This window comes from Rousettus aegyptiacus, unplaced genomic scaffold, assembly GCF_014176215.1.
Source record: "Rousettus aegyptiacus isolate mRouAeg1 unplaced genomic scaffold, mRouAeg1.p scaffold_m13_p_3, whole genome shotgun sequence".
NCBI lineage: Eukaryota > Metazoa > Chordata > Mammalia > Chiroptera > Pteropodidae > Rousettus > Rousettus aegyptiacus.
In genome coordinates this window covers 133,647,663-133,791,841 of record NW_023416306.1, presented here as the reverse complement: position 1 = coordinate 133,791,841, position 144,179 = coordinate 133,647,663, and the positions used below count along the sequence as shown (strand labels likewise).

The 144,179-nt window shown below is 47.7% G+C and overlaps 1 protein-coding gene, 1 long non-coding RNA gene and 1 pseudogene across 3 annotated transcripts; 2 read left to right on the top strand and 1 right to left on the bottom strand.

Annotated features, from left to right (window-relative positions):
• Positions 1–13,352: 13,352 nt before the first annotated feature.
• On the top strand, positions 13,353–18,800 carry LOC118614979. Its single transcript, XR_004956222.1, has 2 exons — positions 13,353–13,462; positions 18,597–18,800. It is a non-coding gene; the product is annotated as an uncharacterized LOC118614979 (long non-coding RNA).
• LOC118601397 lies at positions 16,741–16,859 on the top strand (annotated as a pseudogene).
• Positions 18,801–51,681: 32,881 nt separating the features above from the next.
• SMAD6 (SMAD family member 6) lies at positions 51,682–124,405 on the bottom strand. Of its 2 annotated transcripts, XM_016140999.2 has the most exons (4): positions 122,435–124,405; positions 114,908–114,964; positions 111,180–111,257; positions 51,682–52,672 (listed from the first exon to the last, which is right to left on the bottom strand). In XM_016140999.2, the coding sequence occupies exons 1-4, from the start codon at positions 123,276–123,278 to the stop codon at positions 52,131–52,133; spliced, it is 1,521 nt and encodes a 506-aa protein (XP_015996485.2). In that variant the 5' UTR covers positions 123,279–124,405; the 3' UTR covers positions 51,682–52,130. The 2 variants fall into 2 exon arrangements, with proteins under 2 accessions (XP_015996485.2, XP_015996486.2); XM_016141000.2 differs by lacking the exon at positions 111,180–111,257.
• Between the last annotated feature and the right edge of the window lie 19,774 nt (positions 124,406–144,179).

The window sequence follows — 144,179 nt, the reverse complement described above, 5'->3', positions numbered from 1 at the left end:
GAATATATAAAAATAAAATACTTTTAAAAAGAAAATTGAATAAAAATACACCAATATGTCCATGGGTTATTTGTAGTTTTTCTTTGTACCTCTCTTTATTTTCCACATTTCCTGCAATGAGCAGACACCCACTTACACTGTGAAATGAAGCAGGCATCATATCTTGAATGCAAGCAATTTGAAGGAGCAATTCTCATTGGAGTGAGGTCTGAAGAGAATGCAAGGGGCGAAGAAACCTTGATCCTGAAGGGGCTTTTCCAAGCTCCCCTCTGACTTGGCTTCCCAGGGCAAGATGCTGTTTTATCCTCACAAGATTCATTCATTCATTCATTCATTCACTCACTCATCAGGGACCGGGAATGTAGGATGAGATACAAAGATAATCAGACTTATTTCTGTCCCCCACTGAGCTCAGACTGAGAGAAGGTCACCGAGAGGCAGAAGAGGGGTCAGGGGAAGAAAGGGCAGCACAGAGAAGTGTGGGGAGTGTCCAGGATCAGTCCAAGGCAGTGGAGCCACCCTGTCCATAGATGTATTTCCAGCATCCGGTGGCCTGACATGAATGAGTAAATAAATAAATGAACAAACAAATAAATAAGACAAATGACCAACTGAGGGAATACACCTGAACCTTTATCACAGACAAGGAATTAATGTCTCTAATTTATAAAGAGCTTCCAAAAATGGGGAAGGATATAACCACCAACCTCCTAGAAAAATAGGCTAAAAATATTACCAGACAATTCACAGAAAAAGAAATGTAAATGGACCTCAAACCATATGAAAGATGATCAACATTGCTCAAATAAAAGAAATGCAAATTGAAACTACCTGGAGATACCATTTCCTACTTATCAGATTGGCAAAAATCCAAAGGTCTGGCAACAGCCACAACTCTTCTATGTAGCTGATGGGAATGCAAAATGGTACAATCCCTGTGCAAGGGAATTTGGCAAAAGCCAGCAGAATTGCTGGTATAGTCAACCTGCGACTCGGGAATCCCATTGCTGGAAATCAGCTCCAGCAGGTACACTAAAAGATGTAAGCACAAGGCTTTTTATTGCAACTTGATTAGTAATAGCAAAAGACCGGGAACAAGGAACACGTTCATCAGTAGGGACTATGGTTAGCAGCACAGTGGAGGATTCTGTCTGTAAAGGAGAACGAGGAATATCTCAACAGATTGCTGCAGGCGAGATCACAGAGGGAGGATGTACCATGCATGAAGCAAGGTGGAGAAAAGTGAGATTGTATGTTAACATCTATCTAAGAAAAAAATGGAGCAATACAAGTATATATGCATACATATATATGTATATGTAACACATATGTGTATATGTAACATGTATTATATATAAATAAATCAATGGAAGGATAAAGCATAATTTTTAAAAATAAATAGTTATGGAGAGGGAGGATTGGATGAGGGGAACACAAAAGTTAGATCTTTCTAAATTACTTTATTTTGTATGCTAGACCTTGGAACCATAAATAAAAATAAAAATTTTAAGTAAATTCATAAAACCCGCAAGCAAAATGAAGCAAATAAATCTATGCATTGAGTGAGTGATAGAATATAAAGAACTGTTCCAAATGACTTCCAAGCAAAGTCAAAGACACACGAACCAATCACAATGTGTGGACCTTATTTGCATCCTGATTTAAATGGGACACGCAGAGAAATGTGAGCACTGACAGATATTTGATTATATTAGCTGTGATAATGGCACACAGTTTAGGTGTGATAAGGGAAGTGTAGTTTCCAGGAAAAGAATCCTTATGTTTTAGAGATAATATTGGATATTTATGAATGAAACGACATGATAGCTGAGATTTGCTTCAAAAAGAATTTGGTCATTGTGTGAGAGGGCGGTGATGAAACAAGTTAAGCCAGGAGGGGGTGATTGCCGAAGCCTGCTCACTGGCGGGAAGAGCCCAGAGCCACCTCTTCCAACTCACTGCTCCGGTCATTGCTCTGAAGGACCTAGTCCGGGGGAGGCGGGTCGTGGGGAAACACAGTCCCTTTCCTGGAAGACACTTAGTCATCTCTGATGGGGTAACACTGACCTCACCCCAAGGGTTCCCAGGCTGGCGGAAACCAAGACTCATTATGTGGTTCTCAAGCTTCACAACCTCCCCAATTTGTTGAGTCTTAATAATACAGTTTCTTAAAGACAAAGTTACAGAAGCAAACGTGTTGTAACTATTGCTAAATATGTGCAGCAAGGAGGGACAGAATAAGTCCAAACTTGTGAGGGGAAGGCCTAGATGTGGCAACCGAAGGAGGTATTGGATTAAAAAAGGAAAGAACATTTTCCAAGAAAAACTTTCTAAATGACCTAGTAGGGTGATGAAAATGTCATTGAAGGACTGCAGGGGGCGCTAGAAGAACGTAAGCATCTGTGGGCTGCTGAAGGGAGGACTCCAGCCTTGGGAAAGTTTCAGGAAGTTTCGAAACACTGTCGCCCCAGGGGCATGTGTGGCACTTCACGTGTAAAAGCCGAAAGGTCGTCATACCTGCCTCCCATGGTTATTAGAAAGATCAAGTGTATCACGTAGGTGAAACAAGACGGAGGAGCTATGTGCAAAGAAGGATGCCTGAAGCCAGGATGACCAAATGGCACTGGGTCATTAGGCATGTTACAGCTTTTCTAAGCCACTTCTTGCAACATAGTGGAAGGAGCACCTGGAGTCACAGATCTCTGGTTTCAACCCTGTCTTCCTCACTGCAGAGCTGTGTGGCATTGGGCAGTTTCCACATCTGTAAAATGGGCATAGCACTTCGCTCAGCTGCTGGGAGGAGTAAATGAGAGAAATGCACTGGTGTGTCTGGTGCCCACTCAGCCCAGCCCATGGGAGAGCCTCAGTGTGTGAAAGTCAACGGAATAGGAAGGCGAGCCGGCCTCCCAGAGCTATGGTAAGGCTTTGAGGTGCTCCAGACTTCAGCAGGCTCTAAGGCAGGAGAGTGGCTGGAATCTGGAGTGCATTGGCAGGACTGGGCCTGCTGAGGGGGGCCTTGCCTGGACGGATGGGGCCTCAAAAACCATGGAGATATCTGGGCACCAATGCTGAGGATTCGGCCTTGGACTCAAGTCCTGGCTGCACTGCCTACAAACTAGGGGACCCTAATCAAGTGTCTTTATATGTCCGTACCTTGCTTTCCTCTTCTGTAAAGTGGGGTACTGTGCTTGCATCATGGTGATCAGTGTGAGGGTGTGGCTGGGTCAGAAGTTAGCAGGTTTCCAGCAGCGTTTCCCCAGTCCAGCTTTGCCCCTCAGCTCCTCCCACCCCAGGAACTTTGAGGAGGCAGAATCTGAGAGGAGGGGGAGCTGACAGATGCCTTGTGCGACCAGGCCCAGAGAGCAGAAGGGACCTATCCAAAGTCTCCCAGTAAATTAGAGGCAGAGCCAGGCTGCTTCCTGGACGGGGTGCCCTTCTGGAAAGCAAAGAGCCTCTTTGTATTTATTAGGGTTTTTGTGTCTGAATCTGTGTCCTCGAACCTTGTTCTGTGACTTGCCTCACACTTCCCTCACGTTCCCCCAGGGAACCTGCATTTCCTGAGTTCCCAGGGAGTGATGGTCTTTGAAGGGCTAGGGAGTCTCTATGCCAGACACTGGACAAATGCTATTATCAAGAGACCAGAAATAGGAGAGGTTTTAGGCTGCTGTGAGGTCTGGGGAGATGGCATGAGTGTCCAGCAGGGAGTCCATGCCAGCGTTTCCAAGGCCCCAGTCTGAGGAGCATCGCACTAAAAGAGTATGCAGACAGGGGATGGGAGAAAGGGAGCCCAAGGAGGAAAACACTAGAAAGCTTCAAGATGGGTGGTCCTAGGACTAGGGAACTTACTGCACAGCAATGGGCTTCGTGAGGTCAATGGCCCCTTCTTTCTTAATCGCTGCTTGAATCTTTCGGGCACATTCTTGGTGTGATATGGAAGAGGCTCCTATCTTTTAGTGACACCTATGGAAATATTTATGAATGATAGCTAGGATTCGCTTTAAAATAAATTAATGTGATAGCTAGGATTTGCTTTAAAATTACCTGGTCTCCAGAAGGGGTGAACGATATTGGCTATGAGCTGATGATGGTTGAGGTGGGTGATGGGGACACAGAAGTTCCTTATACTATCTGTACGTGTTTAACATTTTCTATAATAAAACGTTCATCTATCCAGAACCAGCCATTTCTCTCCAGCTGCATGCCCACTGCCCTGGTCCTCTGGCCTAGATGGCTGCAGGGACCTCGTAGGTCTGCCAACTTGGGCCATGCCCCTACAGCCTATTCTTGACACGGACACCAGAGGGAGCCTGTTACAGCACGAGTCCTGGGCTCAAAGTCTCTGGAGGCCCCATCTCAGAGCACCCTGGCCTCCAACTCCACTCATTTTACCTCTCGGGCTCACTTCAGCCTCCCTCAGCCTCCTCCAGGGCCCCTAGGGCCCTTCGTGCTGGGGAGCATGGGGGTGGAGAGAGGTCCGATTTAACCAGACCTCATCCACCCCTCATGACCCTCAGACATTGCAGTATAGCACGGGACATAATTATTCATTTTAAAATTGTCATTGTTTATCTGAATTCAAATCCAGCTGAGCCTCCTGTATTATATCTAGCAACTTACCACTAACAGACTCTGAGCACCTCCCAAAAGAACCTGTTGCATCTTAATGTCCCCAGTGCCCACCACACAAAGGTGTCACCTCCTAGGAGACAGTTGCAAAAAAGCAACCTCTGGGCTGATGAAGCTCCTTGCCCAGTTGCAAGGATCTCAGGCCCACTTACTTCAGTGGCAAGGTGACTTTTATAGTGTACGACCTTCCCAATCATCCATGGCAGCCCTGCAGGAAGCCAGAGAAGCAGGTGCTTCCAGAATGAGAGATTAAGCCAGCCTTCCCGGCTCCTTCTCTCCCTGACGGTGGGCAGGGACTGGGAGGGAGTGACCAAGGTCTCAGCTGGCAGTCCCTTCTGGGTGCTTTTGGATTTGTGCCCATCTGGGTTAGGTCTGAATCCTTGCAGTTCCCTGTGGTGGTGGGTAGAGAGGGGCCTTATGCCAGGCGCCAGCTGCCCCCGTGGCCTGAGGGTGCCCACTCAAACCATTCCAAGTAAACATTTGACCAGCCTGGCCCCAGCCCTCATCCCACACCAACACTTGGCCCTTGTTCCTAGACAGGCCCTTCTGTGTCCCGTCCTTTGTGGCTGACATTTCAGCCAGACCCTGGAGGGGCTGGGGTGACCCGGTGCCCTATCCTCATTCTGCAGACAGGCCCCAGGGAGGTGGTTCCTGCAGCGACGGGCACTCAGCGGGGGAGTCCCAGCAGACGGGCAGTCGCCAAGCTGGGCTAGCCACCCCCCTGAACACCCCACGTGGGCCCTGGGGCTGCGGAGCCCACAGTCTGAACTGTGGAGCCATGGGGCTGCCAGCTGACTCGGCTGCTTTGTTCTAGGTCTGGAGTGGTCTGAGGGTGGTTGAGGACTGTGGCTGCTCTTTGCTGAGAAGCCACAGATAACGCCTGCGACAGGACCTGATAAAGCGCCTGTTGGAGGCTCCCTCCCAGACAAGCCCGGCTGTTCCCACCAGCCCCAAGGGCCCCGGAAGCCCAAGCCTGTCTCCAGAGGTCAGCCCCTCCCAGGGTTTTCAGCTCTTCTCTTCCAGAGGCTGGGGAACAAGTTGGCAGACCCCTCTCAAAAGTTCCTCAGGCCTCTGGGCCCAAGAGTGGAATAAACTAATCCTGATTTATTTCCTAGAAGAGAATGTCAAAGAATGTGCCTCTCTCAGTGGAATTCCAGACTGTGGCTCCCGGGGACTTGGGAGGGGAGGGTGGGAATCTCTTCCTAGAGCCCCTCAAATGACATCCTGAGTCACCTCTTTCATATCACAAGAGCACACTCTATGCCAGGCTTTAGCATGGGCACAGGGGACACAGGAACAAATAAAACATGGTCCATGACCTCAGCAGCTTCCAGGAAGAGGGTGCTGAAGATCTACCTGTCCTGACCAGACCCAGGCCACCACCCCCAGTCTACAGATGGCCTGGCCTGGAGTAGGAGGTGTATAAGGCAGTACCTAGCCAGCCGTGGGGGTCCTTGGGTGAGACTCAATACCAAAGGGCTGCAGAGCTGAAAGCCAAAAGCAAAGAGTCTCTAATCTGATGGAAGAGGCACAGGCCCTGCCCTGGGGAAGATCCATCTTTGGGAGCAGGTAGGCGGGGGTAGAGGGTGGAGGTGGGGTTCTGTCAGAAGACACCTTTGCCAATGCCCAGAGAACAGGCATCATTTCCGAAGTCAGGCCTCACAGCATCCTGAGCACGGTTCAGGTGAGCAAATATGGGCCGCAGGCACTGCCAAACGAAGATTCCCCCTCCACCAATAGCCACAACCCTGCTCCCCCCGCCCCCTGACTTCACGGGCTCCCAGTTTAACCACATTGAGAGTACAGGATCCAGAGTTGGGGCTATCTGCATTTTGCCAACCAGCCTGAATAAATCCTTTACATATAGTAGACTGGGTTGGCGGAGAGGAGAGGGGAGGCCCTGGGCCTGGAGTGAGTCCCAACTCTGTTTCTCCTCGCTGTGAGACCCAGGGCAGGCCTCTGGCCCTCTCTGAAGCCTGGGTTAGAGGCTCTCTCTGGCCTCCTGGGCATAGAAGCCCCAGTGAGAGTCCCTGTCTGAGAGACAGTGTGCCCAGAAGGAGAAAGCCAGGGCTGCCTCCCTCCCCAAGACAAGGAATGTGACTCCTAGCTCTACTTGGAATACTGTAGAAAGTGGAGACCTAGGTTTCCCATGTCTGTGGACCCAGGAGCTAACTGCCTTTCAGCCATGCAGGGACCCAACACAGTTTCACAGATAGGCCTCTGGCTCATAAAGGAAGAGCCTGAGTTCCCAGGTGTACAGGCTTCAGGAGAGGCCTCCTGCCTCCACTGCCCTCCACTGCTCTCCAGCCAGCTCCCTCTGAAACCTATGCAACCACACAGCCTGAGCCCAAGTGGTCCTCATTAACACACAACACACACACACACACACACACACACACACACACACACACACACACACACAATGTCTTCAACCCTGCCAGAGAAGTTGAGAAGTTCTTATTCATTCATTCTTCCCTTGAAGATCTACTATTCTTTGTGCCAGGCACCAGGGCCCAGGGATAAATAAAACAGACCCAGTTCCTGTCCTCAAGACACTTACAGTCTTGAGGGGAAAGGCAGACCAATAAACTGACAACTACAAGTGAGAGTGAGTGATGCAGGCATCGAAAAAAAAACAGGCTGTGAGAGAGGATCTAGGGTGGGGGACATAAGGTCAGCCATGGGAGGTCTTTCTATGGAGGTGACATTGAAACTGACACCTGAAAGCTGGTGAGAAGGAAGAGATCAGTGTCTATACTAGTCCTGGGCTGGGCCACATTCGCCTTTGGAATCTCCCTCAGGCCACCCCCACCTCACACCTAGCATGGTGCCAAGCCAAGATAGTGCAGGTTGAAAACAGGGGCATCCAGTGATACTTCTATGGGGAGCAAGGGAAGGATGGCACAAAGGAAAGATGGATCTTAGATCGTGACCCCAAGATAGGAGGGGCTGAGGTGGCGGGGTTCGCCCTGCACAGTACCCGGCAGGGAAGCCCTGCCCCCCATGCCAAGTTGACAATAAAAGTGCTCTCCCCTTTAATACTATTGATGTCCTCCCTCTTCAGAGCAGAAGGGAACACACGTCTAAGTCTTTGCTCAGGAGGGGTCTTGCCCCCATGAGCATGTGTGTGGGGAAGGGTGCTTGGCTGCAGCCCAGACCTGCAACCTCTAACTTTGCCCTCCACTCATGGTCTGGCCTGGCTCTGCAGCAGACTTCCTATATGGCTTTTGGGAAGTCACTCCTCTCTGGGCTTGGGACAGTGACTTTGGGACAGGGTGGAAAGGTGGAAGTGGTGTAATTGCCCTCAGCCAGTTGATCCTGGGAGCATTTCGAATGTGGGATCATGGGAGGTAGATGGGTGGGTCTCTGCCACTCCATTGATGAGTGAATCTCATGTCAACAAGCCTCTCTTTGGGGAATCTTGCCCATCTGCAAAGAGAGGAGGTTGCTGTCAATACCATCTTATGTTGCACATCACTATGGGATCTCCATTGCACACCAGGCCTGTAGACCTGAGCACCAGCAAGTTGCCACATTTAATAATAAAAACAATAATTTTTTTTGTTGTTATCACAAAGCAAAGCAACCAAAAACATAAGCCAAAAAATAATGTACTGAGATAAAGTTCCTGCCAAGGTCTAGAGCCCTTAGGTGGGGTGAGGTGGTAACCGGCCTGACCACGGTGGCCTCTAGGCACTGCTGCAACTCAGCCATCACAGCTGGCTGTCAATGAAGCCAGACAAACAAGGACACCAATGTGCATCTGGATACATGCTAGGCTGGCCCTTCAGAATGGGGGAAATTTCGAATTCCTGGGTAAGGAGGGGGAGCCTATGCCCACAGATCTCCCCAAATGATTTTTCCCTCGAGGGATCTGAGGATCATTTTCAAAACATGTGGGCCTAGGAATGATTAGATGGGTCCAGGAAGATTCCCACCTCCACTCCATCCCTGCTTAGAATACATTCTTCATTCCCCACTGCCACTTGCTAGTCTCGGAAACCTTTGCTGATTCATTTTACATCTCTGGGCCTCAGTTTTTTCCTTCTGTAAAATGGATAGAACCTGACCATGATGTATAGTGAAGAAACGGCCCTAGAACAAAGGTTTGCTGGCATGAATTATCATACCCCAGGACTGCAGTGTGTTCTCTGGCAAAGTCCTGCCTTCTTTGGGCTTCAGATTCCCCATGTGTCAAATGAGCGAGTATGGCAGAACTATCTTCAAGGACTGAAACCTTTCCTCAAGTGCAAGTGAAGTGGCCCCCTGTCCTTTCCCAAGGAAGGGAAGTTTAGCCAGGAAGGCAGACGGGAGGAACCAAGGGATAGGAAGAGGGTTAAGGACATGAAATGTGAACTTCACCAATGTCATAGCTTTGCCTTGACCTGGACTAGCTAGAAGTTTCCTCTCAACCCCCACGAAATGCCTGGCTGACTCTTGAACAGTTCGGGCTGGTGGAAGGGGAGCGGAGGGAGCTGCGTACCACTTCTTCTCTCTTATAAATAGGGCTCTGAATCCCAGAGGGTGACCAACACCAGACCACAACTAGGAACCGTTTCCCAGAGTTTGTCCAAGCTGTTCGGAGGTCTGCCACTTGTCTCCCCACCACCACCAAGATGGGGGCGGTTAAGTCCACTTTTCACTCCAAGTCAGAGATAAACCCAATTTTCAGATGAAGGAAACCAAGGTCTTCTTAGGGATCCCACAGACCATTCATTTGGGCACATAAGTACACCCAAGTCTGAGCTTACAACCTGTCAGTGCCACTTCATTGAGGTCTCACACAAACCTATGAGGAACATACAATTATTCTCCCGATTGACAGACAGAAGAACTATCAGAGAGGTTAAGTGACTTGAGCAAGGTCAAGCAGCTAGGAGGTAGCAGGGCCAAGATTTAAAACCAAGTCTGTCTGACTCCAGTTCTGTTCTTTATGCTTCCTTCCTGGGATTGGTGGGAAAAGGGGAATGATCTTGAACTTTAGGAGCCCAGGAGCCTGAGAGATTAATTCTGCCAGCAAGGGTTGGGGAGGAGGAGCCAGGGCCTTTGCACCTGCCATTTGCTTTATCTAAAAGACTTTCCCCTAGATAATTGCCTTACTCACTGCCACACTTCATCCAGAAGGTCTTAGCTCAAAGGACACTTTTCTGTGGATCACTGAGTCTAAAATAAAACCACCTCTCCCTCTCCCTTTTCCTTAACTCTTTATTTTTCTCGATAAACCTATCGCCATCTGAAGCACTATCTTATCTGGTGTATTTATTTGTTTATTGTTGGTCTCCTCTTAGAATGTAATGTTTTACATGTCTTATTCATCACGATAACCCGAGGCCTAACACAGTGCCTGGCACACAGGTGTGCAACCAATGTTTATAGACAGAAAGCATGAATGACTAAATGTCTTTTTCCCTCGTAAGTGAAAGTAGCCACGGAGAGGGCTGACCCAAGCACATCTCATTTCATCTGTAGCTGTTATTAACCAATTTCACAGATGGGGAACTGAGGCTCCCTGTAGCATCAAGGGCCCATGGATGGTGAGTGACAGATTAATCCCTTCATTAGGGCTGGGGCACTCAACCCCATAGCAGTGTGGCTCCAAGCCCAGTGCGCCTGTAAGAGTAGGAGCAGGGTCCAGAAAGGGGAAGGGGTGCCGAAGGCCTCCAGGACCCCCGCAGCACACGCTCTGTCCGCGGCCGCACCCTGGGCCACGCCAGCCCCAAACGCCACCCGCCCCGCCCTGCGTCCGGCGCCTCCTCGCGGTCCCACCCGCCGAGCACGGCCCCTGCGGCCACGGCTCCTGCCCCCGCAGGGCCGGCCGCGTGGTAATGACCGACGAACCGGCCACGGGTCGCTCGTGACCCCCAGACTCCGGGCGCCCGCAGGCCCCGCGGGTCAGCGGGAACCGGCAATTTCCCGGCTGCCCGGCCCGCGCCCGCTCTGTACTTAGCCTGATGACGGGTTCCCGCGGCCCTAATGGCGGGGCGGGCGGCGGGCGAAGCCGGCCCAGCCGGTCCCGTGCTCGGCTCTCAGGCGGCCGCCGGGCCTGTGTCATCCACCAGGAATTTCTGTTTTCCCCTCCGCGGGGCTGGAAGAAAAAACAATAATTAGGTCACTGGGCAGGCGGCAGAGAGGGTGTGGGACAGCCCAGTGGCGCCCTGTTGGGCAGGGAAAGGGTCTGGAAGGATGATGGGGAAGGAGAGGCCCCCTCAATGCTCCTTGTCCCCTTGCTGCCCTCCCCACCATGCCAGCTGATGAAAACAAAGGCATCCTTGACCCTGCCCGCCGTTCAGTCATGGGTCCATTCATCCCAAGCACTTATTGGGTACCTCTTGTGTGCCAAATTCTGTGCGAGGCACTGGGGACTGAGCATTGAACAAAAGAGAAGGAAGCACTTGGTAGAAAAGACCTGACAGCTGATACACAGTGGGAAGACCATTGCATGGGACAGAGGAATTTCAGGGGACTGCTTGCCCAGAGAAGGGGTGAGGAGGAGTTAGGGAAGGCTTCCTGAAGGAAGTGGCACCTGCCCAGAGGCCTGAAAGAGGAATGAGGATTGATCAGGCCACGTGGAGGAGGCAGGAAGTGTGTGGGGTGTGGAAGGAGCAGCATGTGCAAAGGCTTGGAAGTAAGAGGACCGTGCATATTACAAGAACTGAAAGTAGAGAAGCGTCACGTGAACTTTTAATTCCGAATGAAACTCCACTGATTAAAGACACATATTTTTGATCTCATGAATCCCCTAAACATGAACCAGCTACTTTATCTGGTGCTCAACTGAAAATACAGCCACTTGTTTCTACACTGGAGAAACACTGTTTTGGACTTACTGAGAGGTCCTAGGTCTGAATACTGTACCTAACTAGCAGTTTAAGGGATTTTCAAGAGCCATTTGTACTTAGCATATTTCTTGCCTTTCACTCTGACCTTAGGACAACTCCCTGGGAAAGACAGGAGGCTGGAGCAACTGTATCTGGCTGCATTACTCAAAGTATGAGCTGTAAGACTATGGGGGTAGGCAGGTTTGGAACCTAAAGGATCTTATGAGTCCCCATAGGGAGTTTAGACTCTATCTTAAGAGACTAAGCAATGGCTTAAAGCTCCTATTATGTGCAAGCACAGAACTAAGTGTTTTACGTACAATATCTCACTAAGCTTGGTGACAATCTAGTTAGAATGTTTCTTAGTTCCATTTTATACGAAAGGCCAGGGGGTTTATTTGCCCCCGGTCATCTGCTACTAAGGCATAATAATAACCAGAACTGAAAAGTGCTAGACCCTATCCTGGGACCTGTAGTGAGAAAGAGGGCAGGTCTGTCCCTACTCTCAAAGAGCTCTTTGCCTGCTGGAGGACATGCATGTGTGATATATGTGGGTCAGAGCCATGTCAAAGTAGAGTTTATTTCTCGCCCCTCTGACAACCCAGGGGTAGATTGCTCAGGACTGGAATGGTGATCCCACTCCATGATGTTGTCCAGACACCCAGGCACCTTCCCCTTGTTGCTCTGCTGTCTCAGTATGTCCAGGTTGGCCCACCTCCACGTCCTCATTCTGGAAGAGGAAACGGGAGTGAGGGAGCCTGTGTGTTCTCCGTAGGGAACATCACTTCTACATCTTCATCCGTATCTGTATCTGCAGCTTTCTCTGTATCTGTACCCGAATTTACATCCACATACGAGTCTATGCCTGTATCGATAGATCCACCAATCGCTCAGTACCCAAACCATCAGTTTTAAGGATAGAAGCTTTAGTGCCAAAAGGTAAAATACAATAATGGGTGAAACCAGCCCCTGGTGGCAAAGCCTGGAAACAAAACATTACAGCAGAGATAATCATTTCACTTCCTATTAGCATCCTATTGGTAGTTTTCTTAACAAAAATATTCCTGCATGTAATACTTGATTTACCTGAATAAAATAAAATACTTTAAGTATGGTTATGATAAAAAAAGAAATTAATTTTTTTCAAAAACTGTTTCCTTGTAAAACTGAGGTGTGTCAATTTATATCTCTGGTTTTTATGGGTCAGCAAATATGGGAGCTGCTGGGCAAATAGTTGCAAAGATGAACAAGACAGGGCAGTGTCCTCCATGGCTCTTTCAACCACACCTCACTCCCTCAAAGGAGACCGTGCCTACACAGGCATTTGGGGACACTGCAAATTGCCCTCGGTTCATGCTTTGGGGACCATCAGGAGAGTGATGGTAGTCTAGAGCACGGATTCTCAAAGTGTGGTCCTCTACCAGCCACCTCAGCAACACCCGGAAATTATCTGAAATGCAAATTCTCAGGCCCCACCCAGGCCTACAAAATCAGAAACTCCGAGGGTGGGGCCCAGCGACCTGTGTTTTCACAAGCCCTCCAAATGATTCTCATATAAGCTGAAGTTTAAGGAGCACGGGCCTAGAGCCCCGCACACTGGGCTGAGAGTCAGAAAACCTTGGGTTCTAATCCTGGACCTGGCAGTCCCAGGCTCTGTGACCTTGGACAAGTCAGGCCCCTCCCTGGACCTCTGAATGTTTAGGTATAAACTAGCAGAGTTGGCTCTAGAAGTTTGAGGGGAGCCTCCCTGGCTCAGACAGTCCATGATCTTCCTACCCGATTGCTGGGAGTGGGGCCTGGCCCTTGAAGCAGGAAATGGTGCCTTCTTTGGAGGGTGATACTCTCGTTCCAATGGATTCTGGTGACAAGAATGTGGGAAGGGCAGTCACATCGGACTCCCTTGAGTGTCTTGGCCTGGGGTGAGGCCCCAGCAATCCTGCCCATTCATGGGCTCTCTGCAGTCTGAGAAGAATGAGGGTTCTCTGTGCGCATCTGGGCCAGCCACACATCTGGATCTGGTAAGTGTTCTGTGAGGTTATGTCACCCATCTTTCTGCCTGGGCCCTAGCCCCAAAAAGCTGCCAGTCCTAGGTCCTAGTTAGAAGTGGAAACTGCTCAACCTCTAAGCTCACCTGGGGATAGATCTGCATCCAGGCTCACTCACATGCGTGTTGCCAGGATTTGGTACCTCACGCGTGCTGGACTGCATATTTCAATACCTCACTAGCCTTGCTGGCCTTACTAGCTGTTGGCCAGAGGCCTCCCTCAGCTCCTTGCCACATGGGCCTCTCTATTGAGCGCTCACAACATGACAGCTTGGCTTCACTCAAAGAGAGCAAAAGGGTACCTAAGATGAAAGCCAGAGTCTTTTTGTACCTTAATATGAGAAGTGACATTCCATCACTTTTAACACATGCTGTATTACATTTGTTAGAAGTGGTCACTAAGTCCAGCCCACATTGACAAGAGGGGATTACACAAGGACATTAATACCAGGAGGCAGGGATCAGGAATGAAGGTAGGGGGATGGGGGGAGGGTTATTTCAGAAGCTTCCTACCACACCTGCAAAGCCTAGTTCCAAGGAAAGCCCTAAGATGGAAGGAGCTCTAAATGGAGGGAGATCCTGAGAGAGGCAAGAAAAATGTGTGGCCTTATGGACAATCTCCTAAGATAGGGTCCCCAGAGCCTGCCCACCCTGATTTTTATCTTTACCGCAGGGCCTGTCTGATGGTGGGGGGGGGGGGCGTTATTTGCAGCCAGCAAGAGCTGCATTCCAGGGCTGGGTACTTAACATTCCAGAGGAGCTCTCAGCTAATTATTGCCTTGCCTTGCCCAGGCCTGGACCACCCTGCTCCCCTGAGCTCCCATGCTTTGGCCAGAGGATTCGCATGGTTTTGTTCCTGGTCATATGGAAAGGCCCAGGTCACACAGCAAGGAGTTGATTGCATTGTAGGAGCTGGAGTCCAGGTCCTTTTACCCACTGCTGTGGTCAAGTGACAGATGTAGCAGAAGCCTTGGAGCTGAGCCTCCTGGGGGTAAGGTGGACTAAAGCAGACCTCAGCAAATGGCTGCTTCTCTGACCCGCCATTTCCTCACCTGCAATAAGGGGAACTTTCCCAACATCTTATAACACGTGACAAAGATTCTCTCTGATCATACTTCACACAGGCTCCCCTGAGCCCATTGTTCAACTAGACCTAGTCCTTGGGCCTTGTCTTGGGCCTACATAGCCCAGTTTTAGCAAGAATCCTGTCAGTTTAGTGAGAATCCCCACACCTTGATATCTTATCACCCTGGCCTGCCTTCAGCAAGAATCCTGTTAAGTTGGTTTAGTAAGAATCCCCCTTACCCTTGAGGTTACCTCTTAGTAATTTTCCATCCACTGACCCCCTCATTCTGCTTGTAGGCTATAAATCCCCAACTGTCTTTGCTGTATCCAGAGCCCAATCTCTCCCCACTATTGTGATAATCTTGACATCTATCGCAATAGTACTGAATTAAGTCTTTCTTATATACTATTCTAACAAGTGTCAGGATAATTTTTTCTTTAACATATGCATCCTAGTACATATATTTCAGTCCCTTCACTGTGCAAAGGAATCCCAGGAGGCACAATATTTCCACTGCTCTTTGGGTGGTGAAAGGGGAGTGAGTGTAAGCTTGGGATGGGCAGCCCTTTGTCCCAACACCAGGACTTGTACCGCCCGCAGGCAGCCTTGGCCCTGAGAAAGTCCAGTGGGGCCAGAATTCTCAAGACGCCCTTCCAGCTTACTCCTGCTCTCATGGTTGGGCCCACTCAGCTCTAAGACCTTTAGAGCAAGCACTGAGGGCTAAGGGAGCAAGATGGCATGAGAGAGGCTCTCTGACACACGTCAGGGGAATAGTGGAGCAGAAGCAGGAATTGTATAGGGCCTTGAAAGCCAAGTAGCACTGAGCACATGAAAATGGAGGCAGGGAATTTCCAGTGAAGGCACAAGCCTGACAGAGGCATGGTAGCATGAGGAGATTCAGGGCCCGAAGGATGGGACAGAACATAAGTGGGAGATGCCTGTGGTGCTGAGGATTGTGGGAGGCTGCTGCATCCCTCTGCCGCCTGGGACTCAGTGTCAGGGTCCTGTAGCAAGAGCCATAGGCAGAATCCCAGGCTTTCCTCCACCCAGGGATGATGCTCACCTGCTTCTTCCCTTTCCTAAACGCCCAATTTCTGGGTTTTCCACAACCTCCCCCAAAGATTTGGACCTATTATAAATATAAATCATGTAACTTGTTAAAATAGGTTCACATACACATAGCACTAGCTCAAAAATTCTCCCTCCTTTCCCATTCCCCTAGCCCCCGCCCCCCATCCTCCTCCTCTGAGGAAACCTTTGCTGGTTCAAGTACACATGCCTTTTCTTCTTACACAAATAGTAGTTCACTGCATTTACAGTAGTACATCTTGCTTCTTTCACTTATTGTTTTATCTTTTGACACCTGCGTAATATTCTATTACACGAATATAACAACAGTTATTTAGTCTCCAAAATAGCAACATATTCATATTGCCACCTAAATTTCTGTCAACAAACATATGTAGAATGTCTACTATGGCTCAGGCATGCAGTATAACCTAGAGATACAGGGGCAGTTGTGACCTGGTCTGTGTGAATGGGAGCTTCCAGGTTCACGGAGGCAACAGAAAGACTAGTGCATTGCAGAGTGGAACAAGGGTTAAGGTTTCCAGGAAAGGATGCTTCTTCCATGAGCTTGAAGAGCGGTAGGTCTTTGAGCACTAAAGTGGGTTTTCTTAGAAGGGTATGTTGCATTAGTGACAGGAAAGGGAAGGATGGTGTTCTAGGCCAAGGGAACTATGTGACAGATTAGAGGACGGGGACAACCTATGTGTCTTGTGTAATGAATGAGGGTCCAGGGCAGGTGGACAGAGGTAGGGATGAGGCTGTTTGGAGCATGAGTCTATGGGAGTCTTAAACTTCAGGGAGATGGCTGTGGCCTGATTCCTGCTTTTCTCCCGTGTCCTTCCCCACATCCACCTCCTATGGGATAAGGGGCTCAGGAGATGGGTTGGAAGAAAAAGGAGTCCTCTAGGGAGGAGGCAGGGAAGAGGCAGCTCTAGGCCAGAAGGAGTAGTGGCTTGTGATTATTCAGGTCTGTCCTATGCTGGATATTTAATTTAATTTAATTTAGTTTGGTTTTTGTTACATTTACTTTATTTCTAAACCATTGGAAAGTTAGTTGTAGACACCATGGTATTTTCCCCTCAGTATTTCAGAAACTCTCTTTTTAAAATGAGCACACTATCTATGGCTATGCTACCCTGAACAAGCCTAATCCTGTCTGATCTTGGAAGCTAAGTAGGGCCAGGCCTGGTTAGTACCTGGATGGGAGACCACCTAGGAAGACCAGGTGCTATAGGAGTAAAAAATTAAAAAAATAAGAGATTGGAAGCTGACAAGGTCCTTGCAATCTGTGAGGTCAGCCAAGGGTCGCCTTGCCTAAAAAATAAAAAAATAAAAATAAGTAAATAAATATATAAGTGAATAAAAATGAGGACACTTTCCTACACAATCTCTATACAGTGATGACATTCAGGAAATTTAACACATTCATGCTATTATCTCATAGTCTGTCCATATGCAAATTTTCTTGATTTTCTCAATTGTGTCCTTTAGCACGTCCTCATCCTGCTCAGGATCCAATCAAGGATCATTCTTTGCATCTCCTTTAATATAGAATCGTTCTCCAGACTTTTTCTTTCTTGTTTCATGCCATTGGCATTTTTGAAAAGTCCAGGCCATGTGATCTGTACACTGTCACTCTGTTTGATTTATTTCCTTGTGACTAGATTCAGGTTCAATGTCTTCAGCAAGAACCTTGGTGCAGTGTTTTTCTCAGATGGGTTTTCCCTACTACTAGTGACATTAAATTGGGGGAAGGGTGTCTGACAGTTTTTTTTTTTTTTCATTGTAATGTATAAGTCTTTTAATATTCACCTCCACTTCATTTTTACAGATGAATGGCCAGGTCCCCTGCTATTTCCCCTGGCACCCCACAGCTTCCCATGGCTCAGCCAATGTTAGGTCTTCTCCCTCCATCTGACCCTCCAGGGCTAATTGCCTACCCCTAGAGGGGATGAAGGCCAAACTTATCCCAGGTCTCAGCTTTGTCCTGCATGGGCTAGTCAACAGAGAACCTATCCAAGGGCTCCAGCCAGAGTTCTGAGGAGGGACCGTGGCAAAGTGGGTGTCAGGGAGATAGAGGAAAGAGGGTTACAGCCACCGGAGCCCTGAAAGTCTCCTGGAGGGGGCAGTTTATGTTTGGGGCCTGGGGGAGCACCATTTCTGCTTCAGGCCGTCCGGACCCATGACTCATAGGCAGGCCTCAGAGCTGTGGCAGGACATGATGTCAGCCTTCTCTACCAGCCAGCCTGGTCTAGGGGCTCGGCCAGGCCCTGGCTGGGCTCCCCAAAGAGACGACCTCCAGCCCAGTACTGAAAACATAAAGCCCAACCAGCTTCGCTCTTTCTCAAGATGTACAAACCTATTTAATAGAACAGAGTCAAATAAGGCCAGAGATTCATGGGCTCTGGGCAAGACCTAAGAGATCCCCCAGGCCAATGACTTTCCAATGCAGCCCCTAAAGCAAGGTGGGTAAGTGCACAGAAGACTGCTACTCAGCCTCCAGAATCAGCCAGCCCAGGCACAATTTCTCATCACCTGTGTAACTCTAGGCAAGTTGCTTCTCCTCTCTGGGCCTCGGTTTTCTCATCTGTCGAATGGAAATAATAATAATACTTACCATACAGAGTCACCATAAAGATTGAATGAAATAATGCAGGTAAAGCTACTGGCTCAGGGAGTGGCAGTCATACAAAATTAAATCTCACTGTGCTTTTCTTTATATCAGGTACGACTATTTTAGTTACAGCACAAACTTACCTAAAGTATCTATAGCAAATAAAAGTAAATGTTGTGGAAAGTGGAGAAAAGGGAGTTATTGAAAGGAGTCTAGGGGACTTCCTAGAATTCCAGACCGGGACCCAGTTGGCCTCAGGAAAGGGTGCAGTCAGGGCTGTGAGCCCTGGGGGTGCCCGGCTGGGCTCCCTCTTTCTCTTACCTTGCTGCTCTCTGCCGTCTCTTTCTCCTGCTCTCACAGGCCCAGTTCCATCCATTCCTCCAGTCAGCGGTGGAAAGCATGGCTGTCAACAGCTCCTGGGTTGGCGTGGCCTCTGCATGTGAAGACAGCCAGCCTTAGCTGAAGTCTTTCGGTTCCAAGTCCAAATTCTTTACAGAAGACACTGATTGGCTCAGCTTGGGTCAGGTGCTCACCACCTGGAAAGAATAAATGTGGTAAATCCTACTGAAAGCCTGTGGCTAGTGACGGTGGGGAGCAGTTCCCACAAACGGGGTGATGCTGTGCAAAAAAAAAACAATAGGCATCTCTTTCACGTTTTTGGTTCTACCCATCCAATCAGACCCTGGACCACCACCACTCCTCCACCTTCCATCACAGAAGAAAAGCAGAAGGGCATTCCTCTTTTCCAGGCTGCCCGATTTTATACACTTGTAGAAAAATTTACCCTCCTTTCCCCATCCAGAGCAGACATTTATTATTGGGAAACCAAATCACAAAGCTTCTAATGTGTAGTTCTGCTTCTTAGTACGGGTGCTCTGAGTACAGTGTGTAAAAACACTGCATCTGAATTAGCCGGGCACACACACACCTGAAAGCTGCCACCCCCTGAGCCACTCTCCACATCGATTGCCTGCCTGGTATCTGCGAGTGTGTGGACAGTGGGTCCTCCATGGATGAGTATTCATTCTAGCACTTGGGCCTTCTAGCCAACCAGGCTCACGAAGTACTGGCCTGGTTGCGGAGGCCAGGCTGCTGGCTAGAATCTGCTAGAAGCTCTGACCAAGGCCTGGGCCTACTGAAGCCAAAGGACATGAAAGTCTGGGAGGTGAGGGAAGGGGTCGCAAGCAGTCAAGGGCAGCTCTCTGAGAAGCTAAGGCCCCCACAGAGCCTCGCAGGCCAGGCACTACTTACTGCCTGTTGAAAGCCCAGAGCTGTGAAGATTCAGAAGAGATATCACCCCGTGGGAGTCCCTTCTTTCAGAAGTCTCTACAGTAACAGGTATGTGTGCACAGCACCTGAGCTCTTGCAAAGGCCTTTCCCATCCATCATCTGTAATCCTCGGTATGCCCGTAAGAAGCAGACTGCCACTTCACGGATGGGGAAAACTGAGGCTTCAAGTCACACAGCATGTCCAAAGCTGAGCTGGAGTTCCGTGCCAAGACCTTGCGCCGGGTGAATCTCCCACTCTTCTGCCTCCAAACCCAGAGTGGGGGCTCAGAGTGCGGCCTTGCTTTCCATTGCGAGCTCCAAGATCCCTTTTCCTCACCACCAGCTTTGACTGCATGGTCCCAGTCCACCACAACCAGCTTATTCATGTGATATGATCTGTAGGTGCACATGGGCTCTCATCCCTCAAGCATCTAGCTGTCAGGCCTCAGACCCCCAGAACTGGCAGGACAGCTCTTTTCAAAGGCCCGCTAAGAGCCCCACCTCCTGGCCTTTGTTTCAGCATTCCCCTGGCCTGGGATGCCCTCTCAGACCCCTGCTCCGGCTGTCTAGACCTAGGTCAGAAACCTGATGATAGCTCTGACCCTTCTCTCTGTGGCGCCCCGACTCAGCAGCCCCATCTCCTTAGCAATCACCAGCTCCTCAAGGTCAGAGAGCCACCCCAGGATTTCATTTTCTCCCATAAGGGCAGAACTAGTAGGACAGAGTTGCCAAAGCAACAGGAGAGTTAGGAATGGGACATGTCTGCCTGGTGAGAGGCTGGTCTAAAGGCAAGTCTATAGAAGTAGCCAAGCTGACCCTCAAGGGAGAAGAGTGAAGATCCTTGAAGGCTGTGTGGAGACAGAACCAGCCATTCCAGATGCTTCAAGTCCACGAGCTGTTCCTTATACAGGAAACACCTTTCCTAGCATCTATCTTTAGCGTCTATACTTGGCCAGTTATGACCTCCAGTGTCTGTTCCCCAAGTCCTCCTCAGTAATGGAACCCCCAAATCTTAGCTAGCTGGTCACATGGCCACCCGAAATAAAGAATATGCTTCCCAGTCCCATTTGCAGTTCAGTTGGCCATGGGATGAAGCCTTGACAATAGCTTATAAGTACAGTATACAACCTTCAGGAGTATCCTTAAAAAGACAGGGTTGCTGGAGCTCTGGCAACTACCTTGCACCAGGAAGAAGCATAGATGGAGGCCATACATCAAGATGGGAGGCCTCCTATCTTGGGGCAACAAGGTAGGGACAGCCTGGGTGCCTGTCACCGTGGATCACCTTATGAGCCTTAGGCCCATAAGAAATCACCACCAGATTTCTACTTGAGCTAGAAATAAGCTTCTATCTTGTTTAAGTGAATGTTGTTATTCTATTTATGTTTTCTTGTTTTGTGGTGGTGGTGGTTGTTTTTACTCAGAGCCCAATATAAACCTAACTGAAAAAGCCAGCAAACACCTTGTCAATCTTGAAAACTCAGCTCAGTTGTCGCCTCCCTCAGGAAGCCTTCCTAATTCCCAGGCATAAAAACTACTCCCAGCCTTGACCATTCGCCTATTTTTGTTTAGATCCCTCTGTATTATACCTTACCTACTTAGGTGCCAGCTATACTTCTAGTTTGTGATACTGTGAGCTCCTTCAGGTCAAGAGCACTGAAACATCCAGCTCAGAACCCCTGGGATCTAGTAATGGTTAGTGGTAGAGGAAGAGGAGGAGAAAGAGGAATGGAACAATTTTATGAATTTTGTATGTATTATCTCATTTAATCCTCATAGGAACTCTACACCATAACCACAAGCGTTAACTTCATTTTACAGATGAGGAAAGTGAGGCACAGAGTAAGTAAGTTGTTTAAGGTCAAATGGCTAGAAATTGGCAGAGCTGGAATTTAAATCCCAGGAGTCTGACCCCAGAGTCCAAGCTCTTAAAGGCCTGTCATTCTTTTCATAGGAGCTTCAATAGCTTGTCTTAGGAGTGCCTTCAAAATAGGATGTGGAGGGACCACACAACTTTCTTTTTCCTCAGCAAGAATGAAAGAGGAGGAAAGCCCTTGCCAGTTGTCTGGCAACCACAGGAACCAGGGCTCAGGGCCTTCAAAGAGATTAGCGGTCCCAGGGACTCAGAACCTAGGCATCTGCCAGGCCCCCTGTTTCAGTTATCTATGCTGTGTAACAAACCAACATACAACTTAGTGGCTTGAAATAATGGTGATTTACTACTTCTCATAGTTCTATGGGCCAGCTGGGTGGACCCCCTGCTCCAGGTGGGATCAGCGTGACTGTGTCCAGCTGGGAGCTCAGCTGGGCTGAACCATCCAAGGGAACCCCTCACATGCCTGCATTATTGCTCCTTAATGCTCCTCCCTGTGGCCTGTCTTTCCACATGGTTCCTCATCAGTTTCTAGTCCATCCAAGCTTTTTCCATGACAGCTAGCTGGAAGAGAGAGAAAAAGAGAACGGGGGGGGGGGGAGAGAGAGAGAGAGAGAGAGAGAGAGAGAGAGAGAGAGAGAGAGAGAGAGTGAGCAGAAGGCCCTAGCCCTTTAAGACTAGACCTGGAATGGCACAGAATTACTTCTGCCTCATTTTCTTCTTCAAAGATAGTCACAAGGCCAATCAAGATTCAAGGGGAGGGGAAACAGGTTCTCCTCTTGCTGGGAGGATCATCATGTGGGTTCAGGTAGAGAGAAATTGTTGGCAACTACCTTTGGAGAAAATGTGCTATCCTACCTCACAAGATTTTAGGAATGGCTCCAGAAGGACATGGCACCTGGACAGATTGGTGCAGGATAGATAAGATTCCCTTGTGTCAGAGAGACTGGTTTCCATCCTGCCTGGGCCACGTTCTAACTATGTGACCCTAGAAAGGTAGCTCCACCTCTCTGAGTCTCCAAGTTTCAGGGATACTGACCTCACAGGGCATAGTAAGGATTTAAGGCAGTGAAGGATGGGAGGTCTCTGAGAGGGGACCTGGCATCCCAAGGCCACAGCCTCAGTACATGGTGACATGGCTTTGGAACCTAATCAGGTTCCAAAGGTCATGGCCTCCCCCGCTTCAAAGGCCTATCCTAGAGAAGCGTTAGAAATGGGTTCCTTGAATGTAATGCTAGGAAAAGCTCTGGTGATACACAAGTTCTAACCATCCTTATTCTAAAGAAAAACTGTTGAGGTGGGTCTGGATTTCCATGTGGATGATGAGCAAAACCTCCACGGAAGTCGGAATAGAGCAGGGAAGCGGGAGTGGAGCCCAAAGGATGGACCAAATGTGCAGAACTTGGCACACGATTAGATGGGCAAAATTAAAGAACGAAAATCAACCATCCTTGTCTCAGTTGGTCCGAGCTGTTATAATGAAATATCACAGACTAGGGGACTTAAAACCAAAAGAAATCCATTTCTCAGTTTCGAAGGCTGCAAGTCTGAGATCAGGGTGCCAGCATGGCCAGGCTCTGGTGAGGGCCTTCTTCTGGGTTACAGACCGTCAACTTCTGATTGTATCCACATATGGCAGAGAGTGAAACAGCTCTCTGGGGCCACTTTTATTAGGACACTAATCCCATTTATCAGGGCTCTACCACCATGACCTAATGACCTCCCAAAGGTTCCACCTCTTAATACCATCACAGTGAAAATCAGGAATTCAGTATATGAATTTGGAGGGAATATGAACATTAAGTATATTCTAAGTACATTATACTCCCTCATAGCTTACCAGCTTTCAGTAGCTCCCTGTTGCCCACTTGGAGACCCGAAGCTCTTGAGCCTGGCCCTCAGGCCTTGCCATCATCAGGGTCCTTGATGGAGCAGTCTAGTCTCATTTCCCACATTGCCCTCTCACCATGCACTGGTCGTACATGCCTTGTGGTAGTTCACCTCCATGCCCGTGCCTGCTTCATCTGCCTGCAACACCTCTGACTTCTCCTTCAAGATTCAGCTCTGTGTTACTCTGTGTTCCCTGACTCCCAGCTCAGAATGCATTGCTCCTCCCTGCTTTGTGCGGACCTCCCACAGAGCCCTCATCACCTGAAATCTGCTGTCAGATTGGCTGCGTACATGTCTGCTTCTGCCATCGACTGCCACAATCATGCCACATAACAAATAAGCCAAGTTCAGTGGCAAATATTGATCTATCTTGTAAGTTTGTGGAGTTCAGTTGATCTGCATTGGGGTCTCTCACTGGGATATGATGAGGGTGACTCAGCTCAGGACCACATGTCTAGTCATTCAGCAAGCTGGCTGGTGTGTTCTCATGACAATGGCAGAAGAGAAAGAGCAAAAAGGGAAATGTGTGAGTGCTTTGTCTGCTTGTATCTTATCAGCCAAAACAAATTACAGAGCTGAGCCTAGAGTCTAGGGTTAGACAGAATATTCTACCTTAGGTAGGAAGGCATTGCAGTTACTGGGAAAGGATGTGGCTACAGGGAGGGTGACAATTGTGGGGCCACGAGTACAACTGATCTTCCATAATGCTCACTTTTTGTACTAGATCACGTGTTCATTCCTCAACGACTGATTTGTCTTCCTTGGGATAAAAGTTCCGTCCCCGGTTGGTTAGATTTTAGTAGAAGGGCCAGGGAACTCAGCCATTCTTATCTCTGTGACCTTGAGAAAAACACTGACTTCCCCCCAAAGTTTCACTTTCCTCATTTGTGAAAAAAGGGAGAGAGAAGCCTGCCCTTCCATGACACAGAATTAGAGGGAACAATTAAGATCTGAGCTCTGCCCATTTTCCTCATCCGTAAAGTGGAGATGTGATAGGTCCACCCCAAGGGACCTATAGGGATCTGGCAAGGATCCAGCTAGCAACATCAAGGGTTTAAGGACACTGCCAGACGCATAGAAGTACCGGCCTTCAGGAGGGGTTGGCCCTTGTTATACACTCTTGCAATACCTCATTCTTTTCTTCCTGGACTTTGTTAAATGTTGTAATTTTGTAATAATGTGTGCAGCTGTTTATGTAAGATCTTCCTCACCCACGTGAAGTGAAAGCTCCACAAGGGCAGGCATCATGCTCAGCACTGTATCCCCAGTGCCTGACACAAAGAAAGTGCTTATGAAGTACTTGTGGAAAGACTGGCTGCGTGAATAAACAAATGGACGAGAGGAAGGATGAGAGAGGGCACGGCTGGAGACCCTGTGGGGCATTTGGCAGGAGTCGAAAAAGCTTCATTATCTTTGGCTATGGTGACCTGACTATTTCAAAGTCCATTACCAAATCCAATCTCTTTCTAACCACAAATCTTAAATTTACAGGGAATCTACTCCAGCCACTCTCAGACCCAATGCCAACAGATGTACCCTTCTCCTAGGGGTTGATCATGGAGGGCAGCAGCCTGCTCTGCATTCCCATACTTTGGAGTCCTGAAGCCAGAGGCCTCTCAGCCCCCAGCGGTGGGAAGGATCACATAACCGATCCCACTGTGACTTCTCCTACCTCTCACAGCACCCCACCCGGGAGCCAACATGGTTGCTGTTTCCATTTCATAGAGAGGAAACTGAGGCTGCTAAGCGACCAAGCATGTCAGTTCTGCACCCAACAGAAATAGCCAAATAACCAGTTGAGAGTACCCCATGTGAATGGACACTGAGCAGAACCAAAGCCTGGAGATCTATTGCTCTTCCTAAGCCTTCACCTCAAACTGGAAGGACCAGCAGAGATGGTCTCAGCACTAGTTTCTGCCCTCAAGAGTCATGTCAGCTACATGAAAATTAACTCAGAATGGATTTGAGTTGAATGTAAGACCAGAAACCACAAAATATATAGGTAGTAAGTTCCTTGACATTGGTCTTAGCAACATTTTTTTTTTTTTAATTTAGCTCCAACAGCAATGGAAATAAAAGCAAAATAAGCAAATGGGACTCTATCAAACTAAAAGGCCCAAACAGCAAAGGAAACCATCAACAAAACAAAAAGGCAACCCACCGAATGGGAAAAGGTATTTGCAAATTATAAATCCAATTAGGGGTTAATATGCAAAATATAAAAGAATCATGCAACTCAATAACAATAAAAATTACTACTGGATTTAAAAATAGGCAGAGAATCTGAGTAGACATTTTTCTAAAGCAGACATACAGATGGCCAAGAAGAACATGAAAAGATTCTCAACATCACTAATCATCAGGGAAATACAAATCAAAACCACAGTGAGTTATCACCTCACACCTGTTAGAATGGCTATTATCAAAAAGACATGGAATAACAGTGTTGAAGATGTGGAGAAAAGGAAACCCTTGTGCACTGTTGGTGGGAATATAAATTGGTGCAGGCACTATAGAAAACAGAATGGAGTTTCCTCAAAAAATTAAGAAGATAACTACCATATGATCCAGCAATTCCACTTCTGGGTATTTATTAGAAGAAAACAAAAACACTATATGCACCTTTATGCTCATTGCAGCAATATTTACAATAGCCAAGATGTGGGAATAACCTAGGTGTCCATTGACAGAAGAATGGAAAAAGAAGATGCGGTATACATATATACAAAGAAATACTACTTAGACATAAAAAAGAAAGATGAAATCTGTGATAACATAGACGAACCTTGAGGGTATTATGCTAAGCGAAGTAAGTCAGGTAGAGAAAGACAAATAGCACATGATTTCACTCCTATATAAAATCTAAAAACAAAACAAAACAAAACAAACACAGATGTAGACAACAGATCGGTGGTTACCAGAGGGGAAGCAGAGGTGGAGAGAGGGCAAAATGGGTAAAAGGGGTCAATTATATGGCAATGGATAGAAACTTGACGTTTGATGGTGAGCACAATGTAGTAAATAGATGTCAAATTACAATATTGCACACCTGAAACTTATATAATGTTATAAACCAGTGTTATCTCAATTAAAAAATAAAAGTCATGTCAGCAGTGATCAAAGTGTCCGCCCGACCATCACTCAAACCCAGAGGTGCTGCGCTCATGAAACAAGCTGACTGGCCATCCCCAAGGGGGGATCTCAGTAATTTTTCTGACCACAGTGCTGATGGGCAGTTATGATGGTCTTGGATTGTTTAGAAATGGGAACTAAGGGTTTAATCAATGTCATTTGAGAGTAACACTGACTTGCTTCTACTGAGTCTTGCTCTGGCCCTTTTATGTGAGTCTTTAGCACGCCCCCAGGTGAGGCTTATTATTTCCACTGGACAGATGGGAACCCGAGTCTGTAATTATTAAATTATTGGTCCAAAATTATCCAATGGTAAGTGACAGAAGCTGAGATATCTTAAATGGCAGTGACTTTGGGTTCATCTCCCACTCATTTATGCCAACTTAGTTGCTTAGTCTGCCCTGGGGATGGGGGTGGGCAAGGTGTTGTTCTTTTTCCTATGGACTTTTTCTTCAAGGACTTGTCTGGCAGACATAAAACTTTCAAAATATGTGATCACATTAGGGGGAAGGTAGCATGGCTCCTTGGTGGATGTTCAGTTCTCATATGGGGTTCCAGTCTCCTCTCTATAGGCCCCTGGCCTTTGCGCCCATTCTCTGGTATTAGAAAGCCCACTGCCTCTGAGTTCACTTCTCCATTCCAGATGAGCATGCTGGACTTGCCTTCCTTGAGGATCCCAGGCAAAAGTGTTTTTTACAGAGCAGAGACCTTCAACTTGCCTCTCATTTTCTGAGGCCGCTCGTCTCTCTCCTCCCAGGGAGATCATATGTGCTCACGTAATGGAGCTGTGGTTTCCACTCGGGCTCTGAAGCCAAACTCCATGGAGTTTCAAATATCCTCAAGGCTTCTGAGGAGGAAGACTGCTGAACATGTCCGGGGAAAGGGGCTGCATCTGGTCTGCGTTAACCAGTAGCAGTCACCGCCTCGAGGATCAGGGCTGGACCACGGGGACCTCAAGGGAGAACCCTGTAGGAAAGGGCTCAGCTCCCTGCTGGCCTTTCTCTATCCATCCTAGGCCCTTCCCTCAAGACCACAATGCTGAGAAGGCTCTTCAAGACATTCAGTCCGGATGTCCTGTTTCTTAGAGCAGAAGCTGAAGTGAGGTGGCACAGGCAAGTTTAGTGGCAGGACCATGAAGCATTCAGGGCTTCTGACACCAATCAAGAGTTCTTTCCACTGACCCTTGCCAGATGCTTAAAATCTGGCAAGTCCAGGGCACGGCCTTCTCCCAGGGGGCAAACACTGCCCTGTGGCTTCTTCCTCTGTCCCTCAAGCTTCCTCAAGATGCCACAGACAGGCGGCTGATGGCAGCCAGCCCAGAAGGACGCAGAAACCGGCACTGGGGATTCACGTGACTTTGAGATGAGGCGGGGAAAACACCAATGCTGCAAGGAGAAGAAATGATTCACAGAAGGCATGAATTCCCAAGCCAAGGACAGAATGAGCGTTTCTCAGAACGCATGCTTTTCGACCTGTAAAAGCTTCCCTACGCCCCAGGCCCGTCTTTGCACACTGGGTTCAGCCTGCGTTGCCTGAGCTCCTGGCCTGAGCCTGGTGCTTCTCCCACCCGGCCTATGTGTCATTCCAGTGGGCCCTCACCGCAGTTCCACTTTATCAAGGAGAGCACTGGGCCTCCCTCCTCTCAACTCAAACCCTATGCTGGGGTGGGGAGTCTGGCCACTTCTCTACACTTCTGAGCCTGAGCCAGGGCATATGGAGCCCCTCTCCTGAGATATGCTGGTCCTGCTTCCTGGTACCCCCCACCTCAGACATTTGTCCTGGGGCTCCATCCAGGGTTCAGCTGGGCTAGGGGCAGAGATCAGAATGGTTATGATCTGATTTTGTTTTCGTGCTTGTTCTTTGGCCCCCAAGAAGCCTTCACAAGGAAGTATTATATAAACAAGAAAGAAAACAGGTATATTTTAAGAGCTGAGTCTTCTCCCACTTCCCCAAGTACACCCAAAAAAAAAGTGAGAAGAAGAAAGAAAAAGAGAGAGAATGAGGAAGGAAGGAAGGAAGGAAGGAAGGAAGGAAGGAAGGAAGGAAGGAAGGAAGGAAGGAAAGGAGGGAGGGAGGGAGGGAGGAAAGAGAACGAAGGAAGGAAAAATCAAATGAAAATTTTCCAAAACTCATGAAAGCACAGAATAGAGAATAGGGAATCAGGAAATATTGATATTACTCAGTTCAAATTGCATCTCAGGAGTATAAAATGTTGGGGGCTCCCTGCTCCAACACAAGATCTTTTTTAAAAAGTCCTTGGGGCACATAACCCAGCCTAACATTAATTCTCTAAACTTTTGGCTATGTATTTTTAATTTTTTATTTATTATGCTTCTGAAACAAAGTTAGAAATATTAAGAAAATTGAAAAAAAAGTAAATTGCCAATACTCCTACAATCATACTGCAATCAAACATGCACATACACACATGTACACATGCACACATACACACACAATCATATATACACAATTCAGTATATTTCTTTTGTCACTTTGCAACAGACCTACAGACCTGCTCTTTCTGTTATTGATTTCTAGTTTTATTTGTTTGTGATCTGAGAACATATTTTGTACAACTTTTGTTTAATTTGTTAAGATGGGTTGTATGTCCCAGTATGTGATCTATCTTGGCGAATGTTCCATGAGAACTTGAAAAGAAATGTGCATTTTGCTGTTGGATGATGTATTCTATAAATTAGTTCCAGTGGATTGATGGAGCTGTTTAGTTCAACTACGCCCTTACTGATTTTCTGCCGGCAGAATCTGTCAATTACTGGTAGGGGGATGTTGAAGTCTTCAAATATAATAATGATTTTATCTATTTTTCTTTGCAGTTTTGTCAGTGTTTGGCCTCATGTGCTTTAATGTTCTCTTATTAGATGCATACACATTAAGGATTGTGATATCTTCTTGGAGATTTCATCCTTTTATCATTATGTAATGCCCCACTTTATCCCTGAGCTTTATCCCTGATAACTTTCCTTCTTTTGAATTCTGCCTTTTCTGAAATCGGTGTAGTTACTCAAGCCTTCTCTGATTAGTATTAGCATGGTATATCTTTCTCCATACATTTACTTTTAATCTATCTGTGCCATTTTTTAAGTGGGCTTCTTATAAATGACAGATAGTTGAGTGCTGTTTTTAAGTCTCTCTGGTAGCCTCTGTTTTTTAATTGGCGTATTTACACCATTCACATTTAAGCTGATTACTAATATAGTTGGATTTATACCTATCATATTTGTAACTGTTTTTTATATGTTGCACTTGTTTTTTTTCTCCTCATTTCCTGTCTCACCTGGTTTCATATGATTCCATTTTCTCTCCTCTCTTAGTATGTCAATTAAATTTCTTTAAAAAAATTTTTTTGAGTTGTTGCCCTAATGTTTGCAATATATAACTAATCTAAGTCCACTTTAATTAACACTATATGTTTCATGGTACCTTAGAGTAAAATTTTTCCAAATCCTCCTTCTCATTGCTTATAACATTGCTGGTAGTCATTTCACTTTTATCCACATGCAATAATCATCAAGTACTTTTTAATTATATTTTTGCTATTATTATTTGATCAGTTATCTATTAGATCAATTAAAAATAAGAAAAATAAAAGATTTTATCTTTATTAATCCTCCTCTGATATTCTTCCTTTCTTTATGTACATCCAAGTTCCTGATCTACATCATTTTCTTTCCCTCCAAAGAATTCTTTTTAACATTTCTTGGAAGTCAGGCCTACTAATGACAAATTCTCTCAACTTTTGTTTGTTTGAGAAAGACTTTATTTCATTTTCAAGTACAATTTTGCAGGGTACAGAATACTAGGGTGATGGGTACTCTTCTTTCAATACTTTAAAATTTTCATTCCATTATCTTCTTTACATGATTTCTGATGAGCTATCATATATAATTCTTATTTTTATTCCCCTATGGGTAAAATGTGTTTTTCCTCTGACTTCTTTCAAAATTTTCTTTGCTTTTGGTTTTCTGAGGTTTGAACATGATGTGCTTAGTAGTAGATATTTTTGTATTCATCCTGATCGGTATCAATGAGCTTCCTAAATCTATGGTTTGATGTCTGTTGTTGATTTTTTTTTAAATTCCCAGCCATTATTACTTTAAATATTTCTTCTGCTTCTTATTCTCATTCTTCTTCCTCTGATATTCCCATTATACATATACTATAACTTTTGTATTGTCCTACACTTCGTGGATATTCTGTTCTTTTTTTAAAATTATTTTTTTCTTTTTGCATTTCAGTTTGGAAAGTTTATTGATATACCTTCATGTTCACTGATTCTTTCCTTGGCCATATCCAGTCTACCAATGAGCCCAATAAAGACATTCTTCACTTTTGTTACAATGTTTTTGATTTTTCACATTTCAATTTGATTTTTTGAGTTTGCCTCTCTCTGTTTATACTTATAACCCTTGTGTTTTTGCATATTATTTACTTTTTCCATTAGAATAGTAATCATAGTTATTTTAAATCACTTATTTAATTCCAAAATCTTTGGATATTTGAATCTGGTTTTAATGATTACTTTGTCTCTTTAGACTGTGTTTTTTCTTGCCTTTTAGCATGATTTTTAATTTTTTGTTGAAAGTTAGGCATGATATACCCGGTTATGGGAACCGAGGTAATCAGACTTTTAGCGTAAGTTTTTAGGTTAATTTGGCTAGCAGCTGAGCTGTGTTTAAGGTTTGCTGTAGCTGTAGGTGACAGAGGTTTCAGTTTCCTAGAATTTCCCTGTTTGTTTTTCCCCCCTTTTATCTTTGGGTTTCCCTAAGAACTCCTTCTTAAAAAGAGTCTGCATCTTACAGCTCTTTCAGTTGTAATCCACTGTTATTATACTAAAGACCTGCTATTGGTGGTAAGATGTTGGAGAGGGGAAGCTTTCTATACTTATTAAATCACAGAGTTTCAGGTGGCCTGAATCCCTAGGCTGTGATCTTCAGAAGCATAGCTTAGCTCATTTTTAACTCCCTTTCCATGAGACAGGAAGGCTAGAGAGGGCTGGAATTGTCTAATGGCCCTTCTCCAGGTCAGACAAGGCTTGGGTAAAGTCGTTTCTCCTGAAGGGTAGGACCTTATTATGGAGAAAGCTCTGGACATATTTCGAAATGTTTATTTTTCCTCTCTTCCTGCCCAAAACAGAAGGGGTTTTTCTCTGATCTTTACCATGTGAACCTGGCAGGATTCCTGGACATAAAACCCATGAAAGCATGGGGGAGCTTGAATTTTCAAGCTCATCCACACTCAGTTTCCAGAATTTCATCAAAATTACTATTTAATAATAATAATAATAATAATAATAAGAAGAAGAAGAAGAAGAAGAAGAAGAAGAAGAAGAAGAAGAAGAAGAAGAAGAAGAAGAAGAAGAAGAAGAAGTAGTAGTAGTAGTAGTAGTATGGGACGAAACTTTTAGAAGTGATGGATATATTTGTGACATAAATTGTAATGATGACTTCACAGGTATATACTGATGTGTAACTTCAAGTTATAAACACATTAAATAGGTACAGCTTTTTGTATGTCAATCATACTTCAATAACGTAGTTTTTAAAATGACCATTTAAGTATTCCTAACAGTTACTGGTTCTGGCGGCTTCTGCTTCAGGTAAGCTGATCTTGGCTGATTCTCTGTATTCATTCATTTCTCCAGATTTCAGAGTGCCAATGTACCCTGTGACTTTAATTCTCTTGTAGAGCTAAGAAAAGTATTTGACTTTCAAGTTGTTCAACTTTTTCTTGTTGTGAGTATGGAGTGACAACTTCCAAGATCTGTATGCATCAGAGCTAAAATGAGAGGTCCTCCTTGCTGGGGTTTTAACACATCTGCTAAAGGCCTGCCCTCCAGTCATAGGCAAACTTTGTTGGGGGAGCAAAGCCAGGAGCAGCTAAACCCACTACAGGTCCCTTCTGCCCTGCATCCTGTAGGAAGGAAGCATCTCCCAAAGGAAACTGAGGCCCTAGGGGAAAGGCCATGAATCACATTCCTACTCCTTTGCCAGCTTTGGCCTCTGGATCCCCCTGTCTCTTTAGGGACAGGGTTGGGCTATAATGAAGGCAAAAGCATGGGGTCATGTGAAGTGGGTATGGGAATGAGGTCAGGCTGGCCAGACGGACCCAGCAAGCTCTACACTTCATGAAACTGTGACCTTGGGCCAGTCATGGCAATTCTGAGACTTCAATCCTCATCTGTAAACTCTGAAAATAACAATAGTTTCCTAGTACAACTGTAGAAAGGAGGAAAATGACTGACACTGAGGCTGGCATATTATAGGTACCATGTAAACACATTTCCATCTTTCCCACGATAGGAGTCCCTGTCACCTCCGGGATCCAATTCAGTAGCCTCACCTTGGCACTAACTCTTCACAGGTCAGGACCACCTTTTCTCTATCCTGCCCCAGCCCAAGGGACACCCAGAAGAGGAAAAGAAGGAAGGCCGAAAACAAGTAGCTAATGTTAATGGAGTTATGTGTCAACCACTGTTCTGAGTACTTTATATGTATTCACTGATTCACTCTGCCCCAAAAATGTATGATCCAGGAAATATTGTTACCCTATTTTACAGAAAAGAAAAATCGAGGCACCAAGAGGTTTACATGAATCAATCAATAAGTGGCAGAGCTCGAGTTTGATCCCAGAGCCCACGTTCTAGGAAGAGGGTAAAGAAAGAGAAGATTCTTGACCTTGGGAAGAGGGGACCTGGCAAAGGGAGAGTCTCTCCCACTACATTAGTTTGGCTGTGGAGTTTAAGGGCTGGAGGCTCCCTCCAGGGCCTTTGGGCTCCAGAGTTTACTGAGGGGATGTTTGTGCCAATGTGGGAGTTGGAGCCCCAGAGGAGCTGGGCTGAGGCTGGTGAAAATCCCAGGTCCAATGACCTTGCCCTCCTCTGAGGCAAGAAGGAGCTCAGGGATGTGCCCATCTGCCCCACCTTGTACTTCCCGAACTTAAAAGTACACATGATCGATCTTGTTAAAATGCACATTCAGATTTATTCTGTCCGGTGGGGCCCAAGATCCTGAATTTCTAATAGGCTCCTGGCTAATATGGATGCTGATGGTCCAGGGGCCATGTTTGGAGAAAAGCGTCTACAGGCCCCTGTGTTTCTCAGGCTCAGCTTCTTTTGGTCTCTTCTTTATCTCTGGCTATACCTGCCTGATTGCCTCTGTACTCTCCATTTCTGGAGTGAGAGCCCTCTCAACTACCACCTCTCGGTGGGCAGGGCAGCCTCTGAAGGACGTTTAAGAAAAGCCGCCCAGGAAAGGGTCAGCCATATAAACCAGTTAACCAGCACGGGCCAGATCTATCGGTTGAGCCCAGCATCTCCATTCACCTCCAAGGTGCCAGAATGTTGGCTTCTGACCAAAAAACAGCACTTACATCACCCATAAAATGGAGAAATTATCACATAACCCAACCTCAGGATGGATGTAAGAATTAAATGAATTAGCATGTGTAAAGCAGTTAGTCCAGTCCCCAGCACACAGTGAGTACAACTTAAACATTACCTCCCAATTTTTTGAATGAATAACCAGCAGATGTGGGTTTGAAGTTGACTTACAGATCATTAAGTACAGTGGTTCTCAAACTTGGATGTGCATCAAAATGGCCTGGAGGGCCTGTTAAAACACAGATCTCTAGACTCCACCCTCAGAGTTTCTGGTTTAGTAGGTCTGGGGTGGAGGCCTGAGAATCTTCATTTCTAACCACTTCCCAGCTGATGCTGATGCTGCTGGTCCAAGGACCACTTCTGAGAACCACTTATCTAGGGAACCACTGTCTCTGTCCCATGAGGAGGAGCCTAAAGGGAGGCCAGAGCTGGCAGTGCTAGGCCAGGTCATGATGTGAGATAGGAACCTTCCCAGCAGCCCAGACTCCAAGAACACCAGAGAGGGGCCTGTCTGAGAGTCAAGGCCCCTCTGCAGGCCTCTTCCTCCAGGCCTGCTCCCTCCCGCCTGGCCCGGTGCCCCGGCCCTCAGAAGGCCCCTCCACCCAGCTTTGTTTGCATTCCTGGAGCCTGCGTCAGCCTGGGCAGCAGGCATGTCTATGCGGGCAGGCCCGGCGCAGTCCTGCCAGCAGGCCCTGTGCTCCAGGCCTCCTGGGCCAGGGCTGCAGTGGCCACGCAGGGCTCACTTAGCAGACTGGTGACTCACACTTCCTCCCAGATTCCGGGAAACGCTTTCCTGCTGCTGTTGCTGCTGCTTTTTTCTTGTTTAATGAGAAGTTCCCTGTAGACTTCCATGGCAACCTCTGGATGGGAAGGCAGGAGAAGGTGGACAAATCCATTCCCAAGAGGGGACTCAATAATTCCCATCTCACACAAACTCTCTCTCTTTCACACACACACACACACACACACACACACACACACACACACACTTGCACATACACTCCCACCCTTTTACCAGCCTCAGGGCCTGAGCCCCCAACCCACCATGGAGCTTTGGTCCAGGAGGGCCAGCCCCAGAAATGCTTGCTTTTATTAAAAAGGAATGGCCTCACAAAGGCACGACTGTAGGAAAGGTTGTAATTTGCCCAAATAAAACTTAATTTGATCCATGAAATAGCTGTGGTTTATTGTGTAATAGATGTGCTATGTGTTTCAATTTAATAGAAGCCAATATAATAGGAGGCCAGCTGGGGTCTCCAGAGGCTGGCCTCTTCCCCACCATGCACAGTAGGGCCACATAGTCCACCCTGATGGTAGGACCCTCTACCAGGAGAGGACAGAGAAGGGCTGGCCTCAGACTCCCAGCCCAGACCATGCAGCCCGTGGAAGAGACAGCCCAGGGGCAGATAAGTAAGAGTGCTTGAAGTGTGTGTGTCGGGGCAGGAGGGGCGGGTGTGGGGGGTGGGCGGGGAGATAAAAACCACCCTTTTCCAAAGCAAGCCTGTGAGTATGTGAGTCTGAGAAGGGGGTTGTAAGGACTGAGGCACTTTCCCATCCCCTGCTGGAGTGGGAAAGCAACTACAAGGGGCTGTGGGAGAAAGAAGGATGGGTCTGTCACCTGGAATGTTTTGAGGAGGAACCCTCTGGAGACGCCTGCAGGAACAGTCCCTGGGTTAGTGGACAGTGGCCTCAGCCCCAGAGCTTTTTTGGGCAGGTTCAGCAGGAAGGCAGTATAGGCTAAGGGAGAGAGAGCCAGTGGGTAGAGGGTTCGTGTGGGTATGGCGAGGTCCAGTAGGCACCCCCTGCTTCCAGCCCACCCAAGCAGTCCAGTCTAAGGCCCAGAGAAGGTAAGTGAACTGCACAAGGTCACACAGCCAGGGAACAGCTTATGGCACACTGGTGCTGGATCAGGGATAGAGAGGACAAGGATAGAATGCCAGACTGGTTCTACAGACCCCTGGGGAGAGTTGACCAACTGACAGAGAGCAGTAGGGAAGGGAAAGTGGGTAGGAGGAGACATTCGTCAGACATCTCCTGTGAACCTGATATTGCTCTAAGAATGTCATGTGTATCCTCCCATTTAATCCTCATGACAACCCTGCACAGTAGGTATTGGTGGCCCCATTTTTCAGACTAGGAAATTGAGGCTGGGGTGGTGGCTTGTCCAAAATCATAATTACCCCTGGACCTTTTGCTGTCTCCTGTGGGTGGAAACAGTATCCGCCCAGTCGCCCTATCTCTTCCCTAGTACTTTCTGGCTCTGGGGCTCTAATCTTGGTTCCAGGTTGTTCTGAATTCATTCTCTGCATTAGTGCTTCTCTAAAAAGGGCTTTATTTGGCTCAGGGTGACCTTAAAAAACTTCTGAGCCTCGATTTCCTCATTTATTAAATGAGAATAATTACACATATCGAAAAAGGCTGTTCCAAAGATTAAATGAGGTACTACATAAAAATCGCCGAAGCCAAGGCTTAGCATTCAGTAGGTGCTCATTAAATCCATCCATTTCAAACAACTCACGCTGAGAATACTATATGCCAGGTAAGTTCTGGACATTAATTTGGAAGGGAGAACCATCTCTCCCATTTGAATTCTAACCCTGCCATTTACTTGCCAAGTATCTGGACAGGTTATTTCACTTGTCTGAGTCTCAGCTTTATCATCTATAAAATGGACCTAATATTACCGACTTCACAGGGATGATGGAATAGTTAAAGAAGATAATAGATGACATGCAATAAGTGCTCAATAAATGATAGTTGTTATTTTATTATTATTGCTATTGTTATTATTCTCTCTCCAAACTCTCTCCTATGGCCTGGCCTCCACTGTCTATGATCAATATGTCCAGTGCAGTGCTGTCCCATGATTTTGCTTGTGCTGCCCGCCTTTCTCCCTAAGGATTTCTTAGTCCCACTGTGAACCTGGGTTTCTGCACTGAGGTTCAGAGAACCCTCTGTAACCTGAGTGCCCCAGAAACAAGTCACATGTGAATCCATTGACTGAAAGAATGGAAAGCAGTTCTGTAGAACATAGTCTTCTCTCCTTTTAAGGAAAGGTCATCTCTTTGTCAAACCCACCTTTGGGCTGAGAAGGGCAGGTCTATGGGCCACAGGAAGGGCAGGAGCTTCATTAGTCAAGGTGGGGTCTTCCAAGGACAGCAGGCGGGAGGCCTTTTCTGAAAACTGAAGGAGACATGAGATGTACCCTGTCACCTTTTGCCTTTTGAGGACTTTGAGTAGGCTCCTCTTCTCCCCTCCTGCCCTGCGACTCTTACCTGTAACTACCCAACCCTGGAGAGGTCAGGAAGCCTCATTAGAAAGACGCGCTGTGGCTTGGTCATCTAATATGATTGGAGCCTTCCAGGACTGTGACTCACCCAAGGTCATAACAGGTGCATGTGTATGCATGTCTGTGTGTGTGTGCGTGTGTGTGTGCGCACGCGTGCGCGCGCGCGTGTGTGTGTACACTTTTTCTAATATGTCTTGTTGAGTTTCCTTAATCTCAGTACTTTGCAGGGGTGCTACAGAGGTCAAGGAAGGCAGTCAAGTGGGGAAGTATACTATTAAATGATAGAAATGTGAGGATTTATTTATTGTCATTTAATATAGTCAAACTTCACTTAACTAGAACACTGGCAGTTATAAATGCTTAACTGAGGTTTAATACCAGATCCCTTTTGGTTCAATATTTATTGTGGAGAATTTTGTTTTTTTAATTATAATTAATAATAAAATTTAATATAATACAGTAAGGATATTACATACTCATTGTAAAACTTTTGAAAAATATGAGAAAGTTGTTTTAAAATGTGAAAATCATTCCTAACTCCATAACCTAGAAATATTCACTGGTTATATTCTGCATACATGCATATGCATTACCATCATAATATCAATATGTATGTATACATACAGCACTTTATATGTGCCAGGTATTGAATACTGTGCTTACTGCATTATCTAGAAGATAGATAGATAGATAGATAGATAGATAGATAGATAGATAGATAGAAATTAAGTATTATATCACATATATGTAGGTTTATCGCCTGCTTTTTTTTCCCATTCAGCATTGTCATGATAACTTTTCTAAATGCAGGTACCCCCTGCTTTTTAAAAGTTTGCTTCATGCCATTTGTTTTTATGAAAGACCGACATTAGTACCTGTTTTCGCTAACTGAAAGAAATCTGAAGATTTTCACTTTCATGAACAAAGGGAGAAAGTGAACGGCATTTGTTTTGCGGTGTTATAAAAGCATCGGCATCCAGAGCAGCAAGAGTGGCCTCACCAAGCTCCTTCCCCAGGAACTACACTCAGCATCTCAGCATCAGGCACATGGCTTTGAACTGGGTCTGTGAGTATCTGTGCTTTATCTCGATTTATTTTGTGCATTTTTTAGCGAGATGTGTCCCAAGGTATCAGAACAACCTAAAAGAGCTCGTAAGGGTGTTATGCTCAGCATAAAACTGAATATAATTGTTTTAATCATGGAGAATAAAATAAAGACATTGTGCCTATCCTGAATTTCGGGTTGAGAAAGTTCGAAAAATTTTCCATATAAATTAATTGCTTCTTTGCTTTATGCCATTTTGGCTAATGCAAGTTTTTCATGGGAACTCTCTACTTTCAAATAGTGGGGGAAGCCAGCAATTTAAAATATACCAAAACATGATATTTTCCTTTATAAAAATAATACTTTCTTATGGTAAGATAAACAGTTCAGAAAAATAGAAAGTGGAAAGAAAAAAAAAACCAGTTGTACCTTGATATCCTCTCCCATTCTCCAAGGAGCAATTGCCATTAACAATTAAACACGATTTTGAAGGCTGCATAACATGTTATCACATAAATGTGCCAGCATTTATGAAATTCACCAGAATTTCTGAGATTATCTCAGAATTTTGCTGTTATAAAAAATAAATATGTCTCAGGAAAGATCCCCCGAGGTAGACTTGCTGGAATAAAGGGCATAAACATTTTTAAGGCTTTTAATCCACATTGACAAATTGACTTCCCGAAAGCTGCCCTCGTTTATAGAGCCATCAGCATAGAAGAACACTATCTTGCTCATCTCACTTTATCTCAGCCCCACTGAGCACCACTTTAAAAAGAAAAATAGTTCGACCAAAGTAATAAGTGAGAAATAACATCTCATTATTTTAAATGAATCTTTTGTTTTCTAATGAGGTTAAACATGTTTCCATATACTTACACACTTACATTTCCCTCATTGTTAATTTTCTTTTCATGTCCACTGCCCATTTTTCTCTACTGAGGTTTTTAGATTTTTTTTCTTTTTGATTCGCAAGTGCTCTTTACATATTTGTTTTTATTTAATTCTACTTATGATTAAATAAGTATGTTTTGATGTACAGGTGTTTCCACTCTTAAATATACAAATATATACATCCTTTCCTTTAAAATTTCTATTATTATCGCTGTGCTTAGAGAGGCTCTTCCCATCCAGAAATCAAAATTATGAACATTTTATTCTAGTTATTTCATGGTTTCATTGTTTTCACATTTCTACAGTCTCATCCATCTGGAATTTGTTCTGTTCTATAGTATGAGGTCAAGATGTAGCTATTCTCTCCCTACCCCCATCCCCCACCATCTACTTGGTTTCCCCAGCATCACTCATTAAACAAACTTTCCCTTCTAGGGGACTTTATGATATGCAGCAGCCTCAGGCACTATGCCATCACCATCAGAAGACACTCCCAGTCTTCCATCAATACCTTTAACTTATATTCACCATGCACCAGGGCCCTCTGTCTCCCATTGGGGACATAGAAACCAACGCAGTAGTGACCACCAAGCTAGAGAGAAAATAGGTCAACAGACAATTTTAATAAATGCGCCAAAGGAATGTACAAGCAAAGACATCTTGGTGCCATGTGAGAGTGGGCAGGGTTTGTCTGGACCAGGTGAGGGGATAGCCATTAGAGGATGAGTCCCAGAAGAAAGGACAAGTGAGCTGGAGCATTGAGAAGTGAACATATTAAAGGATACAAAGGCAGACAACGCATAGAGAATGCAAGGCAGTCTGGGTATCGGGGACCTAGATGGGAGGGGACAATCGTCACTATGTGTCGTTTTGTACCACATGCATGTATCTCCTGATAAATACTTTAAATATTCGTAGTAATCACTACCTTAAATGAACAAAAAGGAGTTTGACGATTAAGCAATGGAGTGGATGAAGGGCATCTAGGAAGAGGTCACAGCATACGCAAAAGCTTGGTAGAGCCACAAATCAGTTGGGCTCATTTAAGGAACATTGTTGGTTTAGCCTAGGGAGAGTGAGGAAATGCAGACTAAGGAAGGCCTTATATGTCCCATAAGGGGCTTGGATTTTGATGGGCAGCCAACCGGTAGCTTTATACAGGGGAATGACTTGGCCGGGGCTGCATTTTGGGAAGATCCATCTGGCTGCAGCATAGAGAGAACAAAAGTTGCTCCTGGAGGCAGGTGGAGGAGCCCATTATGAGGTGGCTACAGCAAAGTTACAGGAAGATTATGATGTACCCAGAGCCATGGTGGTCTGGGGATGTCCCTTCCAATCTAGAGGCCTTTCCTTGAAGAAGGTCAGCCTGTGGGCATTTGGCCTTCGGTCACCTTGGGATCCCACAGGGAAGGATTCTGGGGTCCCTCTGCCCAGGTCCCAGCCTCAGCATGCTTGACTTCTCTGAGGTGAAAGCCAAAGGTATAAAAAACAAAACAAAACAAGGAACCCAAAGGCAACCAGACTGTGAAGCAAGAGCGATCTCAGTCCAAACCCTGGTTCTGTTCTTTATCTCCCATGAGAGCGTCAGCAAATTACTGAGCTCCTCTGAGTCTCATTTTTTCATATCTGTAAAATGGGACCAAAAGAGTTAGCGTGAGTGTCCAGTGTGAGTATACCATTAGATAATATACGTAAGGTTTCTGGCACACGGGAGGGGCTCAGAATATGCAGAGTACAATAGCACTACTCTAAAGAGGATGAGTGTATTAAAAGGGTAGTCTAGAAAAGGCATTGCCGAACCCAAAGGAATGTCCAGGCATGGGGAGGCAGCTAACACCACATCTGACAAACAACTCAAAAGGGAGCTCTAGCCCAGGCTGTGTCTGACTGGCCTTCGCCACTCTGCTTTCTTTCCATCCCAGGCCCTGTACCAAGCCCTTCATTCTCTCCTCCTGGGCCATACCCCAGACCACATCACTAGTCACAGCAGAACCTCTGGTTTTCTCAAGCACTTCCCTGCTCCTAAGTTCATCTGTTCCTTACAACCACTCTGTGGAAGCAGCTCTTAGATACATTTCACAGATGAAGAAACTGAGATCCCACCTATGGGAAGGTATTAGGGAGCCCACCGGCTGCTCTATGCTCCCCCAGCCTTTAAGCCTCCCATCCACAGTGTCTAGAGGCAGGGCATGTGCTGAAAGGCATAGAATGCTATGGGCCAGGGTTCGTGAGACACGTGGAAGAATCCAGCACCTTGGATGAGGGAAAGCTAGTGAAGTGGAACTTAAAGAGTCTGGCAGACCTGGTTACAACTTAGTACCACCACTTTTCTGTATGACCTTGAGCCATTGATCGGCTTCTCTGAGATTTCGCTTCTCATCGGTAAGGCAGGCATCATCCCACAGATGCCGAAGCATTGCTGTGAGCATGAAAAAAGAGAACTCATGGTATATTAGTTATCTGATGCTGCGTAACAAATTATCTCGTTTTGGGAGGGACTACCTCCAAAAACCAATCAGTCCAATCTGTCCTGTTTGTTGACACTGCTGTTTAGGTAGCATTCGTTAGCCCCACAAGATGCCTGAGCAATGGTCGTGAGGTGGGACAGCCATCCTAAGGTGCTGACAGGTGTTTTGCATGGGAGGCACAGGATCTGGAGTCATCTCATGCCGTTTCCCATAGCTTCTTGGTTTGCGGGGGAAGGTTAAGGGAAATGGCGATCAAATCATGGTCAGAGCTGTCTGGCAGGGGATGGCTAAGTCAGCAGTCAGCTAAATTTGAGGCACTTGCACCAGTGTGGGAGGGTTGCACAGGACTCTGTTACTTGTGAGGAAGGTCCTGCATCTAAGATGTTCCCTCCCCAGATGCTGGGTCATTGCTCTTAAACTGCCACAAAAGCAGTGCATTCTGTTCCTGTGGCTAAACTTCTTCAATCAACCCCTACTTGCACCCAGTCCTTTTTCCTGGAAGGGTCTGATACAAGAGTGGCAGGGCATTTTTATAAAATTTATCCAGAATTCAGTTTGAATCCTCCTTTGGCCAGACTACCAAGCACAGATTGCATGTACTAAGCTGGCCATTGAGGAAGAAAGAAGCAGCATGCCCAGAAATGGTTAGGGCAGAATCTCAAATTTTCAGAATTGGTCTATATAAACCCCTATCCCTTTCACCTTGGTCATTAACCATACCCTTACCCTCAGAGACCTGTACCAGTAAAGGACTCCCTGTTTCTGTACTGCTTATGACTCCTGCCAAAAGTTGACCCGGCTGTCTGGCCCGGGGCATGGTTCTTGCCTGCTTAAAGCAGATTGACTGCCTTGGACCTTTGACTCTATCTGTGGCTAGGGGTGGGTGCCTGGCTTCTGCTGACACGTTTTCAGGTTATGGTGTTGCTGTTCCAGTCTGGGCCAGGAGGTGGCCCAGAATAGATGATTCCTTTCCAGGAACAGCCACAATCAATGACCAAACTGCCTTACTCAGGTGTATGGACCAAGAGCTGGTGCGGGAGAGAGAGTCGAGATCTCTGACATGAAAAGGCCAGCCCTGGAGATGGCTGGGAGCAGGGAAGGTTGTTGAACAACCTCGACTGTCAGCCAATTGTGGACTGCCTTTTGTGACAAAAGGCACACCATGTCAGACTGTAAATGGCCCATAAAGCTGAAAACATGACCCAGATTAGTTTCAAGGGCCACAATATTGTGGCTAGAATTGGCTGAACAGACTGGAACAGCAACACCATAACCTGAAAACGTTATCAACAGCAGCGAGGCATCCACCCCCTAGCCACAGATAAGATCAAAAGTCTAAGGCAGTCAGTCTGCTTTAAGCAGGCAGGGACCATGTCCCCGGCCAGACAGCCGGGTCAACTTTTGGCAGGAGTCATAAGCAGTATAGAAACATGGAGTCCTTTACTGATACAGGTCTCCGAGGGTAGGGGTATGGCTACATCTGCCCTGACGAGAGGTCCAGGCAGCAACGGGGGCAGTCCGGGCAGGGCGAGCATGCCAGTTAGGCTCATCAAAGAACAGACCCTTACCATGGGTATCCTCAGGAGTGACACACACAGTTCAGTCAGCAGCCTCAACTTATCCCCACAGCTTGTGGCCCTATAGAAGGGTATCTTCAATTTGCCAGCCCGTTTTCCAAGTGGCAGATGCAACAGCCAAGTCATTGACTGTACCCAAGAGACAGTGAAAGTATAACAAGTTGCATCAAGGGTACTGTTGGCTAGAGCTGCAAATACAGTTTTGACTTCCCTCAAAATCCCATTAATTGGCCTTTGAGGTCCCCATCTTTTCTCTTCCAGAAAGCCATGTCTCTGTCAGAATCCCATCCTTATCACCAAATCTGTCAAGAACTGTGAAGGATCTGAGATTGTACCCAATTGCAAGATAGCAAGTTAGCTTGCCCTGTTTCCTTGCTGGCAAAACACGCAGCTCCTGGGACAGAGACGACGACCCCTGTGACTCGTGGCACAGCTGGCAGCTTGAGCATCATGTCTGCATTGGTGTCCTTGCAGTGCAAAGAGAGGTAGGTGATGCCAGCGTGCTCAGTGGGGGTGTTTTGTAGGAAAAGAACCTTGAGCTCAGGGAACCCAAACCTGCTGTAATGGGCAGTAAACATGCCTGTCTTTCATACCAGAGAGAAACACACTATCTGTCTCCTAAGGCTGTGGGCCATTGTATATCCTGGAAGAGAGAGTCCAGAGCAAAGGCAGTCAGTACCTCTGCTTGTAAGAGTTGCAGAGAGGCCCATGGAGAATTGTGCCCCAACACAGCATGCTTTCTCATTTGATCCCTCCATGGTAGAGGATGCCACCCCCATTTTATATAAGAGAACACCAAGGCCCAGAGGAAACATATAAAATGCACAAGTTCACACAGTGTGGAAAATGGTGGAGCCAGGATTCAAACCTATGTCTACAGGTTTTCACTTCTCTCTAGAGCTGGCCCCTTCATCCTCAGCAGCAGCAGCTCAGACATAAGGCCTGATGGAGCAAGTGGGGAAATCTTTCTGTTCAAAAACGGTTTTCAGTGGCTCTGTGGACTTTATTTCCTCATTATCCTCTCTCTCCCTAACCATGGCAAATTCAAGAGCAGAATCACCTCAAAGGAATTTGGGTTCTCATGGTCACTTGGGAGCCCACCCCTAAGGCCTAGAAATTGTCACGGAAGACTCCGATGACATTGCCTACTTGGTTAGGGCCAGGCCAGCCAGAGCCCTCACCCTTCGTGGAGTTCCCTGGGAATTGCCAGACTGACTCAGAACAGGAACCCAAACATGTGGACTGAGAACTCCTCACTTTAAACCCCGGTGTGGCTCAAGCTGGATCTTCTTCCCTGTAAGCCACAGTAGGGATTCCCCTCAACATGACTGGCCAGGCCAAGACAAGGACCCTGGCTGTGAGCCCTGATAGAGCCAAATGGCTTAAGGGGTCAGACCCAGAGCCCCCGAGTGAGGAGAGCCCAGGAGCCAGCCGAGGCCTGTCACCAAGGCAGACCTGGTGCCACTCGGTGTGCCAGGGATCTGATGTGGTTTTTGACAGTCATTGATATATTTGGGGCAGCACAAAGCATGGGATTCTTAAAGAGTCAAAATAGTTGTCATCAGGGCCAAGAATGACAACCATCCTCATTCCATGGGTAGAGCAGGAAGGGAAAGGAGAAAGGGTGGGGGTGATGTAGACATTTCCGAAGGGTCCTTTTCTAATACATACACTTAGAAAACACGAAAACGCTGCTCATTTTAGACAGCTTAAAGGATTTTGCCAGCACGGAATGGCCTACCAAAAAGACGTTTTTCTCCCCTCTACAAAATCTTGTCGATAGATACGTTTCTGTTAAAATGTTTCTGTTAAAATGTAAAGAAAAGAGCATCTCTGACTGCAAGAATGTATGCAATGCTGTTTGTGTGTGTTTCCAGGTATTTCTAAGGCTCCATTTTGTTCGCTGCTCCATGATGAGAAATAGAAAGCGAAACTTTTATTTTAAATTTCCAATTAATTTGCTGGTTCAAACAAAGTCTACCAGAACGAAATAAAATAAAGCTGTCAACAATGTAATATTTTTTTTAAGTTCAACAAATGCTAAATGTTACCACTAGCCAGGCCTTGTTCAAACTGCTTCACAAATATAAACTCATTTAATTTAATGTTACTAACTACCTTATTCTTATACCCATTCTAACGAATGAGGAAACTGAGGCTCAGAGACCTTAAGTAATTTGCCCAGGGTCACTTAGCTGAAGGCAGAGCTGGGCCTGTAACCCCTGGAGTTGCCTCCAAAGCCTGCATGCTTGGCAGCTGTGGAAAGTCAAGTTCAGAAATGCTGTCACCAGTAGGGTCGGAGTCAGGGGGATGGGTGGAACACCAGCTCTGGAACCACAAAGATCCGGGTGGGAATCCTAGTTCTGATACTTAATAGCTGTGTGACCGTGGACAACTTGCTTAACTTCTCTGAGCCTCATCTATAAAACAGGGGCAAAGATTAAATAAGATGACACAAAGTGCCTAGTATAGTAGTCCCCCCTTATCTACAGGGGATATGTTCCAAGACCCCGAGAGATGCATGAAACTGCAGATAGTACCAAATCTTATGTTTATGTCTTTTCCCTATATATACATACCGATAATAAAGTTTAATTTATACATTAGGAACAGTAAGAGATTTACGTAAGAAAATAGAAGAATTATAATATACTGTAATAAAAGTTATGTGAACGTGGTCCCTCTCTCTCAAAAAATCTTATTGTACTGTACTCACCCTTCTTGTGACGGTGTGAGATGACACAATGGCTATGTGATGAAACGAAGGGAGGTGAGCGTGCAGCATTGAGAGGTGACATGTTAGGCTACTATCAACCTTCTGACGATAGGTAACAAGCACTTTATAGCTTCTACTTTGCATATCTAAATTGCCAGCACCACCACCTTGAACTTGGAGGCCATAATTAAGTAAAATAGGGATTACTTAAACACACGCACAGCGACAGCAGGCAACATTAATCTGATAACCAAGATGGCAACGAGGTGCCTAAGGGGTGGGGAGCCTCCACGGCGTAGAATCACTTCCCGGCAGGGCAGAGCGGGACTGGCGAGATTTCACCTCCCTACTGAAAATAGCTTGTATTTAAGCATATAAATTGTTTATTCTGGAATTTTCTATGTAATAGAAATAGACCACGGTTTTCCATGGGTTATGAAAACCATGGAAAGTGAAACTGTGGGTAAGGACTACTGTATACAACAAGTCCCTCAGTAAATAACTGTTATTATTTTTGCTAAACAAAGTAAGAGTTCTATTACTAGTGATTGTCCCAACTCCTCTCGGCAGGTCCAATAGGAAAATCCACTCTAGCTGCCACTACGGAGACAAAGATTTTTCATTTTCGAGGGGAAATTGAGGCCCAGAGAGGGAGGGGCCTTCCTCAGCGTCACTTAGCCAGGTCTCCCATGGTGACCCCACGGAGTCTGAGGAAGTCACATTAATAACCATCTGTCCTGTGCTCAGCCCATGGGCTCCCTCCTGCTCTCACGTTCAGAAATTCTGGACATTTTATCTACACTCCACTAGGCTTCCTGTGACCTACTCTAAAAACAGTCAGTGAGGCTATGAGGCTATTCCAGCCTATACCCCTACTGATGGTCATCCTAAACTGGACATCCCCCTCCCCAGAACCCTCTGCCAACCCCCAGCTGTGCCAGGGTGATACATAGCTTTCTCTGGGCTATCAGGGCTTCTGGATGTCAGCAGAGATCTCAAAATCCTAGGGCAAAGAATTTTAAAACTTTGTCTTCATTTGCCTTTTATTAAAAAAAAGAATAAGGAAAACAAAATGAGAAAGTACTTAATGCCACAAGACTGTACCCTTACAAATGATTAAAATGGCAAATTTTATATGGTGTATATTTGATCACAATAACATAAAAAAAGCATACAGAAAATGAAAATGTTCTAGCGATGGATGGTAGTAATAGTTGTACAACAATGTGAGTGTAATTAATGCCATTAAACTATACACTTTAAAGTGGTTAAGCCAGTCAATTTTATGTTACATGCATTTTACCACAATTAAAAACAAAAAACAAAAAGTGATCTGGACTCCTACCCCTATTGCTTTTCAATTGTTTTACTCAGGTCACTGATTGCTTCACAGAGGCCTTTGCAGCGTTAATGAGAGGCTGGATCTGGAAGGAGCCCCAGGTCATGGGTTTAGCTCCCATCTGCCACTGCCTTGCTGTGTGACCCTGGTTAGCAGCTGCTGTCTCTGGGCCTCCATTCTACAATAGTGATAGAACTAGATGCATGAGTCTGTGTTCTAAATTATCAAAAAGACAACCACATACACACACACCCCCGCCAAAAAGAAAAAAAAAAAAACTAAACAAAAAACAGTACTTCTTGCTACCACATTCTTGAGAAGGTAGAATAAGACCGCAGGACATAAGCCCCCAAACCCAGGGCCTGAAGATAGGGGAAGGGCCGAGGGTTCTTAGGGGCCAGTACAAAGAAGCCAGCTGGGGATTGTCATGGAGACACATGATACTAATAAACACACACCCCCTCTAGATGCCTGCTTAGTCCTTCAGCGTTTATAAAACACACCCACATCCATTACCTCCTTGACCCTTTCGTTCTACAAACATTCAGGGGCCCAGGACCATGGGAGCGAATGGGACTTGAGACATCTCTGTTTTCCAGGAGACTCCCCAAGAGGAAAGAAGAGCAGCGTGGTCAGAGCTTGGAATGGGCAGGCTGGGGCATGGTCTGGAGTAGGGGTATCTTGGACAAAGACCTGGGAGACAGAGAGAGAGACAGAGAGACAGAGAGGTCTGGAGTGTAGTATTTGAAGGGGGTTGACTTGGTAGAGATGGGGCAGAGCCAGATCTCTTGCGGCCTTACAGGCCACTCTAATAAGAGGTAGTTTTTTTATCCTGAAGGCACAGGTAGTCATCAGAGAGGTCCTAATCACACAGAGGAGGCTCACTGTCAGATTTGGGTGCAAACCATCATTCTGAGTGGAGGAGAGTGGATTGGAGGGGGCAGGAGGTGGGGGGCAAGAGGGCCAGTTAAGAAGCCATAGCAGCTGTCAGGGGAGGCCCTGGTGTCCCAGACTGGGGACATCCCACTGGATCACAGGCTCTACTTCCCTGAGGAAACAGCTTTATGCAGATCAGGTGATTGCTCAAAGTCGTCAGCGAGTTAAGGGATCTGGATTTGAGTCCTCATACTTGGGAGTCCCTAACCAAAGCTTTTCTCACCTCCCTGAGCTGCCTTCCAGGCCCCAAAATAATACTAGTGAGCTCCTGCTGAGCGTTTACTTCATGCCAGTTCTGAGGACCCAGCATGCATTAATTCCATTAATCTTCCCAATAAACTTAGGAAGTAGACTCCTATTATTATTCAAATGAGAAAATTGAGGCACAGAGAGGTTAAGTAACTTACCTAAAATCATATAAGTGGCAGAATCGAGATTAGAACAAGGAAGCTGCAGCCAGAGGTGGCCGGAACGTGTGTGTGGTATGGGAGCTTCTAAGACAGGGAGAAGGGGATGGGGGAGTCCCCAGAGGTGAACAGAGGTATGTGCATATCCTCCAGAGTCCTGATGGAATCTTTGCCCAGACAGAGGAAGCAGTTAGACCAGAAAACCTGATAGCTGAGTTTTTGGCTATCAGCTCTGCCCTGAACTTGGTATGTGATCTTGGGCTACTCATACTCCTCTCTGGGCCCAGTGTCATCTCATCTGACACATGAATGAATACAGAAGATCTGCAGAGTCCTCTCCTTCTCCAGTTCTATTCCTCTCTCTCCTAGGTCATACCCCTCCACCCTTATACCACTAGACTCTCCCAGACACTAAGGCAGAGGAGGGGCTGGAGATGGGATGGGCTGTGGAACGAAGAGGAGGGGGCAATAGAGGGACTAACCCGTCTCCAAAATCCTAGTCAATTGCAGGAAATCCCACCCCCTGCCACCTTCCCCCACCTCCAGACCTGGAGCTTGGGTTTGGGGTCAGTAAGCCCCACCCACCACGCTTTCCAGGGCCTGCAGGGACCAGGCCCCCATCAAGCTCTATGGACACCAGGCTTTGTTTAGAAAGTGTCTCTTTTGGAGCCTGAGTCACCAGATCCCTGGGTGGTCTGGGGGAAACCACAGTCCCTGGGGCACCATGACTGGGAAAGAGGGGAATACAGCATGTCCTGCCACCACTTGTGACAGCGATTCAATCTCTCCTGTCTGGGGCTTGGTTTCCCCATCCGTCAACTGAGGGGCTGGAACTGGATTTCAGACCCTCATGAATAAAGGCAGCCACAGGACCTCTCCCTGACACTTAAGGCCATGCAAAGACCTTAAGGAGGTCCTCGGCCTCAGGACAGGGCAGGTCTGAGAGGTAGAGTTCAGCCCTTCAGGCTCAACTGTCCCTGAGGGACAGGCTAACTGAAACAGAGACAATCATAGCCAACACACTGGTGGAGCCCCCAGCTGGCATCTGAGACAGAGGGCGTGTTCCTTCTCCCAGAGAGCTGAGCGCAGGACAGCATTCATGTATCAGATTCTCCACTTGAAAAAGGGGGAGAACTGAACATTGTACAGAGGTTCTCATGAGGATCCAATAATGACTCTTAGTGCATAGGAAGGACTCAAAAACGGTGAGTTAGTGTTTTATTTACCGACTTGAAAAAAAGAAAAAGCTGAGAGGCACTGGTGATGAACCAGGTACTGTGTGATATGTTGAATTCCTCCAACCCATACTTATTTCAATGGCGGGAACAATTTTATCCTCTTAACACTGAGGCACATTAAGAAGTCTCTGAAGTCACTGTTAGTGCAGAGCTGGGATTTGAATGCAGGAAGTCTGGCTCCAGAATATGAGTCCGAAGACTCCCCTCTCCTGTCTCCTGGGTATTCCACACAATGAATACCTCCTGGTTTCTGCCACTCCCCTGACATAGCCCCTTTGCTCCTGCCCACTCTGCCACTCCTAGTCTGTCAGCTTGCCACTCATCCTGTGAGGACCAGAGCTGAAGCACTGAGCCTTCACGTAAGGACTCCAGATTCCTCTTCAGTACTTCCGTAGAACTGACTTCTTATTTCATCTTGCTTGGGCACCCCACTGTCTGAGCCCAAGGTGCCTCCACACTGACCCCATACCAAGAACACACAAATGAGGCAGGCACCCCAGATAAGCATCCTTGGGGCAGAGCCTCAGTGCGAGGTGCCCTGGCATGTCCAGCAGTCAGCAGTGGCCAACCCAGAGACACCAGCATGCCTTGGTATTGGGAATTAGCAGGGGTGGGGAGTCTACTGGCAAATGACTTTGGGAAACAAAGTGAAATGATGTATTTCTTGGAGTACATGATGGCTATGATCCCTACCTCCTGGCATTCACACTCTTGTGTAGTCTCTCCCACATTGTAGCAAGAATGGTTTGTGTGATCATCAGAATACGGCAGAAGTGATGGCGTGTCACTTCGGGGGTAAGGTTATATAAGGTTAGCAGCTTTACTCTTGGTCCCTCTATTTTGGATCACACGCTCTTGGAGAAGCCACGTCATGAGTAGCCCAGTAAAGAGGCCTGCATGGTGAGGCACGAAGGCCTCCAGCCAACAGTCCCATGAGTGAGCTTGGAAGTGGGTCCTGCAGCTCCTGTTAAGCCTCAGATGACTGCAGCCCTGGCTGATGGCTTGATTGCAACCTCATAAAACCCTGAACCAGAACCACCCAGCTAAGCTGCTCCCGCATTCCTGAACACAGAAACTGTGTGAGATAATGTTAGTTGTTTCAGGCTGCTAAGTTTTAGGATAATTTATTATGCAGCAATAGATAATCCATAGGACTTCTCAGAGCGCTTACTATGCTGATGTAAATCTTCAAGAAAGTAGATATATAATGTAATATTGCCCTTAGTTATTTGACCAAGCAGGCATTCTTTTTTGAGTTTTCTCAAGAAAACTGATTTAATATGGCTCTGGTTCTATAATTAGATATAACTTCTTACCTAGATCTGTCTCATGAGCTAGCCATTTACCCTTCCAGAACCTCAACTTTTTCCTTTTATAAAGTAGAAAGAAACCATCTGCCTTTGCATACATCACGAATGCAGCCCCGGATGGGCAGGTTCTGAGATATCCAGAGCAGGGTGGGAGGGTAGCCCCTAAGAGGAGCTTCACCCTGGGGCTCAGGTGGGTTCTACACCATGGTAGGTGAGCCTAAGGCCCACCATCTCAGTCTTTCTTCCTCAGGCCATCTCCCCAAAGTGGTGAGAAATAGTGTCTTCTTTTGGCTTGTGCATTTCTTAGAGATGGGAGGGACGAACCTGTGTCTCTACTGTTAGACTGAGAGTTCCTTCAGGCCAGAGCATGAGCCATCCCCATCAGACTGAGAGCGCTTGCCCAGGGTGAATGGCTCATGTACTCGCCCTCCTCCTCTCCATCCTGCAGACACACCACAGCCATGGGCAAGAAAGAACAACAGAACCCTCCTCTGGCCTTAAGAGTAAACATATGTTCCTCCTCCCTTTTCAATTTATCCCCTCTACTCTTTATCTGGTAAAGGACTGAAATCAAGTTTCAGGATGCCAGATGGGTCGGAAACCCACTAAAGCCCTGTATGTCCCTCTTTGTTAAAAAGAAGACAGTTTAAAAAAAAAAAAAACTATAATGCGAATACTTTATTATCAACGAGTGACTGGTATTAGCTTTTTGTCTGGGCATTAATATTTCAAAAACCATACACCAAACCTAGGCTTTTCCACCTAGCTCTGCTGTATCATTTTCTTTTAAAAAAAAAACAAACAAACAAACAAAAACAAAACATAAGGAGGGAAGAAAAGAAAGAAAATATATCTGTATTGAAAGAATTATAAGCCAAAGTGCGTCTTTCTTGTTTTGTCCATATACACACATTGCACCATACATAAATAATTACATTGTAAAAATGACTCCATAATTACAAGTATAATATATATTTCCATATAATATATAAAACTTTATATTAAATCTAGGTAGATGATATTTGGGGGGTCTCGTCCATGGGGGCTGTGTCTCTGGGCACTGGCACCCTGGCGGTGGGGGCGGATGGCAGGCGCTGCCTGGGCAGCCGCCGCTATCTGTGATTATTGAGCAGGATCTCCAGCCAGCAGGGACAGGAGGTGATGAACTGCCGGGAGTAGCAGGGGCCCCAGCCCTTGGCGAAGCTGATGCGGACGCTGTTGGGGTCATAGGGGCCATCGGCGGCGTCGGCCTCAGGCCCATGCTGGAGCAGGCCCGAGCGCTCGAAGTCGAACACTTTGATGGAGTAGCCGGGTGGCACCTTGCGCACGACGAGGGTGCGACCGCCGGGCGCGTCCAGCGTCGGGGAGTTGACGAAGATGGGGTGCTCGCCTCGGTTGTAGGCCCACACGCCGTCGGGCTCCTTGCTGAGCAGGATGCCGAAGCCGATCTTGCTGCGCGTCCGCCGCACTGACTCGCTGCGCTGTTCCAGGTTGAGCTGGCCCAGGCAGAAGCCGCTGCCCTGAGGTAGGTCGTAGAAGATGCTGACGGCCTGGTCGTACACCGCATAGAGGCGGCCCACACGCGTCCGGTGCTCCCAGTATGCCACACTGCACCAGTGGCTCGGCTTGGTGGCATCCGGAGACATGCTGGCGTCTGCGGGGCAAGCACAGAGCAGGGATGTTATTCAGGGCGGAGAGGCAGATGGCTGAGCGGAGTGGAGGTGGCACTCCTACCTGGACGGTGGGAGATGGGTGGCGTTTCTAGCAGTCAACAGACGTGCCAGCACCTACTGCGTGCCAGGCTGCCTTCGGGAAATTTAACACCCAGCAGGACACACACACCCTCACACACATACACACAAAGGAGAAAACAGACTATGAACCTACGGAGAAGGCAAGGTACCTACTGTGTGCTAGGTGCTGTGGAAACACAAACGAACTACACCTGGCTCCTGGCAAAAGAATTTCACAACCTAGCAAGATGTGGACAAGCACCCACACACCCAAAAGAGGGCCAAAGATGAGCACCTCCAAAGTTCCAGGTGCTACGCAGCACTGCATTTCTTACTCTGTATGTGACCTCACTGGGTCCTCCACTCACTTACTCTGTGAGATGACCTTTTCCTTTAACAGGAGGACCCAAGACCTGGCAGACACCAAGACTTGAACTGAGTCAGTCCAAGCCTCCACCTGAACAGAGCAGGGTTAAGCTATTAGGGGACATAGTCACAATTCAGGGGCATTCAGGCATAGGAAGCAGGGCTGGGGTGGGGGAACTGGCCCCTGGGATCCCTCTAGCCCAGAATCATAGCTGCCCAACTGCTCCTAGCCTCAGTCTTGAGCATTATGCCAAGTACCCCCAGTGGCCCCTACCCCCTGAGCTGGCTCTCTTGGATGAAAGTGCAGGTTTTCTCCAGAACTGCAGCAAACCCTGTGAGAAAGAGAAGCTGAAGGTTTGTAAGTGCTAAAGAAAATCACTCCTCAAGGGGTTCAGAGTTTGCCAGTATGTGTCGCGCCTCTACAGGCCTCTATTTCTCTACAGACAGCAAAGGGGTGTCCTGGAGGATGACTGGAATTCCTTCTCACTCCAGCTTGGGGCTTCTCTGTGTGGATGAATCTAACAATTTTCTGAGACCAGACCTAAGACCACTCACACAGGCTGGGGCTTGTCTTGAAGGGCAGCCCCGTGCTTACTGCTCTCCTATGTGTGTAGCTTCTCAGATCCTGAAACCTTTTGATATCTGCTCTTTCCTTTGGGCACTCATGACTGCCCAGCCAGGTGACATGTTCCCATACGGGCCATGGCTAGAGCTTCTGCACAGAGGGAGAATTGTGCTGGAGGCCTGATGAGAACACAGCAAGGTACTTTATGGTTCTTATTCTCCAAGAGAAAGTGATCAAAGTCCAACCTAACCTGAGGGAAAAAAACACTGCTAACAGCTTCATTTAGGAGCCCAGGTGAGGTCAGCTCTGTCTGCCTTCAGCTCAAACCCACCTAGAAGCCCCAGAGCAGCAGGGTGAGAGGTCCCCTAACATCCTCTTATGTGCTGGGAAGCCCACCTAGCCACCTAGCAGGAAACTGCCTAAGGTACCTCCTACAGGCTGCCAGTTCTGCTGTGGCCTTGGGCTAGGCACAGCCCCAAATGGGTTCCAGCCACAGGTCTCCAAGGCCACCTCCTAAGGACATATCATTTTGCTTCACAGTCTCTATCCAGGGCCCTCATGGCTCTAGCTGATCCATCAGGTTGGGAGAGAAGAGGCCCTACTCCCTGCTCTCACTCACCTGCCCCTTAGCCAGTGGGCAGCCAGGAACACCCAAGCTATTGCCCATCCATCCATCCATCCATCCATCCATCCATCCATCTGGCACTGGTCTGGGAGTTCCCGAGAGCCAGGAAAGCACCATCCCAGTCTGGCCATAAAACTCCAGCACCAACTGTCTCACCAAGCAGAAAGAATTCCCATAGTGCTCTCCGGCACAGAGAGGTAGGAAGCAAAAAAGCTGTGCCTGAGGAATGCTGGGCAACAGGATAGGGAACAGGCATCCCTGAGAATCTTCCATGAACTAGATGCCTTCTTCACAACAGCCTTGGTTCACCTCTGTTATCACCCCATTTTACAGGTGCAGAAACTGAGGCCTAGGGAGGTGCCCTAACTGACTGAGGGTGCACACTAGTGAGTACTGAAGCCAGCATCAGTGCCAGGCCATACTCCAGAGGGGAGCGCTTCTCTATACTCTGGGCAGACTCTCTCCTAAAATCCATGCACAGAACAAGTCCTTCCCCTTCTCTAAGTCTCGGTTTCCCTATCTGTAACTATGACTGCTGTCATGGTCTGTGAGTCCTAGAGGCGCTTACCTACAAGTTGGTGAATCACTCCCACCCCCTAAACAAAAGGCCTTCTTCACACCCTGAGGACTCACTGTACAGTGTCACCAAATGAGGTATTACTGCTATCCTTCTTTCACAGATAAAGTTCAGAGAGGGCCACCCACTCTGAAAGTGGCAGCTCTGCCCTAGGGTATAGCCACTCTGTTGTAAAGGGAAAAAAGCAGTCACAGTCAGAGTGCAGAGGGTGAAAGTAATGGGCCTGGGGTAGAGGGATACTTCCTCTCTCCCAGCTCCCCTAAAACTTTCAATCTAAGGCCAGGTAGAACTTCTTGTCCCTTTCCCCAGCTAAGCCAAATGCCCCCTCATCATCTACCCACCCCCAACAAGATCAACATCTCCAGCCTTACCCCAATAGCCCTTCCCGGGATGGTATTCTGTGCTTGGGAGTGAACCCCACAGAGCTGCCCTAGGTCCCTAGTCTGGGCTAGGCCTCACCTCCTGCATCTTCTTTGATTAAGCAGACTAGGAAGCACATCAGGCCTGGGCTCCTGGCCAAGTCCTCCAAATTCAGGAGATGGACTGCCTCTTTAGAAATGCCCTTTCAGACTCCTCCCTCCAGTGTGCCTACAGCCTTAAATGCAGCCCCTCCCTTGGCCTAAGCAGGTGTCCCACCCATGCTGTTGGTTAGTGCCCCAGGCTGGGCTAGACTGTAGAGTAGAAAGGGGTAGGTCTCAGTCCTTTCTAAGTCTGTCCCAATGCTGCATGTATCCCTAAGGTGCTAAAAGGGAAGGTGGAAGGAAATAAAATACATCCCAAGTGCTGGCACACTGTCCTCACACCCACCTCTCATCAGAATCCTGCCCAGCAGGTGGGGCCAATGGCCTCGGGCCAAAGGGGATGATGGACAAGGATTTAGGTCTCAGGTCTCATCCCCAGAGCATGACAGCAGGTAAGAGCCATCACCATGCTCCAGGGGTTCCAGTGTCTCAGGGTTCCAGAGCTTGAAGGACCCCCTGACAGCATGCTCCAGGGGTTCCAGTGTCTCAGGGTTCCAGAGCTTGAAGGACCCCCTGACAGCATCTCATCCAGGGAACCCCAACACTTTGGGCTTTTGCAAACCAATATACACTGTTTAACAGAGAGGCTGGTAATGTCACAGGCTTACCACTGTTTTGTCATTTATGATCTTATTAAAACCCTCAAGACCATCTACTATCACTAGCACAAAAGTGTAATTTGATCCTATAACAAAATCAGAAATTTTAAAGTTAATACATTTAGATTATAAGAAATTTTCTTATTTCTTTCACCATGCGCCAACGAAAACAGTCCTGAGACTGGCCTGTGGGAATCACTAATTGAATCCAATGTCCTTGTGCCCCCAAGATGGCACCGTGGGAGTGACTCACCCCGGTGACTCACCCGAGAACGCACAGCAGTGCGTGGCAGAACAGGGACAAGAACTCGAGACCCCGGAATTCTAATCTAATGCTTGTCACATGATCTAAAGGTTTGAGTTGAGACAGACCTAAGGCTCAAACACCAGTGACTGGATGTGTGGCTGTAGACAAGCTGCTGAATGTCCTGAAGCCTCAGTCTCCCCGTTTATAAAATGGGCTTAGTCATAATAGAGAGCCTCACTTACACAGTCTATCTTTGGGTTTACTGGAAATTCCGGCAGCAGATCAACTGAGTGCAGAAAGAAGCTGTTGTCTATTTATTGGTCCCAGCACTGTCCTGACACTTCTAAGGCCAGGGCTCCTTAGAGGTGTTGGGGGTCATGACCCAGGGTCACCACCATGGGAAGTTACAATAGGACAGTGGATGGAGTGCCCTTTGCAAACCGTAAAGTGCTTTACAAATGTTAAGGTTTAGCTCCTCGCCTGGTACCTGAGGTGGAAGAGGTGTTCAATAAGTGAAGGAATGAAGGATGAAGCAAAGAATAACCAAATGTCTGGACCAAAGACAAGTAACTGCTGTGGCGCTATTTACACACACACACACACACACACCCACACACACACACACACACACAGACCCCCAGATCTCAGGCAGTGTCTGACACAAGCTGACACACTGTAAGAAAGCAGAAGGCAGCACGTAAGAAGGCAGGCACTCCAAAACCCAGGGTCCCCTCTGTACTCCCCACAGTTGCAAAGCCCCATTCCTCCTACCACCCCTCTCGTCTGCAGCCTGTGCTGCCACTCAGGGTTTGAGGGGACAGTCTCTTGCAGAAGATCTTGTTCTCCTCAGTGGCTCCAAGGCTGTGGTCCCGCCATCAGCCTAATTAGGAACCAGCTCCTTAATTGCAAATAAATGCCGGTGCGTCAGACCCGAATGAACAACATCAAAGATGACCGCGCTCTGACCGAAACTCCTGCTCACTGCCCCCTGCTTGGGGCCTGGCCTAGTTCCCAGCCGGACTCTGGGTCCCAGCTGGGAGGGTTCCGGGGGGAGGAGGCAAGGAGGCACAGTCTGGTGCTGATCTGGCAGGACTCCTGCAGTCAGGTGTCCTGCCTTCTGGCCTTTATCAGGCCAGTCGCCTCCCTTCTCCCAGCCTTAGTCTTCCCATCTGAACAATGAGCTCTAAATTTTTGTGATTTAGTGAATGTTCGAAGCAGCTCTACTCACAATCCCTCAGTCTTGGAAAACCACCCATATGTCCATCAACAGGTGAATGGATGTTACAGACTGAATGTTTGTGTAGCCTTCAAATTCATATGTTGAAATCCTAACCCACATTGTGGTGGTATTAGGAGAGGTGGCGGCTTTGGATGGTGACTAGGTCTTGAGGTTAGAATTCTCCTGAATGAAATTAGTGCCCTTATAAAAGAGACCTCAGAGAACTCTCTAACCCTTCCAACATGTGAGGACAGAGCAAGAAGATGCCATCTACAAACTAGAAATGGGCTCTCACTAGACACAAAATTCACCAGTGTCTTGATCTTGGACTTACCAGACTTGAGAACTGTGAGAAATGTGTTTATGCCACCCAATCTAAGGTATTTTGTTATAGCAGCCCAAATGGAGTGAGATAATGGATAAACAAAAATAAGGTACACCCATACAATGGAACACAACTCACCAACGAAAAGGAACAAAGTACTGAAACGCACAATTAGCATCGTGCTGAATGAAAACAACCTGGGCTACCGAGAGGCCCACAGAAGATATGCTGTTTCTATGAAATTCTTGAGTAGCCAAAACTAACCTACGGTGACAGAAATCAGAACAGGAATTAGCTCTGCGGAGTGGGGGTGACTGGGAAGGGTCACAAGGGAACTTTCTGGGGGGGGGGGGGGATGATGTTCGATATCCAGATTGGTACAATGGGGCTCAGGTATATACATTGTCAAAAATCATGACCTATACACTTAAGAGCTGTGGATTTCATTGTAGGTGTGAGGGCCTGGAAGAATTAAAATGAAAAAAGCAGGAATGTGCTGCCAGGCCAACTCCCTGTGGCTGTCCTGGAGTGGCCTCAGCAGGGCTCGTGGTGACCCAGGGGCCAGCCCCTGTGCTGCCAGGCTGAGCAGGAGTAGCTGGGCCTCCCCGTGGTGCCCACATTCCTGCCACCAGAGGGAGGTGGGTGCCTGCGGTGGGCTGGCGGAGACGGGCTCACAACAGGCCCCCTCCCCTAGCACTGGAGCCAGCCCCTCCGATGGCTGGCATTCCTTCCTCTTGGCCTCTGCCCAGGAAGGGTACTATGAGCCCAACGTGTAATTTTGTGGGGGTACTGGGGCACCAAGGGGGCCAACAGCAGTCTGGGGGAGGCGGGGAGAGCTGAAATCCCAAGAAAAGCCTTTAGCTTCTTCGAATCAGCAGTTTTCTGTCAAAACAAAGGGCAGGAACGTTCCTGTGTGCTCCCCCGTGGGCTGCACGCTCCAAAAGCCTGAGCACACGCAATGCGGCTTGTTTTCCTCGTGATTCCCCACTTTCCATTTGGCCAGACGGCCTTGGACTCAGCCATCCTGTGAAGAAAACCGGAGGTGTGCCCAGATTAAAAGTCTCTGATCTCTTAGACTCTAAGACAGCTGGACATGAAGACTCAGAACATTCGCAGGAGGCTAGCCTAGAGTCCTCTTGGTCTCCAGGGGCTTGGCCAGTTTGCCTGTGTTCCTCTGTGTTCAAAGCCTTTGCTGCTGCTTCACACCCCCTTGGGGCCACAGCAGCCCTGCCTTTCCTAGGGTTGGATGGAAATGATTGGCCCAGCCAAACCTCAATGAGCAGGAAGTAAGAGCAGATAGACCCAGACGCCACTGAGACCTGGGAAGGGAGACTCAGAGACACAGAGGCCCAGAGAGGTTAAGTGAGTTGTCCAGGGCCACCCAGCAAGATGGTGGCAGAGTTGAAGAGGAGCCCAGGGCTGGCTTTTCCAATACCCTTTTCACAGGGCCATGCTGGGGCCTCTGACCCTCCTGGAAAACGCCTTTCTTCTGTCCCATGTCATTCCTGTGGCTTCAAGTTCCCGTCCAACGGGCAGCTTTTTCATCTGCAGCTCCCAGGCCTGGGAATAATTATGTGGCCCTGCATCTGGTTAACCTAACACTCCTTTAAAAACCTTGTTTGCCCATTAGATAAGTAGTTTTTGTTATCAAACTTAAGGGGGGAAAAAGGAGTTTCCACTTAACCTCCCTTTGTCATTTTAAGCTGCAGAAATAACTCCAGGTTTTGCAGCAAGTCCAGAGACGCAGCATTAATTAGAGGCTCTTTTTTTTTTTTTTTTCTTTGTTAAGGGAGGGGGAGAACAACACTTTATCCACTGGGCTGGGGCAGTAAAAGCAGAGAAGGAATGTGCACGGGCCATGTTAATAGCCAACAGCTTAGACCGAGCCTCTCTGCTGAACTCTTTCCAAAAGCAGGACCCAGCTGACAGGAGTTTCCTCTTATTTGCTCCCACCCACCTCTCCCCAGCCCCCACCTCAGCTCCAGCACCTTTGGCTCCTAGAGGAAGCCAGGCTTCCAAGAGGAAGTTCCTAATCGGTCATTACATCACAGGCGGTCTGGCCACCACCAAGGCCTGCACAGGGTCCATCTCATGGGCTCATCTGGCCGCTAGTCTTTGGGGCCAAGGACTGTGCTTACCGGACAGACAACAACCAGCCAATCTGCGGGGGCGGGGGTGGGGAGGGCAGGGGAAGTTACCCCCAAGACAAGGAGTTGTCAAGAATGCAATGGGAGAATGATAGTAAGTAGAGAAGATAGGCCAGGAAACATGCAGTCCATGTGGTCCAAATTCATAATTTTGCAAATGCAAAAACCGAGGCCCAAAGAGCTAAAGTGACTTGCCAAAGTCACAGTAGAAATCGGTTGTCTCCTGCACAGGGCTGGATTAAGGGCATAGGCCCAGGAGCAAAGCTGCCTGCATATGAACTTCAGCTCTGCCACTCACCAGCTATGAAACCTTGGTCAAGTGACTTTACCCCCCTGGGCCTCAGTTTCTTAACCTGTAAAATGAGGATTGAAGTAAACAATTAATGTTTACTTCATCGGGCTGCTGGGATTGATTTCAAGTGTGTCCAATAATGCCTGGTTCAAAATAAGCACTCCCTAAGTAACGGCTATTATTATTTTTACTAACATTATTACCACTGTCTTACCTCTACATATTATTTATACAAATTATTTAATAGATTGACTAATCCTGTATAGTTAGTTACATAAGAGTATTCATATTAGGTAATAATACTTGCAAAGATAAGATGTGCCAATGGAGTTGAGAATCAAGGGGAAATCATAATGGCAGTAGTACTGATAGTGATAATTATAATCGTAATAAATCGGCCAACATTTAAGGAAACTTTACCAAATTCCAGGCAGAATATGAAACACTTCACATGCACTATCTCGACATACTGTTAATCCTCTCAGTCGTTCCCATTTTAAGATGAAGGAGCTGAGGCCCGAAATGTGCCCACAGTCCTCGGCTAGGAAGTGGCAAACGTGTGATTCCAGCTCACGTCTATCTAGGCTTAGAGACAGCTGGACTTTGCATTATTCCAGTGGGTGCAACCTGTGGGGCTACAAACCCCTATAGGACTGCAGGGTAAGGGCACAGAGACTGTGCTACATTGACCCAGCAAGTCCACTCTACACCAGCATGTGGAGGCTCGACTGTATAGACCGGACATTAAAAGGGGTCTTTGGAGGTGGCAATGTGGGGGCCACTGCCCATCTTCCCCGGGAGGGCAGTGGGGTTTTCAAATAGCATGCCTTATCACAGATATCTATGGCCCCCTACGGAGCTCCGCTAACCCATTTTTTTGTTGTTGTTTTTTCAGTTTCTGCTATACACTCCCACCACCGCTCCAAAACACAATGAGTAGTTTTTTTAGATGTGCTGTAATAGCAAACAGTGATCTTAAGACAGGGCTGCTAATCCTGGCTGAGTTGCTGGAGGGTGAGAGGCGCTCGGCGCTCTGTGCTCTTCATAGGTTTGCCCTTCCAAACTCCTGGAGACCAGGAGGTGGAATCATCCCCATTCTGAGGACAAAACCTAGGTTGGAGGCCACGCGGCAATGCAGACGGGAGTCCTGACTGGCTGGCCTGACTCTGAGCCCACCCTCTCTCCACCGGGCCATTTGTGCTGCCTCCTCTGCAACTGCTGCTCTTCTGGGGAGTCCTCAGAACCCCGGGCCTGGAGAGGTTTAAGAAGGATACAGGTATAAGGATAGTCAGTGGCCATAACTGGCCTTCTCTAGGGGGAGGCCTGCTGGGCCCTGCAGGAAGGCCTTCCTTTCAACCTTGGCGCCCTGACCCCAGCCTGCTCGGCCCCATGTCTCCAGCAGAACAAAGTGGTACCTTGGGCTGAGGTGGGTAAGGTTTTTATTTTGTGTAGTATTCAAATGAATCCTGAAAAGATGAACTCATCTTGCACCCTGACATAAAACAAGCATTTGCCTAGGCCCTAATACACAGGCTTGCTCAGCATCTCTTCCACACACACAGTTTCCATAGGACCTACTGTGCTGGTGGGCAGGGGGACCTGCCTGAGGAAGAAACCCGGGGACCCGCTTCCATCAGCATCCATCTCGCCCTACTACCCTGGCAAAATAGATTGTTCCAGGTTCCCTAGGCCCAGAAAGCAGTGGCTTTTCTCCCCAGGCCTCAATGCTCCCTCGTAACAACACTCTGCAGGCAGTTATAGCTTCTGAGCCACGGGGAGGCTGATCTGCCCCATCAGAGCTGATGACGACGCCACACCAGGAACACTGGCGTGCCTCTCTGGCCCGGGCCTCCTAAAAGAAACTCAACAACCTAAGACAGAAGGAACAAGGCTCCAGGGACGCTTCTGGAAAGGGAGGTGAGTTGGGTGGGAGATTTCTGATTACTGTGCCCTGGGAGGGAAGGATGGTAACAAATATCTGTGAGGGGAGAGAGCGCAATAAGCAGCTTATAAAATTAGCCTATGTTTTTGAGAAGGAACTAGTTTTTGCAACAAAAGGCTCTGAACTTTGTTCCCCCTCCAAGTCCTCTTTTGTTTTATCATAAAGTCAGACTCAGTATGTTTGTTTTCTTATCCAGAGAGATCCTCTCTTCCCCCCCAGGGGTGGGAAAGCCTGGCTTTTCATATTGGTCCTGGAAAGATTCTGAAACAACACTGTTTGTGCAAGATAACGAAGCTGGGTACCTGGGACCCCAGGAAAGAGCTCACAGTTGTGAGAAGGGAAGGGGCCCCCAGCTCTTCTCTACCTGCAGATATGCACTGTTGATGGCCAAATTCCTGAATTCACACACAAATCAGGCTGCTGGTCTTCTGGGTTCTTGTCTTAGTCAGCTGAGTCTGGGTTTGCTTCTTAGGCTTTAAGGGCCAAAGTTCGCTGTTCAACCCAGCCTTGACTTGCCTGTTGACTCCAAGACCACGGAGAACAAAACTGGCCCTTTGGGGGTTCAGCTAGGAACAGCCTAGACGTGCATCAGAGGGGCAAGGATGTGGGTCTGTGGCAGAAGGCAGTGCGCTTCAAGGAACATTTCTGCCCTGCAGGTTCCCACAACTGGGAGAATTTGCAGCACCTCCATTTTCCTTTTATTTCTCAAATACGATTTGAGTTTTATTGGTAAACCTCCTACTTGGACCCAATAAAAAGCCATGTAAGTAAAGTACCTCGAAATTGCCCTCAATCAGCTTATCTAAACTCTCAGGGGCAGGAGCCCACACTGGTGCTTCCGGTCCTTTGAACACCTCACTCTGTGTACTTTGTCCGTCCCACTCTCTCTTGATCGCGATGGCTCCCTGAGACCACAGAACAGGTGCACATCCTAACAGCTCTGTTACGATGAGCAGGTGACTCCATCTCTGAGGGCCAGGACCAGCTATTAATGTTGGGGGCTCAATACACAATGAAAATGCAGGGCTCCTTGTTCAGAAATTATTCAGAATTTCAGTGGTGAAAGCAGAGCATTACACTGAGCAGAGGCCTCTTCTGAGCACAGGCCTGACAGAGACACATGTCACACACCCACGAAGTCAGCCCTGCTCAGCGCTGGTTTCACCCCATTTCATACCCCACTCAGAGGGAGGGAGGGGGTTCGTGAAGGGCCTAAAGCAGCAAGTGGTGCTCAGCGAATATGAGTTTCCTCCTCTGTTCCCCAGTATTTTTGGTCTTGTCCAACTGTCAAGACCTCAAAGTCATCTCCTTTGAAAAGCCTTCCCCAGTCCTTGGATCTGAACGGCTTCTGTGACACTCTAATTGATTCTCTCATCAGGAAGGTGTCTGTCTCCACCCCACCCACCGATGAACAGGCTGGCCTAGGATTAGGCTGCACTCATCCCCGCCCTTCCTTCCCTGGGACCCGGCACTGTGCCACCAAGGCATGGGTGCTCGCAACATTGGGGTGCTAATGGAATTTCACATTCAAGAGCTGGGAGGGCAGTTGGGAAATCATTGGGATTTCCCTGGGTCTGAAAAAGGTGTAGCAGCAGTACTGTTCCCATTTAACAGATGACATCACTGATGCTCAGGAGCCAGGACACTGAGGAGGTAAGGGAGAAGCATTGTCCCTACTTGCTGATCCTCATGGCGCAGCCTGGCCAATGGGATGCCAGATGAGCTCACTATGTGCATTGCTTATTTCAGTGGCTCAAAAAACAATCACCTAAAGCCTACAGTCATCTCGTCTGACAATGGGGTGGATTTAATTTCCTTGGCCTGCTAAGTCTATGAGGGTGAAGAGAACAGAGGACATGGCTCTGAATGGAAAAGCCAAAGAATAGTACATGGTGGTGTGTGTTGGGGGGGCAGGGAGGGGGGAGTGGCGCTGGCTTTCTTATTTACAAAGTTCTCAAAAATAAGCCTCAGCTAATACCAGCCTGTTGTTATTTACCAAGAGACAGCATGTGACCTTTGCAAGTCAAATACACCTGCTTTATTTACATTCAAGATGCACTCTGGGATAAACATCCCCAAATTAAAGTCCCAGAGGTGAGGACATTTAATATTTAAGTAATCTTTGTGTTAAATCCTTTCCTTTAAAATATCCTTTTATAACACAAAGGTACATAATCCAGGCCACTTTAGAGAAGGCCGAGTCCTACATACCGTATTTTCATAAAGTAAAGGTTGCCTAGATCATTCTTGTATATTTCTAGAACAAACAGCAGTGCTTTATAATACAAAAAAAGCTAATATTAACTGGAGAGATCATTAAGCCACAATCAAATACTAATATTTGCTGTAAAAAATGCAGTCACATGAGATTTAAATGTTCCCTGCAAAACTGTTCCAAAATGACCCACTGGCTTGGCAGAAGCTCACCCCTGTGACCTGGCCTCCTATTTGTGCCTGCGCCACACAGCTGTACACAGTTGAAGCAGCTAAAAGCTGCTCAGAACCATCCTTGCCCAAGCTCCAGGATGTCTGGAAAGGGATGGCTTGTTTGATCTGGGGCAGAAGGTGCCAAGGAGGGAGGGAGTTAGTCCATTTATCCCATCAGGCTAGCAGGTAGACACAACCCCCCAGACCTGGGCCCCATGCCTCAACCCCAAGTCCAAGACTGGTTTCCCAAGCAGAAGGAGGCCAAGCTTGGAAATTAGAGTCCCTATAGCCCAAGCCAAGAAGGTGGTCTTGTCACCATCAGTGATGATGGTAGGATGCTGTTTTTAACTGTGGAGTGTTTTCTAATTCTCCAATCCATTCATAAATGACCCCATATTAGGTTATGGTACATAAAGCTCAGAGAGGCTGGGTGACTGCCCCATGGTCCATAGGGTTAACGGGAGCAGGGGCCCACCCATGTCTTCTGAGGTAAAAGAGGTCCTTCCACTGTCACGCCTCCTGCCAAGAATCTTGGTGAGATCATCAAGGTGAGCCATCACCTCAGTAACAGTTTCATATTTCTCAAAGTAATTCTTTAGCTTGTGTCCAGGTACACTCAGGCACACACTGCATGACTCAAGTCGATGCAGCAATAATGCGAGAGTGACGGTCACAACTGTCAGCTGTGCTTCTATGTGGTCTTCTATCCCCAAGGGTAACTTTTCAGCAACAAGGGGCACACAGCTTGTTTTCTGTGATCGGTTTATAATACTTGATTTCTTCTAGAAAAGACAGGGCCCCAGGGAGATATCTGGGCTGGACCCAACTAATGGCAACGTCCAAGTGCCTTCTAGAACTGCCTCCCCCTCTAGAGGGCTGTTTGCACCCACAGGGCCCTATGTGGTAGAGGAAAACACCAGAAAGCCTGAAGGAGCTCTTGGGAAAGGGTTGAACAATCGTGTCCACCCTAGCAAGCAGCATACACCTGACACGCATGGGCTTAGCAAACATTAGCAGAGATTCACTAAGTAATAACTCTGTACAGAGTTCCTACAGGAGCCCTTTCCAGTCATTCTATGGAAACCCAACTGCTACTGAGCACCAATTGTCCATACACCCTAACTCATACACTGAAAACAATCCTGGGAGGCAAGAACAATCCTCCAGAGGAGGAAATGAAGGCTCAGGGAGGTTAATCAGCTTGCCCAAGGTCACACAGCCAATTATGCAGAATTTGAACCCAGGGCGGCCAGACTCCACACCCACTCTTCCTTCCATTCCTCCTTGCAGAGTGTATCCCGGTGGGCACTCAACTTCTAGGCTATACATAATTCCAACAGGCAGTCAATGCGGGCTCCTCTCCCAGCCATCTCCCACGGGTGTGACTTGAACCTCCTCCACTTGGCTGGCGCCTGCCATGCTGCCCCCCACCCTTTCTCCTCCCTTCCCCATGGGTACAAATGGCCCTGCAGGCTGCCAGTCTGCATTCCTGGAGCACATGCCCAAGTTGGGCCCACTAAGGAGGATCCCAAGTAATTTAGCTCATAAATCATGGCCATTGTGAATTTCCCTTTTGGCCACAGGCAAAGTCAAACTCTTCCTTCCCCCACTGTAGTTAACCACTCCTTGTTCACTGTATCTCTCGAGCAGCTCCGCCTGGCAGGGGGCCAGCTCTCAATTATTAATTAATCTGGGAGGTGCAGGTTGCATTCCTGGCCACCTAACCACTTCCTCCTCTGTTGGGAACTCATAGGCCAGGCCCTTTTGGTTACATCAAGCGTCTCACAACATCCCAGCCCTATCTTGTGGCCATAGCTGCAATAAAGGACACTTAAAACCAAGTTTAAAATAACAGCAGAAAACCCAAACACCTGAAGCTTCCTTTCCCAACTTCATCGCATAACACCAGTCCAACCTGTGTGCCACCATCATCATAAAACCTAACATTCCTCAGTTTCTCATCAGTGAAATGGAAATACGTTACCCCTCCCTACGCGCATGCACACACACTCTCAAAGCTGGTGTGTGTGTGTGTGGGTGTGTGTGTGTGTGTGTGTGTGTGTGTGTGTGTGAGAGAGAGAGAGAGAGAGAGAGAGACAGAGAGAGAGAGACAGAGAGAGAGAGACAGAGAGAGAGAGACAGAGAGAGAGAGACAGAGAGAGAGAGAGAGAGAAGAGGGGTATCAGGTGAGCTCTGCCCTCTGATAATTCTCACTAGCCAGAAAGGGTGACACCAAGACTTAAAACAAAGCTAAGAAACAATCCGGAGGCCGGGCTGGGGAAGGTGCCGTCTCTAATTTCATCTGTTCACTTTATCCTCACTGGATGAGGACAATGACAAGTAGCTGCTGGGTGAGCAGGGGACAGGAGAGGCTATAGTTGAGTTCAGGTTTATTAGAGCCATTCAGACATCTTCAGAGGTGGTGAGGAAGAGAATGGAAGCGTGAGCCCCCTCTTCGTCTGGCTTGCATTAACAATCTAAGAAATTTGGGGATCGACAGAACAAGGTGACCGACCTCAGTGTGAAAGGTAGCCCCCATGACAGTGAGATCCAATTGTGAAATCTGAGCACAGTTCTAACATCTGTGCCGAACCCTTGGGCTAAGTAGGATCTTTAATTCCCAACTAGAAGTAATGCTGAACGGTTGATGCCAGTGCTAGCCAAATGAATGTCAAAGGTAAGCCACAGACCAGTGGAGGGCCAAAATGATAGAGGGAACATATCAGATCATAAAAAAGGATAAACAGTTGTTGTTGCTGGAAATTGCCATTAAATATCCTTTGGTCATCTTCCTCCTCTCCTCCTTCCTCCACTGCCCCCATATGCACCCCACAGTATGTCGGCCTCACCCAGAGAATCCACTGAACCAGTGGTGGACTATACCCTAGAGTACAGTCCAGGAAAGACCTTGGAAATCTCTGGCTTTATCTACTCCACAACATGTCTCCTTTTGATCTGATAACACAAATGACGTCTCTCCCAAATCTTCACATAACTTTGACACTCTGGGGAGGTAGGGACAGTTCTGGCTTCCCTTACCCTAAGCACTGAGGCTTTTGGGTAAAGCATGTATATGGCCAAGATAAATTATTGTGCACATACAATAAAGTACTCTTAATTAGGACTCATAAATCCAGAGTTTGTAATAATTCTGAGAGCAGCTGGGTTGAAGTTAAAAAAAAAAAAAGTTTTGATAAACAAATGCAAAATATAAATAAGGTTCAGAAGAACTGTTTATCCTACTAGCACTGTATAAACAACTGGCATACCAATTACAAATCACTCTTATCTGTTCGCTAAAGCAGATCTCCGAGTGACCTCTAACAGGAAACATTATCTGGTTAGTATCGAAGTCTATGGTAGTTAAAAATCAGAAAACTCGGTTTCTTAGACACTGTTCTTTCCACACACCCACTCAATTTGCCTGAATTGGTGAGGAGTCTTGAAGTTGTCAGTGCTCCCTTTCAGTGTATCCGGAAATGAAGCCACCTGGATGGTTAAACCTCCAGCGCCCCCAGGGCCCCCAGATCCTTCGGTGGCCGCCCAGGAAAGAGTAAAGAGTGCTAGCCCATGGCTCCAGCACACTGTCATGCCATTCAGTTATCTCCATGCCCACCTTAAAGAAACAGTGTTTCCTAGGGCCTTCGGCCAGGGGACTCAGCCAACTGGAGTGTATCCATGTGAGAGCCCCCTCAGGCGTCAACTGCAGTAGGTGAACCAAGGATGTTTATGGCCTCATTGGTGATTTACAAATTAGCCAGGCCCCATGTTTTCTCCCAGGGAGGAAGAGACACTTTCAACTAACTCCAGGGGGTCAGTAATGTTTTTGGAAGAGCAGGCAAGGTGAGGGGCCCACATATAAGCATGGGGAGTGCTGGGTGGCAGGAAGAGACCCTGGAGCAAGGTTGAGAAGCCAACCATCAAGCTGAGAGGATGTGTTGGTCCTGGCCTGTGAGGGACAGACTGTAAGGCCCCAGAGAGGCAGGCGGCGGGCCAAGCTGGAAATACCGAGGGCTGCTCCAGCTAGAGGAGACAGCCGTGCCAAGTCAGGGAGGCAGCACTGACAAGGGAATGGCGGGTTCTGGCGGGGCGGGTCCCCAAGGCCACCGAGTAGGGAGCAACCGCCTGTTTCTGGGCACGTGGGGGCTGGAGCCATGCCAGGGAGACCCAGAGCCGCCAGCCTCCCCGGGGTGCCTCTGTCCCGGCACAACTCTGCAGCCTGCCTGCCTAAGGACCTCTGAGGAATGCAGAGCCCCTCCAAGTGGTGCTGACCTTGGGCAGGGAGTCAGGCGCAGTCTCCAGACCAAAAGATTGTTCTCCCTCTATCTTCTGTGTCTCCTAGTTTCAGAGGTGCTCAGTATCCTGCCCCCCAAGACCACTGCCCACATGGGACCTGCTGCTACTGCCCTCATAGGCATTTCAGACATCTCCTGGATTACCAAGACCCTGAGAGTACCCACAGGGTGATAGAACCAGCCTCAGAAGTGCTCCCAAGGCTAGAAGGGGCTCTCTGCTATGTCCCTTGGGGGAGATGCATCTCTAGAGGCAGGAAAGCGAGGTGTCCTGGCAGATGATTTCTCCCTCCCCTACCAAATCCTTTGCGCCTCCCCCGTGGGCTTCAAAAATTGCTCTCAGGGGAGACCAACAAAAACACTGAGACTGGAGCTTGCCAAATGCATGCATCCTGCTATGGGATGGATGTTCTGCCATAGACACCATGGATGGGTTCTATAGTTAACCTGCAGTTTAATCAAAAGGATTTTCTTCATACATATGGAGTCTGAGAGTATGTTGGTTCAACCTTCTTCCACCTCATGGTCTTTACCATAAAACAGCCAGATTGACTCATTTATAAAGACCTACCAAGAAACATATCCTAGCAGGTCATTCATGTCGGAGTCTGACCACCTCTACTTTCCCAAAAAGCCCCCTCCTAACTGCTCCCATCCACCCATGAGAACTGCCCTGCCCCGGCCTCACAACACGTGGAGCTCCACCCTGAAACCCTGAAAGCAAATTCCCTAAAGGAAAAGAGTGGGTAGGATGTTTTCAAGAACCACTCATTGTGGGTTTGGGGTCCAGCCAGCAGACGTGACACTGAGATGTGAAAACATTTGCTTAGGAATTCTCTCTCTCACTCACTAAATGCCTACTGTGTGCAAGGATGCACCAACACAGGCTTTATGGAGGAATCACTCCTGTGGCAAGGGAATTGCTAGAGGCTGAAGCCAGGAGAAAGTAATGGAGATGTCAAAGGAAATCAGAGAGACTTTTGTTTTTGTAAACATTATCCCTTCTGGCCAGTTCCAAGTTCTTCAGTGGGCTATACACACATATTTTCTCCCTCAAACCAAAATAGCCCTCCCCAAGACTTCCAGTCTGAGGGGAATAAAAGAAACAGCATAAACATTTTTTGCAGCTGGCCTATAGGTGAGCATTAGCCTGGGCCTGCAGCTAACTGCAAGCCTGTAGAAAGTCCCACTCCCTTTGAGTTCTGAAGGTCACTTCCCTACTCCCAATTCAAAATGGACTCTGTCATCTAGGGAATCTACCCCCCACCCCAATGGGTCATGTGAATGTCTCAGAGTTGAGGGTGAAGGTGGAATGCCACTTCGGGATTGGTGGAAACTTTGAAATTTATAGGATGCTATGGAACATACTACCAGCGAGATCATTCCTATTTCTAAGAGAAACTTAGAGGAAGCCAGGGGAATCTAAAGGATTCTTGTGTACTTGCTAACTGTCAGGGCTAGAGATCATTTAGCTCAAACTCCTCTCTTTAAAGGAAAGGAAACTGAGGCTCAGAGAGCAGAAACCACTTGCCAGAGCTTAGGTAGCAGAGCCAGGCCTCACAGCTAGAGCGCTCGTCTCCGAAAAGTGACTTGGTCCTCGATACCACTGGGCTCAAGGAACAAATAATCCTGATGAGTCTGGCCAACATGAATTATTTTTGCAAAAGGGTCTGTTTGTTTGTTCTTGTGGGTAGCAGGGAGAGAGTCCTTCCTCCATCACTGTCGGAACAACTCCCTGCCTCTGCCTGAGAAGTGACCCGCCCTGGCTGGCCGGCACCACCACAGACTCTCAGGCAAAGGATGTGCGTTGCAAAAATGGGGCAAAGTTTCCTATTCTGAAGATAACATTGTAAGACACAGGAAGTCTGCGAGCAGAGCCTGCGTTTCCAGAAGGTCTCTGCACACCCATTCGCAGCCATTTCCATTGTACAGGGTTTCTAGCAATTGGAGGCTGGGGTGGGGGGGAGGGTGTGGAGAGGGAGGAGAGGGGACAAGGCTGGGAAGGGGCACCGGCCATTGCCCAGGTAAGAGTCCAGGAAGGGCTTTCCAGTCCCCCACACTCACAGGACCTTTGTGCAAAGCAGACACCTCTCCAAGGCTGGGCTTCTTCAATGGAAAGATGAAAGGGTAAAAAGAACCAGTGATTCCCTTGCTTAGGGCTCTTGAGTTCAGGTTCCCAGGCCCCGCCCCTGGAGATTCTGATTCATGAGTCCTGGGTGGAGCCCAGGAATCTCTGTTTTTAACAAGATTTAAGAGGCCCCTTTTCTGGCTCTGTCTGTCATGATCCCATGAGTGGAAGGTTCAACAGCCTGGCACGTTAGTGAGAGAGTTGACTTCCTTGAGGGAGGAATGACAGGGGCAGGAAGCAGACCAAACCAAATCGACTTCCTAGTATGAGACGGACGTGGCGGTCCCAGCGCCAGGCCAGGAGACCAGCAGGAAAGGCGACATGCTGGAGCCACCGCGGATGGCCCTGACTCAGTGTATCTGGGTGTATTTGAGGTCAGGCCCTTGGGACAATGTGTACTTCTGCATGGGATTTGGAATCAAGGGCCTCAGTTCAAATCCTGGCTCTGCCATTTTCTAGCTGTGTGTCTAGGAAGAATAGCTTTAGCCTCTCTGGGCCTCACGTTTTCCATCTGTTGAATGGATCAAAGCACCCATAACAAAGAATCCTTGAATAGAGACGACTTTGCTAATAGCTGGCATGTCCTACAAAAGCTCACCATGTACTAGGCACATCTAGTTCTCATAACAACCCTAGGAGGTAGATGTTATTAACTGTCCCGTTTTACAGATGAGGAAAATTGAGGACTTCTGACCAATCCAAGGTCACCCAAATGTGAAACGGCGGTGCTAGCATTCTCAACATTCAGTCTGACCTCTCTATTCCCGATGCGTGTGCAGTAGTCAGGAGGCTCCCCACAGACACCGCCTGTCTTCCATATGCACTGTCTAGAGCCTACGCTGCACACAATACTGTTTACCTGAGGTGCCAGGAGATCAGACACACCTCTGCCCTCAGAGCTCCAAGTCCAGGGGAAGAAAGGATGCAACTACAAAAAAAAGCATTACAAATGAGAGGCAGTGAGACAAGGAAGAGGGGGACACCAAATCCATCTCGGGGAGGAGGACAACTGAGTGCCCTTACAGAGGGGGTGGAAGAGATGGAGAGGGAAAGTGGCACTCCGGGAACGGCATCGGCAAAGGCACACAGGCAAGAGAAGACAAGACAAAAACAGTCTCCAGGTTGCAAAACAGGAAAGGACTATGGAGAAAGAAGTCTACAGAGGTTGGCTAGGGCCTGATCATGCAAGACCTTGACTATCCGACTGTGGCTGAGCACTTGGGCTGTGTTGTGGGCACAGGGAGCAGAGAAAGGTGGTGGGCAAGGAATGTGAGGGCCAAAAACGTTCTCCACTATTTCATGGGTGGATACCCCACACCCCTACTGACCATTAGCTCATTCAGGGTGGGGACCCTGCCTGCAGCTGGATGTGATTAACACTAGATGACAGGTGGATCTTAGAAGTAGGAACTCTAGGACAATGCAAAGCACTCAACACTAAAGATACAGTTTTTTCCTCCTTGATCTCTGTCAAGCCCTAGGGGTGACCAAAGCTCTGACACAATACTGTGGGACAAGCATGCGTAAATATATATGTATCGACAAATTTACAGTGTTGTTCCTAATTCTGTCTCTCTGTGCCTACTGTCAAGTTCTGAAAGCATCATGTCATAAAGTCCAATTCTTCTGAGAGTTTCTCAAGTTTTTTTTTTATTTCTATCTATCTGATTTACATATTTCAAAGCTATGTTGTTAGATCCTTGATTATTATATCATGCTGATAGTTTTAAGCTTTAATCTATGGCAAGGGTCAGCAAATCTAAATTTGGCCTGCCACCTGTTCTTGTAAATAAAGTTTTATTGGAACACAGTCATGCTCATTGTTTCACAAGTTGTCTGTGAATACCATAAAGGCAGTGTTGAGCAGTTGGGACAGACCATACAGCCTGCAAAGCAGAAAATGTTTACTACCTGGCCCTTTACGGAAAAGTCTGCCATCCCTGATCTATGTAAAATTTGTCTTTATACCTTTTAATGCTCTATTGCCTGGATTTATTTTACCACCTATTAATATTGCTGCATTTGCTTTCTTTTTGTTTGGCATTGATGAATATCTATTTTTCCCATTCTTTTAGTTTTGACCTCCTTATATAACTTTGTTTAGGTGTCTCTCTTCTACAAATCCAGCATGTAGCTGCATTTATAAAAACACTGTCTGCAAGCTTTTGTCACAAATATTGTCACTAGCGTTTGGACTTGCCATTTGTTATATATTTTTATATATAAATATATATACACACATTTTTTTAAAATCTGCCATATTTTGTTGTTTTCATCTTGCCAAGTTTTAGAGTATTTAACTCTCAAAATGAAGAGTGGGATGGATTAAGAAAAGACTTCTGCTTATCAGTATATTTAGAATTTTATAGAAAGACTATAACTGTATTATTTGTATAATGACATATTACTTTATATTTAATTTAAAAAATGGGAATTTTAAAGAATCAAGACTCATGAATATACAAAGATCCGTGTGATAAATTCTTCTGTCAACAAAAGTTCTAGTCACACTTTCCTTCCCACCACCTCCACCCGCAGACACACACAAAGACAACAACTTTATATAAATAGAGTTTATATAATGTGGAGTTTGCTTCAAGGAGTGTCCCCGGCCCTCTCTGTCAGACTAACCAGAAACCACCCCCCCTGGCCACGGGAAACTGCTCCCTGAGGTCACCAACAGCCCCCAGGCAGTCGTCCTCCCTCCCTGACCCGGGCCAGGCCAGCTCCACGTTTACAGAGGGCCTAATCCCCAGTGCTCAGGCCCATCTCGTTCCACCCGAGGCTCTGTTGTCCTGCCAGCACTTCCTTCACAGCTCCTTGGACATTCCAGCATCCAGGGCGTGTGTGCGGAATGCAGCACTCAGGGCAGGCCCGGCTGGGGGCCCTCCAGCACCAAACTGCTGTCCCACCTCCCTGCTGGCCCCACCTCCAGAATTTCCTTTAGCCCTTTCCAGAATGTCGGAGCCAGGCATGACCTCCAAGAGACTGAGGGAGAGGCCCTAAAAGGGGCCAGAATCAAGATGGACCGGCCCCCCAACCTGAGGAATCAAGGACAGACCCTTCCTTAGGGGTAGGACCCCCACCTTAGGGGCCATCGGGAGTGATACCTCAGGTCCCCTGCCCCATGAAGCTAAATAATCTGTCCACCCATTCCTGACTCCACTCCAGTCCCTGTCATTCTGAGTGACTCCTCATTAAGGAAAGGGTGGCAGGAAGAGACAGGAGGTAGGTTCCTTACTGAAAGGGAAGGGGCATTTCCTGCTATGTCTGACTCACATCTAGGGCACCGATAGACACCAAATTCTCTCCCATGTCACACCTTTCCTCCTGTATCCCACCCTGGGTGTCAGAATTAGAAGTTTGTGAGGATTTTATGAAAGCATTCCCTGTATGCCCGCTGTGCTCAATGCTAGCCCTTCTCACACCTCCTTCATTAATTAGATCCTTACAACAGACAAGGACTATCACCTATGCTGTACAGATGGGGAAAGTGAGGCTCAGAGAGATCACACAATTTATCAAGGTCAGCAGCAGAAGCCCTTCCCTACAGCACCAAGTCTCAGGACTCTCAGTGGGTTTTTTTTGTTTTTTGTTTTTTGTTTTCCATTATGCCATAGCTGCCTTAGGTAGACATGAAACAGAACTTCCCTCCCAACACAGGAGGGTCAAGCTAAAAGCTCCCTGGGAGGAGGAAAAAGATCTCTCCCTAGGGGGAAAAAAAAATAGCCAAAATAGCCAGAAAGAAAGAAGCTGCCACCCCTGCCTTTTGCCTCAATTCAGAGGACCCAGTTTATTATGCCTTAAACTGTTCTGCTCCTAATTTGCTGTGTGACCTCAGGCAAGTCACTTCTCCACTCTGATCCTCCATTTCCAAAACAAAGGGTTGGATTATAAGAAGCTCTGGTGTCCCTTCCAGCTCCATCAGCCCGGTTCTACTGGTTACTAAACCTGATTGATTCTCTATTAGAAGATTCTGCCATGTATGGGAACCCTACCCCTGTGGGTATGTGGGATGGAGGGGAAGGCAGACAGAGCAATGGAAAACAAATATTTTCAAGGGATAGGAGTAAACACCGCTGTTGGCATGGCAGAGCCGGTGGAGTTGCTGAACTAGAATCCTGAAACCGTTAAAAATAGGAAAAGAAACGGTACAGTTCACATATTTTGCAAAGCTAAGTTAAATCAACATCTGCAAAAAATATCCCCGTTAAACGGAATAGCAGGATTTCATTAAGTAAATTGCAAGTTGGCAAAAATTCTGAAAGAAAGGGGAAAAGCCACGGGCTGGCCTGTAATTTAAACCTTATTTTAACTGTGACAGCATGACTGCAAAGAGCTCCATTTCCAAACGAAAGGAAAAAAATAAATCCTAAAAAAAAGTTTTTTTTTAAAAAAAAAGGGGCCTCCTGCACTCCCAGGCACGCCCCACCCCCTTGCTTCCACGGACCCGCAATATTTTCAGTAATTATAATGTTACCTAGTTTTCCCATGAATATAACAAATGAGGGACAGAGAGAAGGGGGAGGTGTGGGGAAGAGGGAGGAAAAAGTGAGCACACAGACAAAGTCACCATTGTCACCTCTAATTAGGTTTTTTTCACCAAAATGGCTTGAAGCACAGAACTCTGGGAATCTTTTCCTTCCTCCAGGACGCCTTTCTGTTTAACCCCACTGTGGGTTCCTCTGGCTTGAAGCCCCATTTGGAGGTAGGGGCCAAACCCAGCTTACTCAGGGATGGGGGAGATTACCCCCAACCCCTAACCACTTTACCGTACTGCATGGCCCTTCCACATGCCCAGCTCCTCACCTGGGGCAGGGCTCCTCCTTCTCTGAGCCTCAGTTCCTCATTCTTAAATTGGGATGATAACAGCGGCTGCCCTACCCAGGCAGTGCTGGAAGATCAGTAGTGAGCACCTTGTAAAATGCAGAGTACCCGCAAAGCCCAGGGACATCTCCCCCATCCCTGAGTAAGCTGTGAGCTCTTCCTCCCGGAGTCCAGGTAGGGCCATGTCTGCATATGGCTACAGTGGTAACTTCATGGACCAGTAAGTAATCACAGACATAGCCTTCAATACTCAGAATCCTGCCCTATATCCTTTACCCAGCACCCCATCTTCCCCCTCTGGGGTTTCCTGGGGATCATCCAACGATGACCTTGCCTAATAATGTCCTCATCATAAAAGAGACTTGAGCAGGAAGGGATCATCTACTCAGTTATTGAAATTTGTTCTCATTTAGCAACAGAATACCCACTCTGTTTCTCCCCCATATAGAATCTGTTAGTCCCAGGATCTAAAATAGGGAAAAGTACAGCTACCCCATTTGTTTTCCATTGCTCTGTCTACTTCCTGGTTTGTAGAGTGAAAACCACAGATCCAAGTTGTCTCCTCTCCTCTCCTGCTACAAAAGGGGAAACCGAGGCCCAGCAACAGGGAGTGACCATGGTTTGTTGGTTTCTGGGCGGGGCCGGGGGTAGGATCTGGGAAGCATGGCCCTATACTCATGCTGATGGAGTCTGCCTGGGACCTTCCTGTGAGCAAAGGGGAATTGTTGTCAGATCCCCAGCTTGCTGGTGACTGCTCAACAGGAAGGTAACCCTTATGGCTGGGCCATGACCCTCATATCCCTAAGAAGCTTTTGAAGAGTAGGACAGTGCTGGAACCAATAAAGAGACAGCTTCTTTCTGCACACATCTGATCCACTCCTGGAGTTTACAGAAAATCCGAAGATGGACTGAATGAGTGTGCAGTCCTTATAAACCCAGAGAGGGAAAGGGGTTTGCCTAAGGTCACACAGCAAAGGAGTGGCAGAGGCGGGTACTAAGGACAAGAATAAAGCAGCCTGTCTCTACCCCCAAATAAAGTCTCACCTCCTCGGTGAGTGAGATACACTATACACCCAAATTAGAGAGCCTTCCCCTGCCTCCCAGTTCCCCATGCTGCTTTTGCAGGGAGACAAAAGGCCTCATCTGGCGCCTTGCACTGTTGTCTTAAATGGAATTTGAAGCCCTGCTCTGTTAACCTCAAGTTGATATGTGCCTTTTCTCTGAGCCTCAGTGAACCAACCTGGGGAACCTAGCTGTAAATGGGAATTATCCTTAACTATACACCCCAACACCTCCCATGGTTATAAGGATTATGGGGGACAATCTTTGCAAAATGCCCAATTCTGTGCTGAACAGCTAGTAGGCACTCACTGTGTACCACCCTATAATGCCCAGCACACAAGGCATCCACTTGGTAACATCCCTGCAGAGGGGCAGAAAATAAAATGGGCACATGCATTTACTGGGCCCCTACCAAGTGCCATCAGTCGTACTGCACGAGGGACCTGGGTGAACCATGTGTGTTCACGTGCAAGCGGAAGGTGGTCAGGGGGAGAAATGGGATCCCTACGAACTGCGAACTGCAGCCAAGTCCTTCTGCAGCACAATGAGAACCTGCCCACTCCCCAGGCAGTGTCACCTGGAGCCGGGCAAACTCTGACTCTTTGCAAATATGAGTTTGAGCTTGAGCCCTGACTTTAATTTGAGGGGAGCACAAGTCAGCAGCAAGCCCGCTTAGCAAGAGTGGTGGTGGCTGAGGGTGTCCGGAGAATATAGAGTCAGATGGAGAGAGAGGAGGGATGAGAAGTACCCCCTTGTCCCTGAGGACCAGACAACAACATCACCCATTTATGGAACATTAGCCATGTGCAGTATTAACTCACTCCCCTGAGGTAGCCCTATCATTATCCCCACTTTTACAGAAGAGTACAGATGAGCCTATGCCCACCCACAGTGAGTATAGCGGAGCTGACATTTGACCATAGAGCTTGAGCCTCCAAGCCCCCCACATGCTACCTTTTGGGACCTCTGATGGCGAAGGCAGGCAGTGCCAGGAAACTGAGCCAAAAAATGAAGCCTCAATGTCACCCAGCTGGAGCTCCTACCCTCAGTAAGACCCTGTCCCCACAAATCTCCAAAAGAGTGATGAAGCCCTTGCAGGAAGAGAAAAAGTGTTTTTATAAATTCCTCCTCGAGTTTATGAGGATCTTTGGGGTGGGGCAAGTTGTGCAGGGCAGGGGGCAAGTACTGGATCCTATTAACTATCCTGCCATGACACAGGGCTAGAGGGACCACCATGGTCATTCCTAGCCAAGGATCACCAAGAGTTCTTGCCCACTCCCTAACATAGTGTGACTATGAGCAAGTCATTTCTCTTCTCAGAGGGAATGAAAACCTGCCTGTGGAATGAAAACTTGAGCTGAGTGACCCCTGATGTCTCAGGCCCATAAAGCAGGACCCTTAGAAAAGGATGCCTAGAGATGTGGGAGAAGAGGAGGCATGCCAGGCCACCCTGGCCACACTTGAGGGCCCTCGGGGCATGTTGGAGGCCTCCCAAGGGAGCCAAGGCAGGAGGAGGGGAGAAGAGAAGAGATGGTGCCTAAACGACAGTACTCAGGACTCTGGGAGCAAGAAAGAGCCTTGGAGACATCCAACTCATGAAAAGCCCAGATCCCACAGCTGGAATGACAGGAGGGCAGGCTAGGGGACAAGGCTGCTGGCAATGAAGTGAGCATTGGGACCACCCATTCCCACCCTGGGCACACCCTCTTATAGTACTGCTCAGCTTCATTATTGCAGATCTCAGATCCTAGAAGTGCTGGAAAGGTCCACTCAGGCCTTGGGGCCTTTGTGGCAGTGACATGGGAGCCCACAGAGTGGTGGAAGGAAGACAAGGACTTTAAAACCAGATCCATGAGACCCTAAACAAGCCATCTGCCCTCTCTGGTGCCCAGTGACCTAAATGGCAATATTAAACAACCTTCCCAAGACTGTTTGCTGTGAAAACTCAGTAAGACAACATATGTAAAGCACAGCACATGTGGTACATATTTGGCAAATGCTACTGTCATCCCCTGAACCTTCTTCCTGAGTGTCCCTCACTGGCCCCTGCCCAGGGCTACACATCACCTCCTCCATGAAGCCTTCCCACACTCACCTAGGTGACCCCTGCTGGGATCACATAGCAATCTGTCCAGATCTTTATTATAGGCTTCTGTATATAATTTTTAATTAGGTGTCTGCTTCCATTAAACAGAGCATTCTGAGAGAAGAGGCTTGAGCTGGCGGGGTGATGTGAGACCATCTATCCTAGTAAGAGAACTCAAAGCACAGAGGTGATGTAACTTCCCGTAGTGACCAGCAAGCCACAGCCAGAGGCAGCCTCGAATGACCCATGAGCATCCCCTGTACAGCAGAGAGATCATTGCTCTGAAAGTTCCAAAATTTGTGGAACTGAGACCTTCCTGGGCCTCACTTACTCCAGCTTGAAAACAGACTATACTCCTATTCCCCTCAATGGTTTTCCTAAGGAATAAGTAAAAAGCTGGGTTGTACAGCTTTTTTAAAAAGGCACCATTAACCCAAGGGGATTTTTATTATGTTTATAAGCAACTGTAATAAAATGTACTCTATATAGCAGCCTCCTACAGAAAGAGGAGGAAGAAAAGCAAGCTGGCCATCAGCGGCCTGGCTGCAGTTCTGACTGTCAATAAGTCACTGTGTGACTTGGGGAAGTCACTGCTGTCTCTGGGACTGTTTCCTCTTCTCAGCAAAACAAAGGTTTGGGCTGGCTGACCGCCAAAGCACCACTAACGCTGATATCCTGCTCCATGCCCAGCACCGTCTAGGCACTAAGGATACAGAGCACAAACCAGGAGCTCAAGTTCTAGAGCGTAAATGTCTCAATGCAACAACATGCTCAAGGCAGGTGAGTTCCACAGCCGGAGAGCCTGGCCCATCTACCCCACGCTGGTAGGGCTTCCCCTCCTCCCCACCCCAGGCTGGCTTTGCAATTTGCTTTGCCCTTTACATACACCTGTCATGTCAGGAAAGCAGTATGGCCTAGTTGCTAAGGAGACCCGGGTTCTGGTCTTAGTTCCTGTGAGGCTCAGTTTCCTACTGTGAAAGAGGCAGTGCTAGACCCTGTTCTGCCTGTTACCAAAGAGCCTGTCAGGAAGGTAACAGAAGGGCATGCATGATCAGCCTATAAGGGCTGGGTGTGGGAGTGGCCATTTCTTGAGCATCTGAGTGTCAGGCACCTGGCTAAGCCCTGCACTTGGACTATCATTTAAGAGTCACGATAACCCAGCAAGCTAGGTTCGGTGGCTTTCCCAAGGCCACAGGCCCTTGAAGACTGGCCCTGTCTTCTGATTCTGGAGTAAGATGGTAAAAGTCTCCAGGTCAGAGCCCTCTGTGCAGAGCTGTGGTCACCATCCTCTGATTACCCATAGAAAAGAACTCAATAACTAGCAAAGCCCTTTCACCCAGAACACCTCAAACACAGGGCCTGTCTCAGGCTTGTTCTACAAAGGGCAGGGGCTTGTCAGGTTCTCCTTTGCTTAGAACAAACCACTGCTTTAGGAGGCTAGTGGCAGGGTCTCTGGGCCACCTGTGGTCTTTTGGCACATGGAGGGGTGCTTAATAAATACTGGTTGAGTGAAAAAAAGAAAAAAACAGAGGTTAAGTTAATTGAACAAACACCTCTGTTGGTGCTCTACCCACATCCCCTTGGCCCTCGCCAATTCAGCTTCCAAATGCCAACACCTGCTTTTGCCCGAGGACATGCCCTGAGCACCGGGAAGGGCCAGGAATGAACGCCCAGGGGGGATGGATTAACACCCAGCTCCCCCGCCCCTCAGGTGGGACAACTCTGAAGTGAGCTTGATATTGTTTCTCAAAGTTCCAAGCAGGGTTCAGCTCCAAGTGCCCACTGAGGTAACTATCTTCGTAATGGTCCATGCACTGGCCTCCCCCCAACTTCCCTTGCCCATTCTCCCCATGCCTTTTCCTGAATCAACCCCTGCCCCAGTAGGCTGTGCACCTGAATTTTTGTCTCAGGGCCTGCTTCCGGGAACACCCAAACTAAGAACACCTTGCCTTGGCACCAAGCCCAAACTCCTAGAGAGACAGGAAATGCTGCAAAGCAGGAGTTGGGTCTTCTCTGCCTGTGCCTCTGTACCAGTCACATGCCAGCTCCTGGGAGGTGCCGTAAATGGAGCAAAATGAACTTAAGATGTTTCATCCACTGGGTAGTCACTGGCCACATGGAACACTCATCCTCATCTTGAAGAGTCCCTAATCTAGCTGAGAGATAAGAAATAAAACAGCTCATGAAGATACTTACAAAAGAAGAGATATTTGGTACCAGAGGTTTTTCCTAGGCATCTAGATAAAGGTCATGAGTCTTACTGAGAGATGATGCACCTAAGGTCACATGGCTCTTCTGACTTACCTGTGAAAACAGATTAAAAGCCTCTCAAGGCACAGTTAAGCAGAGTCCCTCTGTGTCCACCATGTCAGCTCATAGTGTGCCCTGGATGTGGCAGGCAATCAATAAAGGGCTACTGGTTAATCTTTGAGGAAAGACCTGGAGCCCTGGCCTCCATGAACCTTCAAGGGAGTGTCTGTCTGTGTATGTGCTTCCCATGTGTATACATTAACCTTGAAGAACAGCACCTGGCCAAGTCTGGAAGAAACGCTACAGAGCCACGATCTTCCCTTCCTCTCTCAGATGCCAAACCCAATCTATCAGCGAGCCCTCACAGGCTCCACAGTCCCAGCAGCTTAGAACCACTGTCCATAAACACAGACTCAACTCCAGGACATGGCGTGGAACAGGCCCCCTTCAACAAGTATCACAGTCCACCTCCCGGGACTAGAATCACAATATCCCCAGACCCAAGAGGATTCAATGAGGCAACTTGCGGGAAACCTGGAGCACACAGCCTGGCCCCCAGGAGGTGCCCAGTGGTCACTGTATCCCTGCCCTCTGGACTCCTAGACCCGGAAGAGCCCTCAGGAGCACCCACTCCGGTAATTTTTAACCAGGAAGGCATAACACTGGCACCTGGGGAACCTACTGAATCAGAGTGGACACCAGGCATGTGTACTGTGACCAAGTTATCCTGAGACTCTCCTACAGGCCCCTCATTTACCAGAGGAGAAACTGAGTCTCAGGGAGGGTCAGTGCCTGACGCGAGGCTCCAAAGCTAATACCACATCCTGGCAAATATAGCATTTGGAAAAGCACATCTCATACAGGCCTCTCCAGATAGCTTTACAAGGAAACTCCAGTCCAGTCGCCTTTTCCTGACATTGCAGGCAAAAGTGAGTTAGGTCGCAGCAGGGAAGGGGAAAAACCTGGGGAGGGGCAGGAGTGTGACCCCTCCTCCAAGGAGCCTTGGGGTCTAATGAAGCGAAGAGAGGGATTCAGGTGGCAGTTCAAACGATCACATTTTAAAGATGAAAGTATGCGATTCAATTAAATGTTTAAGTAGTGTTTTCTCATACTAAATCACTGAAACGTTTGTGCATTCCTTGAATTTCTCAGGGCACTGTTCATTTTTATTTATTGTTGTAACCCAATGCCCTTAGCAGCGTGAATGGTGCTATTCGAAGGAAACTTGTTTTGCAACGGGGAAAGTTGTCCCAGGTCTCTTAAAAGGTTCATTATGTGTACGGTAACGCCGTTCTATTAATAATCCTGGACTGTAGAGGCAGGGCTTACTTTCCATTTAGCATTATATTTTCCACAATTCTGTAAACAGCTCCTCCACACAAATCCTTTTGATATTCAATTCCTCCCTGTTTTTTTCCTAACCATTCCTCTCTCTGGGCCTACTCCTTATATTAAAAAAAAAAAAAAAAGGAAAGGAAAGAAATCACCAAGCACACATATTTTTTCAATTAAGCCATGTTTGGTGCCAAAATATATGGATCCCACTAATAGCCATAAGTAATCTTAAGGTCTTTTCCCAAATATTTTGATTATTTTACAAATCCCCCAAGGAATGTACTCTTAGGGTGATTTATGGAGCCCAGGCAGGATTTATCATTTGGGGGAGGGGTATGGCTGCAGTAGGGCAAGTTAGGATATGGGGGTGGCTGTGTACCCACCAAACACTACCTCATGCTAGGGCAAAAGGGAAGGGGATCCAAAGAGCTCTCAGGGAAAACATTAGGCCACCTCTGCAGAAGTGAGAAGGGTGAGGTAGTGGTTCCTGCAGTCAGCCCTCTGAGGAAATGGTGTCCGGAGCAGGAGTGGCCATACCAGATAACTCCCGATGTCTGGTGATCTCCAAGTCACCTGCTTTTGCCTTGCATTCCAAGGTGGGGTGTTTTGTTCAACCTCTATCAAAATTACACAGCACACTTTCCAACCTTTCATAAATATATGTGATAAAGGGGAAACCATAGTGTCAGGGGAAAGCTAACCCGGAATTAAGAACTATCCGTGAACAATCTTCAGGTAAAGAAGCAACGCTGGTGGACAGATGGGGAGGCGCTGATGGCCTGGTGGGCTTTATAAACAGCGTCTCCAAACTCCTAACCATGAAGTCCCTCAATCCCCTAGGGAACACCCAAGAGACCCTCAAAGACCAGCTGAAAATGGTAGGCTGGGTTCCCCACAGGAGAACTGAGCAGCTGACCAAGTGTACCCAAATCAAGGGCGGGCTTGTTAGTGAGGGCAGATGAAGCTCTTAAGTGAAAGGCAGCTATGAATGGCATCAGGCCTCTGAAGCCAGAGGCTGAAGGCCCATCTGCACTCCAGGGGCTCATGGCCTTGGCAAACCATAAAACCTCAGCCAAGCCTCAGTATCCCCACCTGCCAAGTGGAGCTAAGAATGTCTGTCTTCCTGGCTGGATCCTCCTGTGGAATATCAAATGGATCAATTGGATTGTTTTTTGTAAACTGAAAATCAGGTCAGAAGGAATGTGTATCGGTATTGTTACACCAATAACTAAAATACTAAATGTCCAAATGCATAGCATCTCCTGGCAAGTAGCTTAAATACACCCTTCCCTTATTAGTGATTTAAAACAAGATTAACCCTCAGAGCCAGTGTCCTTGCATTCCAGGATCATCCCCACAATTCTGGGGAATTGAATTCTTCACACTTTACTATGATTCAAATGTCCTGTGAACCTACAGTGGCGGGACTTCCTGGATCCACTAGGAGGTCATCATAAACATTCCCATCGGAAGTGAGCCCTCTCTGTATTACCTCTGTCACTTGAACTTCTGTTCCTTGACTGGCCACCTGAGCAGTTTAATTATCATGCCCACCAAGGGCATGAAATCAGCCACAGCCAGAAGTGGCAGTCACTGTCTCTGCCTCTCAGATAGCAAGAGAGATCCCAAAATGACATTTTCCCTGAATGAGCGAATAACTTTTCATAAACAGGTATGTGCAGCCTCCCACCATCGACACCAGGAACTCCCACCCCCATGCGAGTGCAAATCCAGAGAGGAACTGGGAGCCTCTGTGTCAGCAGTGGGAACAATAGACTGAAGTCAGGATCCTTGAGGATATGCAACAAAGAGCTGGCTCGCATAGAAGGGAGACCTTTAACTTCCAGAAACCACACATGTTCCATCCCACACATCCCTCACACCAGGAGAGAGCCTCTAGGTCACATGGCCTCTTGAAGGTCCCAGGTTTGCTGCAGCAAGAAAACCCCTAGCCTTGCAAATACATAATAGGACAGGAGTCACCAAAGTTGCACAACTGCTGCGTCCCTTTCTACAAGTTATGTGCACGAGAGAGCTTGGCGAGGTTCCTGAGGGGGTGGGCAGAGGCTGGTGAGACTGGTGCTGGCCTGCCCTACTTCCCCCTGCCCCTAGTACTTCCAGCTGATTCACGAGGAGCCTCAGGCTCTTATCAGGGCCCGCCAGCCAGGCACCAACACACATCCCCGCTGGCCGTACCTTCCACCCAGAGCAGGCCTTTGTCTCTGGCTCCAAACTGGCTACAGAAGTGGGGCACAAGGGAGGGGTAGGGGTGCCACAGGGCCCTAGAGGCACTGCAAGGGGCCACCCCACCTGATGTCATACGATCCTCTCTGAGAGAGAGAAGAAGAAGAGATAGAAAGGAACACAAAAGATCATCTACTACCCACCCATCACTCCATAGATGAGCAAGCTGAGGCCCAGAGAGGAAATGGGACATGTCCAAGGTCACACAGCAAGCAGGAGGCAGAGGCTGCACTGGAATCCCAGCTTTCCTAAGGTAGACCGCTGCTACACCATGAGCCCTGAGCAAGGAACTTCACTTTTTTGGTGGTTAGTGTCCTCATTGACAAAACAGATTCAGCACTCAAATCTTAAGGATATTAAGTCCAAGACTGGAAAGTATTTTGACAAAGTAAAATTACCCTGCCGGAGTAGGAAGCCCTTATCCTTTTAGCCTAAGCAGAGGGGATGTTTAGGGAAATGAGTAGAAGGGAACAGGACAGAAGGGAGAAGGGAGCCATCAAGAGCTGTTTTACCATGGGGCCCGAAAAGTGGGGTAGAGGGTAAGGGAGTCAAGCTGAGGGGCAGAAAGTATGCCAGCCCTAAAGCTTCAAAAGAGGGGCCCTCCCACAGGTGAAGAGTGGGGAATGGTGGGGGAAGGGCAGAAGGAAGAGGCTGGAGCTCTGGATTTTAAAAGCAGGATGTTTGGCTGGGGACTCTCCTCTCAAATAAACAATCTACAACCTTATTCAAAGCAGATTTGCCCCTGGGGAAGGGATGGATCACCTTATTTCCATATCTCCTCCCCAGAGGAGAGCCACCAGCCACCTCTAAGGACCCTGCTGAGGGGTGGGATGAGGGGCAGTAGCAGTGACCAGGGCTGGGCAGCAGCTGCTCTTGGTCCAGGTCACCTGCGGGGCCACCATCTTGCTGGATATGTCGGGCCAGAGTCTTGCCAACTGACACCCTCCCTGGCCCCATCCTGATGAAAGGCACCCAGATTCTTATCCTGAGAGCCAGAAGAGGGCTCTGAGAACAAAAGTTAGTCCCTTAATAAAACTGAGGCTCAGATAGTGAGGCAGCTCCCCCGGTCACACAGTAGGAACACGAAATCAGCACTCAGATTCCCTGTCCAATGAACTCTAACACCTACGAGAAGGGTGGGAGATGTACGAGCAGCACAAAGGCTCATCCCATTTTCTTGTGGTGATCTGGACCACTGCTTTATCACTTCCTTGGATTCCTTTGTCCCACGGAGCCTATATTCTCCCAGCCAATATTTATGGAGAAGGGACACTGCACAGCTGTGAATAATACTCAGACCCCTACTTCAAAGAGCTCACTTAAACTTCTACTGGTAACAAGCTGCTTTTTGTTATTCAACAAAAATTCACTGCACTTCTAGTCCTTCGAGCGCTGAACCAGATGCCAGGGGCAGAGGTGCTCAAGGTGCTCAAGTGACATAGCCCTGCCCATCGCCTGACCTCGTCGCATATCCTGGACTCACACTTCTGTTGCCTTTCAGGTGTCCACCATCCTTCCCATTCAAGCGGGTGGGAAGTCAGTGACGTGGGCCAGGTCTCGGCTCTCCTGTATGTTCCCATGGCCTGGCCCAAAGCAGGCTGCAGAGCATCCACTCAGAAACTGGGAGTGGACTATTTACCAAATGCCTCCCTTCCTCTGGCAGGAAGTCGCTCCCAGCACGGTGGTTTTTATTTTTTATTTTTTTCCAACTCTTTCTGGGCTCGTGGTTTGGAAATAGCTAAGGGTTGTGAGTTGCAAGATCCGGGCCCTCTCCTGCGTGGCTGCTGGGAGAGAAATCGGATATGGCCTTTCCGGAGGGCATTCTTACCTTAAGTGTGCATGGCCTTTGACCTAGCAGTACACTTCTAGGAATTTATCCTAAGGAAATAACCAGTGATCTGCACAAAGATGTAAGCAGGAGGATACTCATCAAGAGAACAAAAGAGTTCATTAAAGTTAAAGCCTAAATGTCCAGGCCTAAGGGATTGGTAAGTAAATATGGCACATCCATGGAACGGAATACTAAGGAGCCATTAAATAGCACACAGAATATTTCTTGAATTGAGGAATGTTCTCATTATTGCTAAGAGAGAGAAAAAAAAAAAGGAAGCCATATACAGCTATATGTAATTTTTTATAACTCCCTTATTTTCATCTGGCAAAGTACATACATATACAGCAGAATTCTACTTCTCATTTTTTGTTAAGAAAGTGAATGACAAGAAAATAAATGTTCTAGGCTAACTAAAAAATAATAATGATTTCCTTTCAGGGTGGTAAAGAGTAATTTGTTTTTCCTTTATGCTTTGCTTATTTTCTAAATGTTCCGTATTAATCACGTATTACTTTAAAAAAAAAAAAAAGACAAAATACAATTGGGACAAGGTTTGGCTCCTTCACCAACAAGCAATTGTATCAAAAAGCAATTTAATGTCTTCGAGAGTCCCCTTTACTCATCTGTACGATGAGATCGGTAATGCTGACAGCTAGAAAGATAATATCTGCACAGGTATTAGCATACATCATCTCATCTCACAGTCACAAAAGCCCTTTCAGGTAGATACCCATTTTAGAGATGCAGACTGACTCCATGCCAACCCAGAGGCCTCTATTCAGCATCCGAGCACCACTACCAGACATCTCAAGGGAATGAAGCCCAAGTCAACCTGTGCAATTGACTGGGAGCAGGAAACAGGGGCGGGGCAGGGGGGAGGCGGGGTTAGGTGGGACCCTGAGAGAAAACTGCCCCACCAGCCCCTGACCCTTCTAAGCAAACTCTCAGCTGCTACATTCTCACTGCAAATTGCAGGAGACTCTCAGAATCCCTCAGGAATGAGCAACCGCAGGGTCTCTGGCTGGTAGGTACACCCGTCCATTCACTTGGCCTTCCCTCCAGGGCAGGGGTGATTCATGCAAGTACGGGGCTAGGAATGACAGTTATGTCTTGGTGTGGGAACTGAGACCCGAAGAGGGAAAGGCTACACAGTTGGGGTGCAGCCAGCCACATGCTGACCATGGAGGGGAAGCTGATCTGAAATGCCAGAGCTCCAGGTCGGGGATCCAGGGAAAAGAATCTGAGGACCAAAGATTCAAGCAAGAACTCAGTTAAAACACCTGAGCCAAAAAAAGCAAAGGCAGGTCTCAGTCCAGGGAACCCAGTGGGCAGTCCAAAGCAAAAGTCATGTCCACTGTACCACTGGGCTTCATAAGTAAGGCTGGAGTCTTGGGAAGGGGTGCTGACTGTGGACAGGATCAGAAATGCCTATGGTAACCCTGAGAGCCAAGAGCTACATCAGAAGGGGACAGAGAGCCAACCAGCCACCCCCTTCCAGGGGGGAGGGACAACCAGCAAGAGCATTATGGCTGGGTCCCATTCTTGCAGCTACCAATTACTGTCCAGGGACTGCTGGACAACCCGTGGGACCCAAGACCACAAACATCAAGGCTGCAGAGGACCTTGTGCAGGGTCTTACTGCCTGAGGAGACCCGAAGATGAGTGACCTGCTTAAGACCACCAGACATACCCTCCACCAGAGCTATCTGCAGGGAGCTGAGGAAGCACCAAGGAAGAACTTGTCCCTTTATTGACAAGGTGGAAACTAAAGTAACTTGCCCCTCCCTCTCAGACTCTGTGACCCTCACGAGGTCCTTTCTGGAGAGGGCGAAGTTTCCAGGTGCCCCAAGTGGCTTGAAGGGGAATTTGCAGAGGGTGTGACACTGGTAGGATTACAAGGACCTCGCCTGTAGTGGCTGGAGCAGGAATGCTGGATCAGGGCAGCGAAAGGGCACTGCCACCCACCAGGAGTGAGCTGAGAAAGGGGAGAAGGATGTCCCTGAGGGTGGCAGGAGCCCCGGGGGCCATCACTGAGCATATGTCCTGGCTGTGAGCCCAAAGCTGCTGGAGCTGCCTCCAGAATCCCAGGCTGGGAGCTACAGGGTCACGAGATCTGAGTAAGTGACCATTAACTGGCTTGCAGGGTATGGGGTGTACTGCACAGGGATGGGAGAGAGCCTCTGCTCCCCCTGGAAAGTTGTGGGGGGAAAAGACCACCTCTCCTACAATCTGGTCTCCTCCTTTCAAGAGACCTTCCTTCCAACTCACAGAGGTCCTGAATATTTGATTCTCTCAGCAGCGAATTCAAGCAGGGAGCAGCCTCACTGTCTAGGACCCACAGGTCCACCCCAATTAATGCCTCAGAGATACTCTCTTACAGAGGTCCCCAGAGGGATGGCATTGGAATCTCTTGGGGTACTTTCCTTCTGGAAATCCATAGTGGTGGTAGGTACATAACACAGAATGTACCAAGAACCACCAAAATGTACACTTTAAAATGGTGAATTCTATGTTATGTGAATTTAACTTCAATTTTACAAACTGTCTCCCAAATGCTCACTGCTATGCCCTGCCCTAAAGATTGTAATTCAGTAGGCTTGGGCCTGGGTATTTGCATTTAATACGTGGCTCCTGGCGAGGACTAGAAACTCCCAACCACAGATCCTGGTTTCCACACAATGCTGGGAAAGTTATACATATTGTCACCAATCTCCTCCCTCATTCTGTAGGTGGGAAAACTGAGACCCAGAATAGGAAAAGGATCCAAAGCTTTTTCAGGATCCTAAAATCCAAAAATCCTTCTCCAACTAAGAACAGTGTCTACTATGGAAGGTCCCTGCAAGGTGAAGCCCCTTGGCCACCCCACAGACTGGGTGGAGTGGCCCAACCTTCTAGTAGATAGGGAGGGGGGACCCTTCCTGTCTGACTGCCACACAGAGTTCACAGGGCAAAGACATCCACCATCTTTCCCCACCTGGGCTCAAAGGAACAAGAAGGCCAGAGGAGATGGAGAATTTTTTTTTTATTATTGTTATTTTTTAAATACGAATTATTTCCAGCCGGAAGGCAGAGGGATGAGGGCCTTTGGAGGCCTCCGGCCGCCGGCACCCAGCCAGCCTCGTAAATGTCTGGCAGCTGGAGGGAGACTCAGCTCATTGCTATCGAAATGAGCTCGTTACTGCTAATTTCCTTGGCTCACCAACTGATATATCCAGTGTGTTCCTGAATCTCCAAAGGCGTTTCCTACGCCACCTCAAGGGATCTGCCAAGAGTCACGGAGTGTAGGCGGAACTTCAGGGTGGCCTCAGTTTCCCCAACCAAAGTGTGGGCAGAAGAAAAGGGAGCAAAGATAGTTCATTCAGCTAGCTGAGTCAACTGTAGTTAGTTCAGGTCAACCATTCCCCATTGGGCTGCTCATTTCTTTGAGTGAAAGGGGAGACGAGAGGATGGTACAATCTCGCTATTAGGACTCAGAATAACCCCTACCATTTATCGAGCACCCACCATGTCCTTGGACAGTCCTAGGCACCTGGCATATATTATCTCTTCTCATTTATACAACAAACCAGCACACAGAAATTATCACTCTCATTTTATAGAAACCAAGATTCAGAGAGGTTAAGGAACTTGCTTGCCCAAATTCATAAGGCTAATAAATGGCAAGGACTTCCTTTAAAGCCAGTACTCTGTAAAGCAAGCAAGAAAAAGAAGCCAAATGTGGCAGGGATGATGCCCACCCTGTAAGCACACACATTCTAGGCAGTACGTGTGAAGGCTCCTCCTAAATGGGAGTTCAGAGAGGAGGGCAAACACCCAGTTGCCACTCCAAGCTGGGGTGACCAGAGCAGGCTTCCTGGAAGAGGCATCCCATTCATGCCCAAGGCTGCCAAAGTGCAAAGGAGGGAGTGGTTAATGCCACCCACACTGAGTGTTCACCTCCATGGACCAGGCTTGGGCAGGGAACAATACAGCCAGGAGAGGTCAGGGAGGTCTGAAGGAGCCAGAGCCACTGCCGGCCCAGGGCAGAGCCCGCCTCACGGCTGGGGTTCATCTTCCCATCTGGAAGGCCAGATGTCCAACTTAGGAGTTAGTAAGTCAGCCCTGGTAGATCCATAGGCCGGAATAGAACGCAGCCATCAAAAACAATGTTTATGAAGAGTGTTAATGACATAGGAAAATATTTATGTAATGCTGAGAGGGAAAAGCAGGATACAAAATTGTACTTTTTAACAGAAAAAAAAATTTTTAAACAGAATAAGCCAAAATGTTAACAGTGGTTCTCTCTGGAGGGTCGGATTATGGGAGTTTCCTCCATGCATCTTTTTGCACTTTTCTATGCTTTCCAAATTTTCCATAATGCACCATATGCTTCTTTGAGAAACAAAAGCAAATGGGTGTGTTTTAAGCTCACCAAAATGATGCCACTGCTGGCGCCCCATCTCTCCACGGGCCCTTAAGCATTGCACACCTGCATCCCCGAGCAGCTCCCACCAGCTTTCTCCACCATCTGTGCAGAGGATGAGGCAGCTGCACTGGGAAACAGACAGCCTAGGTAAGGCTCTACCTTCATGAGGCCCTGGGAGTGGCAATACGAGGCCCAAGGAAGATGGACAGAGACATGCACTGTCCACCTCTAGTGTCCGGAAGGCTGCCAGGTTGAGCGATCATACTTCGGCTCCATCTGTAGCCAGGTGAGAAACCTGGCTCCCACAGGTGATACAGGACCAAGAGAGGGATGCCTGTGAATTCAGTGCACGGATTCAAAGATGCCACATAAATATGTCCAGTGTCCACTGTCCATGACTTTGCTCAAAAAAGGAGGTGCCCCACAAGCTGCCAAAGTGTCTGGCCTACAGCTTCTACATGTCAGCCCATCTATCTGAGCCTGTTCTCTGGCCTCCAGTGCAGCCAGCACTCCCATGCCCACCCCGCCCCTTGGAGGGGGTTAATGGTAGGACTGCTCCCTGGACAAAGCAGGTTGTTTGTAAAGACTAGAAGCCTAAGGGTACAACATGGAGCAATGGTTTAATACAGTATTAGTGAGGAGGGAAAAAAGGAAACTGTTATCTTCTACGCCACTGCACTGTGACGACGTGAAAATATGCACGAGACAAGATCCTGAAGGACAGAGAGGAAACTGAGCATGGCAGTCAGTGTGTAATGGGCAATTTTTTTTCTATTTTCTGAACTTCCTGGATCATTGTGACACTCATTTCATGCACCACGACTGCCAGTTTTCATGCTGACATGAACAGATAGATTTATAAAGTGGCCTGTATATACCAGCATCCCTAGTCCTGTTAGGAGCCGGGGCCCAGCAATGTTCTGCCACTGCACACATCCAGCTGTGTCCTCTCCATTCTCTCACGTCCATCCTTCCTTAGCTCCTTGGTCCTATTTGCCCTCAGAAGAATAAGAGCTCCCTAAGGGCAGGGGGCTGTTTTATTCATCCCCAGACAGGGATGTAAAAATAACATCTAATTGTACGTTTTCAACAGAATTTAATACAAGGCTTTAAAAAGCCATTCTTCTTTTGCAAGATGAAGAAAGTTCTATGGATGGATGGTGGTGATGGTTACACAACAATGTGAATGTACTTGATGCCATTGAACTAATGGTTAAAGTGGTCAATTTTATGTTATGTGTATTTTACCACAATTTTTTAAAATTCCATTCCTTAAATACTCAGAGAACAAGAGCCTGGGTGCCCTGTCCTCCTCCCCAGTCCCTAGGCCTCCTTCTGGGCCATGGCCCTTTTCAAAAGGGGGAAGGCTTTGCTCCTCACTTCCATGTTTATCCAGAGTGGAGTTCTGGGAACGGAGGATCATCCCAGGCTGGCTGGGGCCTAACTCCACGGCTCCGGGTTTGCCACAGGGGCCTCCTTCCGCTACCCAGGCTCAGAGCTGGCCCTGCACAACTTCCTGGCTCACTAGCTGTTTTCTTCCCTCAAGTCGCTTTAAACCTGTTTACCTTTGGGCTGCACAGGAGCGGTGGGAATGAGGCACCCTTCTGGGGATAACAGGGTGAGGAGGAAAGATGGGATCCCACTCTTGCAACAAAACCTTTCCTTCTCCCTCTAATTCAATTTACATTTACCGTGCCTCACCATGCCAGGCACCACCTTAGGACAGGGAGGAGTACTAAGGGAGCAATGTCGGGGGCCAGCAGGCCCTTCACTCATCCCCACCAAAAAGTGAACTGCTGTTGCTGAATCTGTGCCATGAGTCAATGGGGGATGGCGTGGCCAGTTCTGCTGTGGGGGTCAAGGCAGGCTCCGAAGAAGAGGTGACATGAGTTGGAGCTCCAGAAGGAATAGCAATTGGCCAGGTAAACAAAACAGCCTGACAGCATTCCAAGCAGAGAGGACAGCAAAGGCTTGGGGGCTGTGAAAGAGTCAAGCATACTGGCAATTTGGGGCAAGACCTGAATGCCAGGCTGGATTTTCTCCTGCCATGGTAGGATGCTGAATTGGAGAGGGTAACAAAAGGGGTCCTGCTCCTCCCTACCTATTCCTAGACCTGAGCCAGGACAAAGGCTCTGGGTACTTTTCAGTTACCAGAGGGTTCCCTCTTGGTCTCTGGTGGGCTTCTTCCCACATTCATGGACAATGAGAGCTGGCAACCCAGGCCAATGATCCTTGGCCCTGGTTGCACGTTAGAATCACCTGCAGAGTCTTAAAAAACTACTCGGAGTGGAAGAGAGTGGGATGGTCCAATAGAGACTCTGATTTCATTGGTATGGGATAGGGCCCAGGCATAAGCATTTTTCAAAGCTACCCTGATGATTCTAATAGACTCTGCTCTCAGGCCCTGGCAAGATACTGCCTCCAAAAACCTCATGTTAGTGCTGTACCTATTGGGGTTGAAAAACATAAGCTTTGGAGTCAGCCCCAATTGAGTATGAACCTCAGCTCCACCGTTTACAAGACAAGTCCCCTAGGTTGAGTTGTCAGGTAAAATATAAATTGTCCAGTTAAAAATCGCAATTTCAGATAAACAGTGAATAACATTTTAGTATAAGTATTTACTGTGTGGGACATGCGTAGAATAAAATTTGTTGTTGTTGTTGTTGTTGATCTGAAATGCAAATATAACTGAATATCCTGTGTTTTTATTTGCTAAATCTGGCAACCCTAGACCTAGGCCTAGTTACTTCTGAGTCTCAACTTTTCCGTTTTTCTCAGGGAAATGACCCAGGTGAAAGAAGGCAATGAGCTGCTTGGCATGAAGCCAGCACTCAGTGGGTGGAAGTTACCTTTTCCTTCCTTCCTCCTCAGAACCTTGTTTTCAGTAGAAGTTTTTTTCATTATGAAAAATTTCAAGCATACACGAAAAATAAAAAGAATAGTAACAATAAATTATAGATCTATTAGTAGTGGGTGCTGTTACATGTCCCGCGTGGGTCCCCTTTATCCTAGCTGCTAGGAGGAGATTTGGCTGTCAACAGGTCATAGATACCCTTTACAGGGAGAAGTGTCCTGTGTCAGGAGACTATATCCCGCCCACAACATGGTGTGTGTGTGTGTGTGTGCGCGCGCGCACGTGCACGCGCATACGTGTGCGCACATGCACAGCAACAGCCAATGACTGACTGACATGGGAACAAAAGGCCGACCCTTGTCTCAAGGTGTGACCCACTCTGGTACAGTTCCCATCCCAGAGCTCCCAGTGGATAAGGCTGAGGCTAGGCTCCAAGTGAAACCACATCCTTACTGCCCTATCCTGCTTCCCTCATTCACTTCTCCTGAGAACATCCTCCCACCCAGAAAAAAACATGTGTCAAAACCCATTCTCAGGCTCTGCTTCACTAGTTCAACAATTATCAAGATTGCTTCATTTAGCCCCTTGTCTTTAGTTATTTGCTTGTTTGTTTTAGCTAAAGACCTCATATCATTTCCCCTTACATTCTTCATTATGCATCTCTAAAAAAATATGGGCAGTTAGGTTTTGACTTCCTTCCCTGATTTCTCTCCCAAAGGGGAAGGCTCTTGTCGGGGAAAGAGTCATAACTCGCAGCAGTGCCAAGGGACAGAGACCAGAGGCCAACCAGGCAGGCACCAGGCCATCTACTCTGGCTCTGGCCCAGCCCTGGACTATGGTGTGGCTCTGGTGGCCAGAAGGTCGTGGTCACCTCAAGTCTACCTCTTTTGTGTGGATCAAGAGCTCTGGGACAGTGTCCCAGCATCCTCTTAGGGATGCTGCCAGGGTCTAAGGTTCTCTCTACTCTGAAAGAGGGGGATGATGTGGAAAGGCCACCCCTACTGTGGCTAACCACTGGCCAAAGCCCTTGCCTGTCCTCCTGCCTGGACCCTGAGCAGTCCCACCAACCAGGAAGCACAACGGCAAGGGCCTGCACTCTTCATGCCAAAGAGCCTGCCACGGATGGGGGGAAAGCAGTGACTAGAGGGAGAGGCAAAGCAACTGGAACGAGCACGAACGGGTTCCAGTGTTTTCCCCTAGCCATGCCTAGACCCTGTTCCAAACCAAAGAGTTACAAAGGCCTTTAAACTCCACACTCAGGGTGAGGTCAGCCAAAACCCTCATTTCCAAGCACAGTGTTTTTATACTTCGAAAACAGCCAAATGTGAACAGGCCACTTCTGAGGGTCACAGCTGAGCCGATGGCCACCTCTTCGGCCTCTCTCTCCCTCCCGCTGTGGCAGTGGTATCAGCTCCCAGGCACCATGCTAGGCTGTCATTCCCTGTCCAAATCAGGGGTCCTGCCTTCTCATTAGCTATCATGCAAGCACGGGCAAGTATCCTGACCTCTCAGTCCTTATCCCCCTAAGATAAGGACTCAGCTCTCTTCCAAATCTCCATCCCATAGTTTATATGAATATTATCGGGCTCAGAGCAGGAGGGATCTCACCAGGTCATCTGATCCAGTTCTTTCCATTGTGTTCCATTGTACAGACAGAAAACTGACACACAAAGGCCTACTCAACTTGCCCAAGATGTCACATTTGTCTCAGTAGAATGAATAAATTCACACTTGACTATCTTAGGGAATGCCATGGGGCAGAGGTAATGTTTCTGAGAGTCCAGAAGAAAAAAATTCTCCACTTTGCAACATTTCCTTTGAAACATGGCACCTACTATCAAGGACCAGAGCCATTAAAATCTTATGCATACAAGGTCATTACATAAAAATTAATTGTATTTCTATATACTGGTAATAATTGCAAAATGTTTGACAACTTACAATAGAACCAAGAAACATAAACTACACTGGTATACATTTAACAATAATGCGCAAGATCTGTTTTCTCTGATGAGAGAAATCAAAGACCTAAATATATAGAGATATACCATATTCATTGATTGGAAGACTCAATATTGTCAAGATGTTAGCTCTGTTCAAACTGATCTATAGATTCAATGCAATCCCAATTAAAATCCCAGCAGGCCTTTTTGTAAACATCAACAGCTGATTCTAAAATTAATATGGAAATGCGAATGCCTAGAATAGCCAAAACAACTTTGCAAAAGACCAAAGTCAGAGGACTCACTCACACTACCAGATTTCAAAACTATGAAGCTATAGTAATCAAGACAGTGTAGTATTGGTAAAAGGATAGACACACAGACAATGAAACAGAATAGAATCCAGAAAGAGAATACACATATATGATCAATTGATTTTTGACAAAGGGACCAACATAACTCAAAAAAGAAAGGGTTAGAGAGAGAGAGAGAGAGAGAGAGAACCTAGATCCTTATATAAAGATTAACTCAAACCTAAAAGTAAATCCTAAAACTATAGAAGTTCTGGAAGAAAGGAGAAAACTTTTGTGACCCTGGCTTTTGCAGTTCTTTATACAACTCAAAAAGCATGAAAAGAAAAAACTGATGAAATGGGCTTCAGAAAAATGAAAAACCTCTGTTTTTCCAAAGATTCTATTATGAGAATGAAATAACAAGCCAAAGACTGAGAGAAAATAGTTATAAAATACATCTTTTAAAGGACTGATAGCCAGAATATATAAAGAACTCTTAAAATTCAGTAAGAAAGCAACCAACCCGACACGAAAAATGTGCAAAGATCTGAACAGACACTTTACCAAAAAGACATACAGCACAGATGCCAAATAAGCACATAAAAAAACATTCAACATCATTACTCACTAGGAAAATGTGGATTAAAACCACAATGAAATACCACTACACATCTATTAGAATAACTCAAAGAAAAATAAACTGACCATACCAAGTGCTGGTGAGGATGTGGAATAACTGGAACTCTCATACACTGCTGGAGAGATTGCAAAATAGTAAAACTTTGGAAAACCATTTTTGACAGTTTTTTATAAAGTCAAGCATACTTTTAACTATACACCCAGCAATCCAACTCATAGGTACTTACCACCCAAATGAACTGAAAAGTTATGTTCACACAAAAATTTGAACACAAATGTCTTTAGCCAAAATCACTGGAAATAACCCAAATGTCCACTCATGCAAGAGCATAGATAAATTTCAAAGCATTATTCTGAATTAAAGAAAATGATACAAAATGTTACTTGCTGTATGATTATATTTGTAGGATAGTTTGGAAGAGGCAAAACTATATAGAAATCGGATGAGTGGCTGCCAGCATATAGGGTTTAGCTTAAGGGCTGACCTTAAAGGGGGCACCAAGGAAATTTTGGGGGCAATGAAAATGTTCTATGCCTTGATTGTATGATAAAGGTTAGCCCAACTGTCAAAATTCATAGAACATACCAGAGGTTAGGGGGAGGTAGATGGGGTAAAGGGGGTCAAATATGTGATGACAGAAAGAAATCTCACTAAGGGAGGTGAACATACAGTGTACACACACACACACACACACACACACACACACACACATGCGCCTTACTGTTAAAGTGTACAGCTGAAACCTATTGGATTTCGTTAACCAATGTCACCATACAACTAATTAATTAATTCAAAAAAATTTATAGAACAGTGCACTTTCAAAAAGTATTACTGTATGTAGATTATGTCTTAATAAAACAAAATAAACAACAAACCCTAAGCATGAGGGCTTGTCTTGTTTCTCCAACCAGTCTGTGAACTCACTGACAGAATGTGGGGGTGATTTTGGTCCAGACAGGTAAAGTGACTTGTCCAAGGACACAAGCTCTGGAGTCAGGTAGATCTGGATTCAAACCCCACCTCTTCCACTTACTAGCTTCTTGCCTCTGGGCAAATTACTTCTCCTCCTTTGGGCCTCAGTTTTCTCATATGAAAAATGGGGTTAAGTAATAACAGAACCTACTTTATTTGGACTGAATGAACTTAAGGAATAAGAAACAGTATCTGCCACATGTTTTACACTCAAATTTTTGCAATTATTATTACTTCTTCTACTGCTATTGTGATTATTACTGTGCAAGAATCAGGATTAAGTTGCAGAGACCAAATCCAATCCACGTCTTCCTGCACAAGATGGGCAATGTCAGGCGCCAGGGCCACCAGTTTCCCCGAGGAGCAAAGGCAGACCAAGGTCCTTCCTAGACAGTATTCATTCACAGTCTGGGGGCAGTTTGGGGAGAGTGGATAAACTGAATGCTAAGTCAACTCACTGCAAGGGAGTAGCAGAAAAATGAAAACTACTAAAAGTTCAGAAAAAAGAGAAGCCACTGTGGGCTGCTCAATGCCTGAATGCTTCCTGGAAAAAGAAGGCTCTTAGTGAGCTTCAAAGGATAAATCAGATGTGATTAAATCAAAGGAAAGAGCTATCTGGAAGGCCCAGGGAACCAGAAAATCCCTCTACCTCTAACTTCCCCAACTCATCCCTGGCAAAAGGCAGCAGGCAGCCCAAAGCCCTAATTCCTTCCAAGGAACAGCCCTGAGCTGAGGGGAGGAGCAGGCATGACAGCACAAAGCCAGGCACATGCATCGGCTGGGCACCCACATGTTCCCACCTCTGGGTAGGAAGGTCCGATAGGAGGGCTGGCCTGAGATACTGGGCTTTTACTTTTCCCCTTTTTTCCCATGGACCTGAGTTTGGGTTTGTCTGAGGAGTATTTTCTTAAGCCCAAGTGTTTTTCCTGCTGCCCAGGCCCGCCCCCTCCTTGCCCCTCCTGGTCATGTCTGAGTGCCAGGCCAGGGAACCGCTGCCTGGCTGGGCTGTGGGCCGCCTTTGATGCGCTCCCCTCCCCAGACTTCAATGTCGCTGTGTGCACGGCCCCTTTAATAAGTTATTTCCGTGGAAAACCCTGGTAACTCGGTTGTGAATCAAGCCTATAAACACCTCAAACCCATCAAAGCACCCAAGAAAGGGAGGGGGTGGGCAAGTGAAGAAAATCTCTTACGGTAACTCATACACTGCTCCCTCAGAAGGGCCTCGGAGGCCCGTTGTCAGAGGACCTGAAGGGGCTGAGCCAGCCCACTGAAAAAATGACATGCCACCCCAAAGTCCAGGGATCCAAAACCCCGAAGGACACTGCCTGTCTGTGTGTCCTGTGGATGATGCGAGAGTCCCGACCGAACGCCTGGCAAGATTTACAGCCCAGAGAGGCAAACCCAGCCGGCTGCTCCCGGGGTCCAGGAATGTAATGTTTTGGCTACCGGTGAAAGGCCCAGTTTATTGGAAACACACTTCTTTTCCAATGTTTGGTTTCCTTTCACTCTTTACTTCTTTTTTGTTTTTCCCAGAGTGCATTGCCCAGGGCCTTTGAAAAGGATACAGAACTAAAATCCTGCCTCAAGGGTGAAGGGTATGGGACCTGAATTCCTCTGTGTGGCAGGTGAGGCACTACTTCCATGTGGGCAGAAGCTCTGGACAGATAGGGAAGACCCCAGGTCTAAACCAAGCTCTACAACTTGGAGGCTATGGGTCCAAGTATGCACAGTCCCTCTTAGGGGGGGGGGGCGAGGAGGGGGAGTCTCAGCAAAATGAGTGGAATGAACCAAAATCCCCCTAAAAGTGTTTCTGAGTGAATGCCATAGACTTGGACAACAGTCGGGCAGAGCATGGAATAAAGCTGACCACAGATTAATGTAGAGCCCAGCAATTCCACTCCCAGGTACATACTCAAGAGAAGTGTGTCCCTATGTCCACAGAAAAAGTTGTCCAAGAATATTTATTGTAACATCATGGGTAGAAGCTAGAAACTGGGAACTACCCAAGTGCCCATCGGTAGTGGAATAAATACATTAGACTGGGAGACCTGCGGTCTGTGCCCAGAGAATATTATCCAGCAATGAATGAGCGATCACAGGTGTCATAACAATATAGAAGGGCCTCACAAACATTCTGTTGAGTTAAAGAAGAGCCCACAGGATTGGTAGTTGCCAGAGGTCAAGGGGAGTCAAAAGGCACAAACTTCCAGTTATGAGATAAATAAGTCCTGGGGATAATATGCAGCATGGTGACTGTAGTTAACACTGATGTATGGTATATAGAAAAGTTGTTAAGAGTAAATCCTAAGAGTTCTCATCACAAGGAAAAAAATGTTTTTAAGTACATGTAGTGATGGATGTTAACTAGACTTACTGTGGTAATTATTTCACAGTATATTTATATATCCAATCATGATGTTGTACATCTTAAGTTAATATGATGTTATATATCAGTTATATGTCAATTAAAAGAAAAAAGATGAGCTACTTCCATCTGCAGCAGGTTCAAAAACAGGAAAACGAGTCTGGTATTCCAAGTCAGGACAGAGCTTAGCTGCCAGTTGGGGAAAGGGAGTGACTGGAAGGGAAGCTAAGAGGGAATTTTTGATGTCATTTTATTTCTTGATCTGGGCAGTAGTTACACAAATACATTTGATTTGAAAATATTGTTCCCTTGTATGTGCTTTTTTGCACAAGTCAATAAGACGTTTATATTAAACAAACGAAACTCTACATTCTTGGGCCATACAAATCTATTCTCGAAAGCCGCAGTCAATCCATCTATCAATCAGGAGTATTTCTGGGACATGCAGCCATGGCCCACCACGGAGTAAAGTCCAGCTCTCCCTTAGTTGACATTCAAGACTCTCCTCGTGGGCCTCACTTCTTACTGTCCTATGGGATCACTTTCCTTCCCAGAACAAGCATCCTCACATTGCTTTGACTTTGCCCAGAGGTTCCCTGGGCCTGGGGTGCCCTTTCCCCCTCAGCCTGGTGAAACCCTCTGCCTCCTAAGCCCAGCTCTGCTCTCAGCATCCCTTGCAGCGGCCCTGGGCAGCACTGTCTCCCAGCTCACACTGTTCACTCAGGAAACAGAACTCACACTGCCTTTTTAGGATTAGATTAGATTCCAAGTTCTCTGAGAAGGCTCTACCTTGGCTATCTTCTTCTTCACGCAGTCCTATCTCTCATGCAAATACTTGGTTATCAATACACTTCATTACTATTTACTGAAGATTAAATGTGTCAGCACTGTACTACCTACAGTACATATGGGATCTCCATGGCATCCGTGAGGTGTTGCTCAGCCCACCTGCCAGAAATGGAGCAAAGTAAGGCTGAAAAAGGCTATGTGATTTAGACCCCAAAGCCTGGGCTTTTCACCTCTGCTCTCTTGGTCCCCAACATCCTCCTGTCATGTACATACCTCTTACTCCACACCCTACTCTGAAGTCTAGAAGAAGGCTTGGGAAGAGCCGAGTGGCTCATTTTATTTTTAGGTAAATCTGTTGAAACCCAAGGGAGGCATCAAGGTAACAAGGAAGGCATCAAGGCCTAGGTGGGGCTGCCCCCAGCTTTCCTGAGCAATCACAGAGAACTCACCTTCCTGTGGAAGATGAAAGCTACAACATCTGCATGAAGGAGCTGATCAGATGCTTGCCTTCCGCTGAGTGTCTTTGAGCAAGTCACTTTAACCACCTCCCAAACCTAGCTTTCTCACCTGACAACTGGAAGTTACAACACACACTTCACCAGACTGTGGTGAGAACCTGACGTGTAAACACCCGGTGACCCCAGAGGGACATTCAGATGTGACCTCGCTGGTGTTCTCATACTGCTAACCCTCAGAACACACATCAACGCTGAAGGGACCGGAGCCAGGGCAGTTCACAAACATGACGGGCTGTTTTAAAATGCCATGTGTGTCTGTCCCCAGAAGTCACCAAGTACAGGCTGGGGGCCCAGATACAGAAAAGGTTCCTGCCTTAAGGGGAAATGGCTGGATGGTCTAGGTCTCTTCTAGGTCCATCTGGACCTGGGTTCTTTTCCCTGGCTGCATATTAGAATCACCTCGTGAATTTTTTAAAATCCTATGCCTAGACCCCTCCCCTCTGGAATGGGGTCCTAGCTATTTAAAAAGTCTTCATGGAACTCTGTGAAAAGAGGGTTGAGAACCAATGAGTTTGAACACTGTCCCATTTTACAGATGGAGAAGCTGAGTGGAAGCAGTTTAAGACTACCAAGAGACGTGGAATAGAGCCAGGACTGGGACCTGGGTCTCCTGGCCCCTAAGCCAGGTGTGGCATGACCTTTAGACTTAGAGGAAGCCCCTGGAGTTCTTTCTAGCCTTTACCTTGTGAGGAAGAGGGCTGGCAGCTATGCTACAACACAACTGGGCAGCCAGGTAGGAGACAGGGTCTGTCTCCCCAGGAGCCTAGGCTCTCTCTGTCCTCCTTAGTTCCCCTCTCAGGCCAAACAGCAGCAGAGGCCCTAGAGGCAGGGTTTCTCTACCCCAAATCAGGGTCTCTCTGAGCCTGAGAAAGACAATATGAGCTGCCAGAGTCCAGGGGTATAGAGAAGCCATGGCATCTCTGTGAATCACAAACACAAACCCATTATTTACTGCACGCCAGGCTCTGAGCTGGGCACTAGGTGGAGAAGATCCAGGCCCTGCCCTTAGAGTCAAGCCCCCCAAGCCACATTCCAACATCTGCCCTCTGAGAGAAGCTGAGAGTCCTTGCCTTAGAAATGTTCTTCTTCTCCTGTGACCCTGTGGACAGGTGGGCTGAGCAGGTGAGTAGAGACAGGCAGAGGGGTAGAGGAGACATAGTCTGGGACTTCTTGGGGTATGTATATCCTGGGCTGGCGCAGCCTGTCTAGGGGGTGCATGCTGGATTTCACACCAATCAGCTCAAGAGGCCAGAGCTGGAGCTGGAGCCAGAACAGCTGCCCTCAGCCCTTGTCCCTCCCCCAGCACACCCCACTGACCACATCTACCAGCAAAGTCTCTCCCCATAGCTGTTTCCCAGGGCTGCCGAGGAACCATACATCCCCCAGCCCTGCCACACTCCTCTTGATTTCAGGCTGTGTGACAGAACCCATCTCTCTACTTTGTTCCCCAACCTGGCACAGAAGGCCCAACAGCCAGGCTTCTCACAGCTCTGTTTGGTGCTGACACTACCCTGGCTGACTCAGAGGTCAAAATGGTTTCCAGGCTCCTATCTCTGAATTCCCACCTCTCCTTTTAAAGTCTCAGCAACAATTCACCTTGCAGTCTGGGACAGTAGCTTGAATGTCTGCTGCAGACCGGAGACTTCTACTTTTCCAAACCCAGAAACTTATACCTCAGGGTGAGAACAGTGTCCTTCCCTCAGGACAGGAAGGCCCCTGCTTTGCAGAAGTGCCAGTCCCCAAGGCCTGACCCTCTGTGGCTGAGGGTGCCAGGCCCTGACTTGGGGGGCAGGGGGTTGCAGAAAGGCCTGTAAACCCCAGGAATTCTTTCCACAAGGGCAACTGGAAAAGCCATGCATCTCTGCTTCCCTTGGCGACCAAGGGCCACAGAAGGAGAATGTTTAATACAAAACATCTGATAAAGTACCTTCAGGATATATTTTTTTGCATCAGAGGAGCTCTTGGCAACAGCCACTCTACCCTGACAAGAAAACTTTCAAGTGCGGCTCCCGATTGTTACAGACACCCAAGGAAAGCCTGCCAGCAGGGACAGGAGGAAGGCGAGCCATGGGACCTGGCAGACAGAGGGCTGCGATTAGACTGGATGCAACCAAGTGCATTTTCTGGAATTTCAGGTCTCCTGAGAAAACCTGCCTGTTCTGCCTGGTGATGCAGGCCCCTCGAGGCATAGCAGAGGTTAGGGGCTGTCTGCTCCAGCTCAAAGTCAAGCAGCTCCGGACAGGCACAGACTTTCCCTCAGCCCAACATCTCCTCTCAGAAGCCTACCCACCCACCATCTCACTGGTCTTTCATTTACTCATCCAGGAACCATCCAATGAGCAAAGCTGCTTTGGGGCCTAGTGAGTTGTTCATGCCAAATCTCGGGTACCCAGGGACACAGGAGCCCCCAAGGAGCCAGAACTATGTGAGTCCTACATCTCCCATGGGGCAGAGAGGGCACTGCGCCAGATACTGAGGAACCCAACAAGGGCCAGACTGCCTGGGTTCTGATCCCAGTTCTACTGCTTTCCAGCTGTGTGACTTATGCAAGTTACTTAACCTCTCTGAGCCTCAGTACATCTCCTTTAACTTGACTAATAAAAGTGGTTACCTCATAAGAGTTGTGGGGAAGAGTCCATGAATGAATTGAATATGTGCATGGCACTTAGAAAGTACCTAGCACATAGCTCTGTGTTAGCTGTGATTCTTAAATCTATGTTATGATCTTTCTGTCTTTCTGTGTTCTCATTCTCTCTCTCTCTCTCTCTCTCTCTCTCTCTCTCTCTCTCTCTCTGTGCCCTAGGCAAAAATTAATTAATTAATTAATTAGTTTCACAACGACCTCTGGCTATAGCCTAAGTTCTATGCTCGGTGCCAGACAGGGTCCAAAGCCCTTTTCAGACCAAGTATATCCCAGGGTTCCCCTTGCCTAGTGATGGCAGGCCCTTTTCCAGCCCACTTCTTCGGATTCAAGAAACCTTCTCCGGATTTACCTTTCTGACAGGCTGTCTAGATCCTGCTGTCTTCTTGGTGAACTCCTAGTCATTTTACAAAATCCAATTCAGAATCGGGTTTTCCTTGAAGCTTTCCCTGAACACCCCGTTCCCACTACAACAGAGTCCCCTGTTTCTAAGCCAGTGCTAAGCCGTGCCCATAGCACCACAGCACTTAGCACAATCACTCCCCATTCTTTGCTTGTTGCCTTCCTCTCCTTCTAGACCATCTGCTCCTCAAGTGGAAGCTACAGGTTTTCTTCACTTTGTGTCACCTGATACTGGCATGCAGAAGGGTCTTAGTGAATGTTCAATATATTGACTTGTCACCCTAAAGCCTATAGTCAGGAAACATACCAGCAGCCCTAGGGTCCTTTGCTGACAATCTCTGGCAAGTCAGTCACCCTTTCTGGGCCTTGGATTCTTTATTATTCAAGTGTACACCCACCCGAGTCCCTAAGCTTTAGTGCTCTGGGATGGGGAAGGGGAGCCATCCAGGGCACTGACCACCTCTCTCTACATGGTCTTGTCCCAGGCCTTAGTTTTGCTTTGGGACAATCATGAGAAGCTCAGAAGCTGTAGGCCACAACCCCAAGGCCTAGAAGCTGGTACCCTCTGCCTAGAACACATTAGTATCAAGGGGCCCCGAGTATCAGTATCAAGGGGCCCCAAGATCAGTGGCCCAATGGCCCCAATGTACAGCTGAGCTGAGAATGAAGAGGTAAGGAGCTTACCTGAGGTAAGCAGGATAAAGGGTAAGCCAAGCCTGGAACCCACTCTGGCTTCCTGGCAAACCAGGTAGCCCAGAACCCTTCCAACACTGCCTGGTACTTCCAGGACTGCTGAAGTGACCTCTGTCACTTCTGCCCTTTTCCCCTCACTACCTCTACTCCAGTCTCAAAAACCAGCCCAGGAAAAATGGGTCCCTTTCTGAGATACCGAGGAGGTTTTAAGAAGGGACGAAGGCTCTTTTTCTCTTTGGTTGGTCAAATCTAAAAAAATAAAAGTGTAAGGCAGAGGCTTGCTGTAACTTCCAAATGCTGCTGATTTTGGAACCGGGGGGAGAGTACTCTTTCCCTCCCACCCCAGCCCTGAGAGAAGGCAAGGAGTGTGAGGCCACTTCTGAATGAGAAATGGCAAGCTGGTCTGGCCCGGGAGCTCAGGGTCAGTCTGAAACCTGCTCACCACCTCCAGGCTGGAGTCTGACTTGGGGGATAGGCAGACCGGGTATGGGTCACACCCAAAGGCCAACTCTTATCCCATGGGGACCATTCTAGGTTCAAGTCTAATTGTGTCAGGACACTGGATGTCTCAAACTCCAGGCAAAACATCCTTCCTACTCTCCAAAGACAAATGAAACCCTCTTTTCAGCTAAAACTTTACCCCTCTGGCTTTTTACTAGGCATGCAGCAGCCCTGGACCCACAGGCAATGAGTACTATCGTATGTCAGGATTAAGCACCATCATGTACAGCAATGTCACCCTGGCCCTGCCTGTCAACCCAGTGTGATCAGTGTGAAAAAATTCACCAATCTGGACACTTACCTGGGTACTCTGTATATTACAGCAAAAAGTTTTTGAAAATATTGTTCAGACCTTAGCCTCCTGGCCTTATCTCACACCAAAACCTGGTTCTTCGCTTCCCTACCCCTCTGACATCCTTTGGCTTCTCAACATCAGGCTGTTTTCACACTTCCGAGCCTTTGCACCTGCTATTCTTTGTACCTGAAACATGTTTCTCACCCCCACATCTTGTCTCTTTGGTAGATTCTTATTCATCCTGTAAAACCCAACTTGGATATCACCTCTGCCAGGGAGTCTCCCTAGGTCACCTCTTAACCACACCAAGAACTGATCACTAATCTCTTCTTTCTCTGGACTGACTCTTACACTACTTCTCATTGCTACTGTTTGTGTCTTTACCTGTCTGTGAGTACCTTGAGGGCAGAAATGATATAATTTTTATCTCTGTGCTCCCAGACCTAAGCACAGAGTCTGGTACACTGTAATAGCCTTGGCTAATTTACAAGTATCATTTAATTTAACCCTCACCATAAGATATGTGGTGTTATAATCATCCCCATTTTACAGGTAAGGAAACTAATGAACAGAGTAGTTAAGTGGCTGCACTTGAGTCCCACAACTAGGAAATGACACAGCTGGGACTTGAACCCAGAACCCACTGGTACACAGCCGATGCTCTTCAGCCCATCTTGCTACAGAAGCTCAGCACACACTGAATGACCTGAACAGAGCACTTTGGAGAACAAGACTCTCAAGGGTCTGTGCTAGATGAGGGCATCTGAGGACAGCATGCTTGGGACCTAGAATCGGGAAGCAGCAGATGGTAGTGCACCAGCACACTCCTCTTCCAGCTTCTGTAGGCACTGACGATGCACATGGACAGCAGTGACCCCAAAAAGTACCCCCTTCAGAGACCAATGAGAGGAAAGGTGGTAGGTGGGTGGGAAACACGGAGCCACATGGGTTGTGAACTGGCTCTATTTGCTTATGCTTGCTGAGTGGCCCTCAGCCACTCTCCTAACTTCTCTGGGCCTCTCTTCCCAAACTCTGTCAATCTACAAAATGCAAAGACCCTACAGAAGGATCTGTATCTACAGAGCTTAGAACCTGGTTGATGGAGAAAAAACACCCACATCCAGCTGAACCCCTAACTCTCCACATGGTCCTGTGTAGCTCCCTTCTTTCCCTGGGTCCTCTCCTCTTTAAAATATGGGGCTTGCCCTCACTGACACAGCTCTAAAGAAACCAGCATGCTGCAAGGACTGAGTTACCAGTATACACATCCGAGGTCGGCAAAACGGGCAACCTGGTCCCTGTAACAGGCAGCTTATATCGTGCCTTGCATACAGTGGGTACTTAATAAAGCATTTGAACAGATATCCAATAGGCACTAGAATCGGATACCCGAAAGGAATCACTGGTTCCTGAGGAAGCCTAGTCAGTGCTGCGTCCTCCAGCCCCACAGCATGGAGTCAGGCAGACCTAGCTTCTAAAGCAATTCCATCACTTCGGGCTCCCGTTAAATGGTCTAGGGCTCACTCAGCACCCAGCACCAAGCCTTGCCTGGATGCTCCTTCTACCACCTAGGACAAGGGCACAAAGCTCCTTGTGTCTTGCTCATTCTGTTCTTCCAGCCTAGAGTACCCCAAGGCTGAGAGAACCCTGCCCTCCTCCCTCAGCCCTCCTCAGAATAGCCATTCCCATGTGGCCCTTCATCCTGCAACTCTTTGAATTAAGGCAGAGACTGCTTTTAAATTGCCAAGGGTTACCTACCAACTACTCTCACCTTAGTATGAATTTAACTGGCTAATCTGGCTTTCCCCACAAGCAAACTAAACCAAACCCAACTGTTGCGGAAGGGAAGAGAATGGCTTGAGGGGGCTTTAGACAATTGGAAGACAGTGCCCAGGCCCCGAGTTAGGTAAGAAACCCAGTGTCAAGGCTCTGCTCCTCACTGAGTGATCTTGGTGAAGTCACTTGCCCCTCCGAGCTTGTTTTCTGATCTGTTTGGTGGAGATCATATATCTAAATTCGGAGCTGATGTAGAGATCAGATGGAAGTGTTATGTCAACCATTCAGCAGAGAGCTGAAAGAAGACATTCTACTATCTGCTACCCCCCTGCCCTGCCCACCCCATTGATATGTTCTTGCCTGCTCAGCTGTGACTGAGTCTCAAAATTCCCACCATTCCTTCTGAAGTGGCCTCAACAACAAGACAGGAAAGTGAAGCAGAGACCTTGGAGCTGGATAAAAATAGACAGCCCCAGGCCAGGAGCTGGGGCTGTCATTGTGCAAGACAAACAAGGGCAGTCTCCATCCTGGGGCCGCAGATACCCTGCTCCTGCAGGACACCCATCCCAAGACACAGAAGGGGAAGACTCTCAGGACATAAGGAGACAGAGGGGGCTGTGGTAGGTGGCTGGTGTGGTCTCTGGGTGGTCTGCAAGGTTTGCCTGGTGGTGACTTAGATGAGCACAGAGCCTGGTGCCTCTTGCCAGCTCCCCACCTCTAACCTTGGTATTTAAATTGAGAGCGGCTGCCCCCAGGCTCCTTTTGATCATTCTTTGTTGCCCCACAGGGTGTGTCTCAAAGTGAGAGATGGGAACCCTTGCTGCGAAATGCTAGACAGGACCCTCAGGGTGGGAAAGCTGGGCAGTCACACTGCTCACCTCCCATTCCCAACCAGCTATTTACAATTTGTGAATTTGGGCAGTTGGCCCAGCAATGAGCCTCAGTTTCCTCACCTATAAAATAGGGGGAATCACAGCTATGTCACTAGGTTGTGATAAGGAGCCAGTGAGATGGAGAATGACTAGCACTTAGCAAAGTGCTAAGTAGCGAGTGGCAATAAATGCCAACTGTTGTCATCAATGGCAGCTTTACTATCTGTCCTTGAACATCCAATGCCTTGACCTGGCCTAACACATTCTGGCCCATGCCTTTCTGACCTCACCTCCCACCCTTACCTCCAGCATAATCCTGCATTCCATGTTTACGGGATGACTCCTGCCCTCATCACCCACAGAGACCTTCACCCATCTGGGCTTTTCTCTACCCTAGAGGGCCTTACTACCTAAGCCTGTCCTGCAGCATGACAGCCACCACAGCCCCAAGTCTATGAGCTCCCAGGAGGCAGGGACAGTGCCAGCCCATTGGTATTCAGACCCCCCACAGCACAAGTAAAGTGGAAAAGTTGAAGAGTAAGCCCCTGGAATAGGAGATGCATGTCATTCTTGGAAGGCACCTGGATGACCACAATGAGGAATACCACTCACGTAACCAGGACCACCTGGAACTCAGACTGAAGCCCACTAGACTCCATTCAATCTCCTCCCCATTGGAAATCCCAAACTTCCTCCCACTTCCTTCAGCCCCTTAGAATTTCAAGCCACTAGATGCCAAATTTTCTCATGAGAACCACACAGTCCACAGTAAAAAGCAGCAGGGGCCTTCTCAGTGGCCAGGACCAAAGACTGCTCTGAGGTAACTGGGCAGGAATCTCAAATGCAGGCCCAATGAGCCCCAAAGGCAGCCAAACCCAATGGCTTTCAGCCTCCAGAGGGCGACTTCCCCTGAGAGCCGGACAGGGGCAGGGCCTCCTGCAGGTGTTCTGGAATCTGCTCCTTGCTGCCTGAGCCACACACCACACCTGCTCTGGGAGGACAGAGATCAAAGAGACTATGTCTGCGAACACACCATGAAACTGTAAGTCCCCTCCATACACTGGAGTCGCACCATTAACGATGGGGGAAAGAGGATGTCAAAAAATTACCCATCCAACCAAGCAACCAGTGTTCACAGAAACACAGAATTGTACATTCAGAAATACTTTTAACCCTCTTCTTCAAAATTATATGTGGCTGCCATCCCCATAGGCACAGAAGAAAAAGAATAGATTAACATGTTAACTTCTTGTGTTCATCTGGTTAGGTCTTTCAGGAAAAGATACTATAACCAAGTAGGGCCAAAAAGCAGAGAAGAAAACAAGGTGGTCCGACTAGAGGGACCATCAGAGACCAAAAAGCAAGTAGGACCCAGAAGACCTGGACCCCGGTACCAGCAGCCATGAGAAGCCAGCATCGTGTAGTCATGGGGAGAGACGGCAAGAGTGACAGTCAGAACTTTGTCCAAAATAAGGTTATAGGAGGTACATTCAGCCCCTACAGCAGAAAAGTGGAGGGCAGGACAGTGGTTAAGAGCACAGTGGCAAATGGTTCTGCTACTACGTGCCCCTGGGCAAGTTCCTTTACTGCTGTTCTGAGATGATGCATGTAAAGGGGCCCAAGTACAGGACATGGCCCAAAGTAAACACTCAATAGCTCTGATCACTGTTGTTGCTATTATGACATGTGCATGGGGGTAGAGGAAATCCAGCTCTGATCCAGACAGAGGCCTTCACACCGAGATCTAGCCATGCCCACTTGGGAAGCAGCTCCAGCCAGAGGGGCTGTCACCACACATAGCACAGGGCCAGGCCACAAACCCCAGCTGTCCTCACTGCACGCCACCTGCCATGCTCCCAAAGGGCCCTACAGACCGCAGCACCTAAGTCCCTCCTGACCATCAACACCCCCAAGTCATGACCAAATTCTCATTTCTTAAGGAAAGCTGGATTTAGGTATTCCTGGAATGTCCCTATAGTTAACTCTTATTTGCAAGGGGTGGGAGCTCCAAACCAGGGTTCTCTCTGCTCCCTAGCCCAGCATCTACTGCTCAGGGAGAGGCATGGAAACCACTGGCCTCTTGCAAACTCCCTGCTTACCAATCCACCCACTCCATTTCCTCCTCCTCTAACCCTTCATATAGGTCCTTCCCCAGAGTGGAGACAGGAGAAGAAACTCATGAAGAGAAATGTATACAAGCACATCCATTTGCTGCCTCTCGGCAGCTGGAAGAAGAGGATCCCTTGCTAAAAGGAGAGATAAAGAGTTGTGCTGGGCTTTACTCATTTCCACGAGAAACAAGGTAGAGATGACTGGTTAAAACGTAAACCAACCGGCTCTTTGTTATCATCTTTTGGTCTCATTACACAAACTGGTCTTAACCCCCAAAACATCAGCAATGATGACATGGGAAGTCTTCCCCCCAACCAATGGGGTAGGAGGAAAAGGGAAAGAAAAGAAGTGGGTATATCAAAAAGGCCTCTATCAAGCACCACCCCCACCTGTCCCTTTCTGTAAAGTTCAAAACAACAGCCACGTGCAAAGAAAAAAAATGCCAACCTGAGAATTCACCCGGAGCAGTGATGAGGGAGTTGGTGGCCTCCGTTTCAGTGTAAGACAATGTGGAATCAGATAGATCTACGGGAGGAAAGAGAAAGAGAACTTAGTTGGCTGGGGTGGGGTGGAGGGTGCTCTCTTTATTGCTTTCTCATGTATCTGTGTGTGTGCGTGCACGTGTGTGTGCACGTGCATGTGTGTGCCAGCTAGTGCTTGCAAAGGGCAGCATGGCCTTCCCAAATTTCTGAGGACACTCTGTAACCCCGTCCCATGATTGCACGAGACCAGGCCAGCAGGCCCTGGAACTCTTCTGGAAAATGCTGACTGCTACAGCCCTGGCACCTGAAAAAGTTGCAATTGCTCTGACCACAGAAATAACCCAAGTTCAGGGGACTGAGCAAGTAGCAACTTGGAGCTTCCTTGGGTAAGGTTAAATTAAGCCCCTAAACAATTCATAGTTGCTGTACTTAATTACAACCATTAAAATTCTTGAAGTTGTTCCTTCTTGCTTCCTTCCTTCCTTCCTTCCTCCCGCTGGAGCTGGGGAAACTCTGTTTTAACAAGTTACCAGCCATCCTCACTCTGTCCCGCTTACACCCCTCTAATTAAGGGCTCAAGCATTTGCTCTCAGATTAACTTTTTTTTCCTCTCTCCCCTCCTCCACTCTCTAACATCAAAACCTGTTCACAGAGCAACTTTTAATGCCTGGACTGTTTTAATTTTTAAAGCATTCATTTTTTGTAAGTAGTTTTAAGTACTTCACATGGCGTGCATTATTTGTTTTCTTCTGTCAGCAGTACAGTTAGATGGAGAAAGGAAAAGCTTTTGCATGTTTTTTCCTTGAACACTGAGCTGAAGCTTGACAACCCGATGCCTTTTGGGGCAGGCAGACTTGGAAATTTTTTCCTGGGCCTGTGCCTCCTGCTACCAGCAATGTGGTGTTGTCCCTCTGAAGGGACAGGCCTGTCCAGGAATCAGAAGACAAGTTCTTTGAGGCCTGAAGCACTTTCCTGATCTTCTCACCCAGAACAACCCAGGTCTAGCTCAGTTGGTCCCACCTGGCTAAGGAGAGGCACCCCAAGCTGGGATTCCTGAGGCAAAAACCGTTAGGCTAGGCCGTAGCTAGCTAGAACTCCATCTGATCTTACAGGATTTTTTCCCCCCTTTTACCACATGGCTTGCGGAGCGGGAAGATGAAACATTAACCAATTTGGCCTTTTTTTTTTTTTTTCGTTTCCCACTTGCCAGATGCTGACTGGGTGTTCTGGGTTTTATTTTGTTTTTTGGTCTCATGTGATCACAGAGGCTTAGGAGTGAACGGACCTTTTGTTTATGAAAAAGCAACAATGCAAGGAAAAGAAAATAATACAAAAAATAACTTGGACTATTTATCAGGGCATGAAAAAGTTATCTCCTGGTAAAATGTGTTTGGAGGAAAATAAGGACAGATGGAAAAATCTTTGAAAAAAATAATAACCTCAATGCCTCAGTGGGAACTTCTTAAAAGGTTGTTGCTTTTAATGCCTAATGTTCCCAAAGTATTCAGTCCCCCAAGTGTCACTGCTATTTCTCTTTTGAAGTAGCAACATCACAGGCTGAACCCTATTTCTCAGTAAACCACTGTGGAGCCAACACAGACAGCTCTGCAAGGTTTCCAGGAGTGGAAACAATGGGTAGTCTCCACCTTTCCCAACAAGTAAGTCCTCATCATGCACTCTCCACACCCTCACCTCTGGGGCTTCTAGAGAGGCCCTCAAAGTCTCAAGTGCCTTGGGGCTATCATAGAAAAAGGACACTCTCCACCTTGATCACTACTCAAGCTCCAAGGAGGGACCCCATCTGGAAGTTGGAGCCCACCTTCACTCTTAGCAAAATCAGGATCACCAACTTTTTTTTTTTTTTTTGCAAAGGGCCCAATAGTTAGTATTTTCAGCCTCGCAGGCCATTCGATCTCTGTTGCAACTATTAAACTCTGCCACAGTAGTGTAGAATCAGCCACAGGCAATATGGAAATGAGTGACTGTGGCTATGTTCCTGGAGAACTTTATTATGGACACTGAAATGTGAATTTCATACAATGTTCGAATGTCATGAAATATTTTTATTTTAACCATCTAACAGAGTAAAAATTCTTAGCTCATGAGCCATACAAAAACAGATGGTGGGCTGTAGTTTTGCAGACCCCTGAACTATATGACCACCGGCAAGTGTCACTTCCCCTTTCTAGGCCTCAGTTGTCTCATTTGTTAAATAACCAGGACACCTGTTGATTTCCAAAAGGTCACAGTGTCTGGATTTTTGCTGTTTTATCACAGGCTGACCCACAATTCCTCAGGGCAATGATCCTTGACATTCAAACTGAGGTGCCACATTTACTAAGAACGTTTAACAGTGTTTTATTTATTTATTTATTTATGTTTTTCCTCTAATGGAACTAGGGATGTTCTTAGTGACCGGTACCACTATGTCGACTTAGGAATGCTGAGACAGGCGTGTGAGGAAAGGACAGGGAAACAGCAAGCTGAATAAGAGGCTGCTCTGGATTCTCACCTCAGCCTTGCTGCTCATTAGCTGGGGGGCCCTCCCTGTCCCTCCGACTGATTCCTCATCTATGAAGTGACGAGCTCCCACTAGATGACCTCTCCAATTCCCCCAGAGAACTAAATGAAGCTCCTCCACCCTTGGGCTGACCATACATCAGGAAAAACAATGAGGAAGTTGCCATCGTTAAGCCACTGACTCACACACCATCCTAGGACAGCCTTTGTCCTCCTAAACTAAAGAGGTCAAACTCCTGGAGGGACCTGGTGGGCACCTCTGACCCCACAGCAGGGTCTAGAAGGAAAACTGGACTGGACACTTTAAAGTCGACATCACTTAGAAGGGACCTCCCAGATGATGCTGACACACGCTACTGGGAAGAGGCCTTTACCAAAACAAAACAAAACCCACTTTTTGTGGTCACTTGGTGGAATGTGTTAGCATCACTGCCACGCCATCTGACTTTTAAAGCTTGACTCCCACGGGAACTGCCTGGGTCACAAAAAAGCTCTCCTGGTACTATTAACTCCAAACTACCTCATCCCATCACTAGGATTCTCTCCACTAAACAGGAGGGCCAGGAAACAAGCTATCTCTACTTTTAAAACCACATGCATCTATTCCAGAAGATGAGCTGATCATCCAGCCCCAAGGAAACACGTTCCATCTCTGAATGGGACCTGTCTAAATTAATAACATTACCACCTCAACTAAATGTTCCAACTGTTCCCACCCAGGTGAACTTCTTGGCTTAAAAGGGGGAAAAACATACAGCCCCTCTCAACAGTGACTTCTTGTTCAACCTATTTGTCAGAATAATTATTAGTACACACTAAAGATGAACAGTCTAAGACTGGAGAGAGAGAGAAAAGAAAAAAGACAAATACTAACCTACCTCCAATGAGATGCTTAAGTTAAAAAACCCATTCATCTCCCACAGGCCCATGTTTAAAGGTCATAGAGAGGTTAATGATGAGCCAAGGAATTTCAAGATGTAAATAGCCCACTGCAGAGGCTGAGTCTGCTTTGGCCCAACTGAGGGTATGTTTGTAAAACTTCACCCCATTTCAAAGGCAACCAGGCTAGCTTTCTCCCCTCCCCTCCAGCCCTTCAGCGCTGAGGCTGGGCACTAGAAAGGGGAGCCTGGGATAGACACACTTCTCCAAGGGAAGAAAGGAGAAAACACTTACCCAGTGGCTTGTACTCGTCGCGAGGAGACAGCCGAGAATACGGGGGTGGTGGTGATTCTGGAAGACAGGAAACAGCATGTCACTGCTAGGGTGGAACAGTTCATACCTGGGGGTGCTATGTGCTTTTGATTATTGGTTTTCTCCAATAATAACCCTAGTCCCCAAGAAGCCCTCCTTTTCTTCCACCATCTCTGCTGCCCGAATCCACTAGAACATCATTTTCCAACAGTAAGGTCATAGGCTTGGGGTCCAGACCTGGAATCAATCCCTGCTCTGCCACCTTTGGCTGTTCGACTTCAGGCAAGTTACTTCACCTCTCCAAGCCTATTATCTCAGCTCTAAAATGGGGACAATAATCACATAGACCTCCCAGGTTTGCCAAGAGGGCAAAAGAAGATAATACCAGTAAAATGCTTAGTACAGCTCTTGGGACTATGGAAAAATACTTCCACAAACAGTAACTATTATTAATATAACAAGAGAAATACAGGTGCAGGGCAAGTCAGAGCCAGGGTTGCCTAATAAAATACCAGATGCTCAGGTAAATTTGAATTTTGGATATATGTGGCATGATTTTTTGGCATAAGTATGTCCCTTGCAATATTTAGAATATACAAAAAAAAAAAGTATGTGTTGTTTTACCTGAAATTCAAACGTAACCAGGCAGTCTGTATTTTTATTTGCTAAATCTGGCAACTCTTGTCATAACTGTGAGTACAGAGGCCCAAACAGAGAAGCTCATTTCCAAACAAGCTGCATCATAACTAGCATTTTTTGTGGCAAGGAGGACAAGATGAGCTGGGACCCAGGAAGCCAAACCCAGCTACTGAGATGGGAGACCTTAAACCAGTCACTGAGGGCCCTGGGCCTTAGTCTCCCTCTTTGTATAGAGAAGGGGATGGGACACAACCTCTCTACTGCCTTCCAGCTTAGACCCTCTGTGATTCCTTATTGTCTATGGTATTTTTCTTTTGGTTTCCTTTCATTTGCCTAAAATACTCCTCCTTAAAAACATATACTTTATCTTCTGAAGAATTCCTTAGCCTCTTGCTTTAGGGGAAGTAACAATTTGCTAAACTAAATAACAATTTGCATGAATGAAATGACCCTTCATTTTCCCTAAATGAAACTAAACAGTATCACATCTCAAACTAAAACAAACTCTCTGTGGTAGTAAAGTGGTAATAACTATTATTAGGCAAGTATCAGTAATGACACAAGGGGTAATAAGTGTTTTTTTGCAATTATAATAAGGCGCAATTAGCTATAGGAGCATTTGTTTTGCTCCATACACCCAATGTAGCTTCAGCACTTCCCCACCCTGGCTTTTTCAGCCAGAAATTACTTCAACAAAGTGAAGAAGGCTCTGAGGTGCAGAAACAGGGAATCTTTTGTGGACAGTATTTAGGGAGAAGGAAAAGTGAATCATGGAGTAGCCACTGGGAAAGAAGTAAACGTTTGCTGAATGCCTACCCTGTATATCTCTCCATGTCAGGCATTTTCAATTTCATTTGTTACATTTTATTCTCTTGGACCTTAGGTAGTTAATTATGCTCATTGGGCACCTATTTTTATTTCATCCTTTCTCAAAAACAAACAAAATGGCCAATATTATTCCCATTTTACAGATGAGAAAAGTGACTTGCCCAATATCCCCCAGCCAATCATAGTAGAGCTAGGATTTCAGACCAGGCCTGACTGCTCTATACCCCAACAAGACAGACAATCAAGAGACACCCCATCTTTCACCCCTTCATCCCAGCTGCATCTAGTACATCACGTGCACAGAAAGGATTCAGTAAATATTTGTGGACAGACAATAGTGATGAGAATAATGGTAAACATGGGAGCATCTGTGGACAAAGGTGTGGAGAAAGAGGACCTAAGGGGCCAAACAGGTGATTCACAAGAGACCTCAAACAAAACTCAAGGAGGGGAGCTATCTGCCTTCAGAAGGAATAACTTATTTACTAGTCCTCGGGAAGGGCTAGAGACCAGACTTGAATGATTAGTCTCTCAGGACAAAAGGCAAAACAGGTAGGGCTAGAGCTCCACAGGAAAGGAGAATTGAAGCTGGTGCTCCCACTGTACAGAGAAGACTGAGGCCTGAACAGTGGAGGTGACTCCCTCAGGGCCAGACAGGGAACTGGTAATAGAGCCAGAACCAAAAGCCAGGTCTCCTAACCCGCTACCTCATGCTCTTTCCACTCCCCCATTAACTTATCAGAAAGCTTACAATTCCTATGTTAGGGTTCCTTTGGAAAAGTCTGATTGGCTGAGACACAGGCCACAAAAGGTGGGGACTTCTGGACATCTGCCCCCCAGATCTGTCCTAAAAAGTGAAACTTGGCAGCGATGGGCAGTGGTGGCTGGAGTCAGGCCACTGTAATCAACCCCAGCATCTCTTCCAGAGGCCATTTACTGGGAACCTTAAAGGTGAAGGCGAGGAAGGGTTCATGAAGTGTCCTCTAACATGTGCCACCTGGGCCTTAAACTGTGACACCCACCAGCCATGGCCACACCGGAGCTGGGCTGGGGTGGGGGTGTCAGGTGTTCCAATGTCACGAGTGACACAGAAAGCAAATCTACAAGCTTGAAATGTCAGACACACAAGGTAGTGAGGAACTGCAAAGCTCTCAGGAGAGGCTTTCCCAGGCCCCCATCTGCTCCAGTGAAACTGTTTGCACAGAACTATTTAACAACCATGGAGACTGGAAACTAATCACTGACTTCCATTTTAGGCAAGTAAAAAAGTATGAAGGTCTATAGACTTTACCACTAACATGTGGATTTAGAGCGTCAAAGGTTTATCCTATTAAACTTCTTAGGGTTTACCCAACTCAACTTATTTTAACTGATGGGACATCTGAGAGCCAGCCAGGTAAAGGACCTGCCCAAGGCCACACAGAAAAGTAGAAAATGTTATTCTATTTCAACTAAACAAAAGGGGAAGCCAGTTGAGGACCAGTACTACGTTACCTTTTCTTTAAAAATTGAGTTACCAGTCACATACTCTTTTGAAATAAATTTTAGTAAATTTAGAGTTGTGAGACCAACACTACCATTTAATTTTATAGGACATTTTCATCATCTCAAAAGAAACCCTGTCCCCAGTTCCTATCCCTCCAACCCCCAAACCCTAGGCAAGATTTTCAAGATTCATCCATATTGCAGCATATATTGGAGTGTCATTCCTTATTATGGCTAAATGATATCCCATTGTGTGGATATACCACATTTGGTTTATCCATTCATCAGCTAATGGCCATGTGAGTTGTTTCCACTTTGGGGCTAATAGGAATAATGCTGCTATAAACAATACCGGATGACCTTTAACTGGTACCTCTACTCTACTCCCACACATCCGGGCCCCATGGATCCTGAGAATGGAGCCCAAAGACATTAAATAAGTTGGGCAAGGTGGGCACTTAGGTGAGACACTCAGTGCTGTGAATGAGGCGAAAGGTCAGATGAGAAAGTGCAAGCTGCCTCCAGGCCCTCTGTTCACTCCCCTCTTAGAAGCTATCTTAGTGCTTGCAAACGTTGTGTTAACTTCAAAATAACACGTGCTCTAAACTTTCAGAGGACAACTCCTAGAGCCCTGCAGGTCCCTCTAAAATAAATGAACATGGGGAGAAAGAGAAAAGGAAAGAGAGAATGGGCGAGAAAGGGAGAGAGAGGGACATCAGAAACTCCCTTACCCTCAGACATCCAGCCTCAGGCATCAACTTCAGGAATCTCCTCCAACTTCCTCCAGAAGTAAGAGCAGTCAGCCAGGGGCCGAGTGTACCAGAAGGCTAATGCTCAGCTCAGCCCAGACTGCCTCTGGTTAGCCCCCAGGGGGTACTTAGCCTTTTGGGATCTAGACCCTAATTCTAAAGCCAGAAAAAGTTCACAGCCTTTCTCATTGCCCGGTAAAGTTTCAGTTTGGGACATTACCTCCCATCCCCATTCTTGCAGCTCAGCATTTTGTTTAAGAAAAGCTCCACTCACCAACTTGGGCCTCCCAGTTTCCACTCTCCTAAGGAGTGGCTGTGGGTGGGGAGGGGGCCTCCTGGGGACCTGTCCCCTCCACTCCCAGAACCTAAAGGCTCAATCCCAAGCCCCAGGGTGGGAGACACAGAAAAGGAGCTCCTGGCACTTTAAGGCCGGCTGAGCCTAATTGCCCAGATTCCTCCGGCAGCCAGATAAACAGCGCAGCCGGCTGGCGCCAGCAAGAGGCAAACTGCACATTATCACCCCTTCCTCACCTCCAAGGAGGAGCTCGGAAGAGCAGGGCGGCCAGGCCGGCGGAGGGGCCGCCAGAGGGGCGGGACGGGGGCTTGGAAGCCCAATGTGAAATTGATCTCATTTCAAAGGGATAATGCCAGGCCAAATAAAAGGAAAACTTTCTAGTCCATTCTAATTCCTATAGTCCTGGCCTGGGAACCCTGTGTTTTCCTAGGCAGCCTCCTCCAGTCATTTAGAAGTTCTCTCTCTCACTCTTTCTCTTTCCCTGGCCCAATTTGGATAATAGTAATTTACTGAATATAATTACAGAAAAAAAAAAGTGGTGAAGCAAAGAGCAGGAGATTTATTCCAAAGTTAATGGATACTTTCAGGAGAATGGAGCTCTATAAACACAGGTTAGAACTGTGATTAAAGTATTTCTCCACATTTCCGTCCACATAGGCACCAAGCTCAGTGAACTGGCTTTTCCTGGGACAGAAAGACCCATGACAGGGAGGGAGCACAGGCAGTGGGAAGGCAGAGCTAGAACAGAGAGAGGACCTCACTTTCTGAGACAAGCATGGGAGAGAGGGCAGGGGAGGCAGGTCTGTATCTATCATCTGGAATCTGCTCGTCAGACCTCAAGGATTCTGTCCACCTCCTTCAATTTACAGATGGGAAAAGAAGCCCAAAGAGGGGAACTGGCCTGAATGCTTCAAAGCAAATTATGGATGGAGCAGGGTTTGCTCTGAGCAGCAAGGGTCTGCACTACCCAGAAAAGGCTCTTCTGTCACTGGAGCTCCACGTGGGGGTTAGGAGGCACTGGAGTGACTGGTGCTAGGTGGGTGTCCCTCAGTTGGCCTGCTGGGTGTTCCTGTGCACTCTCTAGCTGTGTGCTGTTCCATGTCTCTCTGTCTGCCCCAGTGCCCAGTCTTCCTCCCAGGGGCCCTGGAAGAAGCAGTCTCCTTATCAGGACTCGCACTGCTGAACTCAAGCTATGCACCCGCCCAGCTCTGAGAGCCAGGCTGGCGGCCAGAAGGCAGGGGTGGGATGGGCAGCAAAGGGCTCCCCTAGTTCTTAGTCCTAGTCCTCACAGCCCAAGCCATCAGGCAGGGGAATGAAGAAAGAGGGTCAACCTGGAGCCTACTGGAAACTGTTCACCGACGACCACCAGTCCTCCCAACAGCCCCCAGGGTGGCTTGAAAGGAGGACCCCTTGGGCTGGTGAAGGGGAAGGAGAATAAATACATCCTGCAATAGTGCCTCCTTCTGGGAGCAGGAAGGGAATCAAGTACCAATGCTTAGTCCAGAATTAGGCATGGAGAATGTTCCTGGAGCCACCCCCACTGACCAATAGGGAGACTAAGAGAGGATACTCATCCAAGGTCAAGCTGTGTTACTGGCCAGGCAGAGCCTAGGACCAAGTTTGCAGTTAAACATCATCCCACTGCAAACTGCCCCTCAAATTGTACCTGCCCAAGTCCACCAAATGCATATCAACACCCAAGCTAACTTCTCATCCAAGGAGTAGGACAACTCACCCATCCTAGGCAAAGGTGGGTCCTATCTGTTGTCTCCAACTTTTTTCCCCCCACTCTTTTCCACCCACACATCTGAGCTTGCCTGGCACTTGACTCTCAGATGGTCCTCTCCTCAACACCCAACTTCCCTTACCCATCCTCCAAAGCCTTATTCCAGGTTAGGGTTCTGGAGCTCCTGGAGGCAACCCTGTCACATACACACCTCACAGTGCTCTGAGAGTTCACACCCCCTAACCTGGCCTTCCCCCTCCTCCCCCAATCTCTGCCCCATTTTCCCTGGAAGATTATATTTCTGAAGGGCAGGAATCCCACTCATATTTCTATTCTCTACTACGGCACCCAGCACAGTGCCTGGCACAGAATAAGTGCTCAACAAATGCTTGTGGGAAAACTGACATGAAAGGAAAATGCCTGCCAGGGCTTTCTAAAATAGCAGAGTGGGCCCCACCAATTATCTCTCACGAGACAGAAATGACCAGGGACAGGGCCACCACAGACAGGGCCTCCTTCTCCAGAAGCAAAGAGGAGACAGGGTGGCAGAGGGGAGGAAGCCATTTCTAAGGGAAGCTGTCAGGAAGAAGAACAAGGGGCACAGAAAGCATGCCATGGGACACAGGTCAGGGACTGCCAAAAACTCCTGAACCGTAACCATGTGGGGAGCAGGGCAGGCAGATCATCGCTGCTTCTCTTCACCATCCCCCACAAGTGAACCACCACTGAGGCACCTTCCTTTCCCTTCCAGCCATTACCCCCAGACATACTTCTAGGCCCACCCTCCCCTTTCACACTGGGAGTCGGGTGACCTGTGATCTGACCCTCTGTGGACCCTCCGGCTCAGACTGGAGAAACTCAGAACCCTCCCACACCCAAACAGCCTATAACAATGACAGTCACACCCCTGCAGAACCCCCAATATCATCATCTAAGATGCATACACCTTGAAGATGCTACAGACTAAAATGGGTGTTCCTGCAAGCTTCTAGCCTGCCAGGAACCGTCCTTGTCCTCACTTCTGCTCCAGCGCCTAGGGCATCCTCAGGTAAGCAGGGCTGGGGATGGGGTGTGTGCAGAAGTCCCAGAAGGAAAACAAAGGAGAGTGCTCAGATGTAATAAAATACCTGGCTTCCTCACCCACTCACAGATGCCCCCAGGACCCTCAACTCTATACAAAAGCTAAACAGAGTTGAGAACGACGATGATGGAGGGCCCTAGCATTTGCCACTCAAGGGATGCTGGCAGCAATCAAGGCAAGAGGGTAGTCTCCACTTTAAAGAGGGATTACCCTGCAAAATTTGCTTTGCTCTAAAGTCTACAAAGGAACAAGTGGGACAATTTACAAACATTTCGACTCTAGCCGGGAACTGTCTACATCCAATTTCACAACTTGTATGGTCTTGGATAGAAAGTGCATACAGTATATAGGCATATGCCCACAAATGTTACAGGCCTGGGCACACACTGGGGGTAAATAGTAGGGGCACGCCAGTCTTTGGCTTCTTGTAGACTTGCCCTCCCCTTTCACTGTCTATGAAGTGGGTGCCTACATTCCGTCCCTGAAGCTGCAGGGACATGTAACCTTTTAAGTCTGCGGGAGCGTTGATGAAGTTGCCATTTGATGTATGTGCCCAGATCCCCACTGCCCGGCAGAGTGAGGCGTTTCCACTGGGAGCTCCCACGCTCAGGGGCACCTGTGGGAGCCCGAGGTGTCTGGGATAACAAGGATATGGAATGGGGCAGGAGGGGGACGCCCCGAGGCCCCCCGCGGGAGCAGTGCTCACCTGGCCCGCAGAGCCGGCTGAAGTGGTAGGGGTTGCAGCACACGGTGGGGCCGTCGGCAGCGGCGGCGAAGCTGTGGCAGCCGCACAGGGGCTTCAGCTCCACGGCGTGCTGCAGGTCTGGCCAGCGAAAGAGGCGGCCGAGCAGCAGCTGCGGCGGCGCGGGCTGGCCGCCCAAGCGGAGGTCGGCGCGCGGCACCAGCACACAGCCGCCCGGCACGCCACCGCGGGACTCCACCGCCTCCAGCAGCGTGTCCAGAGAGCGCTCCTTGAGCCGCTTCAGCAGCGAGTACGTGACCGTCTTGAGTTCCTGCTCCAGCAACAGCAGCCGTGAGCGGGCTTCGCGACTCCGTCCGCCGCCCGTCGGCTCCAGGTCCGCCCCGGCCAGTGGGTCGCCGGCGTCCCGGGGTGCGCCCGTGGCGTCTCGCTCCGAGAAGAGACAGCAAGTCACCGTCTCACAGTCACTTTCGGGCAGCCAGCCCGGGCCTCCTGGCTCCGCCACATCCAGCGGGGAGTCCCCAGCGCCGGCCCCTGGCTCCGACATGGGCCTCGGGAGGCCCCCTGCGCGCCGGCGCCTCCCCGCGCCCTGGGCGCCTCGCTGTCCTACCGCGTCCCGGGGCCGCCGCGGGGCTACCGGGCGGACTTCGAAGCGGCTGCAGCCTCCGCCTTCTCGTGCCCGCGGGGCCGGCTCAGCTCGGCTGCCCAAGCTCCCATCCTCGTCGTCGCCGCCACCGCCGCCGCCGCCGCCGCCGCCGCCGCCGATGCTGCCGCCGCCTTCCTCCCGGTCGGGGACCACACGACTTCGCCAAAGTCGCCGCACCAGCCCCGAGCGTTTGGACCTGAACATACGATATCCTTTGGCGCCAGGGGTGGGGGGGAGGCGGTCTCCGGTTACCGGGGGTCCGTTCCCTCAGCGAGGCGCCGGCTGCGCGGGCCGCAGCCCCACATGAAGCTCCACCGCCGGGCGCCGTGCAGACCGCGCACAGCCTGTCGTCGAAGGGGCGCCGCAGGGCTGCAACATGAGGGAGCTCGCCGGGGCGGGCCGGCAGGGAACACGCGCACGCCGAGTCGCAGTCCGCGCCGGGCCAAAGACTACATGGACCCCGGCAGCCGGGCTGCTCAGCAACTCCAGCCCCGGAGCTCGAGAGGGACCGTGGGCGGCGCGCCGCCAGAAAGTCCCCGCATGGGCCGGTGAGCCTTCAGAAGTTGCGTAGCTGGCCCATGAGCACAAAGCGCTCGGCCGAACTCCCCAAATGTGTCTGGGAATCCCTGTCTGTAAAACCCAAGCGCTTAACTACATGGGCTTTTCCTGCAGCATTCGAAAAGCAGGCTTGTTGATACCCTCGACTTCCTTCTTATTCCCTGCAAAAAGAAAAAAAGAAAATAAAAAGAAAAGAAACCCCACACAAAACCAAAATCCCTGGAATTGCATGCACGAAAGGCCAACTCCGTCTCAAGTCCTAGGCGCTAGATGCACTTGGAGAGAGTTTCTCCCGAACGCGGGTGTCAACACATCAGTGGAGACTGTAAAAATCCCAAAGAGCTGCTGGGAATCCTTAATTAAAAATGCAATCCACCGAGGCAGAGGTCGCAGCCCTCTCCACGCTGCGCTCGGACGCCCGGAGCGCCGCGGCTGCAGAGGTCGTCCCCCCTCCCCCCTTCACAAAAAGTGCCTCCCGGTGGCCCCGCGGTCCCGGCAAGGTCTGGCGAGGCAGCGCCCGGCGGCTCTTTCTCTGTGTTCGGCTCCCTCGCTCGCTCCCCCGCTCGGCTCTCTCTCTTTTTTGTTCTCCTCAAACGCACACTGAGGGCCCCCGGAGGAGCGCCGTGGAGTCATTGGCTGCCTCCCATCATATGCCAGTCTAGACACTTTGGCGGCTCCGCGGCGCTGATTGTTGCGCAAACAAGGTTTCAAGTTTCTTAACTCTTAAAGGAGAACACGTCCCATTGCAGGGCCCGCGGCTCGGAGGGGCCGGCTCCCGGGGCGGGCCAAGCCACGGCCCCCGCCCCGCGCTCGCCCAGACACCCCCGCCCCTAACCTGACAGCGCCCACAGCCCGCTCTTCGGGCTTGCGTTGCGCCGCGGGCACAGATGCGAGAGAGCACACGAGCGCGCGCGCGCGCACACACACAGCACACAGTTACACAAACCACGGGTGGGCGGTGCGAGGGCTCCGCGGACTGAGTCTCGGAGACAAACGGGGCGCTTTGCCTCTCCCTTGGGCACAAACTTACACACACTGCACTTCAGAATTAGTCCAAACTCCTATCCCAGGGAAAGCTAATAAAAATGGGTGTGCGTGTGAGCCTTCCTGGCTTGCATCTCTTGGGAACAGGGGGCGGTTGGTTTGTTGGGGTAGTGGGATCTTCCGTGATGGCACGAGGTCTCCACATCTGCGCAAAGTCAGGGGTATCTCTGCTGGGCGGAACAGGGAGCATGGGACGCTTTGCACATGGAGATTGCAGGATTGCCGGAGGAAGCGAATTGCAGAGAATGGGGTATAGGCAGGGAGTGTCTTCTACTCTCGGGCTCCTCTTAGTCGCCACAGCCCTCCCTCGCGCCAGGCGGGCCGCCAGCCGTCCCGGGCCCCCTCAAGGCCGATGTTTCCTCCTCCCTCTTCCCCAATTTATTCTCTGCACCACGGAAAGGGATGTGGATCGGAGGTCGTGCTTTCTCCAGGGACGTTTCACCACAGAAGTGAGAGTGGGCTTGGGGATGGGGTCCCGCCGGGTTCGGGACAAGCTGGGGGGCGCGGCGGCGGCAGTGGGCTGTCCCGCGCGTAAAGGGTTAAGACCGCTCCTGCCCCTGGAGCCGGCGCGGCGGGGTACCTCCTCGGGCGCGCTAGCTCGTCCGAGGGTGGCAAAAGTTCAAGCTTGTAAAGTCCGGATTGGTCCCGCGCGGAGGGAAAAAAGGCCTGGTTCCCCCTCCCCCCCCAGGCGCGGCGCCGATTGGCCGGGCTGCAGGGCCGGCACCGCCCTCTCCTAGGCGCGCGGCAGCCCCGCCCCCGGCACGGCGCCCCGCCCCTTTCCGGGCAGCAGCCGAAGTCCGTCCCCTCTCTGAATGAAAGAAATTCCGCTACTCCCATTGGCCCGGGGCTGGGCGCCATTCCCCCGCGGGGGACGCAAGGGCTTGGACTCGTGGGTCTCCATCCCGGTTGCCCACGTGTGAGGCTAGCCTTGTGAGTATGTGGCGGTGCAAGTCCTCGTCCCCGAGTTGTGTGTGCACAGGGGGAAGGGCGGTATTTGCCGGAAAAACTCAGAACCATTTGCTGAGCTTTACCTGGAACCAGGTACTGTTCGCGCCGCGCTCTCTGGGAGAGTCAGTGTCCCCGAAAAGAACGTCGGGCTGAGAGGTTTGCCCCACCCTCATCCCCTAGTGCTTCGGCCAAATCAAAATAGTTGTCTTCGCCTAAGTTTCGCGTTTGAAAAATAGGAACGACGATACCTGCCCTGCGTTCTTCACAAAACGATATAGACCCCAGGAGATAGTGCATTTTAAGTGTACAGATCACAAGTGATCAGCAGGATAAATTTTCACAAGTGAACACACCTGTGTAACCGGAAGACATCGTGACCTGCACCCCAGAAGCCTCTCTTCTGGCTCCTTTCAGTCACTTCTCTCCTTAAGGAAATTAATGTATCTTAAAATACAAAGAGAAAGTCAATGTAATGTAAAGTGTTTCCTTTTATCAGAGTATTTGCTGGTTGGCTGTCGATTACAATAATAGCTTGTGTTGTTGAGTCTTTGGGCAAGGCACTGTTACAAGTATTACAAAGATTGTAGTCATTAAGTTCTCACAACAACTCTGATAGGTCCTATTATCTCCATTTTACAGCTGAGGAAACTGAGGCACAGGAACTTGCCCTTTCAATTTGCTATTGAAATGATGATAGTGTTGAAAGTGGTGTATGGGTTTGTGTTGCCATAGCACACCCTTCAAGGACAGCAATTTTTGAAAATGTGGTCCATTGGTACTGCTGAACCAAAGTGTTATGGGCTGAAGCCCTGGACTCCATATAACAGCACTTGGGGATAAGTATGGTTGTTACCACCAGTTTACAGATAAGGATACTGAAGTACAAAGACATTAACTTGCACAAGCTTGTGGTTAGTGGCAGAGGCAGAATTTGAATGCAGCCACTTTGGGGGAAAGAGTATATGTGTGTAATGGGAAGCAAAGAGAATGGGAGCCTGGGCAGGATATAGGTTACCCCACAGGGCTTCCACAAATGCTCGGCACCTACCCCTGGGGGTAACTATGAACTGTGGCTCCTTCTCTTTCATCCCCCACATCTCCCTGAGGTACAATGGCATCTCTATCTGCAGTGTTCCTGGGGGAGTACCTTCAGATGTCTGGCCTGTGTTGGGGCTTCGGCTTCGGCTCTTGCTCACCTAGAAATGTGGTATTGGGGATAATACCAACCAGATGACTGACCCAAGAGTCTGCTAGGCCTGAGTTCAAAACTGATCCTACTTAACTTTTCTTGGCTCTGTAAGCCTTGAGGTTCTCATCTGTGAAATGGGAATAGGAATTTTGCTCAAGGTGGTTGCCAAAATTAGGACAGGAAGACCCAGAGTCATCCCTTTGCGTGGGAAGACTGCTTCTGAGGGGAGATAGTGTCAGGAAGAGAAGGATGGTGTCAGTCCCACTGTCCTGGGATTCCCAGGGCCAATCCAGCAGAGCACCAGCCTGTATTGTGACCACTAGAGGGTGTATGCAGTGGGACCCAGCAAGGCAAGGCCGTGGAGCTACATATAGCTTATATCACTCTGGAAAACAAGCTCCAGTTCCCTGGGGGTGTAGGGAAGGTGAAAGGTGGAGTTTCAGCTGCTGCTCCTCAGGTCTCTGAAACTATGTCACTCACAAAGTTAACTCACAAAGAAGTAACTCTAACCTCTTAGATTCAAACCTCCCCGTTATTCCAATTTTCCCCCAAAGCGCCCAGTGTTTCATCTTTATAGCACTTCTCACAATTCCTAAAGTACACAACTACTTGTCATTCTCCTCTGCCTCTGGAATGTAAGCCCCACGTGGGTATAGGTGGTGAAACTCAGGCACAGGCCACCCACAGCAGCACAAAGGGAGTAGGGTCAGAGCAGGCCATTTGATGCATTCTGTCTGTGCTCTCAAAGAAGCTAATTTGCACATCACAGCACCTGCCTCCATTTCTCCTGTCCCGTCCCCAGCACAACACTTGTCACATAGTGGGTGCTCAATAAATATTTGTCACATGGTAGAACTGCAGTCGCTCTCTTCACCAAGTTCCATGTTCATCATCATTCTGTACCAAACACTTACATACACTATCTCATCAAATCCATCCCCAAAAACCACAATGAAGAAGTTATTCTTACTAGACCTGTTTTTTAGAAAGGAAATGGAGAGGTTAAGTAATCTGTCGCTGGTCACAAAGCTGGTAGGTGTCAGAGTTGGGATTTGAACCCAGGGCTGCTCAAAACGTGGTTCTAAGAAAGAAAACGTGATCCTTTGCCCTGGGAAGTTTCCACCTTAGATGAGAAGATACAAGGCATGAATCAGAAATCATACAAGGCAGAGATTGCTTCTTGGTGGTGGGAAGAGGCAGCTCTAGAGGGCCACTGCTTATGCATCACAGAGGGAGTCTGAGCCACCTCTCTCCCTGTAGTCAGATGGGTTAGCAGGAAGACTATTTCTTCCTAATCTACTTCACAGGAAACTGATGGATAAACCAAGGTCCCACTTATTAATTCTCAGAGAGAATACCTATAAGCCCAACTGCTTAAGTGGTATTGTCTGCCCTTAGGAAGGTAAATCTACTTGGCCAACATGTTCCCAGATGGGGAAGCTGGGACACCCTTGAGTGGTAGACAACCTTTCATATGCTTTGATGACTGCTATGGACCCCTTCTCTCTTGAAAAATGCACGTGAATGGAACTTTGTTCATTCATTTGCCACATATTTATTGAGCTCCTATGGGTGCCAGGCCATGTTCTAGGTGCTAGGGATCGTGCAGTTAGCAAAACACAAAAATTTCTGAGCTCAAGGGAATCTAGTGGGAGGACAGACAGACCATAAACAAAATAATCAGGTATACAGTGTTTTGGAAGGTAAAGCTGCCAAGGTCAAAAATAAAGCAGAGGAGAGAGGAATGCCAAGAGAGGGTAGATGTGGTTCAGAGAAAGTAATCAAGGAAGCCTTCCCAGAGAAGGTGACATTTGGGCAAAATCTTAATGGTAGTTGAGGAACCACTATGACATCTGGGAGAAGAATGTTCTGGGCACAGAAGACAGTAAGAGCAAGGGTCCTAAGGTGGGAGCATGCCTGGCATGTTCCAGGACCATCAAAGAGATAATGAAATGGGAGAAATTCTGGGAGGCAGATTGTAGGTTTATACAGACCATTGCTGAGTTTTTAGCTTGTCATCTGAGTGAGCTGGAAGAGAACCTAGAGGTTCTGATGGGAGCAGGGCCATAATCCACCTTGTTTTAACTGGCTCCCTCTGGTGGCCTTGTGAAGAATAAACTGCAGGGGGCAGGGTGGCAGGGGCCTGGTAGGAGGCTGTTGCTGTGATTCAGGAGAGGCCTGGGGAGAAGTGGTCAGTTTCTGGACATACTTGAAAATAGAACCAGCATGATTTGCTGTTACATATCTGAGAGGGTGAGAGAACATCTGAACAATGTACACGTTATTGACGCTTATTTACTTAAATTTAAAATCAATTCACCATTTGTATTTAGTCTTATCATAAGCAGTAATATCCATGAAGTCACAATGTGCCAGTTATATTTATCACTTTAAAATGAATACATATAATATGTTCATCTGTGTGTCACCTGAAATTATCCTGGAAATGACCAGGATATATGCAATGCTGAGAACATCGGTTTAACCAATTCCTCATCTAACCCACTTTTAGGCATTTTGTTTGTTTATTTATTAGCTTTTTACTACTTTTCCTCAGGGAGTATGATTTTCTTCATCCTGTCTATAATAATGGCCCCTCTCTAAATCGACTGCTGGTTTTACTATTACCACTCCAGGCAGCCTGTGCTTGGGCAATACAGAGCAATAGTTCTTAACTATTACTTAGTTTAATCCAACAGACCTGAGTTCAAAACCTGTTCAGCTATCTCTTAGCTGTGTGGACTTGGACAATTTCTTTTAACTCTGCAACAACCTTCCATAGAGCACTATTATTCTTCCCAGATTATAAATTACAGATGGGGAGCCTGAGGCTTAACTGGTAATAATAATACTGGGAGGTTGTTTTAAAGATTAAAATGCTTAGCGCAGTGTCTGGCATCTAATAAGTGCTTAATAAGTGGTAGTTTTTATTAGTGAAATGAACACAGGGTCCAATATTACCAGTTTAAGCCACTGAACTAACCCTTCAAACCGCTTAATCTCTAGGAAACTCAATTTCCTCATCTATAAAATGGACCTACTTGACTGAGGTGGGAGTAAAAAGGGTAAAGTCCTAACACACTGTGGGACTCAGCAGCTCATTGGGGGTAGTGACCTAGAGAAGGAAGATGGGCTGCGTAAGGGAACCAAGAGAAACTTCCCCTCCCTATTGCAACTGGTCACACTCCCCTAGGCTGCACTTAACCCTCCACTATCTATACAGCCTTTTACAGTGCAGAGCAGAATGGAGTAGAGACGGGGAGCCTGGGGAGATTCTAGGACCAGGAAAGGAGACTGGCTTGCCCAAGATCACAGGCCAAAAGGAGAGAGTGGACCTGAGCCAAGGTTTACTGACTCCCAAGGCTCCTTGTCCGTTAGTGCTTAAGACTTCCTGCCCCCCAGTTGGGCAATGTGTGTAGTGCAGGAGGTAAGAGGGCAGGCACCGGGAGAGGCTCACTCCACTCCACCTTTAGATGTTGTGGTAAGAAGTTGTCTTCTGGACTAGTCATAGTCCAGAAGACAACTTCTTACCACAACATCTAAAACCATGATTTCTCAGTGAGTGCCAAAGGTGGATTGAAAATAGGGCAAATGTCACTTGTAGAGGTCCCTTCCAAGGCCCTGCACCCAACAAAGTATTCTTTCTCTTAAAGATGGCCTCACAAATTGTGTAGCCTCAGGCTGCACCCAGCCTAGACCCATCGATATAGGTGCCAATCTTAGCCCAGAACCTTCCTGGACCCTGAGATAAAGGGACTAGAACATGCCCCTACCAAAGGAGGGATAATGAAGAAGACACAGGACCTACACCAGCAAGCAGTTAGTGGGTTTCTCCAAGGGTGGCTGCAGGCCCCTTGACCTGAAGACCTGGGTACAGTTAACCTGCCCTCCTGGACCATCTCAGACCCACTGACCCAGCTTTTCTGGGTTAAACTAGAAGCTGCATTTTTCATGTACTTCCAAGAGGATTCTCATGTACAGGAACCTTTTCAAGTAAAGACAGGACCCATGTCCTACATCTTGCTTAGGGAGGAGGTTACACAATATACACATATGTCAAAAATCATCATTTACAATGTGTACTTTATGTACCTGACTGAAAAAAGAGAGAGAGAGAGAGAACAAGCCTACCATGTATCTGGAACTTGAGGAAGGAAAATCAGGGAAGGCTGCCTGGAAGAGGGGCTCTTTGAGCTGAGCCTAGACAGGAAGAGAAGCAGGAAATAGGGGAGAGGGAGTTGAGAGGCCCACAGGTAAGAGACTTTTGTAGCCACAGCAGCGAGAAGGCAGGCGAGAATGGAGAGAGGTTGGTTCTGAGGCCTCATCAGGCCACTACCTCATTCCCACCGGAAACAGAGTGTCCTCAGAGGCCCGCAAGCTGCTGTGGTCAGCATAGGTAGCCCATGTAAACTCCCCACTTGCCTCCAAGTGCATCCAGGTCATTCTCCCCAACAAGACAGCATTGTTTAGGGTTCCAATGCTGGGCAAGAAAAACAGAGAGCCCAATTGTCCCTGCCATAATGGGTATATAATTTATAATAATGTCAGCTATTAAAGGATTTTAGTAATTAACTGACAGTGGTGTGCTATTTCACTGCATTTTTGCTTGCTATAATGATCTTGAACTTTGTGAGGCGGTTTTGAACTTGCTCAAAATAAGCCCTGAATACAAAGAAGGGCAAAATCATTCCAAATGAGGGGTAAGAGAGGTTGGACAAAATGAGACTGTTCTCCTCCCAGAAAGAGTGGTGAGCTATACAGAACCAGGGAGATCTGAGATCCACTGTCTTCCCAGGGAACTACACAACCAGTAAAATGCCTGCCAGACCAGAGTGGTGAGTACACCAAGTGAGCTCTTTCATATTGGTGTGTTAAATTGCATTTTTTTTCAACACACCTTGTTTGCATGATACACAGTTAGGAATATTTTTCTCTTTCCCAAAGAAATATGTTTCTGCTCTCATTTTTCTTAAAAGACATGATAATTTGGTATATCTTTTGCTCTTTTGATTTTTAATAGAAACATAGATATAGAAAAAATTTGTCTCCTCTCATTCCACTAAGGAAAAAAAATGCCAGCACAAGCTCAATGATAAATAGAAACTGACACTGAGTGCTGGAGAGGCATTAGGGAGTGGTGGGGTCTGTGGCAAATTGGTGAGCTCAGGCCCAATGTGAGCATATCATCTACTACTCCATTCCAGACAATCAGAACTGCAGACCCCTCCACAGAGAGTGTTAGGTGCCTATGAAACTTCAGTTCTCCCTCTTCCTCTTTAATAGCAGAATGATGATTTGTTTTTAGCTGGGCATGTTATAATCTGGAAATAAGGACTAACTTGGCCTGAGTCTGACATATGACTATCCCTACCCTCTGTTATACTTGGTATAATCATGTGACTATTTCTGGCCAATAAAATATAAGTAGAAGCTTTGTGTAGGAATTGTGGGAAGGCTGCATAAGGAAAGCTGACTCAGCTGGGAGATAGCTTTTATGCCTTCAACTTTTCCTTCTCCTAGAGTATGAATGTAATGGCGGGAGGCCTGGAAGCCATTATGGACCATGAAGCAAACTTTGCAAATGGGAGCTATATGCTGAAGACAACAGGGTAGAAAGAGAGAGGAGCCTAAGTCCCTGATGACTTTTTTAATCCACCACCCCAGGCCTGGGCTGCCTATTTATCTCTTAGATACTTTTATATGAAAAGGAAGCATCTATCTTTGTTAAGCTACTTTTATTTTGCATTTTTTTGTTTTCCTCTGCCCAGCTTAATCCTAATTAATACAACTTGGCTCACCATCACCAGATTGTCCAACCTTTCAAATTTAGCCAGATCATACGGATTTGTAGATGACATATCTTAATGTCATAAATGTTGGAAACCTTACAAAGATATTTAAAATACTGAACAGGCCAAACAAACCATGTCTAAGCTACATTCGGCCCAAGCCCCACTCTGGCCTATACGACCAATGGTTGTTATCAGGGCTGTTGACAAACAACCAGCCCTATCTTTTCTGGAACATAGTAGGATTCTATGTGCTTCTCTAACCCCTTGAACTCAGTGTGTCCATGTGACTTGCTTTGGTCAACGCAATATCAACAGAAGTTGTGTGAAACACTTCAGGGTAGGAGATTTAAGAGCCGGTGCAGGGCAATTGCCATATTCTTTTTCCTGCCTCCGATATAGAAGCATGTCAACATGGAGCTTCCTTCAACTGGATCTTTGACTTTGAAGAACAAAGCACCCTGATAACCCACCGAGTATTGTATAAACAAAAAATAAAGATGGTTGTAAAGCCACTGGGACTTGGGGTTGTTTGTTACTATAGCAACGCCTAGCCTATTCTGATTGATCTGCCATCTGCACCCTGGCTGTTGATCATCGGAATTTTACAAAGCCCTCCTTCAGTCTTTTTCTTTGGCATGAAAATTTTCCGTCATTCTAGCCCTTTTACTCACTTATTCTTTTATTCATTTATCTATCTATCTATCTATTTATTTATTTATTCTTTCATTTATTTATTTATCAAACACATGAAGGGTCCTTCTTTGTGTCAAGTCAAATCACTGCTATCTGGGAACTCACATCCTTCCTTTGATTGGATTGTTTCTCTTTCTGATATCACTTTAGACCCTTTCCAACCTCCTTCACATCCAACCCAGCAGTGGAAAGGGATGAGAGAAGGATTAAGTCCTTTAAAGGAAGCCTCTTAGGGCTAGGATTTGTGTCAGGGTTTGTTTGTTTGTTTTATCTAATTCAACCCTTACTACCTCCAGTAAGAAAACCAAGCCTGAGAGAGGTTAACTAACTTGCCCAAAGTCACACAGTTGGACAGCAGCACACCTAGACTTGAGGCTATTTCTGACAAAGCCTGTGCCACCTGCCTCTATGGAAGTCTCTTTACTGTGGTCAGTGTCACCACCAGAAGCCATCTAGAACTATGGGGCAACCTAGCAGAGGACCTATCTCCCACTCTGACTCTTTCTTTCATCATAACTAGAAAAAGTATTTGAAATTGCACTGAATTTGATGCGGTCAGTGCAAGCCTATGGTCAGCAGAGGAAAACAGGAGGGCCTGGTCTGCAGTCTGTAGGTGCCAAGAATGCTTGCACATGGGCCTAGAGATGGTGAATGGCAGCCGTATCCATTAGGAAGCTTTGGGCTGCAAGTAATCTGACTCAAAGTGGTTCAAACATTATGAACCTTTATTATTTCATGAAAAAAAAAAAAACTTGGAGGTAGGACAGTTCTCAGATATATTCCACAAAGAAATTGGGGACATAGTTCTTTTGTTTGTTTGTTTGTTTGTTTTTCATCTCTTTGCTTATTCATCCTCAATGGGTCAGTTTTGCCTTAGGCTATTTTCACTTAACAGTTGCAAAATGGCTGCTGCAGGTCCAGGTATCACATCACACACAATAAAGAACATCTCTTCTGCTGTCTCCTTCATAAGAGTATAAAACCTTTCCCAGAAACTCCCTAGCAGATTTACCCTCAAATCTCATTTGCCAGGATGGGGGGGGTCATTGATTAACTTAATCTTGAAAGTTGTCATTTGTTAGGGGGCTGGATATCTTTTATTCATCCCTCCCCTTCTCTGTGTCCTGTGAGGCTGATGTGCATGGGCTGCATCGACAGGCAACCTTGCTCTCTGACTTCAGGCTGGACACCAGAAAATTCTCTCAGAATAGGGAGAAGTCAGGGCATTTATTCCTCTATGTCTTCCTTGTTAGGTTGCCATGGGTTATCTGCATCTTCTACCAAAGGCCACGGCTCCTATAAGGCAGCCTTCTCCATACCATATCCTCTCCTGGTTCTAGTTTCTATTCCCTCCTGTGGGACCTCCTCAGACCTAGAGGGTGATATCACCTCACCATTGCTAGTCCCACACTATTTCACCATCCCTCCTGCAATGCCCAAACCCATCACACACCTTTGTAAGTAGTCCTTTATTCACTCCTCTTAATTGCCCAATCTGAATGTGCTATTCTCTACCCTTCCCCAGACCTGACTGATACACCAGGCTGGGGATAAAGCTCCCTTTGCAGTCTTGAATCACTGTCTCCTGGGCCTCTTCCCAGAAGGTTTCTTTGCACTTAACCCTCAGTCTGTCCCAAATACCATGCATCTCCCTACCTCCTTAGATGCTGACTTACCCATCTCTGTCAACGATACCACTAACCATTTAGCCTCAAAATGATCAAAATTTAAGTGTCAGCTTCTGTCTCCCACTGCCCTGTCCTCAACTCAATCCAGAACAAGTCCCACTGATTCCACCTCTACTCTCTGTCTCCCATTCCTCAACCCTTATCCAGTTTCAGGCCTCTGTCACTGTTTATCTGCCTCATGGCAGTAGCCTCCTAAATAATCTTCCCTCTGCTGCCTCTGATTCATGATACTCCCTGCTACCACAAGAAACTTCCTTAACCGCAGCTCTGATCATGATTTTATTCTCCTGTTCAAAATCCTACTCCTATTTCCTGAAAATTAAACTCCAAATGCCTTAATCCGACATCAAAACCCTTCACATTAAGGTCTCTACACTGCTTCCCAGGCTCAGTTACTACTGCACGTATAACACTCTGGCTATGCTGGTTATGTCAGCTATTTCTGGATTAAAAAAAAAAATCACCCCACATCTCAGTAGCTTTAAACAACAACTTATAGTATTGCTAACAAGTCTAAGGTCAGCCAGAAGTTCTGCTGATCTGGGCCAGGCTCAGCTGATCTTGGCTTGGCTCACTCATATGTCTGCAAGCAGCTAACAGCTTGGCTGGGTTTGGCTGGTCTAGGATGGCCTCATTCACATGTCTAGTGGTTGTCTGGCTGTTAGCTGGATGAAAGAAAGTGACTGGGACTCATGTCATTCATCATCCAGCAGACTAGTCTGGTGATGTATTAGTTATCTATTGCTGCATAACAAATTACAGAGCTAAGAACAAGCTTTTATTTTCTCACAGTTTCTGTGGGTCAGGAATCCAAGTGCCATTTAGCTGGATATCTTTGGGTCGGGGCCTCTACAAGACTACAGTCAAGGAAATAACTAGGGCTTCAGTCATCTCAAGGCTCAAATAGGGGAAGATCTTGCTTCTAAAGCTCACTCATGTGGTTTTTGGCAGGGCTCAGGTTTTCACTGGTTGTTGACAAGAAGCACCATATCCCTGCCACCGCTGGCTTCTTATGACATGGCAGCTAGAGTCCCTCAAAGTTTGCCAGCAAGAGAGCAAGAAAGGGAGAGCAAAATGGAAGTTACAAAGTCTTTTCGTGACCTAATATCAGAAGTGCCAGCCCATGTCTTTTGTTGTATTCTAGTCATTGGAAGCAAGGCACTAGGTCCAGCCAATACTAGGTGGGAGGAGGTGACAAAGGACATTAATCCTAGGAAGTAAGGCTCATCAGAGCCATTTTAAAGGCTTTCTGTCATGCCAGAGCTTGTTCATATATCGGTGACAAGGTTATAAGAACAGCAGGAATAAGTGCAGAAGCGCGCAATGCCTCTTGAGGCCCAGCTGTGGAACTTGTAGGTTGTGTGGTCAAAGCAAGTCATAGGACCAAGTGCAAATTCAAGGGATGGGGAAATAGACTCTCTCTCTTGACTGGAAAAGCTCCCTAGTTACATTGCAAAAGGAACACTGGCAAGAGTGGAGAATCATGTCTATATTTTGTAAAGAACCACACAGGTTTTCCCTCAGTCCCTCAAAATGCCTTATGCTTTCTAGCCTAAGGGGCCTTTAGGTGCACAGTTTCCTCTTCATGTGTATCCCAGCCCCCACCTCTACCTGTTACCAGTCTCACACCCTATATTAGTTTCCTTTTGCTGTTATAACAAATTACCACAAACTTAATGGCTTAAAACAACTGAAATTGTATTACCTTATAGTTCTGGAAGTCTAAAGTTCAAAATGGGTATCACTGGACTAAAATGAAAGTACTGGTAACACTGCATACCTTTCTGAAGACTCTGGGGAGAATCCATTTCCTTCCCTTTTCCAGCTTCTAGAGGCAGCCCACATTTCTTGACTTATGGCCCCTTCGTCCATCTTCAAAGTCAGGAATAACTGACTGGTGGATTCCTTCTCACTCACATCACTCTGACACTGACTCTCTCATCCTCCTTCTTCCACTTCTAAGGATGCTTGTGATTACATTGGGCCCACCTCGATAATACAGGATAATCTCCCATCTCAAGGTCAGCTGATTATCAACCTTAATTCCCCTTTAGCATGCAACCTAACACAGTCACAGGGACTAGGGACTAAGACATGGACATCTCGAAAGGTGGGCATTATTCTGTCAACCACAGCCCTACTCCCATCCCCATGAACAATGATGGCAGCAGCATTTATTGAGCGCTTATTATATGCTTGTCAGAATGCCCATTGTTCCTTTCCCTGAATGATATGATCTATTCTTTACAACCTAATGAGAAGGTTTTATTAGTATTCTCATTTTGCAAACTCACAAGAGTTAAGCAATTCTCTAAGGCCACCCAGCAAGTTATGGGTTTTGCAATTTGAACTCAAGTCTGTCCAACAATGAAGCCATCCAAACCCTAGATATCACCCAACCTCTGTGCCCCCAAAGCTGAGTGATTGAGACTCTCTTTTAAGAAATACACTTCTGAAGTCTCCATTTTGGCAAGCCACCTCCCCAACTCAGCTGGTTAAGTAATTGTTGTGATTTGTTAATGAAAATCTACCTTGTGCCAGTCTCTTCCCATACATCTCTCACAGCCATAGCTGAGGCTGGTGCTATTTCCGCTTTTCAGAAGAAACTGAGGCTCAGAGAGGGGAGGGTCAGCCTCAGAGCTTATTAGCATCAGTGCTAGGAATTGAATCCAAGCTGAATTCCAAAGCCTGTTCTTCCCCTTGGTTCAGCTGCCTCTGCAGTTATAAGCAAAGTAGACACATATATATCATCATCTAACTTTAAGTTGGCAATGTAGCATAATGGTTAAGATGAAGATTTTTGGAGTCTTATTGCTGAGGTTCATGTCCCAGCCGTCCCATTTTCTGTCTGTATGATTTAGGCAAGTTACTTAACCTGTGGCTGCCTCAATTTCTTCACCTGTAAAATGGATATAATGACTAATGGTTGGGAGGAGGGAGAGGGAAGGTAGATGAGGGGGGAAATTTTTAAATCATTTATTCAATTAAAACATTAATTAATTAAATAATAAAAAATAAATTAAAAAGAAAAGATTTTTAAAAATTTTTTTAAATGTATATAATGATATCACTTACCTCAGAAGGACTATAGTGAAGATTAAATGAGCTAGTATATCTAAAGTGCTTTGGCAGTCATTGCCACATGGTAAGCACTCTGTAAATGTTAGCTATTACTGTGGGTTGGCCTGGTCAGCTGAGGGTCATTCAGGGCCCCTGCTCTTTGTCTGGCTATGGCATTGGCCTGTGCTCCAGCCTTGCTAGGCATCTCTCTTGCATGAAACTTAAATAGACTGCCTAAATGGAAGGTTATCTAGAAGTGCAAAAAAGATAAATATTGAGAAAATGCTTTGTAAACTCTAGAGTGAAGTGCCCATGTTGGCCATTAATGACCTTTATGAATGCTTAACAGTCAATTCGGAAAACCATAAACCCCTTAGAGGACCCAGTGCCGGCCTTCTCAGTGTGGGCCCCAGGGAAACCAAGGGCCAGCAGCTGTCATATTTCCTCCTCCTCTCGCATCTCCACCCCCGCCCTCCACCCCATCCATCCTGGGGTGGCGTGGCTGCAGGAATGCGATGGTATCTCAGCAAACAGACAGTTTGTTCCCAGAGGAGACTGGACCGCCCCCAGGAGGCCCCACTCTTCCAGCCACAGTAAACACAAGGGTCTGTCCTCTTTATCAGCTTGGCTCAGCAGCAGCGGAGACAGTCTGCCCGCTGGAGAGTCTCTGTGTAGAGATAAGCCGCTGGGCCCCTTGTTGGCTGCCCTCCTGGGGCTGCATCTGAGCTACTCCGGAATAGGAATCTCGGGGCAGGCCTGGCTTGGAGCCTAAACACCTCATCCAAGGGCTGGGGGGCTGAGGGTGAAGGCTGGCTGTTTGTGCTCTGAGAATGTTGGCCATTCTGCTGAAATAAGCTAAGGCCCAGAGTTGTGCCAAGGGGCCAGAGTGCACAGTCTGAAAAGCCTGGAGCTGCTCTCAAAGACTTGTGAATCCTTTAATTACATTGCTTTGCAAGACATCTTTATCATCATCATCTTTACAGACCATATATATTGATGATCATTTTCCTTTCAATATTTTTCAATTTGTACTCCATTCAATGAATTAATGCACATAGAGCATTTAGCACTAGGCCTGGTCAGTGAAAGTTAGCTTGCAGTAGGCACAGCGTAGTAGTATCTGTCATCATTCTAGTGGTGCAGGCAAGCCCCAGTTCCTTAAAATGATAACAGCGAACTTCTGTGTGGGAGGGTAGGGCCCATTATGTCCTCAGTTTCTCAACTGACTGGAGGAAGGGAATACTGGAGTGCAGTGTTTTCATTTGACAGAGGAGGAAACTGAAGACCACAGAGAGATGAAGTATTCTGCCCAAGGCTGCACAACCAAGACATGTACAGCTGGGACAAGCCCCTAGCCTTCAGACTCAAAGACGGATGCATCCTTTTCCACCTTGGCCACTGCATGCCCTCAGCCAATCACTAAGGAGCTTGGGCTGGGTCACTGGTCCATGTCCTGGATCTTCTCAGGGGTTAGGCAGGGGCAGATTAAGATCCCAAGGGTTGGGAATTAGCTACCAGCTCCTTCACAGAACCCTAGAAAATAGCAGTGAATGGAACTCCAAAATAACCAGTGGCAAGCCCGCAGGAGGAGCACTTGGCTGGGAGTCCGACAGCCCTGGGCTCCTGTCCCAACTCCGCTGTTTTTAAGCTGGTTATCTAGGGCTGGGCATTTACTCTCTCTGGGCTTGGTCCCAAGATCTTTATTTTCTTATCTGTAAAATGTCACCTCCTCTGACTTGGCTACCTTCTCTGAGAGTTGCTGGGTGAATTAAATGAAATAGTACATGTTGAAACCCCCTGGTTTGGAGCTTCTGAGTAAACCTTCCTCTCCTCCTGAATGGCTAATTTTCAAACCCCTGACCATCATTCAGTGCCCAGCTCATAAGCCTCCTCTTCCAGGAAGCCCTCTCTGGTCTCCCAGCTGGGTACAAGTGTACCTCCCTGAAGCTGGCACATCTCTTTGGAAGTACATTCTCTTCACACGGGGTCAAAGTTCAAGACTGATTCCTCGTTGCATCCCCAGATCCCAGTATAGAGTCCAGCGCACATTAAATGATTAATAAAGTGAATGAGTAAACGAATGAACTACCAAAGTGAAATAGCCACTCTATTCACCTTGTCTGTCTACAAGACTTAGAAAACATAGCTCTTCTTCCCCTTTGGGCACCTAGCACTGGTAAAGACCCCTGAGTGGCAATTCCTTCTGAATATAGAACTTCCTTGCTTTACCACCTCCTACTCTCAGCTCCAGATCCTTGTGTGTTCCCTGGGACCCTGAAGATTCTACCTTGCTTGACCTGGCCTTTGAGGCTCTTTCCAGCCAGACTTGGGTGTGTCCTCAGCCTCTTCTCTGACCCCTGGTCCCAAAAGTGCCCTCTGAACCTTGCTATCTGTTCTCTAAACCTCACAGAAACATCTCTGTTCAGCCACCACCATCACAGGGACTTCTGCCGGCTTCTCCCTCCTAAATGCCCCACCACCACCATGCACACACACACCACAGGTACTCTTTCCCAGCCAGGGACCTTAAGGTAGTCTTTGGTTCTCATGAATGGGTCCGCAATCACTTACCCCAAAAGAGCAACAAGGCCACTGAATCTCCCTCCCTCATATCAACAGTCTCTGATTCTCAGAGTATCAGAGGGAAGGGATAACCACTGAAGTGGAATTTCAGAGAGAATGTTCCCCCAAATGTCTCAGGTTTTCTTTAGACCACATCCTCCTCCCTGCTTACTGGACTTTTCCTCCCTCCATATCTCATTCAGATCCTACATCATGGGGTACCCCTCCAGCCCACTACTGCAGCCACGGACCTCTGGCCATCTCCCCAGGCATGGCCATGGCCTTCCATTTGCCCCTGGACCTTATCACCACCATATGTGCAAATATTTACTCAGTGTCTACTCTGTGCCAGGTACTATTCTAGGCACTAGGGACACAGTAGTGAACATAACAGACATGGTCCCTACCTCATGGAGCTTTCATTCTAATGAAGGAAAATGAGGGAAACAGACAAGCAAATATATAGCATTTTAAGTTAATTTTATTATAGGTTAACTACTATCATTTAAACTAGGGGCTTTGGCCTAAATTAAAGCAGGGATGTTTAGGATTATGGAGTAGAGCTGCTATTTATTATTATGGAGTGGTTAAGTAGGCCTCTTTGAGAAGGTGGCATTTGTTCAGAGTTGAAGGAAGCAAGGGGGTGGGCCTTGAGGATCTGGGGGAACAGCATTCCAAGCAGAGGGAACAGCCAGTGCACAGGCTCTCATTTCAATCCATAGTCCCTTCTCTGTGGACTTATTTTTCATTCCTTTATTTGGCTCTTAGCAGAATTCTAGCGTGTTAGAGGAAGTTGCTCACTTGGCCACCTGTCCTGCTGCACCAGGAGCTTCTAGGGGAGAGGTCCCTGTAATGGTCAGCTTTGTAGTCTCCCCACACCCCACCCTGACATGTCCAAACACATACACACCCAGACCTACACATACACACCCACACTTGTACAGAGACCCACATGCTATGGACAATAGAGAGAACTCAGTTATTGTCTACTGAAATGAACTGAATGAAGAGTAAATAATAATTAAGTGTACCCAGCCCTGTCTAGTTTACAAAGCTCTCCCTTGTGCCTACTCTTTGAGCTTGAGAACTGGGTGGTTATTAAAGTGAGGTTCAGAGAGACCAAGGTAAGAGGACTTGTAATTGGTATTTACAACACTGGAACCCAATTCTTCTGATTACCATCCGATATATGTTTTCATTTCAAAAAAAAAAAAAAAAAGTAGGTCAGATATGAACATAGTACAAAATTCAAAATGTCTATAGAGGTAAATGTCCCTTCTCCCCCACCTCCAACCCTTCCCCAGGCACCCATCTCTCTCTCCCTGGAGTCTGGCACAGTTTATTTCCAACTTACTTAAATGGAGACTTAGACTACCCTCACTCTGTGAAGAGAATCTGCTTTGCAAATACATCTGTCTGACAGGATGAAAACAGGCTGGGAGCCCCAGCTCTGGATGCACTTTCTCTTTGTTCCTAGAACCTAGCCTGTCTGGGGCCAGGCTTGGCATCCACTTGGTTTCCCCAAAACCACAAGCCTCTCGTATCTATGACATGGCCACTCCCTGTCCTACATCATAGTCCCTGGGGAATAGCCAGTCATCATGAGGAACCTATTGTCCTCAGAAGAGATAGGGACAAAGAGAGAAGGGGAAAAGTTCAAAGGGGCTTGGGAGGGGGAAGCTGGGCAACTGGAGGAAGTCACTCTGTGCTAAGGTGTCTTTCAAATGAGGACCCCATTTAATGACCTTTGGATTCTTACCCAGCAGTATCACAGCTGATGAACTGTGAGTTCTCCATGAAGAGAATTGTGCAGAAGTCTCTGGGTAACTACAGATCACATCCAGCACAGTGCCCCAAAAACACTCAACTACAACTGTGTGTTGACTACCTTGCCTTTAATAGGAGCAGATGAAAATGAGTCAGCCATGGGTCTGCTGTCAGGGAAGGATATGGACACATGGACACACACACACACACACACACACACACACACTCTACTGGAATGGTGCTCAGGGAGCCTTGGGAACCCAAAGGATGGTGCTCCTTTGGAGTGAGTGAAGGAGAGAAAAGAATAGCCAGGACCATGGGCAGAGGGGTGACATATGCAAAGAGCAAGATTGCTTAAGAAATGTTAAGGGGAACTTTAGTCTTGGGAAGCAGAGACCAAACAGGAAGAATCAGTGGGGGTCAGAGTGAAGGGCCTGAATGTTCAAGGGGGTATGTTTGACCTTAACTTATAGGTGGAGGTTTTTGTGCAGGGTTATTGCAGGATCCAATCTGTGTTTTATTTGGATCTTTCACAGACTGTAAGCACAAGAGAAAATTGGTCAGAGGCAGGAAATTCTGGAGGCTTCCAGGGCACAGGGTATAAAGGCCTGACTAAAGTCAGAGAGAATATGCCTATAGCAATGCTACCCTAAACGAAGCAGGGTTGGACCTGGTTAGTACTTGGATGGGAGACCACCTAGGAAATCCAGGTGCATTAAAAATAAAAAATAAAAAAAAATAAAGGATTGTAAGCTGACAAGTTCCTTGCCAAAATCTGTGAGGTCGGCCAAGGGTTGCCTTGCAATAAATAAATAAAATAATAATAAAGTCGGAGAAAATGTATTCATAGTACTTATTTCTTAAATAGGGTGATGAGGACAGTGATTTTGTTCCTTTTTATGTATCGGATAGTTCATAATGAGAAAGAAATTTGAAAAGAAATGTCTGTGAACATACGTTCCAAGGTGAAGATAATAATAATAGTTAATACTGAGACTTATTACGCACTTAAAAATAGTACTTAATAGGAACTATTCCTAGTCTTTACAAGTATACATTATTTAATCCTCACAACACTGTGAGGTAGGTACTTTACTCCCAAATTACAGATGAGGTCAATGAAGCACAGAGAAGTTGAGTTATCTTGCCCATCATCACCCAGTCAGTAGGCTGGAAAGCTGGGACTTGGGGTTGTGCTCTTAACCAGGACTTGTACTGCAACGTGGGTCCTGTTCACTACTGCATCCCCAGCACTTGGCACACGCGAAACTTACAGTAAGTTTTCAATAAATGAAGCCCAGAGAGGTTTAGCAAGTTCCCTTAGGTTACACAGCCCTTCAAGATTAGGGAGCCACATTGGCCAGTTCCTGTTCCAGTGCTCCTTCCCCAACCTGGCCGCACCCTTTCTCCCTCTCCTGTTCCTCTCACTGTCTCCATTCCCGGCTGTTCCCAGTCACTATGCCAGCAACGGGAACCTGACTCAGGCAGACCGGAGCCAGGCTGCCGGCCCACACGCGGGCCGCATCGGCGGAAGACAATATGCTGCGGGGAGGCGGGATTGGCACACGGGGTGCGGCTAGATTGGGCGGAGCCTTGATGGGGCGGGGCTAGGAGCGGCTGCCGACACACGCAGAAGCAACTGACCTAGTGTTTGCTTGATTTCCTTGTCTGTTGCAGGCTTTGAGAGACCCGGCTCTTGGGAGCCTGTTTTCCAACCAAAACGGCAGTGCCCTCGCAAGGGCGTAGGCCAGGTGGACTTGGGAGGAGGTCCAAGGAGCTTTCCTCGTGGGGGGCACCAGATGCC

Coding starts and splice junctions, on each gene's coding strand:
- SMAD6 (XM_016140999.2), bottom strand. CDS start 123,278: ATGTTCAGGTCCAAACGCTCGGGGCTGGTGCGGCGACTTTGGCGAAGT. Junction 111,258..114,907: donor CGACGAGTACAAGCCACTGG/GTAAGTGTTTTC, acceptor TTCCTCCCGTAG/ATCTATCTGATTCCACATTG. Junction 52,673..111,179: donor TGCTCCGGGTGAATTCTCAG/GTTGGCATTTTT, acceptor CTTGCCCCGCAG/ACGCCAGCATGTCTCCGGAT.